At 48.4% G+C, this 143,272-nt stretch overlaps 2 protein-coding genes across 4 annotated transcripts; one reads left to right on the forward strand and one right to left on the reverse strand.

Moving 5' to 3' along the window:
- Positions 1–5,781: 5,781 nt before the first annotated feature.
- On the reverse strand, positions 5,782–68,131 carry STEAP3 (STEAP3 metalloreductase). Of its 3 annotated transcripts, none has more exons than XM_066345554.1 (5): positions 68,111–68,131; positions 27,904–28,403; positions 25,801–26,328; positions 18,857–19,021; positions 5,782–8,395 (listed from the first exon to the last, which is right to left on the reverse strand). In XM_066345554.1, exons 2-5 carry the CDS (start codon positions 28,393–28,395, stop codon positions 8,114–8,116), a joined length of 1,467 nt encoding a protein of 488 aa, XP_066201651.1. In that variant the 5' UTR covers positions 28,396–28,403; positions 68,111–68,131; the 3' UTR covers positions 5,782–8,113. The 3 variants fall into 3 exon arrangements, with proteins under 3 accessions (XP_066201651.1, XP_066201653.1, XP_066201652.1); XM_066345556.1 differs by lacking the exon at positions 68,111–68,131 and adding an exon at positions 57,889–58,085; XM_066345555.1 differs by lacking the exon at positions 68,111–68,131 and adding an exon at positions 57,654–57,840.
- Positions 68,132–116,604: 48,473 nt separating this feature from the next.
- Positions 116,605–120,682, forward strand: C1QL2 (complement C1q like 2). The gene is made up of 2 exons (XM_066345162.1): positions 116,605–117,878; positions 118,488–120,682. The coding sequence occupies exons 1-2, from the start codon at positions 117,195–117,197 to the stop codon at positions 118,665–118,667; spliced, it is 864 nt and encodes a 287-aa protein (XP_066201259.1). The 5' UTR covers positions 116,605–117,194; the 3' UTR covers positions 118,668–120,682.
- The last annotated feature ends 22,590 nt before the right edge of the window (positions 120,683–143,272 follow it).

Below are 143,272 nucleotides of genomic sequence, written 5' to 3' on the forward strand. Positions count from 1 at the left end.
GTTGTTTATTTGAGCTTTTTCTAGCTTCTTAAGATATGCCTATAACACTATGAACTTCCTTCTCAGTACTGCTTTTGCTGTGTCCCATAAATTTTGAGTTGTATCCCCTTGTTATTCGTTTCTAGGAATTTTTTTATTTGTTCTTTGATCTCATTTTTAACGCATTTGTTATTTAATAACATACAAATTAGTTTCCAAGTGTTTGAGAATTTTTGAGCTTTTCTGTTGTGGTTGATTTCTAGTTTCATGCCATTGTGATCAGAGAAAATGCTTGATATAATTTCAATTTTCTTAATTTGTTGAGACTGCTTTTGTGCCCTAACATGTGATCTACCCTAGAGACTATACCATGAGCACTTGAAAAGAATGTATATTCTGCTGCTTTAGGGTGAAAGGTTCTGAAGATATCTATTAAATTCAGTTTATCCAGTGTGTTCTTTAAGTCTGCTGTTTCTTTGTTAATTTTCTTTCTTGAGGATCTATCTAGTGATGTTAGTAGGGTATTGAAATCCCCTACTATTATATTATAGCTGTTGATCTTGCCCTTTATGTCCATCAAATTCTGCTTTATATATTTAGGTGCTCCTATGTTAGGTGCACAGATATTTATAATGTTTATATCTTCCTGTTGGGTTGCTCCCTTTATCATTATGTAGTGACCTTCCTTATCTCTTACTATAGCCTTTGTTTTAAAGTCCATTTTGTCTGATATAAGTATTGCTACCCCAGCTTTTTTTTCATTTCCATTTTCATGAAATATTTTTTTTCCATCCTTTTACCTTCAGTCTATGTGCATCTTTTGTTTTAAGGTGTGTCTCTTGTAGACAGCATATGCATGGGTCCTGTTTTCTTATTCACACAGCTACGCAATGTCTTTTGATTGGATCATTAATCCATTTACATTTAAATTTATTATTGATATGTAGTTGTTTATTGTGATTTTATTCTTTAAAGTTGTATTCCTCTTTTGCTATATTCTTTTCCCCCTTTGATCTGTTTATAACAGGCCCCTTAACACTTCTTGTACCATTGGTTTGGTTGTAATGAATTCCTTGATTTATTTTTTATTTTTTTTGTCTGGAAAGCTTTTTATTTCTTCTTCAATTTTAAATGATAGCCTTGCTGGATAAAGTAGTCTTGGTTGTAGGCTCTTGTTCTGCATTACTTTGAATATTTCTTGCCATTCCCTCTGGCCTCAAGTGTTTCTGTTGAGAAGTCAGATGTCATCCTTATGGGGGCTCCTTTGTAGGTGATAGTCTTTTTTTTCTCTAGCAGCTTTTAATATTGTTTCTTTATCACTTAGCTTTGGTATTTTAATTATGATGTGTCTTGGTTTAGGTTTCTTTGGGTTTCTCTTTAATGGAATTTTCTGTGCTTCTTGAACTTGTGTTACTTTTTCCTGCATCAATTTAGGGAAGTTTTCAGCTATGATTTGTTTGAACAAAGTCTCTATCCCTTGTTCTTTCTCTTCTTCTTCAGGAACCCCTATGATGTGGATATTATTTCTCTTCATGCTGTCACAGAGTTTTCTTAGACTCTTTGAGTCTCTTTTTGCTGCTCTGCTTCCATGCCTTCTTTTATCTTGTCCTCTAACTCATTGATTCGATCCTCAGTTTCATCCATCCTGCTTTTAATTCCTTCATTGTGGTCTTCATTTCTGATATTGTATTTTTCGTTTCTGACTGATTCTTTTTTATTCTATCAATGTCCTTTTTTATACATGCTATCTTTTTATTTAGTTGTTTGTTATGACCATCTATTGTTGTTCTAAGGTCTTTGAGCATCCTAACAATCATTATTTTAAACTCTGCATCTGGTAATTTGGTTATATCTGACTCATTCAAGTTCTTTTCTAGGGATTTCTCTTGATTCAATTGGGTTGCATTTCTCTGCCTTCCCATTTTGTCTGTGTATAAGAAGGGTGTGGTCACTGGAGTCCAATGCTTGTGGCCTTTGTGTTCCCTAGGTGGGGTCTGTCTGCAGGCCTGCCAACCCATCTGCCACTGGGGCATTGGAGTATGGACATTGCCAGCGCTGCTGCTGCTGCGGCTGTCACTACGGTTTTTTGCCTCTCCTCCATGGGAGGGACTGTGTTCCTGTGCCCAGATCTATAAGCCTTGGCCTCTGCCCCATCCTCACAGGTGAGGCTGCTTGCTGGCCCGGGGCTGCAAGCCTTTGCACCGGGGGCAGGGCTGAGCACCTTTGCTTAGCCGTGGGCCCACTCCTATTCCCGGGTTTTTGCCCCTCCCCCATGGGCGGAGTTGTACTGAGCATCGGGCTGCAAGCCCTGGCTCTGTGGGCTGGGCAGGGCTGTGTGTCTTTGCTCAGCCACTGGTCTCTGCCTGTTCCCGGGCTTTTGCCCCACCCCTGTGGGCAGAGCTGTGCTTGCAAGTCAGGCTGCAAGCCCCCACTCTGCTGGCTGGGCCAGGATTGTGTTCTAGCACTCAGCTGTGGGCCTCTGCAGTTCCCAGGGTTTCGCCTTTCCCTGCAGGCAGGATTGCAGGTGGGCCCACAGCATGTTGAACCACTTTTATGTGCCCCTTCCGCTTCCACCAAGAGAGACTGAGTGCATGCCAGGCCTCAGTTGTGGCTGGCAGGCTTCTGCTCCTGCCTACGGGACAGTGCTTCTGCATCCAGCCACCACCTGCCCTCTGATGAGCTCTCAGCAGTGTGGGTGGGGGCACTGCTTCTCAGATCCTAGCACTCAATACTGTATTCCTGATGACTCCCTGCTTCTAAGCAACTCTGCTCTGAGTGCCATGGGAGAGCTTGTTTGGCTGGTGTCCTGCTTCCCTTTGCTGTTATTGCTGGTTCCAGGGGAAATATTCACTTTAGATTTGGGGAGTGACTCTGCCCAGGGGTTAGGGTGGCTGTCCCTCAAAGTGTTTCCTCCTGTACCTCCTAGATTACACTCTCTTCCTGCTACTCCAGTCCTCTCCTCTCTCCCTGTTCCCCAGAGCCCTGGGTGAGTGGTTGTGAAGGAGGTTTTCTGCTCAGTCCCTATAAGAAGAATCCTGGGTCTGAGAAATCTGTCTCTTTCTCACAAACAGTATCCTAACTTGTTTCTCAGCTAAATACTGTCCATATGCCTCTTCTTGGCTCTGGGGCTGCAGGCTGGGGCTTTTGTTCCTGGGGCCCAGGACCCTCCTCTCTCCTCTAAACTCACTTCCCACCACGCAAGTCTCGCTGGGTTGCGGTTCTCTCCTGGGAGCTGGGCAGCTCTCCGTGTTTCTGCTTTTCCTACCAGTCTCAGTGTGGCTTCTTCAGTGTTCCTTGGTTGAAGATCTTCTTAGTTTAGTCCAAAATTGGTTTTTCCAGATGATGGTTCTTAAAATTAAGTTGTAATCCACTTTGGTTCTGGGAGGTGGAAGTTGGTACGTCTGCCTACTCCATCTCCATCTTGCTGCCCCCAAATTTCCCCCAACTGTCACAAATTTTATATACACCACATGTCTTCTAATACAGGGGCTGGAGTGGTCTTTTTCCACATCTAGATCAGCATCTTTCTTCTTCAAAAATCTGTGTGGCGCTCAGGCTCCAGAACCCATTCACATGGTCCTTTCCCCGCCCTCCTCCAGCACGGCCAAGGTGGCTCCAGTGGCTCTGGTGGCTCCGGAGGCTTCATCCAACAATTATTTTTAACCTTTTCTTCCCTCTTCCTCATTCAGAGCCAAGCTTCCTTCTCTGCCACTATCAGCAGATGGCATTGACTACTTTTTTACAAAGGATGTAGACATCATCAGAAAAGAACTTCATACCTCACATCACCAAAGCTGACCCCCTCCACCTACTGGCACTTATCCTTTCCTCCTAATTTTAAGACACTCTGCCCCATCCTTGCTAAAGATGCCTGTGCTCATTCTCTCTCATCTTCAACCCTGCCTGTTCATCTTGTTCTTTTCCAAAAATATTTAAATCATGTTCATGCCAGAACCATGGAAAAAAATAACCAACCCCCTTTGTACCCCCCCAACCCCCACAGCTCTCCACTTACCAACCTCTTCTCCTCTACTTCATGGCCAGATCTCAAGAGTTGTTCAGAATTAGTCTCCATTTCTTTACTTTTCACTCATAAGCTACAAATCTTGATTTTACCTCCAACACTCCACTTAAATTCTCACCATAAAGTTTCCACACTTTCAAATCTGGTAGACTCTTGTCTTCACTCTACTTGCCTTCTCCACAGTAGTCAAATTTCAAGCACTCACAGTGTGTGCCTGCATACACACACACTTTTTTAGCTCTTATTTTAAAATGTCAGTTATACCTGACCTGTGGTGGCACAGTAGACAAATATATATATATATATTTACTATATATATGAGTAAATTAGTTTATTTCTACTTTATATTTCAATAAAGACTTTACATTTATTTTTTTAAAATAAATTTCTGGATTTCATTTATGTTAGTAAAAAGGGACTTGGAACACACTTGGTGCTGGTCTGGTGGGATTGGTTTCTGCTCCAGTGGCACCAACTTCCTCCTTGTCACGAGCCCAGGGCAGTGAGCTCGTACAAGTGAGCTTCGTATTTTCAGGGGCCCACGTCACTGCTTTTGGAAAAGATTCAGCTTGAACAGCTGGGTAATAATCTTTGTCTCTTTAACTAATAGGAGTTATTTTGGTTGCTCCTTAGTTCTTATATGAGCTACCTAAAGCGTGATTTTTCATCAAAATATTTTATCACTTCTTTTTACACTGAACTCTTTCAGTGTTTTGTGTGGGAAGACACAAAGTAGACAAACAAACCTCCAAGCACAAGATTGTTTTTCCTGTTGACAAGTATTTGTAGTGAAGTTGTTTTCTGGCCATGGGTCTTTCTTTGGAAAACTATTATCATGGGCTCAACATGGCAAGACCATCTTTTTTATTATTGCTCCCAAGAAATGGTTTATAGCCACAGACTGCTTTCTGCACATGGGCGTCTTTTCTCCCTCCCTGCACAGGAAGCAGTTTTGGTTGCTTCAATGGAAAAGCTTGGCTCTATGATGGGTGGTCTGAAGAATTACTGTTTTCCCTATAGACCCAGGGCCCATGCGTGGGACCACCAGGATGCATCCTAACAGGGAGCACAGGATGCTCTCAGCGTTACCTCTGGTCCTTTCCTCCCTCTGTCTTTAAGATAACAAGGGGGTTGCAGCCAAATGGGCAGTATGCAGAGACACAGCTCACCAGGACAGCCAGGCTACTGGGGAAGTTTCACCAGGCAGAGTGTGCACTGGTTTGTGAGCTGTCAACTACAAGACAGCAGACACAAAGAAATCCATCAAGGCCCTTGTTACACAGTGTCTACAGATCAACACCATCTGTGTCACCTGGGGACTTATTAGAAATGCACAGTCTCAGGCTTCACTCCAGACCAACGAACCAGAACCTGTGTGTGGATGAGACCCCTAAGCACCTCTCTTACACATTACAGTTCTCGAAGCACTGCTGTTCTAACCTGCATCAATGCTGCAGCCTTTGGACCACAGCACAGACATTGCTCCCTCCAGGAAGCCTTCCCAGCCCCTTTGCAGGCCCTGGGTGCTCCTTTCACATTCCCCCGCCCCCATACTTTGTCACCTGGATCTTGCAAGCTCATTATGGCCTGTCAATGTAGATCTGCACGCCTGCCCTTCTGCAGAGGTGAGCTCTAGCCCAGGTCATAGTGTGCTCCCTTTGCCTGTGGCCTAACTCAGAGCGAGCTCCAGCTAGTCTCGTGGAGCCAATGAGCGGATGAATGATTGGGCAGGTGATTGACATGACAGAAATAAAAGCCTGGAATTCACGGAAGGGTAGATATTTATTTTTGCTGCTTCTTAGACAAGCTCTACAAGGTAAGAACGAGACTCTTTCGATGGCATATGTATAATATTATATTAAACATCAACCTCTCATATGGCATTTAGGATTCCCAGAGTATGTTGGTTCAGGCACTTTTGTACCCAGAGACACAGAATTTCCTGGGCTCTAAGGGAGTGACTCACTTAGAGGGTGCTGTTGCCAGCTGCTTGATGAGGTAGGGAAGAGCAGCAGCAAAGGGTCAAGGCCAAGCCCACAGCACCCCTGACTTTTATGGGCTAATCCTCCAGTTGGCAGGTTCTCTGTTACACCTGTTCCTTCCCGTCACCCTCCTTGGCACCCTCTCCCTCCTAAGGAGCACCTGCAGCAGGATGTGGGAGGGGAGGGGGGGGGTGTGGAACTTTGCTGTGTCAGCATCTTTGGTATAACAAATACTCCCCAGGCCCAGCAAGGCTTGGAGAAGGAAGGCAGCCCATGTCAACTGGTGTTGGTGGTCCTGGGTGGGTTCCAGCTGCCATGTTCCCCTGCTGCATGTCAGCAGGAAGTGCTGACACCTCTGCTTCCCCTGCCTCCTCTGCAGAGAGCCTCTCTAAGGATCACTGCTGCCACTTCATCAGGGCCAATTTAGGAGACAAGCTTCTGCTGCTCAGCCTTGGAGTGGCCGTAGTAAAACATCTGCAGGAAGCACTGCCTCCCCTCCATCAGTCATTGGCCTAATGAGATAATCTTGCACTTGGTTTTATTTCCTTTTCACTAAAGGACCCAGATGCGCTCCACAGCCATGAGCTCATGAAGGCCCCCCTCTCTCCAGCACTCTCTGCTCAGCCTCTGCCGGCTAGATTCTATTTGTTCCATCCCAAGATGCCCTCTGGCCCAGGAGACCTAAGAAATATGAGCGTGCGTCACAGGCCCCGTTCAGAGCAGAGTTCAGTGTGCGGCTCGCTGCTCTCTTCCATCAGGATCTCACCTCTTTGTGTTCAAGGTGCTTCTTTCTGTGGAAATGACAGATCACCTTGCTTCTGCCAGGAGCTCGGGGGGCTCAGTGGAGAACAACTCTTTGTTCCCAGGGGAAGTGAAAACAGTTTCAGTATGAATCCGTGAGGGATGGCATTTGATTCAAGGGTGCGTGTCCTGCGGCCCTGCTGTGGTCCAGCCTCTTGTGTTCTGGGGCAGCAGAATTTCAAGTTTGTAGCTTTGGTGGAAAGATGCTCCAGTCATTCTGAAACATAACCCTCCTCTAAGAGCAACTTGGACCGACGTGGTGTTCTGGGTGCTCGGAAGGTAGGCTCTTTGCCTGGTGGCCGCAGAGGATGTTTGAAGAGATCCCCGGTGTTTTCCATAGGACCAATTTGATGAGGAGCTCCCTGGGTGGGGTCCCGGGAAAGGCTAGGCTGTGACCCTCCCCTGTGGACTGGCAGAGGGTCTGCTCTGTGTCTTCCTGGAAACATTCAAACTAATGATCTAAAAGTGAGAAGGCACAGTGGTCGAAAGAACGGTCATTACCAACTGAAAGGAAGGAAGGAATTACACTTGTTCTCAAGAAGGGGTTCATTAGCGGCTCCGGGAAGGAGGTGACTTCACACTCCCACAGGAGGATCGATTTGCAGCCACAGTGGTGACTTCTGACTGTAAGGAAAAATAATCTCCCTGGCTTAAGGAGGATTCGGGGGAGCAGCTTCAGGCCCAAACCCCCTCCCTACCCTGTATCTGGCAAAGGAAGGGCCTTCAACTGGGTCCCAGGGCACAGACACCACCCCCCACCGCACCCACTCCAGCTCCAGCCAAAGATGGTCAGGGAAGACGCTGCACCCCCTCCTCACAGGTGACTCTGGCCTGGTGCAGTCTGATGGATTCAGGCTCCAGGCAGAGCTCCTGTCTTCCCTGCCCCCTAAGAACCCCAGCTCTGGAAAAGCCTTGGGAAAGTAGCAAAACGGGAGTGGCAGGCACAAATGGACTGACTCCACCAATGTGCAAGCCCCTCATTGCTTTTTCTGTGCAAAAACTGTGTCTATCTCTGCAAATGCCACAATAACGTGAATCGCTGCTCTCTAACAGCTGGCACTTCCTTTAAATTTACAAGTTGGAAACTCAGGGACTCAACACTTTAGCTAAATAAGTATAATTGCAAATCCTGTTATACATATGAAATATATATGAACTTATATATCACACACAGGTGTATATCATTCTGAATATCATCAAATACAGTTGAGTCCCAGGAATTCGGACCTCAAACCACATCATACTGCATGATCAAGAAAAACAAACCCTGACAGGCTCAGGGCATCCTTCTGCCTGCATCTGGTTTCTGGAGCCAGGCGCGAGCCCCTCACACATGGCTCGTTTTCTGGGCCAGGGCGTGGTCCATTGGCAGTGTGAACTTGACTGTGCTGTCCTTCTCCCAGCCCCTCCGGATCTTGGAGAGTCTGCGGCTTAAGCAGGGCAAGAGGAGCAGGGCTTTGGCCAGGATGACGACGCAGGGCACCAGCAGCGTGAGCGTGAAGGTGGGAGGCAGGTAGAACTTGTAGCGGCTCTCCTCGAAGGCGCGGGTCCAGCCGTAGGTGAGCGTGTGCAGGGTACTCAGCACCAGGGCCACAAAGCCCAGAGTGGACTGCGGAAGAAGAAAGAAGTCTGGAGTGAGGGCCAGGGGATTGACAGACACAGGATTCCACCAATGGCTCACTGCTTGCCTGGCAGAGGGGAAGGAAGGAGTGTGGCTTAGTAATCACGGCTCTGGGTTCAGATCCCAGCCCTGCCACTCACTCTCTGCATGATCTTTTCACTACCTAAACTCTCAGAGCCTCCCTTTCCCTCGCAGAAAAACAGGACTAATGCTCCCATCCTGAAAGTATATAAGGATAAATAGATTCACGAGGATTCAATAAAATAACTGTTATGTGTACCTTTGGTGGCTGCCAAAGGACTTAAGTTTTTTTTATTTTTTCTTTATATAATTTTTTATTTTGCAATTACAGTTGACATACAATATTCTATTAGTTTCAGGTATATAATTCAGTAGCTAGACAGCTAACCCACTAAGCAATCACCCAGATAAATCCAGCACCCATCTGACACCATATGCAGTTATTACAACATATTGACCACATTCCCTATACCATACTTAGCATCCCAGTGAACATTCTGTGACTACTAATTTGTACTCCTTAATCTCCCCTCTTTCACCCAGCTTGCCAGAGGACTTCCGGTTTTCAAAGAAGTTTAAAAATATTTTAACATGTATTATAACAATATATTAATATATATATTAATATTAATATATAATAATATTTTAAACATGTATGTTTTCATGTGTATTAGAGTAACAAGGGTCTACCAGCACACCAAAATCTTAATTTCACAGATAATATTTGGCCTAAGGTAAACACAAGTAAAACATGGACTTGACACGTGGACGTGGCTTCAGTACTGAAGGTGACCGCTGGGGCCTGAGGGCTGGGTGACCTGACACTGTAAATAAAGCCCAGGACATCACACAGATGCTCTTTGTGGGTGCTGGTGCCTCACCTCCTGCCCACACACTGATTCATGGGCACCAGGTGGAAATTACCCTCTCTCCTGGAAGGAGGTTAAAGACCACGGGGAAATCCAGACCATTGCAAACCCTAACCGAAAAGTCCAGGCCACGTTCCAAGGAAGCACCCCACCCTTAAGCCACATATGGGTCACTTCCAGCTAAGATTAGCTCCTCACCAAGTGCCTACACACATGCCTTCCTGTGAGAACAGCTGCACAGTGCTGCTCCGCAACCCCAGCTGGGGAATCCTCTGCATGCCTGGTTTCTTGTGGACCAAAGTGACTCACTCCCCCAATTCTACTGCTGGTGTTGGTCTTGACTGCTGCTATGACCCTGGGCAAGTCACTTCTTCAGCCTCTGTGAGAAGCGATTCCAAACGCTGAAGTCAGAGATGCGGGAGCAGCGCTGTGCAGACCAGCATTCTCCAGCCTCCAGAGGAGGCAGGCAGATGGAGGGGAGAGGGCACCAAGGTTAGAGCTTTATGGGGACATAGAGAGGAGAGGCACAGGGCAGGTCTGATTGATTCTCTAAGCACCGAGGAGCCACGGAGAGGTATGGGGCAGGGGAGACCTATGTTTATACATAATGAAAAATAGCAGCAGTTTGCTATTACATAATGAATGAAAATGCAATGAACACATTTACATTTTCTCCAAGGACACAGTGCAAAGGTTTTATTGAAATATGGCACGATGGTACCTCAAGGTCCTCTTTATAGGTTGGTTTTGAGTTTTCCACAGAGAAGCTGCAATTGGGCTGCTTGGATGTCCTTCCAGCCCAACCTGTCGACAATGGCCCAGGGGCTCAGCTGAGGCACTGCCTTGTTTGTGCTCCCTTCAGAACACATTTCTAAGTGGGTCTGACACTAAGTGTCTCCTTCTCCCTCCTCCCTAGTGTGGGAGGACCTTTGCTGGTTCCCACACCAGCACAAACACCAAGATGGTAAACCTCAGTAAGTGGAAGAACATACTTTGTAAGAGTTACTTGTGATGCTTTTACTAAAAATAATTATAATAAACATTTTCTAATGCCTATCCACTATAAGTTCACAGACAGATTCCTAAGTACAGCATTTTTGACCCCAAATAAAATACTAGCTGCCAAAGATCCTGAGTCCCTCTCTACCCTTTCCAGCCATCTCTGGCTGTTCTTGATTTTGTGACCAGAGCAAGGATCTTTTTATCTCCTCCTTAACAATTTCCTGGTTCAACACAGCCAGTTGGGAAAAGCCATGGTTGGCTGTGTGACACTAACCAGTTACTTTGTATGTCATGTTAATGGTCAGCCCCCAAATGGAGGCCTCTTTGACTGTGAGTGACATGTAACCAAATTCTTATCACTTCTAGACGAGTCTATCAAAAATTCCAAATTTCTTAGCATGTTCTAAACCACACCAATCTTTTCCAAGTTCTGATTTATTGACATGGAAGATGACTGGGGTTAAAAAGTCCCTAGCATTGAGAAAATATTTGCAAGTCATGTACTGGTTAAGAGATTGATACCCAGACTATTTAGAGATCTTCTAAACTCAACAACAACAAAAAAAGCCAAATAACTCACCTCAAAAATAAGACAAGGAAATGAATAGAAATTTCTCCAAAGAAATTACAGTATATGAATGGCCAATCAACACATGAAGAGACATTCAACATTACTCATCATTGGGGAAATGCAAATCAAAACTACAATGAGCTACCCATTAGGATGGCTACTATCAAAAAACAAAAACCAAACAAAGTTGTAAGTTGTGGTGAGGATGTGAAGATGTTGGAAATAAGTGCACTGTTGGTGGGAATGTAAAATGATGCAGCCACTGTGGAAACCAGTATGGCAGTTCCTTGGATAATAAAAATAGAATGACCATATGAGCCAGCCGTTCCACTTCTGGGTATACATCCGAAAGATTCAAAGTATGTATCTTGAAGACATATGTGCATACTCATATTCACAGCACCATTATTCATGTAGCTGAAATATAGAAGCAACCCAAGAGTCCATTGACAGATGGATAAAAATATAGCATAGGCACACACTGGAATATTACTCAGCCTTAAAAATGAAGGAAATTCTGACACATGCTACAGCATAAATGAACCTTGTGGACATTACACTCAGTGAAATAAGCCAGTTGCAAAAAGACAAATACTATTTGATTCCACTTTTATGAGATATTTGAGTAATCAAAACCTTAGAGACAAAGAATAGAATGGTGGTTGTGAGGGGAAGGAGGGTGGGAGAGAATGGGAAGTTTTTATTTAATGGGTACAAAGTCTTAGTTTTGCAAGATGAAGAGTTCTGGAGACGAATGGTGGTGATGGTTGCACAACATTTTGATTGTACTTAGTGTCTCTGATTGTATACTTAGAAATGGTTAAGATGGTAAATTTTATATTATGGATATTTTACCTCAATAATATATGTATATTTCTTTTTCAGCATGCACATGAGAGAGAGAGACAGGCAGGCAGGCAGGAAAGGTGAGATGAGAAGCATCAACTCATACTTGTGGCACTTTAGTTCATTGATTGCTTTCTCATATGGGCCTTGACGGGGTTGAGGGGATCAAGCTGAGCCAGTGACCCCTTGCTCAAGCCAGCCACCATGGGGTCATGTCTCTGATCCCATGCTCAAGCCAGCGACCCTGCACTCAAGCTGGTGAGGCTGTGCTCAAGCCTGTGCTCAATCTGGCGAGCTCACGGTTTAGAACCTAGGACCTCAGTGTCCCAGGCTGACACTCTACCCCCTGTGCCACCACCAGTCAGGCAGTTCATTTATTTTTTTTTCTTTTCTTTTTTTTTTTTTTCTTTCATTTTTCTGAAGCTGGAAACAGGGAGAGACAGTCAGACAGACTCCCGCATGCGCCCGACCGGGATCCACCCGGCACGCCCACCAGGGGCGATGCTCTGCCCACCAGGGGGCGATGCTCTGCCCATCCTGGGCGTCGCCATGTTGTGACCAGAGCCACTCTAGCGCCTGAGGCAGAGGCCACAGAGCCATCCCCAGCGCCCGGGCCATCTTTGCTCCAATGGAGCCTTGGCTGCGGGAGGGGAAGAGAGAGACAGAGAGGAAAGCGTGGCGGAGGGGTGGAGAAGCAAATGGGCGCTTCTCCTGTGTGCCCTGGCCGGGAATCGAACCCGGGTCCTCCGCACGCTAGGCCGACGCTCTACCGCTGAGACAACCGGCCAGGGCAGGCAGTTCATTTATTGATGACAGCATTCTGACAGTTGTGAGGTGACATCTCATTGTGGTTTTAATTTACATTTTCCTGGTGACTAGTGAAGTTGAACATCTTTTCACGTGTCTGTTGGCCATCAGTATGTCTTCTTTGAAGAAGTGTCTATTCAGTCCTCTACCCATTTTCTTTAATCGTATTGTTTGCTTTTTGGTGTTGAGTTCTTTATAAATTTTGGATATTAACCTCTTATTGGGTTGATCATTGGTGAGTACCTTCTCCCACTCAGTAGGTTGTCTTTTTGATTTGTCGATGGTTTCCTTTGCTTTGCAAAAACTTTATTTTGATGTACTCCCATTTGTTTATTTTTCCTTTTTTTTTAAAATTATTTTTATTTTTTTATTTTAACGAGAAAGGAAGGGATAGAGAGAGACAGAGAGAGAGAGAGACAGAAACACCAATCTATTCTTTTTTTTTTTTTTTTTCAGAGACAGAGCAAGAGTCAGAGAGAGGGATAGATAGGGACAAACAGGAACAGAGAGAGATGAGAAGCATCAATCATCAGTTTTTCGTTAGGACATCTTAGTTGTTCATTGATTGCTTTCTCATATGTGCCTTGACCTTGGGCCTTCAGCAGACCGAGTAACCCCTGGCTCAAGTCAGAGACCTTGGGGCCAAGCTGGTGAGCTTTTTGCTCACATCAGATGAGCCCGCACTTAAGCCGGCGACCTCTGGGTCTCGAACCTGGGTCTTCCACATCCCAGTCCGACGCTCTATCCACTGCACCACTACCTGGTCAGGCTATTTTTCCTTTTGTTTCTCTTGCCCAAGGATGTATATCAGAAAAAAAAAATTGTTATGAGAATGTCTGAGATTTACTGCCTGTTTTTTTTCTATGAGTTCTATGGTTTTGAGTCTTACATTTCAGTCTTTAATCTATTTTGAGTTTATTCTTGTATATAGTGAAAGAAGGGGGTCTAACTTCAATTTTTTTGCACAAATCTGTCCAACTTTTCCCATACCATTTATTGAGTAGACTGTCTTTACCTCATTGTAGGTTCTCATATCCTTTGTCATATATTAATTGACCATATAGGCATGGGATTATTTCTGAGCTTTTTACTCTGTTCTATTGACCTGTGTCTGTTTTTTATGCTGGTACCATGCTCTTTGAATTATGATAGTCTTGTAGTATAGTAATCAAATACTTATGACATCAGATAGTGTTATTCCTCCAACTTTGTTTTTCTTCAAGATTGGTGTGGCTATTTCAGGTCCATTGTGGTTCCATATAAATTTTTGAATTATTTGTTCTAGTTCTGTGAAAAATGTCATTGGTATTTTGATAAGGATTACTTTGCATATATAGTTTGCTTTTGGAAGTATGGACATTTTAGCAACATTAATTCTTCCTATTCATGAGCACACTATATGGTTTCATTATTTGTATCTTCTTCAGTTACTTCCTTCAATGTCTTATAATTTTTTGAGTACAGGTCTTTTACCTCCATAGTTAAATTTATTCCTAGGTTGTTTTTTTATGCAATTGTAAATGAGATTTTTTTCTTAACTTCTCTTCATTATTGGTATATAAAAATGCAATTGATTTTTTTCCTGCTACTTTACTGAATTCATTTATCAGTTCTAGTAGTTTTTTGGTAGAATCTTTTGGGTTCTCTATTTCCTGTCATCTGAAAACAATGATAGTTTTGCCTCTTCCTTTTTAATTTGGATGCTTTTCATTTCTTTTTGTCTGATTGTTGTGGCCAGGATTTCCAATATTATGTTGAGTAAGAGTGCTGAAAGTAGACATCCTTGTAGAGTAGTCTTGATCATAGCTCTTGGTTTTCCATCACTTTAAGTATTTTGTGTCAATCCCTTCTGGCCAAAAATGTTTTTGTTGCAAGATCAGCTGAGAGTCAAATGGAAGTTCTCTTGTAGGTTAACTGTCTTTTTCTTCTTGCTTTTAAGATTCTGTCTTTAACCTTAGCCACTTTAATTATGACCTGTCTTGGTGTAGGCCTCTTTGAGTTCATCCTGTTTGGCATTCTGCACTCCCTGGAATTATGTGTTTTTTTCCTTCACTAGGTTAGGGAAGTTTTCAGCCATTATTTCTTCAAATAGGTTCTCAATCTATTGCTCTCTCTTTTCCTTCTGGTGCCACTATGACGCAGATGTTGTTAGGCTTGATGTTGTCTCAGAGGTCCCTTAAACTATCCTTATTTTTTTTAATTCTTTTTTTTTTTTTTGCTGCTCTGATTGGTGTTTTCTGCAACCTTGTCTTCAAAATCACTGATTCAATCTTCTGCTTTATCTAATCTGTTGCTGATTCCTTTCAGTGTATTCTTCATTTCAGTTATTATATTCTTTATTTCTGAAAGGTTCTTTTTAATGGTTTTTATGTCCTGTTTTATGCTTGCTATCTCTTTGTTCAAGTTCTCACCAAGTTCCTTGAGCATCCTTATAACCAGTGTTCTGTCTTAAACTCTGTATCTGGTAGATTGCTTGCCTCTACTTTTTTTAGTCTTTTTTCTGGAGTTTTATCCTCTTTTTTCATTTGAGCCATGTTTCTCTGTTTCTTTCTTCTTGCTGCCTGTTTTTTTTTCTATGTATAAGGTAGGTCTCCCAGTCTTGACATGGTGGCCTAATGTAGTTGTCCTGTGGGGTCCAGTGGCATATCTATAGGTTGCTTTTGGAAGTATGGACATTTTAGCAATGTTAATTCTTCCTATTCATGAGCACACTATATGTTTCCATTATTTGTATCTTCTTCAGTTACTTCTTCAATGTCCCTGATCTCCTGAGCTGGGCACTCTAGGAATGTCCCTTGTGTGGGTTATATGGGCCCTCCTGTTGTAGTTGATACTTGATTATTGTTAGCATGTCTGTGGGTGGGGTTGATCCTCAGGCTGACTGGCTGTGAGGATAGGCCACGACTACAGTGTATAAGCTCTTATGTGTGAGTTGACCCCACAAAGTGGAATTTGCCCCAGAAGGGTCTGGTACCTGCTGAGACCTCCCTTTGGGTGTGCTTCTTGTGGATCAATCAGGTGGTACTCTGTCATGGTCTGAGGTCAGCCATCAGGTATATTGGTTCTGGGGCCTCTTAGAAAAGCTCAGCATGAGGCTGAGACCTTCCACTTCCCAGGGGGACCTCGGCAGCTGAGGCATCCCTTCATATTCTCAACTGCCACACATGGGTGTGGGGCCAGTCCATTCTGTGTCTCCACCCCCCTACCAGTCTCGACATGGCTTCTTATATCCTTAGTTATATGACTTCTGTTCAGCTAGTCTTCAGATGGTTCTCCAGGTTGATTGTTCTATAATTTAGTTAGTTGTAATTTGAAGTGGTCATGGGAGGAGGTGAGTGCAGCTTCTACCTGCTCCACCATCTTGGGCTCTCTATTTAATGATACTTAACTGGCTTAATTAGGTGTAGTCAGCACAGCCCAAACTAAATCAAAACAATACCACCACCACCCAAATACCATCCTCCCCCATTTAACACTTTGAAAACGGTCTTGGGAGCAAAAGGATAAATGTAAGCACAAGTCACTTCTATGTAATCAATGTACTATTTTGATGGATTTTAGCTAATTAATCAGTAAAGACCAAAGGGTCAGGCTGGGTCCTTTGAGCACTGTGACATCTCTTGTTGCAGTCATGTGTGGCAGGGGAAGGAAACGGGGTCTGGCTTGCTCCTTACTGGTAGTGCTAACTTTGCAGAAGATTGCAGCTTACCTCAGAAATCATATAGCCACTGTTGGGTCTTGTGACCTTTACATGTGCTCAACTCACTCTATCAGTGACCACAGGAGGTGGACATAGGCTTAAGTGAGGACACAGGTGTTCTCAGAGGCTAAAAACAACCATCTAATGGTGGAGGGCTGGAGAGTGGTGATCTCGGGACTGAAATCCAGGTTGCTGTCTCCAAATCTGTTTCCTTCTCCAGAGGTTGCCACACACTGACTGCACCATGCACACCTGAGTCATCCAAGGAGCTGGCAAAACCCGACTTCCAGAGCCATCCCAAGCCGCCCTCAGTCATTGGGCTCCATCGGTCAGTGGTGAGCCTGTGCATCTGCATTTCTCCAAGATAGCTGTGTGACTTCAGACTTTTTGGATGGTGGCTCACAGTAAGAACCACATTTGACATTATTGCCTGGTATGCAACCAGGCATACCATATATGTGTATATATGTTTACTGAATCAACACAACTTTTAAAAAACATATCCTTCCAACATGCAAAACACTCTGATGTTTTCTTTACCATTCTACTCAATGCCATGTTTTAAAAAGCTGGCTGGAAGCTATAAATGGACTTCATGACGACCAATGATTTATTAGTCGCAGTTTGCAAACAGTGACCTGGACCATTCTTATGCCCAGGGTCAGAGTGTTTTGACCCTTCTCTCACTGTCTCCTACTAACCCAGAAATAGCTGATGGGTAGCTTAGTCAGGGATAATGGAAATGTGGCCACATACCCTAAGAATAATAACAAAATGCTTTTTACCGTTTTTCACACATAAAGTCTCACCATGGTTCACAGCATCCTTGTAGAGCACTGACTCCATTTCACAAGAGGCTCGGGAGGGCTGTTACCAGTCCTTGGGGACCGGGCCAGGACCAGGCTCCTGGACACTCACAGCTCCTCCTCCCATCAGCACTCTCGGAGGAGACAGAGCATTTGTTTTTGTGAACAGGATGCTGGCAACTGATTCCCACAAGGAAGCTCTGCCTTTCTCCCCATCTCCCTGCCTGCCAACCCCCCTGGCCTCACAGTGGCAGGAGGACATTCATATTTATCTTTTCAACTCTTCAATATGTAAAGCAGAGCATGGCTGCCAAACCCAAATCCTCTGGCTTTCCCTGGGCAGCCGAGCCCGGCCTGTAATCTGTGGCAGCTTAAGGGAGTGACTGTCTGGTAAGAGCAGCCCCCTGCAGTCTGCTTTAATTGTGGATAAACCAGGCACCTTGGGACACTCTGGGCAGGAACAGGAAAACCCTAGCTTTGGGTATGCAACACATGAGGATTAGTAGCCAATAAGTAAAATTCCTTTTCTCCTCTCTAATGCTGGCAGTGTGTCAGTCCTAAAGCATTCCTCCAAGGACCTTCCAAGAAGAGAGCCAATGAGATTCAGAAACAGACATACTTAAAAAAAAAAAGCAAGAAAAACCCAACCATAGCTCTGTTTTTATTCTGAGGTATGTAAGTAGTCCCAATCAGGAACAATTTGGATTATATAAGAGCATTGTACCATCAGTGTTCCTCTCTGAATTCTATACTGTGTCCCCACTGCAAAGAAAAGATTTCAACAGATTTTTGTTGACTGGAGGTGGATCTGACAGCTGTCCCCTGCCCTGATACAATAGCAGCGGCAGAATCCAATATTAGTCAGCAGCCCTCCACAGGAGGGGATGAGTTAATCCACCAGCACTGGGGAGCTGACCACGTACTCTAATGGGGAACAACAGCAGATGCCAAAAAAATGTAAGAAGTCCGTCTCAGTGGTCCTTAGGGTTGAAACATGGTTACTCTGCCTGTCTTGTTCCCTGTCACGTCCCAGGCCTAGCACAGTGACTGGCATGCAGTAAGTGCTCAACAAACAGTTACTGAATGAATAATTGGCATAAAGAACCTTCTGTCCCTACCAGCATTTCTCAAGATGTATTCTGTAGTGTAGGCAGTGCTAATGTTCAAATCAGTCTGGTTGACAAGGTCCGTTGTTATAGACATTATCAAAGTCTTTGATGTGCCCAAGTGCGTTGGGTCTCTCTTGGGGGAAGCAAACCTTTACTCAAATTCATTTGACTATAGACCTCCTTTTCCCTGGATTTGTAACAGAAATGGTATCATTTGGGAAATGCTGTGTTTCATCCCCTATAAACTGGTGACTTCAATGCTCACCTCTCTTCTGTCCTGCCCAAACCAAGGGGTTAAAGGGACCAACAGGGCTGAGTTCAAAGGAGGTTGGTTGGCGAGGCACACTCACGGATTTACTGACTCCTAGCTAGACCCGTGCAATGTCCAATGACTGCACATCATGAGATTTTTGGGGGGAAGCTCAAGAATTGTAGAGACTGATACTGTTTAATCCAGGGTTCAGTGTTGTATTGTCTAATTTTTTCATATGCTTATATCTGGTTTCCCAGATGTCAGGAGGATAAGCTTGTGCTAGGTAGCCCCTTCATTGGGAGACTCACATGGGTACTCAGGGCTTGGAAACCGCTGGCATCTGACTGAGCAGTCCTGCTGTATAAATGGTCACAACTATGGCGGTCTGAAAGGGGGGAGGTACTGGCCTCTGCCAGGCGAGGCAAGGTCAGGCTGCGGCCCGCCAGCAGAGGCACACTACTTTACCTGAACGAAGCTGAACTCCCTCCAGTTGAGTGAGTTTGCAACGGATGGCAGTGAGGTGACAGCCAGAAGGGACAGCATGCCAAGGGCCAGCACTCCCAGGGAGAGATAGATCTCCATCCTCCAGACGTTTTCCTCAATCCAGAGGTGACTCTTGTTGGTCAAGACCTAGGGTGGATGGAGGGGAAACATGAACACCGTGGTAGTGGTTGGTGTCCTGGGCGTAGGCGAGTGAATACCTTCAGAATCAAGATGCAGAGTGATGACGAACATTCCCACCAGCCGTAGCACGTCCCTGGCTCTGCTCTCAGTGCTTTACAGTCAGATCGTCTAAGCTTCACAACCACCCCACAGGCTAGAGGTCACTTCTGCTCTCATTTAACAGAACAGGGAAATGGGGCAAAAAGGAAAAGTCTCTTTCACATGATCACACTCAGCTAGGAGAGGGCAGAGTTGGGATCAAGACCCGACAGTCTGGCTCCTAAGGCATGGACTCCCTCCCTGTGGCTATTACAGACTTGCCTGGGGTCAGCCAAGCAGACTGGGCACATGAGTCTGGTAAGAGTCGGAGAAATCAACAAGACAAACAGACCCTTCCAGCATGACCATATCATCAGTTTTCTTATCCCCAAATACCCCAAAGGAGGGAGGAGAAGCTCTCCTAGCTTGGAATCCTGTCAGCCAGATGGGCTCGCGTGTCTGCTGCCTGCTTGCTCCTCAGACCCAGTGCCTTCCTGACCCCTCACAGAGCCCCCGTCACTTCCTCGCGCTCAGGGCACAGAAAGCCACAGACACTAAACCAAGGGTCCCCAAACTTTTTACACAGGGGGCCAGTTCACTGTCACTCAGACTGTTGGAGGGCCAGAGTATAAAAAAAAAACTATGAACAAATCCCTATGCACACTGCACATATCTTATTTTAAAGTAAAAAAACAGAATGGGAACAAATACAATATTTAAAATAAAGAACAAGTAAATTTTTTTTTTTTTGTATTTTTCTGACGCTGGAAACGGGGAGAGACAGTCAGACAGACTCCCGCATGCGCCTGACCGGGATCCACCCGGCACGCCCACCGGGGGCGACGCTCTGCCCACCGGGGGGCGATGCTCTGCCCCTCTGGGGCGTCGCTCTGCCGCGACCAGAGCCACTCTAGCGCCTGGGGCAGAGGCCAAGGAGCCATCCCCAGCGCCCGGGCCATCTTTGCTCCAATGGAGCCTCGGCTGCGGGAGGGGAAGAGAGAGACAGAGAGGAAGGGGGGGGGCAGAGAAGCAAATGGGTGCTTCTCCTATGTGCCCTGGCCGGGAATCAAACCCAGGTCCCCCACATGCCAGGCCGACGCTCTACCACTGAGCCAACCTGCCAGGGCCAGAACAAGTAAATTTAAATCAACAAACTGACCAGTATTTCACTGGGAACTATGGGCCTGCTTTTGGCTAATGAGATGATCAATGTCCAGTTCCATATTTGTCACTGCTAGCCGTAACAAGTGATATGACACGCTTCCGGAGCCGTGAGGCGTGCGTCCTGCATCACTGGAAGTAGTACTGTACGTGAGCAACACCACATATGGTACTCTAGGTGCACAGGATGTGGATGCATCCTGTGCTCCTCTCACTGACCACCAATGAAAGAGGTGCCCCTTCCAGAAGTGCAGCGGGGCCGGATAAATGGCCTCAGGGGGTCGCATGTGGCCAGTGGGCCATAGTTTGGGGACCCCTGCACTAAACCCATAGCATTTCCTGAGTCAAAGCCCCCAGTTCCTACTTCCCATCCAAACCTCCACTCTGTCTAACACATGTAGCTCTGGCTTACTACTGCCAGGCAACAGAGACTGGCATCCACATACCAAGCTTACCAGTGAGCACTTATAAAGCACCTACTGTGTGCCGGGCCCTGGGTTGCAGAAAGCAAAGACACCTGTCCTCACAGAGCTGATCCCACTGAGCTCCAGGGACACACAAATCAGAGGTCTGTATGGGCCTGGAGATTCCCACCCCTCCCTCCCCACCCAGACTCTTTGCAGCTGAGCCTCTTCCAGCTCAGCCGACACTCACATATACCGCACGCACATGAGAAGAACTTTTATTAAGGTCCTTCCATTAGAACAGCCATTTCCAAACGAGACCAGGCAGCACACTTCCTGGAAGTCAAGGTGTTCTCTGAGAAGTGCCATGAAACGCTGGCACTTTACTTCTACCAGCAGGACAAGGAAGAGCATTTCCATTAGGAGATGCGGAAAAGCTTTAGTCCGCAGGCCTCTGCTTAGCAAAACAGAATGATTCACACAGGTTTTTGAGAAAGTATTTCAGCAGGAAAAAAAAATAGTTAAGCCAATTACCATATAATGTTAAAAATGAATCTAGTGGGTTGAGCAAAATAGTTGAGTAGCTTATGAGAAAAAGTTTAAAATACTCGTGTCTGGGGATTCAGCTTCTCATCCTGACCAGGAGTCACGTGTGACTCTGGGCTTCCTTCTCTGTACCTGAGAAAGCTGGGTGAGGTCCTGTCTAATATCCTGTGACTCTGCCAGTGTACCAATACCAAGCACATGCCAGTGGTAGCTAGAAAGTGGCTGATACCACCCTGCCGAGGGCAGATGGCTCCCATGTAACTGCGCCGGAAGGAGTCTTACTCACACCTTTGCAGCGTCAACAACCACTAAGTAAGTCATCTCCTCGTTGCAAGTTGTTTGCTCTTCAAGCATACTTCATTAGTCACTGCTTGCTGCATCTTGGTAAGAGCAGGCAGTTAATGTCACAAGTCAGAGTTTGGATGATTACACGCATACCACAGTTGCCTGCAAAATGTCCTGTGTTTTCCTCTAATATTTCCACTCTGCAGGGATACTGGAAAAGGGTGGGGAGGGGGCAGCGAGGGAGCAATGGGTGGTATAGAGCCTGCAGGGGGATCTGAATCCAGCTCCCTTCAATAGCTTGTAAGAGTTTTACCCAACCTACCAAGCCCCAGGAATCCCAGTCAGTCCTCAGGGCTGAGTGACCTGTGGCACACACAGCTAGAACACGGATCTAACAGCTCTTCATTTCCCCTAGTAATTCTGCCATGTTTAAAGCTAGTCAAGACGGCCACCTTGGGAAGTGTTCTTCATCAAGAGCAGATGACATGGTGGCTGGCATTCACATGGCATTTTCTAGTCCCTGAAGGTTGCAGGTAAGAGGCTGAAGGACCCAGGGCCAGGAGGACCAGTGGGGCTGCAGCATTAGCCCCGTTCCATGTCCCAAGGGTAACGAGTGGGAAGGGGGTGGTGCCGACCTGGAGAAGTGGTGGGCAGGATGTGGAGGGGCAGCCCATAGTGTGGGGTGGGGGTGGGGAAGAGAATGGCCTTGCAGCCCCATGGCCTGGATTTCAATGTCATCTCTGCCCTGGGGCAGTCATAGGACCCTGGCTCATGGCAGTGCTCTTTGTCACTGTGTTACTGCAAGGACTGAAAGGAGGACGGCTGTGTGAGGAACAAGTAGCATGTGACTGGCATGCTTGGGTGAAGACCTAGTCACAGAGCTCTGAGTCAGAAGGAAGACAGACAGACAGATGAGTAAATGAGTGACTAGTGTGCATAAGAAAAGTCATAGAATGTAGACAACATGCACTTTATGGATGTGAGCATGGAGAATGGGGAAGATGGGCTGGCGAGCCTAACAGAAGTAGGGTTTTGAAGGAAGACCCGAAGTAGGTCAGACTGTCAGTGTTGCCGAGTAGAGAGCCCAGACCAAGAGGAATGAGCTTTGCCCACGCATGGGGCAGTATGGGACCTAGTGTGACGTGCCACAGGAGTAGGGGAGCGCCACTGAGTGCTTTTCAGCAGTGAGATTAGACAGTGCTCTCTGACAGCCTACACTAGATTTGGGACAAGGGGGAAAAGAAAACTGTGTTGGCTAAACGTTTTCTTTTATCTTGATCTTGAAATACATTTGTAGGGAACCATCCAAGTAAATCAGAAACACTGTGCAAATATTAGTTATTGTTTGCAATAATACAGTCAATAAAGATGTTTAGAGAAGTTTTTTCTATAGCAGGGGTACAGCTCTGCCTCCATGTCTGTGGACTGGGGGCTTGAAGGAATCTTACAGTCCCCAGTTCCCTGGTCAATGTGATCCCTTTGCCCAAAGGCCCAGTAGAGCGGCTAGGATGGTGAGTGCACCCATCAGGAAGCCCTGAGAGGGTAGCCAAGGGCAGGATGGGAAAGTCACATGGCAAACACCCTGGAGGCACTGCTGTTAGGGGCCGAATGCAGAACAGCCTCAGGGGCCCAGTCTCAGAGCCTGAGAACAAGGCTGCGCTTTGAACACCTCAGGTCAGGCAACTCACCACTTCTGGGTAGCTCTGTTCTGTGTTATGCCCCTTGCCACCTTCTAACCATCTCCCCTCCCCCATATACCCACATCAGCCCTGGCTCTGCCCTCCATACCTCTGCAGAACAAGTTTAAGCCCCTTTGTGTGACAGGTTTTTGCTGTCTCAGAGAGTGATCCAGTCCTGTGGGAGTGATGGTTGCCTGGCAACCACCACCCTGGCCTCCAGCCCTAACCAGCTTTGGAACTCAGGGAAACTACCTGGCATGTGCCCCTCTGTGCCCTGGTGTTTGCATCATGAATTACCCCTGGCAGGGTGGAGAATTAAGAGAAAGGTCATCAGAGGGTGTGTGGGCGTGGGGGTGGGCTAGGGGAGAGTAAGGATTTGCCTTGGGTGGGGCATTACCTTCTTCCCACCTACTGCCTGAAATGTGTCACCCAGAGATGCCACCTCCTGGGCAGCCAACACTGTGCCAGTCCCAAGGAACCACACAGAGATGCTCTTTTTTTAGAAGAAAATATCATCAAAGAGCATCAAAAACATTAGCACTAGGAGAGACCTTGAGCTACACAACCGGGCCCTAAGGACAAAAGAGGGGCTGTGACTTGCTCAAGGTCAAGGTCTTTGCTCCAATCAGTAATGTTTAAGGACAAGAGTTCTGGGCTCTGGCCTTCAGATTCTTCCCACCTCCAGAACCCCCCACCCCAGCCAAGGGAAGGGACAAGATTGTGACCCCAGGACCTAGGAGAGTATACAGTGAATGAATGTGATAATGACCTCAGTTCTGGGATCGTTCATTCAACGGTTCCTCTGGACTTATTTCCCCTATAGAAAGTGGTGTGGATATGAGCATGGACCTGGAGGAGAGCTGCATCTGAATCCCAGTACTGCCACTTTCTGGCTGTGTGACTTTGGTTAAGTTACTTAACCTCTCTGTGGCTCAGTTTTCTCACATGTACAATATGGGTAGCACAACACCTGGCTTATAGGGGTGAAATAAGGGCTAAATGAATTGACACTGACAAAGTTTTTAGAATGAGACCAGGAACATGGTGAACTCTTTCTAAGAACATGTGACTATTATTTTTTCCATTCCTCTCATTTCTAGTAGGCATCTTGCTTCTCTGCCTAGAGTGTGGTATTCTCCCTTTCTCTTATGAAAGCCTAAATCCACAGCTGCACGATGCCAGGTGCCTGTGGGTGGGAAAGGACGAGGGCATTTGAGAAGCTGCCAGCAGGATACCTGAGAATGAGTAGGGGCTGAGGATGGTGTCTCACAGGCAGTGGTCCGACCTTGCTTCCTGGTCCTGCTCTTGGATATGGCCCAGCCACCGGGGGATGGCTGTGTGGTTGGTGCACTTAGGGCACAGTCTCACCAGAACCCCTGCATTCCCCCAGGCTGGAACAGAAATGGCAGGCCCCATCCACACTGGAAAGAAAGATGGAGCAGAAATGTCTCATTGGCACCTGGACCTCACTCTGTTGGAGGACTAGCATCCCGGAGTGGGCGGGACCCATACACCAGTCCAGGGGCCGGACACTGGAGGTGGAATGAAGCAGGCTGGGAAACTACAGAAAGACGTCACTTGCAGACCTGAGTGTGGGACTCAGGACTGGGCCTGGTGAGTCTGCAAACTGGGAGAGAACATCAGGAGGACTGCTTCTGTGGGTGCAGGTGCCAGCAGGTGCTGCCCGCGTTGCTACCTGGCTTGGCCAGGGGCACATTCCACGCAAACCCTGCTGGTAAAGAGCAGCAGCGGCATGTCAGCGTGTGGGTGTCGTGAATGAAGGAGTCAGTGCTACCCTGCCCCCAAATCCTGCTCCTACAGGTGCCCTCATCTCAGCCAATGGCAATGCCATTCCTCCAGGTGCTCAGGCCAAAATCTCAAAGATAGCTTTGACCACCCCATGTCCACCAGCAATTCTGTGAACTCTGGCTTCAAAACCTCCCTGCCCCTCTGCTGCTCCCACTCCCCCTGAACCTCCACTGCCTCTCACCTGGGTTCCTACACAGCCCCCGCATTCTCTCAGCATCCACCTTTGACCCCTACTGCCTGTTTACCAACAGCCTGGGTGAGCCAGTTAAAACATCAGATGGATGGATCACTACCCTCTACTCAAAAGCCTTCACTGGCTCCCTAGTTTACTGAGTCCAAGGCTGAAGCCCACCCTTAGCCTGCAAGGCTTCCCCAGTCTGGCCTTTACCTGTCAGGTCTCACACAGCACAGGGGCCACCTGGCTGTTCCTCTAGGTGCCAACTGGACCCCACCTGAGGGTCTCTGTTCCTGCTGCTCCCTGCAGGTTGGGGGCTCACACGCACCACCACCCCGCCTTCGGTCACATATCACCCCTCACGTATTCCCAAGCACCCTTTCAGCTGTCCCCCACCACTCTCCTCTGCCTAATTTTATCCTTAGCACTCTTGACCTTCTCAAAACCCTCTATAACGTACTGTTGGATTTGGTCAGGTCTCCCCCGCCTGGGCCGTGCCCACGAGCCTCGCGAGTTTCACATTGCGTTCACTGATACCTGGCCAGGGCAGAACCCACAGAATGCCAGTGACACAGGTGAGACAGTGACGGGTGGGCTGTGCCCACCAGCATGCTGGTCACGGTACCCGGGCAACGGTGTGGACGGTACCTGCTTGACGGCGAGGTTGACCAGGTCGTAGCGGTAGGAGACGCGCAGTGGCAGGCAGACGCTGTAGGCGGCGTGCAGGGCGGCGCAGAAGAAGCTGAGCAGGCCGATCTGCTTGCGGTGCTGCAGCCAGTGGTCTAGCCAGTCGGGGAAGCGGCGATACTTGGTGCCACGCCACAGCTGCAGAGCGGCTGCCAGCATGCCGGGCAGGTAGACCAGCGACAGCAACACGTAGGCCACGCACGGCAGCGTCGTGTTGACCACGGACAGGGGGAGCTTGTAGAACTTGCTCTGGCCCTCCTGCACGTAGGGCTGCAGCACGTCCCGGACGGAGTTGTAGGTGTAAAAGAAGACGAAGAGCCCCAGGGCCAGGAGGGTAGGCACCTTCCAGCTCGGGAGGAGGCGCAGAGGCATGGCCTCCACCTCCCGGGCCGAGGCCAGGGACCCCATGTCCACAGGCATGAAGCCCATGGCATGCGCCAGCTCGGAGATGGTGCGCTTGGCTTCTTGCTGGTCACCACAGATGGGCACCTGCGGGGGGAGGAGAGGGGGAATTAGGGTCACAGGCCACTGGGGTGGGCAAGGCCTCAGAGAGCAGCAGAGCCTACCCCCCCCCCCCCAGCAGCTGAAAAACCAAGGTCCAGCTGTGCCAGCAAACGGGATAGCTGGAGCAGAAGTGGCTCTGACACCCAGGCTAGGGGTCTCTTTGCCCCCTGTGGCCTCCCAGACTGTGGTCCAGCAGTGCCCACTACTCAAAAAGAACACCAGGCTCACCTACCAGTGAATGTTTTGCCCAATTCATTACCATCAGCCTCCACAAGCAAAAATAAGCAGCTCCCATGGCCCCTAGGAATTGGTGCTTCAAGGACTTTACACGTAGCTGCAAATGCAGCTCTACCCCTCAGTCCAGGAGTGTCCCCTCTGTTCTTGTTCCTCAGGCCCTTTATGGTCCTCAGCCAACACATACCATCTGCACAAACCGGCCCCAGCCTCACAGTCCACTGCTCCCGCCGCGAGCTACTATGCAAGCACACTGGTGTTCTCAGGGCCCTGTGCACTCCGTGGGCCCTGCTGACACTGCTGTGATCAGTCTGATCTCCCAGCCCTGGTTCAGCACATACTGTGTACCGGGCTTAATGTCTGTGATCCCTTAGCCTTGCCACAGGCCTATAGAGAGATACTACTGTTCCCGTTGTTTAGGTGAAGAAACTGAGGTCTGTGCCTTTGCAGGTTGTTTCCTCAGCCTAGAAAGCCTTGTTGCTTAGTGTGCATAACAACATGATGTGGGCCAAGGCCAAGGCCAAGGTTGACCTTGAAGTCTTCCCCAGCCAGCCACCAGCTCTGTTCCTTCCAGGCCCTACACCCCAGCACTAACCCGCAGTTCCCGGCCTGTCCGCGCATGGGAGCCCTGTGATGCAGGCTGCATACAGGGCCCTGCAGACAGGTGGCAGGCCTGTGTGCTCTTCCACAGCCTGGCATGGAGCCTGCAGAGGAAGTACCACGTGGATCCTGCCTCCTTCCTCTAGAAACATGCTTGGCCTCTTGGTATTAAAAACGACCTTATCTTAGTAAGAGCCCCTTCTGCCAGGAACTGCATGCAGCTCTGGTCATTATCTGAAGCCATTTCCTACCCTTAGAAAAACCTGCTATTGACTATTTTGAGAAATTCACTCAGTTCTTGGAAGCCCAGCGAACAAATGGATGACAGTTTGGGACAAACATATTACCTCAGAGCTTGGTACATAAGTGTGTTACTTTCCCCTTTCTGAGTCCAAGTCTAAAAGCAAAGTTTCTTTCCTTTTTGACTTTAAACATAAATAGAGAGCCATCAACTGTTTCCTCTTTGCCCCTTGGGTAATCAAGTTACCACAGAAGAAGAATATGAATTTCATATTTATAGGAACTAGGTTCAAATCCACCTCACCAACTGTGGGACTTCATCAATATCTCTGAGCCTCAGTTTCCCCCTCCATAAAATGGGGCTCTGCAGTGATGTGAGAGGGGCGGAGAAAAAGGGCACAAAAAGCCTGGTGCACTGAGGGCCCTCAAGGAAAGTTAGCCATTCATATCTTTTGTTATGATGGTTGTTATCCGCCCAGCACCTACCTGCCTGTTCCCATCCCTCGGGCCAGCCTGCAGGGTCCAGGCAGAGATGACGTTGAAGGCCTTGACCACTGTGCAGGTGGGGAAGAGGGAGGCCAGGTACTCAGCGTTGGACTCCTGGTGCTGCAGGAGCTCCTGCTCCGTGGGGTTGCTGACATCCACCAGGATCTTGCCGGTTAGCTCGTTGCTGAGACACAATAGTGAGGAGTAGTGCTCCCGGAACACAGCCACGAAGATGACCTGAGGGGGGCCTACTGCCTCCCCCTGGAAAGTCACTTGTGCCACTGAGGGGAACAGCCCAGCCATGCGTTTGGGGTTGCGGCTTCCCACGACCACGCTGAAGCCAGAGCTCACCAAGCGTGTGGCTAGGGAGCGGGCAAAGTCCCCACTGCCCAGGATGCCCACTTTGGGGGCCTTACTGCAGGCCTCAGCAAGGCTGCTATCACTGCCCACCAGGTGGCGGCTGATCAGCGGCTTGTCCATCTCTCCTGACATTTTGGTGGCTAGAAGAGAAAACAGGAGCCTGGTCAATGGAGGGCCCCTTCCTATCACCTGTCTCTTGTTCATTGTAACTGCATTGTAACCCAACAGGACTTCATGAGTGTTAACATGTGCCAGTATGGGGTGGCGGGGGGGGGGGGGAGAGACAAGCTGAATGAGACGCCACCCTGAGGAGGACACACATCAGAAAAAGGAGGAGGAAGGACCTCTGCCTTCCACCCTTTGTCCTTCCTGCTAAATCATTTCTTTGGGACAAACGAGCCAGAGTGAGAGTGCTGAGAAAAGAGGGTATGGAGTGTCATGATCCTGCTGTGCAATGGTGCCTGGACAGTGTGAGAATCTGCCCTTTATCTCCGTCCTCACCATCTCTGTGAGTGGTCTTGGATTACCAGGAAGGGTAGACATGTTCCTCTGCTGGTCTACATTCTGCGTGTTGGAACGGTACCTCTGATGCTCTGCCCTACGGAGATGCTGAGCAGTTGGAAGGCAAGGACCTCATCTTATTTGATTTGGACCTCCCTCTTTATAACAGGGCTGGTGCTCAGTATTTGCTGACTGAATGAACAGCTACTGAAATCTCACCTCTGAGGGTATGTGGGGGTGGGTCATGACACTGAAGGGGCTCTCAGACTGGGGGTGGGCATCTGCTCCACTGAGCTGGAGGTGTGAGTGCACACGGAGGAAATCCTGGACTTAGGCCAGGACTTTGCAGTAAACTTACTGGGAAAAATTACATTTAATTGTTACCAAGTTCTAACTGAAATTTGCCATTTCCTTTATGCATGAATGTAAGCAATAAACCACAGTAGCATTGAGTGAGTCATTCACAGGGAGTCTGTCACCCATACTGACCAATGTGACAGCACATATTTAATTGTGAAAGTTTTCCAAATACTGTTTAAACTCATCACTAATTTCAAATCATTGTAAACAGGAGCACCTAAATATATAAAGAAAATATTTAGTAGCTTTAAAGGGAGAAATGGGCAACAATACAGTAGGGGATGTCAATCCCCACCTTCAACAATAGATAGATCATGCAGACACAACATCAGCACAGAAACACCAGACAGCCCTGTAGCCTCCTCATGTGTACATGGAACATGCTCCAAGACAGGTCATATGGTAGGTCATAAAACAAAACTTAACAAATTTAAGAAGGTTGAAATCATATCAAGTATCTTTTCTGACCACAGCAATATGAAACCAGAAATCAGTAACAGGAGGAAAACTGGAAACTTTACAACTGTGTGGAAATTAAACAGCACATCCCTGAAAAACCAGTAAGTCAAGGGAAAAAAGAGGGAGAAAAATTTTTTTTTTTATTATTAAATGAGAGGCAGGGAAGCAGACAGACAGGCTCCCACATGTGTTCTGACTGGGATCCACCTGGCAAGCCTCCTAGAGGGTGATGCTCTGCCCATCTGGGGCCACTACTCTGTTGCTCGGCAACCTAGCTATTTCAGCACCTGAGGCAAGGCATGGAGCCATCCTCAGCGCCTGGGACCAACTTGCTCAAACCTTTCAAACTATGGCTGCCGGGGGTAGGGAGGACAATGAAAGAGAGAGAGGGAGGGATAGAGGGAGAGAGAAAGGGGAGGGATGAAAAAGCTGATGGTAGCTTATCCTGTGTGCCCTGACCGGGAATCAAACCCAGGACTTCCACACTCTGGTCTGACATTCTACTGCTGAGCCAACTGACCGAGGCTGGAAAAAAAATCTTGAAACAAATGAAATTGGAAACCAAAACATAAGTGATGCAGAAAAGGCAGTTCTAAGAAGGCTATTAATAGCTTAATGCTTACACAAAGAAAGAAAAAGTTCTCAAATCACTTAACTTTACACCTCAAAGAACTAGAGAAAGAACAAACCAAATCCAAAGTTAGCAGAAGAAAGAAAGAAGAAGGTCAAAGTGGAAATAAATGAAACAGGCTAGAAACACAATAGAAAAAAAATACTAAGACCTGTTTTGTTTTGAAAAGATAAACAAAATTGACAAATCTTTTACATGACTAAAAAAAAGAGAAAATAAAAGTAAAAATAAAAGAGGAGAAATTACAACTGATATAACAGAAATACCAAGGATCATAAGAGACTAGTATGAACAAATTGGATAACCCAGAAGAAGTGGATAAATTCCTAAAAAACATACAATCTACCAAGACTAGACCAAGAAGAAAGAAAATCTGACAGACCAATGAGTAAGGATATTGAATCAGTAATTTTAAATTTTCTCAACAAAGAAAAAGTCCAAGACTGGATGTCATTACTGGTAAATTCTACAAAACATTTAAAGAAGAATTAATGCCACCTGACCGGTGGTGGCACCATGGATAGAGCATCGACCTGGGATGTTGTGACCCCAGGTTCTAAACCCCAAGGTCACCGGCTTGAGCATAGGATCATCAACATGATCACAAGGTTTCTGGCTTGAGCAAGGAGTCACTGGCTGGTCTTGAGCCCCCTGGTCCAAGGCACGTATGAGAAGCAATCAATGAACAACTAAAAGTACCACAAACAAGTTGATGCTTCTCATCTCTCTCCCTTCCCGTCTCTCTCTCCTCAAAAATAAAAAAAAAAATGTTTTTTAAAAAAGAATTAATTCCAATCCTTCTTCCAAAAAAGTGAACAGAGGGATCACTTTCAAGCTCATTTTATGCCAAAATTACCTTAATACCAAAAATAAGGACACTGACAGAAAAAAAAAATTACAAAATAATATCCCTGATGAACATATATGCAAAAATCCTCAACAAAATACTAGCAAACAGAATTCAACAGCACATTAAAAGAATCCTACACCATGATTAAGTGGGATTTATCCCTGACATGCAAGGAAGTTTTGACATATGCAAACCAATAAATGTGATATATCATATTAACAGAATTAGGAATAAAAATCACATGACCATCTCAGATGCAGAAAAAAAGCATTTGACAGAACTGAACAACCTTTCGTGATAAAAACTCTCACAGAAGTAGGTATAAAAGGAATATATCTCAGCATGATAGAGGCCAAATATGACAAGTCTACACCTCCCACCATACTTAATAGTAAAGAGCTGAAAGCTGTTACTTTAAGATCAGGAATAAGACAAGGATACTCACTCTTGCCATTCCTATTCAACACAGTACTAGAAGTCCTAGCCAGAGAAATCAGGCAAGAAAAAGAAATAAAAGGCATCCAAATTGGAAAATAAGTAAAACTGTCACTATTTGCAGATAATGCAATCCTATATATAGAAAACCCTAAAGACTCCACCAAAAAAAATTGTTAAAACTAATAAATTAATTCAGTAAAGTTGCAGGATACAAAAATCAATACATAAAAATCAGTTGTAGTTCTAGACACTAACGGTGAACCATCTGAAAAAGAAATTTTAAGAAATCTCATCCACAATATCCTCAAAAGGATAAAGAACTTAGGAATAAATTTAAGGAAGTGAAAAATTTGTACAATGAAAACTATGAAACATTGATTAGAGAAATTAAAAAAAACACACAAATAAATGGAAAGATATCCACATTCATGGATCAGAAGAATATTGTTAAAATGTCCATACTGCCAAAGTGATCTACAAATCCAAAGCCATCTCTATCACAATTCCAATTACATTTTTTACAACTATAGAGACTATCATTTTAAGATTATTCAAAAGACTGCAAATAGCTAAAGCAACCTTAAGCAAGAACAAAGCTGGAGGCATCACACTTCCTGATTTCAAACTATATTACAAAGCAATGGTAATTAAAATAGTATGGTACTGGCATAAAAACAGACAGATAGACTAATAAAACAGAATAGAGAGCCCAGAAATAAATACACATATAATGTCAACTAATCTTGGACAAAGGTGTCAAGACTACAAATGGGGAAATGATACTCTCTTTAATAAACAGTGTTGGAAAAAATGCATATTCTCATGCAAAAGAATGAAATCGAACCTTTATTTTACACCATACACAAAAACTAACTCAAGATGCATTTAAGAAAATGGACCTGAATAACATGTTTCCAAAGAAGAAATACAGGCCCTGGCCGGTTGGCTCAGCGGTAGAGTGTTGGCCTGGCGTGCAGTAGTCCCGGGTTCGATTCCCAGCCAGGGCACACAGGAGAAGTGCCCATCTGCTTCTCCAACCCTCCCCCTCTCCTTCCTCTCTGTCTCTCTCTTCCCCTCCCGCAGCCAAGGCTCCATTGGAGCAAAGATGGCCTGGGTGCTGGGGATGGCTCTGTGGCCTCTGCCTCAGGTGCTAGAATGGCTCTGGTTGCAACAAGCGTCGCCCCAGAGGGGCAGAACATCGCCCTCTGGTGGGCATGCTGGGTGGATCCCGGTCGGGCGCATGCGGGAGTCTGTCTGACTGCCTCCCTGTTTCCAGCTTCGGAAAAAATGAAAAAAAAAAAAAAAAAAAAGAAGAAATACAAAATAGCCAATGGGTACATGAAAAGATGCTCAACATCACTAATAATTAGGAAAATGTATACCAAAAGCACAATACATAACATCTTATACCTGTTAGGATGACTATTATCAAAAAGTCAAAAGATAATAGATGTTGGCAAAGATGTGGAAAAAGGGATACTCTTGTATGCTGTTGGTAGGAATGTAAATTGGTACAGCCAGTATGGAAAATAGTATGGAGGCTCCTCAAAAACATTAAACATAGAATTATCATATGATCCAGCAATCCCTCTTCTGGGTATTTATCCAAAAGAAATAAAATCACTATCTTGAAGAGAATTCTGCACCCTATATTCATTGCATTATCCATAGTAGACAAGATATGGAAACAACTTGAGTGTCTGTTGATAGATGAATAAAGAAAATGTGGTATGTATATACACATATACATTCAACCTTAAGAGAGAAGGAAATCCTGTGGGACATTATACTATGTGAAATTATCCAAACACAGATGTTACTTATATATGGAATCTAAAAGTCAAACCTTCCAGAAGGCTCTCTGGGCATCCCACCTTTAGGAATGGACATCAGTGTCTCCTTGGAGATGACACACAGTGCAATACTAAAAGGCTATGAAAACTGTACCACAGACACATTACAAGGCAGAAGCAGCATCTCCTACTTTTAAGATGCCCTCTGTATACCAGACTGCCTTTCTATGAGTGATAGCCACCCAGTCCTCACAAGAACTCCACAAAATAGGTACCTTATTATCCCCAACTTAAAGAGAAGGAAATTGAGGCTCAGAGGGACTGAGGGTGTGCAGAACAGGATGCTGGTCTGTCTGCCTCTGCAGGCTGACTTCACCAATAGCCCAGCTTAAGGGATCTGGACCAGAAAGAAAGTAAAGACTGACTCCCCAGGGACTCATTCCAGAGCTCCTTGTGGTCGGTCAAGGCTGGATGGACACACTGGTCCCCTTCCCAGTCACTGGCTCAGCCATCGGGGGACACCAGCCACAGGGAGCGAGCTCTGCCCTTAGGGGAAGGAGAGGAACCACACTGAGGCCTCTAACCCAGTGGTCCCCAACCCCCGGGCTGCGGACCGGTACCAGTCCATGGGCTATTTGGTACTGGTCCGCAGAGAAAGAATAAATAACTTACATTATTTCTGTTTTATTTATATTTAAGTCTGAATGATGTTTTATTTTTAAAAAATGACCAGATTCCCTCTGTTACATCCGTCTAAGACACACTCTTGACGCTTGTCTCTGTCACATGATACATTTATCCATCCCACCCTAAAGGCCTGTCCGTGAAAATATTTTCTGACATTAAACCAGTCCGTGGCCCAAAAAAGGTTGGGGACACTGCTCTAGACTATCTTCTCCACATTCACTAGCCATTTGGAGGAGCCCTAGAAGGTCCCCTTCAATGCCATCTTCTGATTGCTTTCTCCTTTCCCCTTCCACCCAAGTAAGTACGGTGTGAACACTTCTAAGAGTTTAAAGATGAATGAGATGTGGTCCACCTCAGAAGGTTTACAGGCTGGTTTTCAATGGCGTGTGTATATAAATGGTGAGACAACATGCACCTGCCCAGGACTGAACAGGGCAGCATGGGGAGTGGTCCCGGCATACTAGGGCTCTTGCTCAGGACGCAGGCTGCACTTTGGGAGGGGAAGCCAGGCTGGTCTTCGTGGCACAGGACCTCTGCTGGTCCTTGAAGAAGCCCACTTGTTTACAGACTCAAAGCAAAACCCAACCCACTGAAAGGAAAAAAGACAATGAGATCCAGACTTTGAATGCTGTCTATGTGTAACCCAGACTGAGCGGCGCTGGTGGGAAGGAACCGTTGGGAGCTGGCTCTTGAGTCTCAATGCTCAGAACCGAACTCAATATTTGCTTCATGGGGAGCTAAGCATGGAAGCAACTCCAGAGAAAGAAGCCATGGACAAGGGTTGGGAAGACCTTGGACTGGTACCAGCTTTGTCCCAAACTGGCCAAGATAAGGGATCCTCACTGAGCCTGTCTGGGTGGCTCTAACATGAGATCCTTTCTGAACTCACCCCCCTGGAAGCCTAGGAATCTATTCAAAGTTCCAGATTTATGGTCCTAAGGGGCCCTGTGCAGGACGGATGGAAATGAAGCATAAAGCACCTCCAGCTTGACCAGGCGGTGGCACAGTGGATAAAGCGTCGGACTGGGATGCGGAGGACCCAGGTTTGAGACACTGAGGTTGCCATCTTGAGCCCGGGCTCATCTGGTTTGAGCAAAGCTCACCAGCTTGGACCCAAGGTTGCTGGCTTGAGCAAGAGGTTTCTCACTCTGCTGTAGCCCCATGATCAAGGCACATATGAGAAAGCAATCAATGAACAATTAAAGTGCCACAACAAAAAACTGATGACTGATGCTTCTCATCTCTCTCCGTTCCTGTCTGTCTGTCCCTATCTATCCCTCTCTCTGACTCTCTATCTCTGTAAAACAACAACAACAACAACAACAAACACCTCCATTGTGCTTTTGACCATCGCAATTCAGTTTCTAGGACAGGAACCAGCCAGGTGGTAATGCCTGAGTGAGGCCTTCACCCCAGCTCTGTGTTTTCCTCTGCAGTTCTGATACAGGGACAGCCACTGCTGGGCCAAGTGCTGAGGTCAAATCATAGCCATGCTCATCATTTACTAGCTGGGTACCTTTGGGCCTTAGTCCCCTCACCTTTCAAATGGGGACACTAACTACACCTTTCCACAGGGTTGTTGTGAGGATGAAAGTTATTAATTCGTGCAAGAGCTCAGAGCCATCTCTCCATGGACACATGTGAGTGTGTGTGTGCTCCTGCTGTTCTGAGGTGCTTCGTGAGCAGTGGTCATGTCTCAGAATTCTCCTGCCCTTCCAGTGCCCAGAACAAGGCCTGCTTGCTGCTGGTGTAAAGGCTCACAAGGGTAGGACATGTGGGGCAAGTCCTGGAGGCCCTAGAGGTCCAGCAGAGACCGTGTTGCCTGAAAGTCAGAGTGACTAATCCAGGCTCTGCCCGGCTCCCTGGCTGTTCTGTTTACAGATCTGGGGAAGGTAGAAGGAAAGGGGATCAAATTTTTGCTTCGTGGGCTGAGCCTGCAGCCTACACACAGATCTGTCCACCTGCCCTGCCCCCCAAGCTGCCAGAGGAAAAACCGCTGTGGCTCAGGCATGCAAGAGCTGGCACAGACCACAGGTCCTAGCCCTTCTGAGTCTCTGCCCAGGGTCACAGATCCCTCCCACTTCCCAGCAGAGCCACAACAGGGGGTATTTCTGGTTAGGAGCCACGCCTGGCCCAGGGGCCTGACGACCAGCTCCTGCCAGCTCCCGGGCAGGCCACTGATGTGGCTGTCACAGCATGGGTGGCCCTGTAGCCTGTTCTGCATGGGCAGCAGCCCTCAGACTCAAGGGGCTGGGGCGGGCAGCAGCCGCGAAGGAATAACCATTGGGTCGGATGTGGGCGGGGACAGACAGTAGCTGCCTGTGCGCTCTGCAGCTAGACTAGATGGAAAGATGGTGGTCAGCTGGGGCGCCTCCCACCCCCACAGAGGCCGAGGCTGACTGAGCGAACATTTCCGGCCCAGGCTGGCCTCCAGGGACTTGTCCTCATGCTGCCCATGGTTATCTTCAAATTTTGTTTTTAAATTTTATCTGGTAGTAAAATTAACTGGGGGGGGGGGATACATTCTTATTACTGCTACATTTATTTTACAAGTTAAACATTTAAAATGTTATAATGTGTGCACTATAATGTTATATACAGAGTAAATCATACTTAAACATATAAGTGTAAAGGGATAAGGCTAAAATTTAAGTAAAACAGGAACTCTAAGCTTTCTTTTAAAAATTTTTTTATTAATTTTAATTTATTGTGTTTACATGGATTCAAGTGTCCCACTGAATATAAGTCCCTCACCCCTACCCTAGTGTCCTTCATTACACCCCTTTGCCCTTCTCCTCCTAACACCCTCCCCCCTTCCCTCGGATTTGCTCTCCTGTTATCTGTATCTATGAGTTATGTATATATAATTTCACTAATCCCTTTAACTTCCTGATCTCATCCCCTCATCCCCCTTCCCTCTGACAGCTGTCCCTCTGCTCCCTGTGAACCCGCCTCTGCCTCTATTCCGTTCCTCAGTTCACTTTGTTCATTAGATTCCACATATAAGTGAGGTCATATGATATTTATTTGTCTTTCTCTGCCTGGCTTACTTCACTTAGCATAATAATCTCCAGGTCCATCCATGCTGTCACAAAAGGTAAAATTTCCTTCTTTTTCATGGCCACGTAGAATTCCATTGTGTATATGTACCACAGCTTTTTAATCCACTTTCCACAATGGACATTTGGACTGTTTCCAGATCTTGGCTATTGTAAACAATGCTGCAATAAACATGGGGGTGCATATCTTCTTTTGAATCAGTGATTTGGTATTCTTAGGATATATCCCTAAAAGTGGGATGGCTGGGTCAAAAGGCAGTTCCATGTTTAATTTTGTAAGGAAACCTCATACAGTTCTCCATAATGGCTGAACAAGTCTGCATTCCCACCAGCAGTGCAGGAGGGTTCCCTTTTCTCCATACCCTCGCCAGCACTTAATCTGTGTTGTTTTGTTAATGAGCACCATTCTGACAGGTACGAGGTGGTATCTAATTGTGGTTTTAATTTGCATTTCTCTGATGATTAGTGATGTTGAGCATTTTTTCATATGCCTATTGGCCATCTGTATGTCCTCTCTGGAGAAGTGTTATTCAGTTCTTTTGCCCACTTTTAATTGGATTACTTCCTGTTGTTGAGTTTTAGAAGTTCTTTACGAATTCTGGTTATTAACCCCTTATCAGATGTATTGTCAAATACGTTCTCTCATTGTATGGGTTGTCTTTTTATTTTGTCATGGTGTCTTTAGCTATACAAAAGCTTTTTACTTTGATATAGTCCCATTTGTTCATTCTGTTCTTTATTTCACTTGCTCATGGAGATATATCTGGAAAAATATTACTACAAGAGATATCGGAGAGTTTACTGCCTATGTTTTCTTCCAAGATGATTATGGTTTCACAACTTACATTTAAGTCTTTTATCCATTTTGAGTTTACTTTTGTGAATGGTCTAAGTTGGTGATCTAGTTTCATTTTTTTGCAGGTAGCAATTTCCCAACACCATTTATTAAAGAGACTGTCTTTACTCCACTATATGCTCTTACCTTCTTTGTCAAATATCAATTGACCATAAAGGTGTGGGTTTATTTCTAGGTTCTCTGTTCTGTTCCATTGATCTGTATGCCTGTCTTATGCCATTACAAGGCTGTTTTGAGTACAATGGCCTTGTAGTATAACTTGATATCAAGAAGTGTGATACCCCCCACTCTATTGTTCATTTTCAAGATTGCTGAGGATATTCGTGTTCTTTTTTGGTTCCATATAAATTTCTATATCTTTGAAGTATGTCATTGATATTTTATTAGGAATTGCATTGAATTTATAGATTGCTTTGGGTAATATAGACATTTTAATGATGTTTATTCTTCCTAACCATGAGCACGATATATGCTTTCACTTGTTTGTATCTTTCTTGATTTCTTTATCAGTGTTTTATAATTTTTTGAGTACATGTCTTTTACCTCCTTGGTTAAATTTACTCCTAGGTACTTTATTTTTTTGTTGCAATAGGGAAGGAGATTGTTTCCTTAATTTCTCTTTTAGATAGTTTACTGTTGGTGTATAAAAATACCACTGATTTCTGAATATTAATTTTATATCCTTTCACCTTGCCAGATTCATTTATCAGGTTTAGTAGTTTTTGACTGACACTTTAGGGTTTTCTATGTACAGTATCATATCATCACCAAATAATGATAGCTTTACTTCTTCTTTTCCAATTTGGATGCCTTTTATTTCTTCTTCTTGTCTGATTGCTGTGACTAGGACATCCAGAACTATTTTGAATAAGAGTGGTGAAAGGGGGCACCCCTGCCTTGTTCCTGATCTAAAGGGGATTGGTTTTAATTTTTGTCCATTGAGTATGATGTTGGCTGTGGGTTTGTCATAAATGGCCTTTATCATGTTGAGGTATGTTCCCTGTATTCCCATTTTGCTAAGAGCTTTGATCATAAATGGGTGCTCGATTTTATCAAATGCTTTTTCTGCATCTCTTGATATTATCATGTGATTTTTATCCTTCCTTTGTTTATGTAATAAATCACATTTATTGGTTTGTGAATATTGTACCAGCCTTGCCTCCCCAGAATAAATATCACTTGATCTTGATGTATGATTTTTTTCCTGTATTGCTGGATCCAGTTTGCTAATATTTTGTGAGAATTTTAGCATCTAAGTTCATCAGGGATATAAGCCTAGTTTTCTTTCTTTGTAGTGTCTTTACCTGGTTTTGAAATGAGGATGATGCTTGCCTCATAAAAGGAGCTTGAAAGTCTTCCCTCCTCTTGAATTTTTGAAATAGCTTGAGAAGGATAGAAGTTAGTTCTTCTTTGAATATTTGGTAAAATTCACCTGTGAAGCCATCTGGTCCAGGACTTTTGCTTGCTGTGAGTTTTTTGATAACTTTAAATTTCATTTGTTATAATTGGTCTGTTTAGGTCAGGGGTCGGGAACCTATGACTCGCGAGCCAGATGTAGCTCTTTTGATGGCTGTATCTGGCTCACAGACAAATCTTTAATAACGTTAAAAATATAAAACATTCTCATGTATTACAATCCATTCATTTCCTATCACTCATGTTCATAGTTGTGGGTGGCTGAGAGCCAATCACAGCTGTTCTCTGGGACAACACCAAATTTTTATTGGATAGTGCATAACACAGACGAGTCATTGTATGGCTCTCATGGAATTACATTTTAAAATATGTGGCATTCATGGCTCTCTCAGCCAAAAAGGTTCCCGACCCCTGGTTTAGGTTTTCTGATTTTTCCAGATTGAATTTTGGAAGATTATATGTTTCTAGGAATTTATCCATTTGCCTAAGTTGTCCAATTTTTTGGCATACAGATCTTCATAGTATTTTCTTGCAATCCTTTGTATTTCTGCAATGTTAGTTGTTACTTCTTCACTTTCATTTCTAATTTTATTTATTTGAGTACTCTCTCCTTTTTTCTTGGTCAGTCTGGTTAAAGGTTCATCGATCTCATTTACCTTTTCAAAGAACCAGCTCCTGGTTTCATTGATCCTCTGTATTGTTTCTTTAGCCTCTATATCATTTATTTCTGCTCTGATCTTTATTATTTCCTTCCTTCTACTAGCTCTGGGCTTTATTTGATGTTCTTTTTCTAGTTCTTTAGGATGCAGGGTTAAGTTGTTTATTTGAGCTCTTCTTGCTTCTTAAGTTTGCTTGTAATGCTATGAACTTTCCTCTCAGGACTGCTTTTGCTGTGTCTCATAAATTTTGAGTTGTTGTATGTTCATTTTCATTTGTTTCAAGGAAGTTTTTGAGTTCTTCCTTGATCTCATTGATAACCCATTCATTATTTAATATCATAGTATTTAGTTTCCAAGTGTTTGAATGTTTTTCAGTTTTTCTATTGTAGTTGATGTCTAGTTTCATGCCATTGTGATCAGAGAAGGCGCTTGATATGATTTCAATCTTCTTAAATTAATTGAGACTTGTTTTGTGTCCTAACATGTGGTCTACCCTAGAGAATGTACCATGAGCACTTGAAAAGAATATTTATTCTGTTGCTTTGGGTTGAAAGGTTCTGAAGATATCTATTAAATCCAGTTGATCTAGTATGTCATTTAAGGAGGTTGTTTCTTTGTTAATTTTCTGTCTGGAGGATCTATCCAATGATGTTAGTGGGGTATTAAAATCCCCTACTATTATAGTATTGCTGTTGATCTTGCCCTTTATGTTCATCAAAATCTGCTTTTTATATTTAGGTGTTCCTATATTAGGCACATTGATATTTACAGTGGTTATATCCTCCTGTTGGATTGCTCCCTGTATCATTATGTAGTAACCTTCTTTATTCCTTACTATAGCCTTTGTTTTAAAGTCTATTTTGTCAGATTTAAGTATTGCTACCCAGCTTTTTTTTTTTTTTTCATTTCTATTTGCATGAAATACTTTTTTCTTCCCTTTATTTTCAGTCTATGTGTCTCTTTTGTTTTGAGGTGGGTCTCTTGTAGACAGCATATGTACAGGTCCTGTTTTCTTATCCACACAGCTACCCTATGTCTTTTGATTGGAGCATTTACATTTAAGGTTATTATTGATATGTAGTTGTTCGTTGCCATTTTATTCTTAAAGTCTACAATCCTTTTTTTCTAGATATTTTTTCCTTTGCTCTTTTTACAGCAGGCCCTTTAATATTTCTAGACGTACTGGTTTGTTGTAATGAATTCCTTGAGTTGTTTTCTTTTCTTTTCTTTTTTTTGTCTGGGAAATGTTTTATTTCTCCATGAATTTTAAATAATAGCCTTTCTGGATAAAGAAGTCTTGGTTGTAGGTTTTTGCTCCGCATTACTTAGAATATTTCTTGCCAATCCCTTCTGGCCTCAAGTGTTTCTGTTGAGAAGTCAGATGCCATTCTATGGGGGCTCCTCTTTAGATAATTAACTTCTTTTCTCTTGACGCTTTTAGTATTCTTTCTTTGTCTTTTAACATTGGCACTTTAATTATGATGCATCTTTGTGTAGGCCTCCTTTAGTTTTTCTTTAATGGGACTCTCTGTGCTTCTTGAACTTGTGTGACTTTTTCCTTCATCAATTTAGGGAAGTTTTCAGCTATGGTTTCTTCAAACAGGTTCTCTATCTCTTGTTCATTTTCTTCTTCTTCAGGAACCCCTATACTGTGTATGTTGAAATTTTTGTGGTGTCTTTATGAAGAAGATGGACTCGGTGGTAATGTCCTCCAGGCCAGTTGTTCTCCTTGTTCTAGGAATGCTTCTTGAGGGTACTATTTTCCCTCTCATTGTATGTGAGTATTAGATGCAGTTGGCCCTTTTGTGGGTACGGTTATCCCTTCAGGCTGGCTGGCTCTAAGGGTCAGCCTTGATCATGTGTGTTACACACTGTGCAATGTCTGTCCTGTTGGGCGTATTTATTCTCCACAGTGTCTGGTGCCCGATAGACTCCCTCTTTGGGCATGCTGCTTGTGTAAGTAGTTGAGTCTAGAGTTGGTGCTGTCTGTAACCCACTGCCAGTAGTGTTGGCTCTAGTTCATCTTGGGTTGGCGTCAGAGGAACTCTAAGCTTTTTTAATCACTGTGGAGTCACCCCCATGCTTGAGATTTGTGTCCAAAGAGAGTGCAAGGTCTCCTGAGAAGAGGGCAGTGATGAACGAGGGGCTGTGGGCTCCAAACGGCAGTGCAGGGACCCACCAGCAGCCTGAGTCACTGGGGCAGTCTGGTGTGTACCTGCAGCCAGCACTGAGGACTTTGTGTTTCATAAATGCAAACACAAATTCTTGCACAGAACTTTTTTTAAGTCTAAAAAAATATAGGGGTGGAAGGAGTAATGTGAGAGGCTGAAATCCTGGGTTTGCTCCCAATGACTTCCTCACCTGGAGACACCACAAGTCCTAGCCTTTCTCCAGCCTCAGTGCCCTCATCTGTGAAATAAGAATGCCAAACTGCCCTGCTGCCTCAATGAGCACAGGGTAGTTGAGGACTATACACACCTGGGACATTGCTCTGTGGTTGGAGACTTCTCTGGAAGTCCTTGTCTGGTGACACCTCTGCTCATCAACCTTCCCTACCTTCCTGTCAACTTGAGGGGGCAGAGGTGATTGTGTTTTGTTCCAGGACTCCATGGCTGTGCCTCCCGCACACAGCACCATCCTGGCACACAGTAGGAGAACACTCATATTTCTGACTGAAGGCACACATCCCTGGAACTTATCATCCAAAGCTTACTCTATCCTTTGGGGCAAACATTCTTTCAAAATGCACTGTTCACTTCACCCAGAACTCAGGGGTCCCCCTGAGCTGCAAAGGCGGATGCTCTTGGGTCTTGTCTTCTGTTTTTATAGAACCTGTTTAGGTTTATGTCCTCCTTTGTTGTCAGAACATTTATCAGAGCTCAGCCATCTGACTGCCTGCTTGTCTCTTAAAGGCTCCCCTCCCCACCACCCAGGTTTTGTTAATTTTGCTGTGAACAAAAAATATGGACAATACACCACTGAGAAAGTGAAAAGACAACACAAAGAAAGGGAGAAAAAGTTGGCAAGTCATGTACCTGATAAGGGGCTTGTTTCTAAGTATATAAAGAACTCTTACAACTAACATTAAAAGGACAACCTGCCCTGGCTGGATGCTCAATTGGTCAGAGCATCGTCCCAAAGTGCAGAGGTTGCTAGTTTGATCCCCGGTCAAAACAGCTTGATGTTCCTGTCTCTCTCGCTCCCTTCCTCTATCGCTGAAAGCAATAAATAAATAAATAAATAAAAGACAAATAGCCTAAATAACCTATATAAAAATAGGCAAAGGAATTGAATAGACATTTCTCCAAAGAAGGTATGCAAATCATCAATAAGCATATGAAAAAATGTTCCACATCATTAGCTCCAGGGGAATAAATGCAAATTAAAACCGTGAGATACCACTTCACATCCAGTAAGATGTCATAAATAAAGAGAAATAATATTTCCCTTTCTAATGTAGGCCGTAGAAAAATTGAAACCCTCACGCACTGCTAGTGGGGAGTAAAGGGGTACGGCCTCTGTGGAAGGGTCCGGCGGCATTGCGAGCACCAAGCGGAGTTTCTGTGTGATCCAGCAACCCCACTCCTAGGCATGTACCGAAGAGAAAGGAAAACATGTCCACACAAAAATGTGTACATCAACATTCCTAGCAGCATATTCATAGTACCCCAAAAGTGGAAACAACCCAATGTCCATCAGTTCATGAATGGATCAACAAAATGTGGTCTATCCATCCAAAGAAATATTATTCAGCAATAAAAGGAAAGTACGTACCAAAGCATTTACAACATGGATGAACCTTGAACACATTAAGTGAAAAAAGGTAGTCACAAAAGGTTACACATTGTATAATCCCATTTCTATGAAATGTCCAGACTGGGCACATCTACAGACAGAAGTAGATGAGCGGTTTTCAGGGAATGCGGGCGGGGGTTCAGGGAGAATAGGGAGCGAGTGCGGGTTTCTCTTTTAGAGTGGTCAAAACGTTCTAAAATTGATGGTGGTGATGGTCCTACAGCTTTATACTAAAAACGCTGGATTGTATATTTAAATGGGCGAATTATATGGTATGTGAATTATAACTCAATAGAGCTTTTATAGAAAGTATTGAGATCCCACAGCCTATTATAAACATGAGCAAATTAAGAGTAAACATGCTTTCAGTGAGAGCTTAAGGACTCTTCCTGAGCTTGATGCATGGCGTTTGTACATCAACATGGGTGGTTCTACAATCTTCCAAAGTTACTTCCTAGTTTTCCATATGTTTGAGGCTTCTAAGCCCTATGACCTCTAGAAAAGTGAGGCTTAGGTAATCAACACTATTAACTGTTGTGGAGAGATGGTGCCACAGGCCAGCAGTCCTCTTGGCCTCTGAGGGCCCTGCAGCTTTTGCTCACACAGCTACTTGTCTGAACTTCGCCTCATGCAAGCAGACAGCCATTCCAGGGACAAATGGGAGGCTGGCAGAGAAGGATACAGAGTTCTGAGGCCAACCCTACCAGCTCCGGGATGGGTCAGTGAGCAAGATAAGACACGTTTTGGTCAGAGGGTGAGGGAAGGCATCATTTGCTAATTACCCAAATGGCCGAGGGCTTACAGAGCACCCAGTTGCAAATTTGGAAACCAGCTACAACCCTGAAACCGCTGGGAGCGGCCTTAGGTCTATTTGTTCCCCTTGCACCACCCAATCACCCCTCAGGCAGAGAATCAGCCCTGAGAGCCAGCCACAAATGCAAGCTCAGAATGTGGGCTCAGGAAAACATCTGCCTGTGCTGGGATTACTCAGCATCAGTCTCCTCACTAAACTACAAAATAGGCCAGAACACAGGCTTCAAGGCAGCGGAGGTCATATTTCAGCCCTGCTACTTATTAGCTGGATGGCCTCACTAAGTCACTTTACCTCTCTGAGCCTCAGTTTCCTCATCTGGACAATAGAGTGATATTACTTACTTTAATGAGCTAGAGTCAGGATTATATGAGATAAGCCAAGTGCCATCGTCAGAGCCTATTAAATTCACTCATTTTTCATATTGTTCCTCTCTGCTTAGGATTTTAAAAAAACTTTTGTCTGTTTAAAGCAGAAATAGATGCTCCTAAATCAATAAATGGTGTTCTCTTCTGAATGGAAGAACTTACTCTAGAATGTTCTAAAAATGTGCTCTGAGCTAATGGCCTGGAGGTTTGCACACTTCCCACCAGGGCAATTGAAGGAATTGACTAGCTGCTGTTTGAGACTCAGAGTGGGAAGAGGGGGCGGTGGGACTGGTAGGGGTTAGAGTAGGGAGAGGCTCGAGGCTAGGGATAGGGCATCAGATGGTTTGGGATTTGGCCATGGGCTCTGTGAGCCCTCTGGGGGCTGCTAGTCCCAACATCTGGCTCCTTGCAAAGGACAGTCCTCATACCATTGGGGTCTCCGGGTGACCTTTCCTTGCCAGGAGCTCCAGCTCCCAGATCAAACCCATGCCAGCTTTCTATCTGCCTCCACACTCTTTTAGAGCAGCCCTTTCCCTGATGGAATTTCTCTCTTTCCTGTCTGCCTTCTCCCTTGATGGAAAGCTCTAAGAGGGAGGAATGGCATCAAACTCACTTTAGCAACCCCAGCATGTAGCCCAGTGTCTGGCACACATTAGCTCAAACTTGAGGGGCAGTGGAGTCATCTGGTGGCCTGATAAATGTGTTGCTAGGCTCTATCCCCAGAATCTCTGAAGCTGCTGGTCCCAGGACCACTCTTTGAAAACCACTGTAGTTGATGCTCAATAAGGTCTTGTGTGAGGCATGAATGAATCAACAAATCACTTGCAAGAATCACTCCGTATCTGACTTTTTTTTCCTGGGTTCCTATACTTGGATCTCTCCGAGCCTGCCTCCTTCTAAAGCCCTCCCTGACCCCCGGACCAGCAGCATCAGTGGTCTCTCCCTGTGTTCCTCCAGGTCTTGAGGGTCAGAGCTGGGTCTTTCTGAGGAGGAGAAGGCAGTCAGGGTCATGGCAGCATTGTTTGCTGAGCCAATGAGGCAAACACCCTGGGGACGCACCCTTGGCCCCTTCCTTCCTGAGCATAGGTCATCAGGCCCACTGTGGGCTGAGGGGGAACAGAGGAGTGGTGTGGGGAGACCAGAGTTCCTGGGGAACCAGGAGCCCCCAGCACCCCAACTAGGGAAATCTTTACCAAAGACCAAGTTCCCTGGAATCGGCAAGAACTCAGAGGTCTGACTACATCCAGGACTCTCTCATGACCACAACTTGACAGCTGGGCCGGAAAGAACTGCTCACCGGAACAGGTCACTACGACCCATTACCAGCACGTAGGCAGGATGGTGGTCAGCGTCGGCTGGAAGGGGAAGGAGGAAGGCCAGAGGTCAGCACCAAGGCTGGGGGCTCGAGGCAGTGAAGATGCTTACCACCCAGTATTCCCCATGCTGCACAACCCCAGGGGGCGCCATTTATATTGTAATCCACATTGTGCAGTTTTATGCAATAGTTGGTCTTGACAATCTTCTTCCGAAACATTTCCTCATTCATTATTCCCTGTGTACCTACTGTGTACCCAGCAAGAAGCAAGGCACGAGGGCCATGCAGGTGGCCAGAAGACAGCCTGTCCACTCAGGACTCTTGAGGGATGGACCCAAGGCAGACTGCAGCAATGAGTAGGGTGCTTGACTGACGGGGGAACCAGCGAGGAGTGACTGACTGCTGCCCAGTGAGGTCAGGGCGCTGGCACAAGGGGGTCGGGGCAGCTGTCTCCTCTTGGGCTGGTGAATCCAGCCAGGCTGGAGGCTGTCAGGCGGCAGCAGCTAAGTTTGCAGTCTCAGTGTCTGGGGTTGGGTAGCTTTCTTGCTTTTCAGGGACACATGGAGCTGCAAACCTGGGACTACATAGTTTTGTGGTCTGTGGTTGCCCTGCCCTTCCCCTCTCCTGCCATGGTGTTGGTTTTCAGAATTTGGGCAGGGGGAGGTGGGGTGCAGGGAAAATGCCAGCGGCAGCCAGGGCACACAGGGGCAGCTCCAGGGGCTTCTGCTGAGGAGCTCAGCTGCCTCACGTGGTCCGATTCCTGGGTCTGGGGATGCAGGCTTCCCCTGCTTTGTCCAGCTAATGGGCCCCCTTTTCCAGGAATCCTCTGAGGGGGAAAGGAGCATCCTCCCCTGGCCCTCAGCAGTCTCTGGACCCCCTAGGGTCACCGGAAGTCAGCCTCCACTCCCTAACTGCTGTGTGAGGAGGGTCATGCAACTATTCCTGAGCACGGCCAGTTCTGCTATGGGCCAGCTCCACGTAGAACCCCAACTTTTTAGGAGTCCCTGACAACTCAAAAGGCTGGTCCAGGCAGCCTGGGAGCACCTCCTGGCTTCCTCCTGGGCCCTCGCCCTCGGGGACTCACTATGCACTGTCATGGTACCATTGACTATACACACTGGTTCACTCCTCTGTCACGCTGCCAAACTAGGGGCTTCTTCTTACTCGTTTCTGTGTCTCTAGCAACCAACCTGGGCCTGGCACCAAGTAGTACTCAATAATGTTGTGGCTTGAATGACTTCGGTGCTAGATACTGTGCCGAGGGCAGAGTGTGCTTGTGAGTCCTGGCCTTTCTCCCCGGGACTTAGCTTGGGCCCTGCTGTACCAAGGTAATTAAAAACCATGAGCTTCTAAATGCTACTGTAGCCTGGCAATGTTGTTAGACCTGGACAGGCATTTCTGTATTTGATTGACTTAATAACACAGAAGATGAATAATGCAGATGTGTTTCAACACAGCAGATAAACAGAAAACACAAATGGATTCATGCATCTCTGACCTGCGTGGGAAATCAGACACCACATCTGAGGCCTGTCAGGTGCAGCCTAGTCTGTGGTACCCATGGAAGGAGGCTTCAGGGAGGCTAGGTCAATGGCTCCCGACCCATGATCTTCTAAGCCAGGGGTAGCAGCCATTCGGAGGAGCCTATCCAGTCTCCATGAGGCAGGTTATTCACAGCAGGTGAGACTCAGCTCTGGCCACTCACAGATGGCCTCCTTGGCCTTTCCTAACTTAGTCCTGACTGATCTACAGGCTCGTCAGTGGCCAACGTATGTTGGCCTTTATTTTCTGCTGAGGTCATAGACTTAATCTTTTTTGCCTGCAAAGTCTCTTCCCTCTAACTGATGAAATTCAAGGTCCAGTGGAAAAACCACCTCCTCTGTGAAGCCCTATCCCTATCTCTTATTTGGGCTAAGAATAATTCCCTCTTGCTGGTCCCCTTTTCCTTAAAGGTCCAAGGGGAAAGGCTGGTGGTGGGGTCGCTGCCCCCATAATCTCCATCACCCATTTCCACTTGCTAATTTTAGTATTAAAGTTAATAGCCTTTGATATAATAATTCACATTTCCCAGTGATGTAAATGAGTAACAGCTTCTGGAAAATCTTTCCCATTTTATGATCTGAAATGAGCAGCCTAAGTAGAAAGCAGACCCTTTACTGTGCAAAAAAAGCGGCTGTCAGAGAAGTCTCCTAGTTTCCTCTTCTTGCTGAAATCCTGGGCCGCCCCAGGGCTATGAAGGTCCAACTTCCCCCCTAGAGAGGCAGGCAGCCAGCAGGCCACATCCCAGCTCGCCGGGAGCGTCTGGCACATGGCACAGCAGCGGGGATCCAGAGTCACCAGAGGGGAAGCTACTGGGAGGCCAGGCCAGACTCACATGCGGAGAGATGCTGACTGTGGAATTATCCACTCGGGGTTTGAGGAGTACAAAGCTATCATTACTTCCATTTTGCAGATGAGAAAACTGAGGCCCAGTTAGGACTTCTTTAAGGCCCCAAAGTTGGCTTTGCCCTAGTCACGTCCAGTCCCTGCTTTCAAGCGACTTTCAGGGTGGTGAGGGCAGGCAGCCTGCAGCCATGGGCATGAGTCATAGCCGGTCATCTGGTCCACATGGGGCTCCTGGGTGGTCTGCTCCTTCCTCTTGGTTATCCCTCTACCTTGCTCAGCTACCCGAACACATACTTTCTAGCCCTCTTTCTTAGGCTGTTTCTGCCAATCTGGGTCCCTCTCTCTCCTAGACGCCAAACCATGGCAGCATGGGCCCTAGGCCCTCCTTTCCTCCTGGGCTCAGGGGTTTAGGAGGCAAGAAGGAGGCTCTGCCTGTGTCCTCCTCTCCCCTGTCCCCACAACTGACCAGAGGAGAGACAAGATAGAGGATGCTGGTCTCAAACCAGAGCTTAAAAGCTGGGTGATAGCCACATACATCTTAATTGGTGCGTTTCTATTTTCTCTGTGGGTATACTCCCTTTCTGATGGGCTCTCACACACATTTCACTGTAATATTTCTTGTAATACTGCCTGGAATTGTTATTTGGACATCATAAAAAAATCATTATATTTTTAAAAGGAAGGCTGAAAAGTTTCTACAAAAGATAATACAAAAAGCTCAGGCACACACAGAAATGCACACGTACCAGCCGATCCATGCACAATACACACACATGCAAGTTTGGTCTGACAGAAAAGAGAAGTTTATTACCACACCATTTTGCAAAACAGAAGTGAATGCATAATTTATAAGGCTTTTTGCAAACATCTAGAATTTCTAACCATTCTAGAAAAATCTGGTCAATCACTTATACAGCAGCCGTTCTGTGATAAACCAAGCCAGAAATGGTTACCAATAAATAAAATATACAATTCCCAATAAGACTGCCTTCCATGGAAATGCATCACAAACACGAATATATTTTTCCTTCAACACACTAGGCCCTATAGCACCATGGCCCTTACTAACTGAAGGCATGGTGTGTGATAAATCCTTGAATCCTGTACTTTGAAAAGGCTACTGATTTAATGTTTCAATGGTAATACTTCCCATTTTACTTTGGTAAGAACGTCATTATTTCTCTGTCTTTGCTGCCAGTCCCAACACAGCAGCACCTGAATTGAGGCCATGCTGCCCTTGTCCTTGGGATCTCGAAGTGACAGTGAGCAGGCCAGGGGCTGGCAGGGCTGTGGGAGGGAACCGTGCACTCCCATCTGGGATCTGTGCCCTAACCAGACTTACAAGAGGCTGGCACAACATGTGGCCAATGCAAGGGTTTGAAGTGCCAGTACTTAACTACACTGTGACCTAGGCCACCCTTCCTGCCCAGGTATCCTTCTGACCTGTGGACAGCCTGACCTTTGTTTTGAAAGCAGGATTCTAGCTGACCCTCTGTAAAGCCAGTAGGCAAGGCCACCATCACAGCCGCCTGGCCCATGCAGGTTCGCATTGGATTCGGACAGTCGGTAAAGAAACAACGGAGCCAGGAACTGGTGGGCCATCATCTTTAATTCTAGCTTGCACCTGGCGGGCAAGTAGGAACACACACTGGGCTCCCAAACCCACTCACATTCAGTGCTCACAAAGCCACTGACTTATCCGAGTTTCCTAGAATCAAAGGTTTCTAGCTCACCAGCCTTATTCTCCTCTGTTCCCCATCTCCTTCCTTCTCCCTGCACAAACTCTGCACAAACTGGCTTTTCCTTCAGCACTCCACCATCTTGGCTGCTTCTTCTGGCCTCCTCCACGTGGCCTTTCTCTGCTCTCCTCTCTAATGTTAATCTCAGAAACTGAGAGAGCAAGTTCCCGGTCTGCCCCACTTTATAGTGCAGAAATCAAAACCTTTAATCCAATATACAAAATAGGGAAGTCTCTGATATAAAGCCCACCCCACATCAAAAAGGGTGGGAAAGGCTTAATCCTAAAACCAAGCCCCAGGCTACAAGGATCCTGCCTGCCCATAGCCCACCCCCAACACACATTAATATAATCACGCCCATCCCAAGCAATCACCTGGGCCCAGACTTCCATGTGGGCAGCACTATCTTTAACAAAGTGAGCATAATATATTTTATCTGCCCAACAGCCCCAGAAGGCAAGGACCTCCCAGGGGCTGGGACATTGAGACGGCCACCCTCCTCAACCTGCAATTCTGTTCCTGGCCACAGAACTGGCCCCGGGTGTGGTGACTAATGACCGGTTACAGAGTACACTGTGAAAGCAGGTCTGGCTTGATACTTCCTGTTCAGGGAAGAAACCTCACTGGTGATAAGTAATGGCCCAGGTTCAAGTCTGTTTGCACCAGGAATTAAAGCAGGACAGGCAGCAGAACCTGGGATGCATAAAATAAATAAATGTCACCCAAGGCAGGGCAGACTGCCTCACCACAGGGGTGTGTGAGCGCATGAGAGAAAGAGAAAAAAAGCGGGAAAGGAAGAGGTGCGTTTATGCTTCAGTGTTTGTACAATGCTTGGTGTTTATACAAAGCCAAACATAATGGGGACAGAAAGTGGCAATTTATCAATTGCTGTGGAGATAATTTATTGCAATCACTGTGGCTATCACAGGCTTAGTGATGATTTTTTCTGCATTTTGTGCCAACAAAGGTTTCCTTGTTGTCTTTACCTCCTCGTCAATGCCGGGGTGGGGAGAAAGACAGAAGACAGCGCTGTCACAGGGCAAAGCATGACAGGCATGTGCTTGTCTGCTGCTGAGGGCTTTCTCAGGTGACCGGAACCCACCCTGGCAGCACAAAGGGAGGCCAAAGGTTTGCAGACTTCTGTATCATTAAAGTAAGTCATGCCAAGTTCAGTCTTAGGACAAATATATTAGATTGTTTTCAACTTGTTTGAAAACTGGTAATCTTGGAAAATGGTAGCTCTGAGTAACTGGGCATTTGATAAGCAGAATATACACCACAGGCTCCAGACATCTTTCCTCTGTTATTACAACGGAACAGGGCCCAGGTGATCCTGATTGCTGGGGCCCCTGAGTGTGCTTGCTTTTGCTCCACAGAACCCTCTGTGGGCAGAGGTACTCCTGAGCCTCCCGGAGCCCAGCACTGCCCAGCACGCACAGACCGACTCCTCCTGTTGGGCAGATAAAATGTATTATGCTCGCTTTGTTAAAGATTGGGGCCGTCGCCCAGGTGATATTAATGTGTGTTGAGAATCCTTGTAGCCTGGGGCTTGGTTTTGGGATTAAGCCTTTCCCACCCTTTTTGATGTGGGGTGGTACAATCCCATTATGCCTCAGAGAAGTGACTTTGTATTAGAGACTTCCCTATTTTGTATATTGGATTAGAGATTGTGAAGCTACAATATAAAATGGGGGCAGAACGAGAGTTTTCGCTCTTGGTTCCTGGGATGACTAGCATGAGAGAGCAGAGAGAGCAGAACAGAGAGCAGAAAGAGGCCATGTGGCCAGGAGAAGCAGCCAAGATGGCGGAATGCTGAGTGAGATGCCAGTTTGTGCAGAGTTTGTATCTGGGATAAGGAAGGAGATGGGGAACTGAGGAGAATAAGGCTGGTGAGCTAGAAACCTTTGATTCTAGGAAACTCGGATAAGTCAGTAGCTTTGTGAGTACTGAATGTGAGTGGGTTTTGGAGCCCAGTGTGTATTTTTACTTGCCCGCCGGGTGCAAGCTAGGATTAAAGACTATGGCCCACCAGTTTGTGGCTCCGTTGTTTCTTTACCGACTGTCCAAATCCAATGCGAACCTGCATGAGCTGGGCTGCTTTGATAGCGACAGCCATGGCTCCTGGCCTTACACCTCCATAGCTCGTCTTCCACTTCCAGTCCTTTCGGTCCCCGCTGCTCCCCACTTCGGCCAAGGCTGTTACCTGCCCCTGAAGTCCTGGCATCTTCCTAGTCCCAAATCCCCCTTTCCTGAAGAGCCACCTGAACCTCTGGGCATTTGGGCACTGCCCAGAGCCCAGAGCCCACAACCAGCTCTCCTGGCTCCGAATTCAGAGACGTAGCTGTGTTTGCTGGTGGATCTAGTTAGGCAGACCTGGCTGTGAATTCAAGTTTGGTGATGTACCAGTCCTGTGACCTTGGACAGGTTACTCTCCTTCTCTGTTGTGATAATTATTGAATAAATAAAACAGTGAACTTTAAAGCCCCCAAACCCACACCTTAGCACTGCTCTTGTTTACACACGTCCTGTGCTTTCCTCTGAGCCTGGACTCTTCTCTGCTGCCTGGTCACATGCTGTATCATCGCTCAGCTTTCCAAATAGACTCTAAGCACAGGACCTGTGCGCCCTCCCCACTCGTGCATCTACACAGTCCTGCACAGCATACTTTGCTCAGTGGGAGGTTGGCAGATAGATGCTTTTTGGGCAAACGAGACTCAGGCAGTGAACACTGGTCACTCTCTGTTCCTATCAAAGCCTCTGGGTGGTCTGATCCTCTGGAGAAACTGCCCTGTCAGGAAACCACACTTCCTTCTGAAAGCAAACCTCCAGGCACAGTGGACAGGGGCTCCAAGAGCATCCCCTGCAGTCGCTGGAGTCGTCCACATCAGCTGAGATGCTGGCCCCTTGGGGTTCGCACTGAGCCTTTAGCTGTGCCCTGAGCTCCCCAATCCTGGGGACCCCCCTTCCCCCTCACCATGGACAGCTGCACCAGGTCAGAATGTTCAAGAAGAGTTGTAGAAAGGTTATGGGAAGACTAAAAGCAGCCCTGCCAGTCTCCAATCTCCAGCCTTCTGGTCCAGGAAGCACCCCAGTGTCCATCGCAATCCTTAGTGCCCTGGCCCAGCACGGTCATAGTTCCCTCCCTTCCAGTTGCTACCATAGTTTTGGCCAGCCTGGAGCCCTCTCCTTGGACCAGACCAGAGGGCTCGGTCTCACCTCCTGCACTGCTCAGCCCACGGCTGCCCTCTCCTTGGACCAGACCAGAGGGCTCGGTCTCACCTCCTGCACTGCTCAGCCCAGCCCAGGTTGTGGCTGATTCGGTCTCGCCTCCTGCACTGCTCAGCCCAGCCCAGGTTGTGGCTGATTCGGTCTCGCCTCCTGCACTGCTCAGCCCAGCCCAGGTTGTGGCTGATTCGGTCTCGCCTCCTGCACTGCTCAGCCCAGCCCAGGTTGTGGCTGATTCGGTCTCACCTCCTGCACTGCTCAGCCCAGCCCAGGTTGTGGCTGATTCGGTCTCACCTCCTGCACTGCTCAGCCCAGCCCAGGTTGTGGCTGATTCGGTCTCGCCTCCTGCACTGCTCAGCCCAGCCCAGGTTGTGGCTGATTTGGTCTCGCCTCCTGCACTGCTCAGCCCAGCCCAGGTTGTGGCTGATTCGGTCTCACCTCCTGCACTGCTCAGCCCACCCCAGGTTGTGGCTGATTTGCTGGAAGTGGTGACTGACCCCATCCCCACACCAACTGTGTCCAGTGCACTGCTACTAACCTGTGTGCAGGCCCCTCGGACTCCAAGAGGACCACTCTGGTGACGGCCAGGCCACAAACGTCAGCTGCTATAGTAACAGATGCCACAGTAATAGGTGTGTGTTACTCCATCACAGATGCCAGCACACCAGCATCAGGAACCTGCCGTCTACACATAAACTGAGCTGGCCACTCCATCAAAGAAAGCTTCATGGGCCCATCCGTCAGTTCCCATGTTACTTTACATTTACCTGAGACTGATTTATACTTGGGCCTATTGTTTTTTACAGTTTAATCTCCTAATCTGATAGCTCCAAAGGCTTAAAAATGTTCTGTTTCTTAGTCCCCACCTGGTTCTCCTAAATCTGAAGAGGAAGACAAAAATAAGTTACTGTGTGATTGCAGGACAATTAGTGCGCATCTGTTGCATGCTCTGCCAGGTGACAATGGTGGTTTATGAGAAAGACTGATTGGGAAGAGCTAAGCATGAGGTAATTCTCCAGTGACAGTGTTCCGCACCTGAGGAGAAGGGACACGTGCCCTGGGTTGAAGTGACAGCTCAGGTGGTTGTGTTCTCATATAAATCAGCAGTCTCAGATCCAGTCCTGCCAGCAAGCACAGCAGTCAGTACCTCCCGCTTAGCGGGGAGCTGTCTCTGGTTTTGAATCCTGGCTCGCCTCAGCTGTGGGACCTGGGCCTTGGGGATGCCAAGTTCCCTACTTGTATTTAGAAATAAGTGGAGGGTGTGTGCTTTTCACAGGGTTATAAATGACAACCAACACTCACCCTGCCAGGAGTGGGACTCAGCCAAGTCTTGAGTGCCTCACCAAGTTGGCACTCAGTAAATGTTTGTTAAATGAATAAATGAGGCAGAATTTGGACAAGCATATCTATAGTTAGTGATTAGGAGCTGCAAGTTTGGGGTCAAAAGAATAGATTGGAGTCTTATGTATTCTTGGGAAACTTAAATGATTAAGAGTTGGAAGGTTCAAATGTGCTCACACATATAACCTGCTCGGCCCAGGGAATGCCGGGGGGAAGCTGAGTGTTCAGTGGTGACGATGACACTGCAGGTGGGATGGAAGTGATTCCCATGGCATGCTGGGGATGGGGAGGGCTGGCATGCAGATGCCTGAGATCGGTAGGAGGTCAAGTTGGACAGGTATGTAGGCCCAGTTGCAGGAAGAAGTGAGACTTCTGTACACAAACCTTTGAAAACCACTTACAGTGGCCTTTCCCTACCTCTCTCCAAGTTCTGTAATCTCCACAGTCTCCTAGAATGGGACAGGGTTGGCAAGGGTAAGGTGAGTGAAACAGAAAGGCACTCACCCCCTCCAACCCCCAGAAAGAAGGGAAAGAGCCAGCTTGGCCTTGGCTTTTAAAAACGGCTAAAACTGGCAAGCTTCTTTGTTTTATATCAGGAGATCCATTCTTGGTCCAGATGCTAGAAAGCAATTTCATGGAGTGCTTAACTTGTGCGGCTCAGACTGCCCAGCCCAGGAAGACCTGCCACCGTGCCTGGTGCGGAAAGCAGGCGGGTGGCTCCAGCCTCAGCTGGGGCCCAGGGAGCCTAGTTCCACTGCACAGACTGCTTCCCAGCCTGCCTGAACTCACCCAGCCTGCTGAGGCTTTATGAAGCGGGAGGTACACATTGCTCCCAGTGTCGGAGACTCAGGCCAGGACACTGAGCAAGGAGTCTTGAGGCTGGGCCTGAGGCCAGCTCTGCTACAGAGAACAGGACAATGGATGCCACTCTCTGGGCCTTAGTTACCTTCTCCAGGGAACTGAGGGGTTCAGACTAGAAAGTCCCCAGCTGATTAGTACCCAAACCCTGGGAGAAGGGGAAGGGATTAGATATTTTCTGCACTCCTAAAAGCACTGCCCTTCATGTAATTAATTCCCTAGGAAGGCATTACTGTCCCCTATTTATAGGAATATCAGGTGCAAAGCCCTTAGCAATATTTTACAGATGAAGAAACAAATTCAGAGAGCTGAGGACTCTGCCAAGGTTGTCACATGGCAAAGAGCTGGGGGTCTGCACACTGGGTCCATCTGACTCCAAAGGCAGGCGCCTTCCCCTGCAGTCAGTCACTTTCACTCTTTAACTATGCAAGGCCGTACCCAGTACTCTGATAAGTCCAAAGAGGGAAGAGAACAGGGCAAAGGCAGGAAAAATGAACAGAAGAGGAATTCATTCCAGGCATCTCTAGGCTGGAGAGATGTGGTCCCGGTGTGACCAGGCCGGATCCTGGGGAGCTCAGCAAGCTTGAGGCTGGCTGTCCAACCCCTAACTCCCTGATGGCTCTGTAGTCAGTGTCATCCCGTGCCAACTCCAGGCCTTCCTCCTGAGTTGCCAGGCTGAGGCCACTTGTCCACCATTTAAGGCCTCCTTCAAGGAAACCTTCTCTACCCCAAGATGCCCCCTGCTCCACTAAATCCACCCATGCCAGATACTGACATGCCAGCTCCTCTGCTGTTCACTGGGGACAGAGATATGGAGATGAAGAAAACAGGTCCCAGGTGCTCTTGGTTGGGGGATTCACGCTGTAAACTTGGATTCTGTCAGCTGTGGGTAGGACCTAGGTATCTGTATTTTTAACAAACCATGTAGGTGACTGAAGAGACACACCAAAGTAAGTCTGTGACTAATCTGGCTTCCAGCACTTGCATTCTTTGGGCTGCCACAATCCTCTGAGAACATGCTCCAAGCCTGCTGAGCTCCAAGTCAGGCTGTATACAAATCCCCTTCTACAACTGGCTACCTGTGTGCCCTTGCAAATCGCCCATGCTCTCTGAGGCTCCGTTTCCCCGTCTTTAACTAGATAATAATGGTGCCTTCCTGTCCTGAGGATTGACTGGGATAGAGTGTAAAGCAAGCTGCTTGGCATAGATAAATGCATAATAAATGTCTGCTATTAATTATGTCATCACTGCACTCTGATGGACCAAAGAACTTCCCTGGGGGTATTTCGAGAACCCCCACATCTGGAGCCTGTCTCAAAGGCAGCCCTGGACACCTGGGAGGCCTCGCACAGCCCTCCGCCAGGGCTCCAGAAGGAGCTGCCTTCATTATCAGCCCGGGGCCTGCCTCCTAGTGCCGGAACAACATACAGTGGTGGGCAAAGGTAGGTGTACAGTTTTAATACAAATAATAAACTATGTTTCGCGTACTTACAAGTGTAAACTTACTTTTGCCCACCCCTATATTAGCTTAGCGTACCCTTCCCTTCAGTTACCCAAAGTGACCAAAGTTCCAACCACACTTCTTTGCGCAGCCTATCCCAACTTTCAGGAAGAGGTAAGTTTACCAGGCAAGAACTCCGCGGGCAGGGCCAGCCTCTTACCGACCTGGACGAGCAGGCGGGGAAGACCCAGACCACTGCCGCGACCCTCCCTGTGACAGGCCGGCCAGAGCGGCGGGAACATAGGACCAGTCAACTCTGCGGTCCGCGGGAGGAGCGTTCGCGCTGCATCGAGGGGTCTCCCGGATGCCGCCAAGTGCGCGGGGCGTACCGCACCCTACCCACTTCAGAGGCGCCGGCGGACTGCGTCTCTGAGGAAGGAGGGCGCCCAGGACCCGCGCTCTCGGCCGCCGGGCGCACGTGGCGGGGTCCCCGCGGCCGCGGTCGCCCGCATACTTGTGGCAGCTGCTGGCCTCCACGCGGCAATTGAGCAAGGGGGCAACGGGGCAGCCGCCGAGCCACGGGTCCAGGGGCAGGGGCAGCCCGTAGCCTCGCGGCGATCGGGAGACGGGTCACTCACCTCTTCGGATCCTCGCTCCAGGCAGCACCGGCAGCTGAAGGTTCCGCGGCGGAGGCGGTGGCCAGGACCGAGGCTCCTCCTCCTCACCCCGCCCCGCCCGGCGGCCCTGCGGGGAAGGTGGCTGCCGGCCAGCCCGCTGCCGCTTATCCGGCTCGGCCACCGCCCCCGGGGCGGAAACCCGGGAGCTGCCGGGTCCTCGCTCTCCGCTGGGCGCTGTAGCTTGGCGGCGGCGACAACCAATGACCTTCCGCTGGCCCAGTATTAGTAGCCCGTCCTGCAGCTTCCTGACCCGCGCCATCCCCTCCCCCGCCCGGGTTAAATTGTGCCTTAATTCGGAACCGCCTGTTAACCAGAACCGGGAGGGGGGGGGGGCGTGGAGGCCGGAGTGACTTCGGAGACCTGTTCTGTTACTCTGAGGGACACCTCAAATCCATGTCTATTATTACCCCCCCCCCCCCCCCCCCCCCCCGCACACACACACATCTATTTCATCACCGACTTTAAGTGGCAGGCACAGATGGTAAGAGGCCAAGGTGCCAGGGTGGATCTGGCTTCCTTCTTTTCTGCAATGGAAGCGGGCAGCAAGGTCCCTCAACAAGGTTGAATCCAGGCCTTGTGGTCTTGTCACATATCTGTCCCTTGTCCACCCTTAGAGCAGACCTTTGATCCTTTCCAATAGTTCTGAGGTTTCAAGGCCTTTGGGCTTCCAGGAGCTGTGGGCACTCGGGAGCTGGCCACTGGGTCCAGATTTCTGGACTCCAAACCAGCGCCTGCTTCTAAGAAACTGCCTCTAGCTAGCCCCGCGGGCTGCCTCCCTCCCCTATACTGACAGCATCACAGCCCAGCAATGAGGGGGATATCTTCTGGGAAGCTTCCTAGAGGTGTGTGTCTTCATCTGAGGCCCTCTCACCCAGGGTGCTACTGAGTGCACAGGTGAGGACACGAGGACTCTGATGGCTAGTTAGGCACCAACGTCACTCATCTTCTGGGCGGCTGATTGGGAGGTATCTGACCCCCCGCCCACACACACACTTTCTGGAATATTGCTGGGGTGCATATTCTACTAGCCTATTATAGAGCTTTAAATTACTCCAGGAAGCCAACTGTGCTAGAGAGATAAGCCCTAACAGTGGTTATCTGGACCCTGAAGCCAGAGGCAGGGACGTTGAGCCTTAGGAATGGCCCCACACTGGACCTCAGAGAGCACAGTGGGGATGAAGACAGAGTTCTGACATCTCTGTGGTTGGACTGCTGCTTTAAGGGGCCTCTCCTCCACCCTCTGTCCCACCAAGACTCACCTGAGCATCTGCTTTCGCACCACCATTGGTTTCCTCCTGTCTAAAATATCTTCTCTTCCCAGCTCTGTACTGCCTGGCTCCAAGGCTAAGATTCTCTCCCTTCTTCTTCAAGGACCCTCCTGCCCCACCCTGTCTCAGGGCATCACCCTCTCTGAGCTCCTTTGGCTGTTCTTATAGGTCTTTTATCCATTCAGCACTCAGGGAGCCCTGTAATGCCACACAATGTTTCAAGTGCTGGGGACGCAGGTGCCTATTGCCTGGTCCCTGCCTTCAGATGGTGAGTTGCCTCAATAGTCGGTTATAAGTTTTAGGAAGGCAGAAACCAGTTCCTTGCCCCCTTCAGTGCCCCTAGCATGGTGCCCTGCACAGAGTAGGTGCTCTCTAAATATCTTTTCTAGCTGATAGGGATCTCTGGGTATCCTTCCTGCAATCCTTCCTGCAACTACAATGGGTGGCGCAGGAAATAGAACTTGGGAACTGAAGGTGCTAACAGGATACTTGGAAGGGTCCTTGGATCTATCCAGCGTTCTTCCCAGGAGACCAGGTGGGCATCTTTGTAGGGTTCCCCATGGGCTGGAGAGGGAGATCTGAAAGCTGGACTGGCAGAGATCTGTCCATAAGTAGGACATAAGTTCCTAACTAGGCAGGTCATGGTGGGTAATCACACCCCAGGTATATAACTGTCTTCTCTCATAGAAATGTGAGCTCCCGCAGGGCAGGAAGTTTTTCCTATCTCATTCACTTTCGTATCCTGAGTGCCTAGCAGATAGTAGGTGCTCAGTAAATAGTTGTTGAATGAATACACTCCCATTCTCACCCTTCTCCATTCCATCAGCATCTCTAGGAAGCTTCCCTCATGGCTCCCGCCCACTTGTGGTCTCCTCCCTTACCTGCCCAAGAGCTAGCAGGGTGCTCTCCAGAGCAGGTGCTCAGTGCACACACAGATGTGTGTTTACACCTGGAGTTGCTGAATATTCTCCTTATGGAGCCCATAGCTGTTGGTCTCCTCAGAGTTCCTTTTTTCCTAAAAACAAGGCTAGCCTTTTGGCTAAGAGGACAGGAGCACCCAGGATGAGAATCTAGAATCATCTGCTTGGGTCAGAGAGGAGAGGGTTATTGTTCCCTCTCAGCTTCTCAGACTGATGCAGCATTTATATTCTGGGACAGAGCATATCCATTTCACAAAATAAATACTCTTAATTGACTATTAAAATGAGATGACCAGGAGAAGCTGTGTGCCCTGATGTACTCTGACAGCACTGGCTGGGAGCCAGGCTGTGTGGATCCAGTTCTGCTCGGCCAGGGCAGCAACCCTAGGGAAGGGGCTCTTCACCTGAGCTCACCCCTCCTCTCACCCAGGCATGGTGAGACTTCTCCACATTTGAGCACAGGGAGCTGCTCCTCTGTGGGAGGGAGGAGTAGTTCTGCAATTTTCTTCTTCCTCCCTCCCTCCCTCCCTCCCTCCTTCCCTCCTTCCCTCCTTCCCTCCTTCCCTCCCTCCCTCCCTCCCTCCCTCCCTCCCTCCCTCCTTCCTTCCTTCCTTCCTTCCTTCCTCCTTCCCTCCTTCCTTCCTTCCTTCCTTCCTTCCTTCCTTCCTTCCTTCCTTCCTTCCTTCCTTCCTTCCTTCCCTTTCAAGTGAGAGGAGGGAGATAATGAGACAGACTTCTGCATGTGCCCTGACCAAGATCCATCTGGCAACCCCTTTCTAGGGCTGATGCTCAAGTCAACCAAGCTATTTATAGCACCTGAGGCTGACATTGGTACCAATGAGCTATGCTCAGCACCCAGGTGATATTAAAACCAATGGAGCCGCTGGCTGTGGAAGAGGAAGAGGGAAAGAAGGGGGAGAAGAGGGGTGAAGAAGCAGATGATCGCTTCTCTTGTGTGCTCTGACTGGGAATCAAACCTGGTACATTCATACACTGGGCCAATGCTCTATCCACTGAGCTAACCAACCAGAGCCTTCCAATTTCTTGACATAAGAAATGTCCAGACCTGTAGAGAAATTTTATAAGTGTATTTGAACCAAACTGAGGACAATTGCTAGGAAGCAATATCTCAATGGACTGAGAAAATGCCATGGAGAATGGCAGTTTTGTAGCTTATTTTATCTACAGAATCAAACAGGAGATGTAAGAGGGTTACATGAAGCCCATTGGTGGTAGATTAAGGGGTGGGAGAAAGTTAAGGGGGGGAATCTCTGAGATTGGATAAAGAGTCAAACAGAGACACATCTTTTACATTGATGGGCACGGGATAGTTAACAACATTCGCAGCACACAGAGATGGTATGTGGGGCACAAGATAACCATGAGGGGCTCTGGAGTCTCCTGCTTTGGTGGGAAGTGGAGCCCTGAGTGGTTTGGAAAAGGAGATTACTTTTTCCCTGGCCAGATGGCTCGGTTGGTTAGAGCACTATCCTGAAGCACAGAGGTTGCTGCTTCGATCCTCAGGGCACATACAGGAACAGATTGATGTTTCTGTGTCTCTCTCCCTCCCTCCCTTCCTTTCTCTAAAGTCATTGAAAAATAAACATTAAAAAGAAAAAAGGAGATTACTCTGAGGTTTCAAAGCTATGTTATCAAGGATGTAAAAAGACAGTAGAGGAGCTCTGACCTTTGTCAAGGAAGCTATAGGTATAAGATGTGACAACCGCCATTGCTTGCTTTTAATTGGGAATTTTTATTTATTTTTAATTTACTTTTTAATTTTTATTGATTATTGGGGTGATATTGGTTAATAAAATTATATAGGTTTCAGGTGCACAATGCTATACGACATCACCTGTACTCCGTATTTTACGTTCCCCCCCAAACTCATCTTCCGTCACGTATCTCCCCGTTTACCCTCCTGCACCTCCCCCACCACCGTTCCTTTAGTTAGGAAGTTTTACTTTCAGACCATCCAACGTGGTTACTCTAGGTTTCTAAGTTTGCAAGGCCTTCCATGCAGGCCTGTCCTGAACTTGTCAAGTTTATTATGTTGCCCCTTTTTTTGCCCACAAATTCATGGTGATTTGGGCAAACTGAGGGGTTGTGTCTGCCATTGTGATGACTCAATGGGTTAAGCCACATTAGAAGCTCCCAGCACTGAGGCAGTGTGAGCTACAGGAATGGTCTGGGAAGGAGGGGCACTGGGTGGGGAGACAGGCTGGCAAAAGTGTGCTTGGGACCTGGGACTTAAGCTTACTCTGTTTTCACAGGGCAACTTATTTTGAAACAGGGCACTAGGGTATGCCCACCCAGACATCAAATCTCCCTGTACCCTAGAGTTTGGTACTCTGGTACTCTACTTTGCATAAGGCTGTCCTACTTCTGGTCCTCAGCTGAAACATGAACTCTCTGGAGAGGAAAAGTCCTCTGAGCTCAGAGAATGAGGAGCTGCGGTTCCTCTGAAGATTGAACTGTGGTCAGCACAAGAGTGCGGAGAAGGTTCGAAAGGCAGCGGCTGAAAGGGGAGGGTGGAGAAAGAACTGAGGGTGAAGTGAGCAGAAGCAACCTTATTTCTAGGTTGCTCCCTGGCACATAGTAGGTACTGTTGATATAAGAATGTCCAAACCTATAGAGGGTTTTTAGAAAAATTCATTTGATCTCAACAGAGATCATGCCAAGAAGCAAGATCTAAACAGACTGAGAAAAAGATTTCCTAGAATGACTTTGTCTAGTTTGTAGATTTTTTTATCCATTTGGAATTAAGGAGGGAACTAAGGAAGATTACATAAAGATAGGAGAAAGCAAAGTCAGATTAGGTTACAGGATAGTTAACAAGATCATGTGCTCTCCTGAGGGTGATTTTGCTTGAGGGATCTGAAAAGAAGCATTTCGAAGACGTATTAACCTAGATCAGCAGTTCTCAACCTGTGGGTCGCGACCCTGGCGGGGGTCAAATGACCAAAACACAGGGGTCGCCTAAAGCCATCGGAAAATACATATTTCCTATGGCTTTAGCCGCTGAGAAGCCACGCTGCCGTCTGCAGCAGCGCTATTCAGCTTGAATGCACGCTGTTATGGACATGAGTTCCAAACTGAATGCCTGCGGTCATGCGCAGACGTGATTGCATCATCCGTCCGGGGCCTAAGGGGCGGGGGAAGCCGGGGGAACGCTCCACAGTCCATAGCAGCGCATTACGTGTGTCCGGCGCTTGCTGACGTCATCAGTGGGCGGGTGCAGCAAGCGCCGGAGGACAGAAGTCTAGGAGGCGGGAGGCAAGAGGCGGAGAGCCAAGAGAGCCTCGAGACAGCCTGCTGGTGTAAAAAAGGTTAATAATGTAAAAACAGTACACACACATACACACAATACTGTGTAAGTGTAAGGTGCTTTGTGTGTAATCATTACACAGTACACAAAGCAGCTTACACTTCCACAAAGCACCATACATTTACACAGTGTGAGCTACATCGGTCTTACACTATAAGAGAACACTGTAAGATGTAGTTCACACTGGTCCCCAATGTATAATTATCTCCCATATCTCCCACTATTTTCCCATATTCTGAATGAGGAAACTGCTGAAATCAGTGGTTTCCGGCATTGAATCCGCCTCCTATTGATTTCATTGGGAGTGCAATGGATTTTGTGGAAGAGAGCTCCCGAGAATCTCGGGTTACCACACAATCCGCCGCAGCCTCCCTTTGATTTCAATAAGAGGCGAGAAATGACAGTTTCCGGCACATTTCTTCCTCTCCTATTCAAGTCAATGGGAGGCCGCAGCAGATTCTGCTCAAATATAGAGCATGTTGCTTAATTTTTTCCACGCTAGAACTTTTCCTAGAGCAGAAAAATTCCAAGGGTGGAATCCGCCACCCCCAATAGACTGAAAGAGGCCTCACACTGAGGAATCTGCTGTGCGGATTCTGCAGTGTAAAAGATCTGCCTCCTAATAGACTGAAAGAGGCCTCACACTGAGGAATCTGCTGTGTGGATTCTGCAGTGTAAAAGATCTGCCTCCTATACAAGTCTATTGGGGGTGGCGGATTCCACCTTTGGAATTTTTCTGCTCTAGGAAAAGTTCTAGCGTGGAAAAAATTAAGCAACATGCTCTATATTTGAGCAGAATCTGCTGCGGCCTCCCATTGACTTGAATAGGAGAGGAAGAAATGTGTCGGAACTGCATTTCTGCCGTACAGGGGATCTCTCTTCTGCGGAATCCACAGTCTCCCATTGAAGTAAATGAGATGTGGATTCCACCGAAGAAACCGCTGCTTTATAATGTGAAAGAGCCCTGAAAGATTCCATGCTGTGCAGAAACTGCAGTGTATCCTATGACGTAGTTCACACTGTTCTATGTAGAAAACTTGCCACTAATCTGGAAAAAACCAGATCCATTAGTTAAGCAGCTATTTACAGGGTGGTAGCCCCAATACACTAGGTAAGGAGGTCCATTAGTAATAAATATTTCTCAATATATAATTAAATATTGTTTTTGTGATTAATCACTATGTTTAAATTATGTTTGATTTGTAGCAATGAGAATACATAATGCATATCAGGTATTTACATTCTGAATCATAACTGTAGCAAAATTACAGTTATGAAGTAGCCACCAAAATTATTTTTTGGTTTGGGGTCACCGCAACATGAGGAACTGTATTGTGGGGTCACGGCATTAGAAAGGTTGAGAACCACTGACCTAGATGCACAAATTAATGGACAGGGCTTGCTTCAGGCAAATATAAACTTTTACTAGGGAAGTTATAAGCCTAAGGTATGGTTTATCCACCATGAATTGCCCAGTTAGGAATTTATGATCCGCTCATCCTGTGAAGTTACTTTCTGTAGAACCTAGTTTTTGTCCACAGTATTTAATAACTTTTTGCATAAGATCAAGTGCCTTGGCTTGTGACTAGGCCAGTGGTTGGCAAACCGTGGCTTGCGAGCCACATGTGGCTCTTTGGCCCCTTGAGTGTGGCTCTTCCACAAAATACCACGTGTGGGCGCTACCTCGATAAGAATGTACCTACCTATATAGTATAAGTTTAAAAAATTTGGCTCTCTAAAGAAATTCCAATCATTGTACTGTTGATATTTGGCTCTGTTGACAAATGAGTTTGCTGACCACTGGACTAGGCCATCAATGGCCAATACGAATGTAGAAAGCTGGCCCAGCACTCCCAGGAAGCACTTAGTGATCCCAGGGGCAGGTCCTTCTTGTGTGTCTATGGTAGCATTGCATTCTCTTTCACTTAGGGGAGATTGCAAAGACACACAACTACAGAAGTCTGGGCCTTAGCCCCTTGTTTCAAATATGATGCACATGTTGGCCTGGGAGATTTTTGTTTTAAGTGAGAGGAGGGAAGATAGAGACAGACTTCTGCATGCGCTCTGACTGGGATCCAACCAGCAGCCCCCGTCTGAGGCTGAAGCTCAAATCAACCGAGCTATCTTTAGTGCCCAGGGCCAGTGCTTGAACCAGTTAAGCCACTGAGTGTAAGAGGGGAAGAGAGAGAGAAAGGGAAGAGAGAGGGGTGGAGAAGCAGATGGTTGCTTCTCATGTGTGCCCTGACTGGGGATTGCACCCAGGACTTGTGCATGCCAGGTCGATGCTCTATCCACTGAGCCAGCGGGCAAGGGCTACCTGGGAGCTTTTTAAATTGCAGAGTCTCAGGCCCACCCCAGAGCTCCTGAATCAAAAATCACATATTTTAACAAGACCAGCCAGAGATTATATGTACATTAAAGGTTGAGAAATGCTGGTCCACAGTGCAGATGAGGAAACATACACCTCCTTGAGCCTCGAGGCCCAGGTAGATAGCCTATGCTAGACCACAGTCATCTCATGGGGTTCTATTTTAATACTGTGTGTATGCTTTGTTTTCTCAAAGGTCCTTATGAGCCAAATAGCCTGATTTAATCTGCTTCTGAATATTTATAAACATGGAGTGAAGGACTGTATCCTTCATAATACTCAATGTCTATTATACAAAACTTCAAGAAAAAAATACAAGACTAGTATGCTTACTACTTTCTAATAACTGATATTGTTTCCCTTTTTAAAAATATTTTATTTATTGATTTTAGAGAGAGAGAAAGAAAGAAAGATGGAGGAAGTTGAGGAATCATCACCTTTAGTTGTTTCTTTGGGCAGGCCTGGGGTTTGAACTGGTGACCTCAGTGCTCGATGCTCTAGCCACTGCACCACCGAGGTCAGGCATGTATTATTTCCTCTTTTAGCATGGTGTTTATCATCCTCAGACCCATATTCATGACTATATTAACCTTATCAAATGTATTAAGTTCTACTTTATTTTCCCTCAGTTCATGATTTTTTTCCTTTATCTTGACGGTACATTTATTAAAGCTGGGAACAGTGAAATAAGGAAGAGCTTAGGATAGAAGAAGCAGCAGGAGACAGCCCAGGTGGGCTGCTCTTGTTGCAGGCTAGTGAGCCATGCGGGGCTGTGGACTCACTGAGAAGAAACTCACAATGACAGAAGGGAGCCCAGGTGGGGCTGCTCTTGTTGCAGGCTAGTGAGCCATGCGGGGCTGTGGGCTCACTGAGAAGAAACTCACAATGACAGAAGGGAGCCCAGGTGGGGCTGCTCTTGTTGCAGGCTAGTGAGCCATGTGGGGCTGTGGGCTCACTGAGAAGAAACTCACAATGACGGAAGTGAGCCCAGGTGGGGCTGCTCTTGTTGCAGGCTAGTGAGCCATGCGGGGCTGTGGACTCACTGAGAAGAAATTCACAATGACAGAAGGGAGCCCAGGTGGGGCTGCTTTTAACTCATTGCAAAGTCAGAGAAAAGGGGGCCTTGGAGACAGGTTCAGGGGATAAGCCCAGGACGAGCTGCTGCTTCCCACTGCTCCCCTGGTTGCCAGTCTTGTGGGGCCCTAAGAATGTAGGAGATGCACACTTGAGAGGGAAGAAAGGTGTGGGCGTGCTGGTTGGAGGGGGAGAGGGGTGGGGCACGCCAGTCCATGTTTTTTGTGTCTAGTATACTATTAGCCTTATTGTTAAGCTTCTTTTCTTTGTCTCTTTTTCCTTTCTTTTTTTTTTTTTTAATAAGCTCTCTTAAGTTGCTTTTTAAAACAGCCAGTTGTTTGAGTAAGATAAATTGGAAACATCTCGGTGCTGTAGTAGCAAGTCCTCTTTCCCCTTGGTGGACATCACCCTTTCCTGGCAGAGCCAGGCCATGACACATCCTGTGCTGGGTTCTGTTTGAGACGAAATGGAGGGGTTGGGAGAAGGAAGTGGCCCTGGACTTCTACCCAGAGCTACTGAGGTAAGAAAACCCAACCAGCTAGGGGTCACTTTGAGCCAGGCCAGTAATCCAGGACAAGGAGGATAGGGAAACAGACAGATATTTAAACAACCAAGCAGTTTACAGCCACCCAGTAAATTGCAAAATACTGTCTCCCCTAACCAAGGACACTTAAGAGTAAATGGTTTACACTGCTCCTCCCCAACCAGAGGGTAAACAGCTTAGATCACCCTGCTCAGGGAGATAGTGGAAGTTCAGTCTGTGCCGTTTGTGCCAGCCACACCCCAGGACACATGAAATCAGGGGAATAAATCTCATTTGGGCACATCAGCATAAAGATGATGATTATTCTATTGAGATCCTCCCCTAAAACCTCCCCTAAACTCCCAGCCTGTAAAACCCTGAAGAGCAAGGCCCTCTTCCTCTGGGGAGCACACCTGAGCTTTTCCCGCCTCCCACCACCAGGCCATTACCTTTGCCTTTCTCTCTCCTAAGCTCCAAGGCCCTTCTTCTGCCTCTGTACCTTGCCTCCTGAGCCTTCGGGACCCAGCTGGCTCACTTCTGCCACCTCTGTGACTTTCTAAATCAACTTTCCCTCATAATTTGAGTTCCTGGCTCTGAATTCTTCCTTTGCTGAACTCAGGATCCGACTTCGCCTACAACCACTTGGGGTGCTCACTCTGTGCCCTTCCGAGCTTCCTCCATGCACATCAGCCCCCTTCTCACCTGGTTGGGGGTCCTTTGTGTGAGGGGATTCTCCACAGCCAAGGGCAGGGGCTTGTTCATCAGCGGCTTCTGCTGCCATCTCTAATGAGCCGCTCTTTCTGCAGCGGGAACCCCAGGCAGGGTGGCCCCTGCTCAGTCAGCGCACTGTGTGGGCTGAGGAGAGAGCCAGCTGAGAATGCTGGAGGGCAGGAGGGTCACAGCCTGGCCCGGCGCAGCGGGGTCACTGGCCTCAAGGCTCTGTGCAAACACACCGGTTAGCACACATCCCTCCAGGCCTGGGGATGTGTTTCCACCTTGCTCAATTCTGTTTCCTGGGTTTCCAAGGGGAGCAGAGTTTGCCATCCCTACTAGGTCTCTTTGGGGGTGTTGATTATTTTAGGCAGTTTAATTTTAAGAAAAAACACATGGGAGAAGTCCTGAAAGTCAGAGTTCCTTCTTGTAAAAGACATTCACATCTGTCAGGGAAATATCCACCTAAAAGTGTGGTTCCCTCTCTGTGCCAGGCCTACTTCACTGCCATGGAGAAGGCCTGGACTTGGGCCTGCTTGACAACCTTACCCTTGTATACTGTGCTTTTCCTGGTCACCTCCCATAACTGACTCTCCACCCACAACATCATCTTTGTCCTTAGCTGAAGGTGGTATTTCAGGTGGTGGCTTCAGCCACTTTGGGGTGTTCCTGGGTCTCTCCCATGTACACAGGAGTTACATGTGTTATTCAACTTAAATGTGTTTTTCTACTGTTAGCCTGCCTCATGTTATTTGATATTAGCCCAGCCAGGATAACCTTGAAGGGTAGAGGATAATTTTTCTTCCCCAGCAGAGGTGAGGGTAGGGAAGTGACATTTGCTGAATGCCCACCTTGCGGCAAGCGCTGTGCTATGTTCCGTTACCCCCATTAAGCCCCGCCCAGACCCCCGCCAGGGCGATGGAATCCGCCCATCTTTCAGATGAGGAAAGCGCTCTCTGAGAGCATCAGTGAGGAAGTGGCAGAGCTCGGATTTGAGCCAGGTCCTCCTGGCTCCCAGTTCTTTTCACTTCCTCTGCCTCACTAGGTGGAGGGCTCCTGCTGGTGGTGGCCAACGCCCCTCTTAGTGCCAAGGACAGGAGCTAGTGTGGTGCGAGGGCAGAGCAGGGGCAGTCCCTGCGTGTGACCAGTGAACCAGGGGAGCCATTTTCCAAAACGCTTCTCACCATGCTCCCTAGCCCTGCCCAGGTGCCATCCCACCAGCGGCCCCCAGCCTCTCACGGGTTTGGCCACCTGATATTTTTACAGCCTGGAGCAGATCTGTGGAATGTCAGGTCGGTCTTCAAGAGTCTCGTTCTCTCTGCCATGCTGCCTGATCTCACTGACATGCACACACGTGGGCCATCTTCCTCGAGCCATCTTCAGGCATGTGCTGGTCACTGGCAGCATGTGAGAAGCGGGTCCACTGGAAAAGGTAAGGGAGACCATGGCCCAAGACCTGCTCTCTGTGCCAAGGGCCGCACCCTGCGTCAGCCTGGGGGGGCTCCGGGGGGGCGAGGCCAGAGCTTGGTCTAGGGTGGCAACCGGAGGGGGAGGAAATACACTGACCTGGGTTTGAAGGTGGTCTCCCCACTGAACCGTAGCTTCTTCATCTTCAAGATGAGAGTATCTATCTCCTTAGGTGGGCGTGAGAATCAAGTGAGAAATTACCAGGCAAGTGCCTGGCACTGAATAAGTGTCCTTCAAAGAGCAATCAGCCAACCTGAGAGGAAAGGCAACGGGGTTCAGGGCGAGGAAGGCAGAACACTGAAAAAGCCAAGTCCGCAAAACCACACCCCTGGCAGTTGCTTCTGTTCCCATTTCCCGACCTCAGTGAACTCTGGGAAGGCCTCAGAGAGCACACTCTCCCCTGCTCTCCCCTTGCTCCATGGCAGGGAACTCCAGGTGGGCAGTGAATACCAGCCACCCCTCCTTCCTCTCCTCTCCTGCCCAGTGGCTAGATGGCTCTTTGAGTACCCTGGTCTGGGAATCGGAAGACCTGGCTATGCCCGGCCTCAAGAGAAACATGGAACTCTTCTTCTTGGGTCTGACCCTGCCAGCTCAAGGTGGCTGGGATCTCAGTGTTTGAAACTAACTGCCTTGAGAGTCACTGCAAACAGGTCCTACTCTGTGTATGGTTTGAGGGGCCATAAAGGGTGTGGCAGCAGGGGGGCTGGGAGGGTGGTGGAGGTGAAGAGGGGCCTGGTTTGCCTTTGGGTGAGAAGGTATGCTTATCTGCTGGCACTGAGGACCCAGGAGGTTGCTAAGAAGCTGAGAGTGTGATAACAGCTAACATTTTCTGAGGGCAGGACTTGCTACATACCAGGCACTGTCCTAAGCATTTTAATTGTATTAGTTCATTTTATCCTTTTAGCATACTTTCTTCCATTTTCAAATAAGGAGACTGAAATGCAGAGAGTTTAACTCACCTCCTGTGGGCAACATAGCTCAGACAGTGGTGAGCCAAGCCTGAAACCACAGGCCGGTGCTGGCGCCCCCTTTCCCGTGCTGCTCCTGCTGCCTGGGGGCCAGTCATTTGTGCAGAGCCTCTCCCTGGCTGCCACGGGGAGGTGGGTCACAGCAGGACAGTGACGAGGGCAGATGGGATGGGCCGTGCCTTGAAGTCTACTTAAGGGATGTAATGCATCTGTAAGTTTCGAGCGTTGGAAAGCCCTGGCTGAGGTCCGGGGCGCGCATACTTACTCAGAGTTCAGAGCAACTGCCCTCAGGCCTCTGACTTGGGGTGAAAATGCTACAAAAAGGTCCGTCAACCAAAGTCAAATCTATTGCCTGTGAAATCTGGGAAGGAAAGCTGCCTACTGACTGACACTTGGAAAGAAGGCTCATGAAGTTGCAAGGACATAGGTTTGAATCTTGAGCCTCAGTTTTCCTCTCTGTGAAATGGGAGTGATGACGGCAAGGAGGAGTAAGCTAAGTGCAGCTGGAAAAATTGGGCGTTGAACATGTGTTAGTCCCCCCACCAACCCTCACCTATGGTTATTTGGCTCCACAGTTAATCCCAGACCATGGATTCCAGAAGCGTGAGGGCTCGAAGGGGAGTGCTGAGACCCAGGCTGCGCTCTGCCCCTTGGCCCCGCCTTGGCTGGGAGGCCCGATGTGAGTGACTGCAAGGCCCAGCCTTCCCGCAGCTCTGCTTCACACTTTCCTGGAACTGCAAAAACCCTCCCCTTCCCAGTATGGGAAGGGGAGATGAGACCCCCTTTTCTCTTTCTGTCCCAGGTCCCTCTGGCTGCTCTGTTTCTGGAAGTTGCTCTGCGAGACCTGGGGCTTCCTGGGCACGTTCTCCACACCTGAGTTACCTGGCCAGGGGGCAAAGGCACTCCTTTTGGGGGTGACAGGCTGATTGGCTCAGACACCCACATCTCCCAGGCTGTTTTGTGGTCTGGCAACTGGCCAGCCACAGTGAGGAGGGACAGCATCCACTGAGGCTGGTGTGGCAGCGACAGAAGCCTGGTTGGAGCTGGCAGGGCCCAGAAATCCGGGGCACCCGTGGCAGTGCAGGGTCTCCAAGCCCAGCTTCCAGTCTCCTCCTGCCCCCAACCTTGGAGCACTGGATTTCTTCCCAAGTAGCATTCACTTCAGAAATTGACTGGTTCCCCGTGTGAAATAAGACACAACTTTTCACTTCCACATGGGGACCAGGTATAATTATGGATAAAACATGATGCCAAACTCCACAGAAGGGGCTTAAATCCTCAGCAGAGGGCAAATGGGAGCTGATGGCAGTGTGGTGAGCCTGGTTGTGGGGGCAGCGTCAGCTTCTTGCCAGAGCTGGGCAGAGGTGGGGGAGGCCCAAGCACTTAGCTGGGGTGGAGGCTGAGTCCATTTCCTTGACCATTAGTGAGGCGAGTGGCTGCTGAAAAATTAACCACAGTCCTGGGTAATGCACTTTGGAGAGGACCATCCCCTCTGGTTCCCAAATGCACAGTGTGGACCTGAGAGGTAGCCAGGAGTTGGGCAGGGCCATCTGGTCTTAAGGAGAGAGAGGAAGAGAGATGGGACCTGTGCCATGCAGCCTTTCTCAGGAGTGAATTTGAGGCAGTCAGCCTGAACATGGGGTATCGCTTTTGTGGTCCCCACTTGAGTCTTGGGTCTGGGAAGCTATTCTTTTTTCTTAATATTTTTATTGGGTTTTTTTAGAGAGAGAGGAAGGGAGAGAGAGAGGGAAGAGAAAGATCAGAAGAATTAACTCAGAGTTGTGGCACCTTAGTTGTTCACTGATTGTTTCTCTAATGTGCCTTGACTGGGGTGCTACAGCTAAGCCAGAATCCCCTTGCTCAAGCCAGCGACCTTGGGCTCAAGCCAGCGACCTTGGGCTCAAGCCAGCAACCTTGGGCTTCAAGCCAGTGACCTTGGGCTTCAAGCCAGTGACCTGTGGGCTCAAGTTAGCGACCATGGGTCATGTCTGTGATCCCACATTTGAGTCAGTGACCTCTGCTCAAGCCAATGATCTTGGGGTTTCAAACTTGGGTCCTCAGGGTCCCATGTCGATGCTTTATCCACTGCACCTGGTCAAGAGTATTATTTAAATTTTTTTGAATATGTTAATTTTAGGGGGGGGGGAGAAAGAGAGAGAGAGTGAGAGAGAGAAACATCTATTTGTTGATCCACTTATTTATGCATTCCCTGGTTGATTCCTGTATGTTACCTGACCAGGGATTGAATCCACAACTTCGGCATATCGGAATGATGCTATCACCAACTGAGTTACCAGGCCAAGGCAGAGAACTGTATTATTTTAAAAATACAGGCTAAAATTTGAGGTACTTGGGCAAGGGACATGGAGGAAAGCAGAATTCTTTTGGGAGAGAGAGAGAGAGAGAGAGAGAGAGAGAGAGATTTAAATATGCATTTCACTATGAAAGGCAAATGCTCCTCTACTCCCTCACCTCACATTTGGTGGCAGAGGCACCAGACACACGAAAAACTGTCCTGCATTTAAAATACAGGATTTTTGAATTTCAGGCAACCTGAGAAAAAAGTGTGAGAAGCCCAAGTTCAAAGCCAGACAGAAAGGAGATCTGGGAAAAAAGGAGTCTCTGAATGAGGGTGGGGTTTTGGACCTTCTTTCTAGAAGCTGTGTTGTGGACATTCTGGTAGGAGTTGTTCCCAGCCCCATGTGTCCATTATGCAGTGTTCCAAGGCTTCATTGAGTGCCTGTCCTGACAGCCTGCCTTGTATTAAAGCACAGGATTCGGTGCAGTGAATGTCAAGATTTTGTTGTTGTTGTTGTTTGGACTTGTCAAAGATTTTACTCAACTAATTAATTAACAAGGAAACTCCAGTAAGATGTTACAATCTATTCAAAGGCGAATCTGAAAACCAGACATATATATATAAGTGATCAGAAATGCTAAAAAAAAATTGTTAATAGATGCAAATGGGTTAAGATCTTTATGGCAATAAAATATTATATGTGGTTTAAAGCACTGGTCTTGAGTCAGACCAATCTGGGCTTCCAGCCAGGCTCTGCCCCCTGCTGGCTGGGCTACCTTGGACAGACTACTTTACTTCAGTGTGTCTCAGTGTTCTCATCTCCAAAATGAAGATGATAATAATGGTAACTATGTCAGAAACTATTGTTTGGACCACCTTAGATCACTCATGTAAAGCCTTTAGAACATTGTCGGACCAGAGAAACCCTCAATAAATATTAGCTCTTGGTATTATCACTCAAACATTTTTTTCCATTCTGAACCCTGATATGTGACAGTCCCCACATTCTCTCTCTGGAGCTTCCTCTTCCTGAAAGCCTTCCAGGCGTTCTCCTCCAGGATCCCAGCTTCTTAAACACTGCTCTGAACATGTGGCTTTGCCCATAGTTATTTCCTCTGCCTTTCCTGTGGCTTGAGCACTACAGAATGCAAGATAGTAACATGGCCTCAATGGCTTCTGCTCTTCTGTCCTGGCACAGCCCATTGTTGGATCTCTGGCCCCCTTTTTTATTATAAATAATTTTTTATTTTAGTGGGGTGACATCAACAAATCAGGGTACATATATTCAAAGAAAACATGTCCAGGTTATCTTGTCATTCAATTCTGTTGCATACCCATCACCCAAAGTCAGATTGTCCTCTGTCACCTTCTATCTAGTTTTCTTTGTGCCCCTCCCCCACCTCTCCCCCTCTCCCTCCTTCCCTCCCCCCGCCCCCCGTAGCCACCACACTCTTGTCCATGTCTCTTAGTCTCGTTTTTATGTCCCACCAATGTATGGAATCCTGCAGTTCTTGTTTTTTTCTAACTTACTTATTTCACTTCGTATAATGTTATCAAGATCCCACCATTTTGTTGTAAGTGATCCGATGTCATTTCTTATGGCTGAATAGTATACCATGGTGTATATGTGCCACATGTTCTTTATCCAGTCTTCTATTTTTTTTTTACAGTGATAAAGCCTTTAAGCAAATGAATGTCAAGATTTAATTGGCTTTATTAAATGACTCATGTATGGGGCAGCCTCCCTTCTAGCAACTACAAGGATACTCTCAGGGACTGCCCAAGGGAAGGTTTTTATAGGCAGAACGAGGGTTGGGCTAAGAAGCTGAAAGAGTGGATTATTTCAGGCAAGGAGACCTACTTCCAGGGAAAGGCAGGGTTTTATTACAAGTGAGGCAGATTCCCTCACAAGTGCTGACCAGGCAATTCCAGACTGTTTTAAAATTCAACTGTAATTAAGTTAGGTACTAAATTTTGGTTTGTTGATCGTGACTTAGCAAAAATGACTCTGGTCCAGGCCCTGGCCAAGTAGCTCAGTTAGTCAGAGCATGATCATGTTATACCAAGATTGTAGGTTTGTTTTTTTTTTAAATGAGAGGAGGGGAGATAGAGAGACAGATAACTGCATGTGTCCCCACCAGGATCCACCTAGCAACCCCCTTCTGGGGCCAATGCCCAGACCAACTGAGCTATCCACAGCGCCTGGGATGATGTTCAAACCAACTGAGTCACTGACTGTGAGAGGGAAAGAGAGAGAAGAGGGGGAGAAGGAGGAGAAGAGAAGTAGATGGTTGTTTCTCACGTGTGCCTTGATTGAGGATTGAACCTGGGACATCTGCACACTGTCAGACGCTCTATCCACTGAACCAACTGGCAAGGGAGATTGCAGGTTCAATCCCCAGTCAGGGCACATACAGGAATTAACCAATGAGTGAATAAAGAAGTGGAACATCAATTTATGTTCCTCTCTCTCTAAAATCAATCAATAAAAAATATTTAGCCTGACCAGATGGTGGCACAATGGATAGAGTGCTGGCCTGGGATGCTGAGGATCCAGGTTTGAAACCCTGAGGTCACTGGCTTGAGCATGGGGTCTTGGCCATGACCCCATTGTTGGAGGAGTGACCCGGACAGAGGATAAGGCACTCAGACAGCTTAATTAATGGAGAGGGGAGAATTTATTAGTAGATAGCGGAGCATGTGGGATTAGTAGGACCAAAATACAAGCTCCTCGAATTAGATTTTCTCACAGGTTATATACCTTTACAGTATCTAAGCAATGGGCACATGATTTCTTTGTTTAAGGTTTCTCAGGACTCAAGTAGAGGGGAGGGGGGGTTTTGGTGAAGTAAGCAAGGAGGAAGGGGTTTCCAGATCACTGGTCATAGCTACATACAGATCCTGCTTCTCTTGCTTTGTTGCAAGTGGCTCCAGGCAACCACTTAAAGAACTATGGGACGTAGTTAATTTATAACTGGCTGACTCAGTTATCCCTGCAGGCTCCTTTCCCGTGTATTCTTCTGGTTTCTCCCCTCTCAGGGCAGAAGGCAGGCTTGCTCCCTCCTTACTGTGGTTGCTGGCTTGAGCCCAAAGGTCACTGGCTTGAAACCCAAGGTCACTGGTTCGGCTGGAGCCTCTCAGTCAAGGCACACACACATAAGAAAGCAATCAATGAACAACTAAGGTGCTGCAACAAAGAAGTGATGTTTCTCATCTTTTTCCCCTCCTGGCTGTCTGTCTCTATCTGTCCCTCTCTCTGTCTCTGTCTCTTTCACTAAAAAAAAAAAAAAAAAATTAAAAAATTACTCCATTTTGGTCTCTTGTTCATTTTTACTTTTTTTTTTTTTTAACATCTGTAGTTAACATGGGTCAAGGAAAATGGAGCAAGCTATGTTCATGCCAGGGGCCTGGGGACATGGAGACAGAGTCATGTAAGCCTCAGTGACAGCTGGGAGTAGGCGCCTGTGTGGGCTGGCCAGGAAAACACAGCCCCTGAATATCCGAGAACATCTGGGTGGCCCACCACTGGGTACTGTGGCCATGTTCCCAGCCAGGCTTGCAGGAGGGGCCATGCCTCTCACTACCCCTGAAATATGATTTGCAAGAAATATATATTTGGTCATTTAGATAACCAAAATATATTTCTCACATATATATTCCCTCATGGTTTCTGGCTCTCAGCTTCCCGAATCTTGGCAGGCTCCAATTGATAAGAGCAATGGGAGTGTCTTTTGTTATAATATTTGGTGTCTCCTCCTCAGTTTCTGAAAATCCTTCAGAGCCATAAAGGTGAAATGGGTGTTGTTATTCACAACAGCCCCATTTCCACCACAACTGGGTTTATTATGCTAAATAGGTAACTTTCCACAAGCACCTAAAAAGGCCCTGGCCTGTTGGGTCAGTGGATAGAGTGCAATGGATAGAGCATCTGCCCGACGTGCAGATGTCCCAGGTTCAATCCCCAGTTGCGGCACACATGAGAAATGACCATCTGCTTCTCTTCCCTTCCCTCTCCCCTCCCCAGCAGATGATACACACAGAGTGGCACCCTGTGTCCCCACCTTAGCCAACTACCTGGGATTCTCCACATTGGAGCATGTAGGGTTCTCATTCTTTGTGACGGTGGCAGAATGCGCCATGTTAATTTATCTCCCTTTTGATGGAGAGTTCAGTGGTTTCTATGCTTTGCTTTTGCAGTATTTATGGGTTTTTGTACATACGTGTGACTGTATTTGCAGGATAAAGTCCTAGGAGTGGAGCTCTGGACCAAATGCCCATTTAAAATGCTACCCTAGGCCTGACCTGTGGTGGCGCAGTGGATAAAACGTCGACCTGGAAATGCTGAGGTCGCCGGTTCGAAACCCTGGGCTTGCCTGGTCAAGGCACATATGGGAGTTGATACTTCGAACTCCTCCCCCCTTCTCTCTCTCTCTCTCTCTCTCTCTCTCCCTCTCCTCTCTAAAATGAATAAATAAAAAATAAATAAATAAAATGCTATCCTATATCACTGCATTGCCCTTGAGTAAAGGCTGTGCCAATGGGGACTGGTAAGAGCAACGGATGGGAATGAGTATTTTTGCTCCACGTGGGATGTGCAGAAGGTGAAAAGGTCAGACAGGCTGGCCGGTGCTGGTCAGACCCACCAAGATGGCATTGCCTGGTGCTTGGCTGGGGACACAGGTCCATGGTGTCCTGCCTGTGTTATAAATGCTGGGGACACAGGTCCATGGTGTCCTGCCTGTGTTATAAATGCTGGGGACACAGGTCCATGGTGTCCTGCCTGTGTTATAAATGCTGGGGACACAGGTCCATGGTGTCCTGCCTGTGTTATAAATGCTGAGGACACAGGTCCATGGTGTCCTGCCTGTGTTATAAATGCTGAGGACACAGGTCCATGGTGTCCTGCCTGTGTTATAAATGCTGAGGACACAGGTCCATGGTGTCCTGCCTGTGTTATAAATGCTGGGGACACAGGTCCATGGTGTCCTGCCTGTGTTATAAATGCTGAGGACACAGGTCCATGGTGCCCTGCCTGTGTTATAAATGCTGAGGACACAGGTCCATGGTGCCCTGCCTGTGTTATAAATGCTGAGGACACAGGTCCATGGTGTCCTGCCTGTGTTATAAATGCTGGGGACACAGGTCCATGGTGTCCTGCCTGTGTTATAAATGCTGAGGACACAGGTCCATGGTGTCCTGCCTGTGTTATAAATGCTGACTTTCTGAATGCAGAGTGTTTTATGTGTTATAAATGCTGGGGACACAGGTCCATGGTGTCCTGCCTGTGTTATAAATGCTGAGGACACAGGTCCATGGTGTCCTGCCTGTGTTATAAATGCTGAGGACACAGGTCCATGGTGTCCTGCCTGTGGTATAAATGCTGGGGACACAGGTCCATGGTGTCCTGCCTGTGTTATAAATGCTGGGGACACAGGTTCATGGTGTCCTGCCTGTGTTATAAATGCTGGGGACACAGGTCCATGGTGTCCTGCCTGTGTTATAAATGCTGGGGACACAGGTCCATGGTGTCCTGCCTGTGTTATAAATGCTGGGGACACAGGTCCATGGTGTCCTGCCTGTGTTATAAATGCTGGGGACACAGGTCCATGGTGTCCTGCCTGTGTTATAAATGCTGAGGACACAGGTCCATGGTGTCCTGCCTGTGTTATAAATGCTGGGGACACAGGTCCATGGTGTCCTGCCTGTGTTATAAATGCTGGGGACACAGGTCCATGGTGTCCTGCCTGTGTTATAAATGCTGAGGACACAGGTCCATGGTGTCCTGCCTGTGTTATAAATGCTGAGGACACAGGTCCATGGTGTCCTGCCTGTGTTATAAATGCTGAGGACACAGGTCCATGGTGTCCTGCCTGTGTTATAAATGCTGGGGACACAGGTCCATGGTGTCCTGCCTGTGTTATAAATGCTGAGGACACAGGTCCATGGTGCCCTGCCTGTGTTATAAATGCTGAGGACACAGGTCCATGGTGTCCTGCCTGTGTTATAAATGCTGGGGACACAGGTCCATGGTGTCCTGCCTGTGTTATAAATGCTGAGGACACAGGTCCATGGTGTCCTGCCTGTGTTATAAATGCTGACTTTCTGAATGCAGAGTGTTTTGTGTGTTATAAATGCTGGGGACACAGGTCCATGGTGTCCTGCCTGTGTTATAAATGCTGGGGACACAGGTCCATGGTGTCCTGCCTGTGTTATAAATGCTGGGGACACAGGTCCATGGTGTCCTGCCTGTGTTATAAATGCTGGGGACACAGGTCCATGGTGTCCTGCCTGTGTTATAAATGCTGGGGACACAGGTCCATGGTGTCCTGCCTGTGTTATAAATGCTGAGGACACAGGTCCATGGTGTCCTGCCTGTGTTATAAATGCTGAGGACACAGGTCCATGGTGTCCTGCCTGTGTTATAAATGCTGACTTTCTGAATGCAGAGTGGTTTGTCACGGCTTTTCTTTCTTGATGGCAGAATTTGGGGAGGGCCTCTGCTAGTTGGTAGGGTGAAGGCCATCAGGATGAAGGAGAGAGCAGAAACTTTCCTCTGGCCACACACTTCCTTGCATTTAAAGCTGATTAGCCCTGTGGCATGCTCACTGCTCAGTCAACAGAAAGTGGCCGTGGCCCAAACAGCATTTCTTCACTTGCTCACTGACCCCATCTCTCAGTCCGTCCATCCTTCATTTATCCATCCATCCATCCATGCATCCATCCATTTTGTCTTTCATAAAATATTTATAACTACCCGCTCTGGGCTAGGCACTGTCCTATGTGCTTGGAGACTTATGAGGTGAGGAGAAGGGGTAGGGGATGCAGAAATGCAAATAACTAACAACAGTGATGTCCTATGTGCTGATGTAGAGGAAGGTTGGTTACAATAGACACCACTCCTTGCAGACCCCCAGGGTGCTGGGCCCTTGCTAAGTACAATATATGGGGTGAAGAAATGGCCAAAACTGTCATCTCTCTCCTACGGAGACCAGTAACTCCTAGGGCTGAAGCACAGTCATGCAAAGAACAAATATTGGGGAACTGTATGCTACACTGCAGCGGCACTGAAGAAAGGGATTAGTTCTTGCTGGGGGTGAAAGAATGTCACATTATTTTATTTGCTCTTAATCAAATTAAACTGGCTGCAAGCCCCTATTTGTCAAGATAGATGAGAAATACGTTTCTGTCATGTTTTAGGCACACTTCACCCAGGACGAGAGTTTGGGGAAAGGCCTCTGGGCTTCTGCTCTCACTGGTTACTCTGACAGGGAGTGATCCTTCCACTTCCCTGCCGGGCTGAAGCTGAGGGTCTGTCCTGAGGTTGGGAGCTTCTGTCTGTAAGGTCAGCCTCCCACAGGCACCGCCTGCATGCAGTTTGCTGTCTGCTTGGGAAGATGTTCAGAGGAAGGCCCAGAATCTGCCATCTCAGAGACCCCACCCCCAGAATCTCTAGATTTCAATCTCTAGGGCCTGGGGAAGATCAGATTCTTTTTCCCCCTGGATTCCAACTTTTGTGAGCATTGATGCCCTGTCTGGAGAATCCCATCTCTTCAACATCAGGAACCCAAACTTGGAAAACAAAAGTCTTGGTGGTCATTGTCTCCCTGCGGGCCTGGGCAGGTTCCAGTTTTCACTGCTGAGCAGCCCGGAATAGTTAGTGACGCAGGAACCAGAGGTTTGGTGCTGTTTCCGTAAAGGGGAAGCAAACACTCTTCCTCAGAGAGCACTTGCAAATGTCCTGGTAGGCCTTGCACTTCTCTGAATTCTGGAAATCCTTCAGGTGGTTCATATCCAAGGAGCTGGCTCTCTTCATGGCTCTGGAACAGGGCTGATCTTTCCAAGAGGAATGAAGAAGACTGGATAGAGCAGGTGAGGTTTGAGCTTTGAAAGATGAAAGGACAGGTATGCGAGGCAGAGAGCTTGCTCTGTGACCTTGGGCAAGTTGTTTTACCTCTCTAAGCCTTGCTTCCCTTTTATGTAAGATGAGGGCAATAGCTGTACAGTAAGTCCTCACTTGATGTCATTGACAGGTTCTTGGCACTGTGGCAAAATGACATAATGAACCAGTTTTACCATAAGCTAATTAATACAACAAGTGGAGTTCCTCTGGCATCTCATCAACATTGTAACAAAATGACATTGAACTCCACAATGTCATTGGAGGACCTGTTGTACTTCCTAGAGTATTGTAAAAATTAAGAAAGCTATGTAATGGAAGAGCTTTGCACGGGGACTGGTGTACAGTACATGCAGGGAAAACATTAGTCATTACCATATATTTATATGAGGAAGAGGTGATAGAATTTAAGATGTTTGGATTGTCTACTTGACAAACACCTATAGGTGTATGTAGTTCAAGTCCTAGATCGAATGTGAACATTTTCTATTTCTTTTCCCTTCAACGCGGAACTGGACAGCCCCTCTTCAGGCATCCCTGTGCGTACCCTGGAGTGGTTGCTAGGATACACTGCACAAACCCTTCTTCTGCACAGAGGCACTTGTGTTCCCAGCTGCCTAGAGTATTGGCTGCAATGGTGCCATGGCTGCAGTCCCTCTCTGGGAATGCTGTAGCTGAAGGCGGATGCCTTGTCCAAGTCCACGCCTTTGCTGGAAGCAGCCTGCACTCTAGGGCATGGCAGCGGCAAAGGCCAGTCTTCCTACCTCAGCTCCAGACAGCTCTGACGGGCCACCCAGCTCAGAGCTTTTTACGGGGCAGCTGAGGATTCTGTTGTGACTGCATCTCTGTTTGTCTCTGTCTTCTGCACAGTCTTGCTTCCACTATTCCCTTATAACTGTCAGCCTCCTGTATGTAACCTAACCTTAGATACGCCCCCTGCGTTTTATCCGTGTCTATTTCCTCTGATAAAACTGGGGACTTTAGGAGGGCAGGGCCATACGCTCTCCTCACCAGTGTCCCCAGCACCTGGCACAGAGGCGTATTTAGGTTAGTCCAGGTGCTGTCAGAGCCCAGAGGAGAAAGTGCCCAGATAAGGGGTGTGGCTTCTAGTGGATGTGGCTTCTGAGCTGAGTCCTGCGCTAGCCTTGGGTGTGTCAACTTGATTGGCCAGATAAGCACAGAGGGCTCTGATCAGTGAGGGACTTGGGGACAGGCACCCATCAGGAATCTGCAAGTTTCTGAAGAGGGTGGCGAGCAGGGGCCCTCAGTGCCTCTAAGGGAGGTGTGGAGTGGGCTGCAGCACGAAGAAAGAATGCGCACAGAGAGGAGTGTGGGCAGCCGTTTCCTTCATGCAGAGTGCAGCACAGTGGAAGGAGGCACAGCTGACCCGGGGAGGGGAGATCAGGGCACATTATGGCCAACACAGCTGTGGTCGGCAGGCATGTGAAGAGAATGGGCACAGCCCTTGCAGATGCGTGCCTGGGGCTAGGAGAAGTTGGGGGAGAGCTGTACACACAGAGTGGACAGGCACAAGGGTGGTGGTAACAGCTGAAACTCAGGGAGCCACCTGGACAGAACGGAGTGCGAGGAGACAGCTGAAGATCTGACCTGTGGTGGAGCAGTTGTGGGGGTGGGCGCTGATGGCTGAGAGGAGAGGTCGAGTGAGACAAAGGAAGGGAACCAAGAAGGGATCAGAAACCAGAAGGGTCAAATGTTGCTTGGCTATCAAGGAGACTAAGACCAAGAGGATACATGGGCGTGGTTTGGGGTTGCTCCTGGTGACCTCTGGGGGATTGGCTAGGGCAGAGATTGCAAGCATGGGGTTTAGAATCAGAGCTGGGTTCAGGTTGTAGCGTTTTACTTGCTGCTTGTGTTTCCTTGGGCAAATCGTTTAACCTCTCTGGTTTCTGTATCTCGATCTGTAAAATGTGATTGTCAGAGGAACTAAAGGACACAATGGTTGGGAAAGTGACTCCACTCCTTGCTTTGGGGAGTGCCAGTCATGGGCAGCTGGCGTTATTGCTGGATACAGCAGCTTCTGTGGAGGGTAGGAGCAGGGAGGTGAGGATACTTAAGAGAGGACCAGGATGAGAAGGGTTTGTAAGGCTGGGGCTGGAGTTCACTGTCAAGGGGAGGGGCCCAGGAGTGGGCAGAACTGGAGACTCAAATGTGGGAAGGGGTAGCTGATCTTGGAGGTGTGGCAGGTGTACAAGTGCAGAGAGGGGACAGCCCGAAAGTATTCCTGGGTCCCTTCAGGCTCAGAACAGGCAGGGCCCCCTGCTGGCAGTGGTGTGAAGCCATTTCCCTTCATCATCGGTCTGCTTATGGCAATAAAATATGGAATGACACTGGGTTTGGTCATTAAGTAAATGAGATAAAGAAATAATTGGAAAGTGGATCCCTGCCCAGAAGGAGTGCAATTGTTTTCGGTGCTATTGTCCACATCCTGCTCCCTGAGTAACAAGCAGAGCTAGTACAGAGGTCAGGCTTAGGGAAAAACTCCACCTTAGAAAGAGCCTGAAATTACCCATGACAGTGGAGGATCCTTTGTCTTCTGAGAAAAAAAAAAGAAGGGAGGGGAAAGACCCCAATTATTCTCTGGGCATGGGAGAGGAAAGAAGAAGGGCATAAGTCACAAGAATCCCTGAATATTCAGCCAAACCCAGTGCCTTCTTACTCAAGGCGGTGCTCACCAGCCACCTGGGAGTGGCCGGGGGCCCGGACGGGGTGTGTAGGCTATGGCGGCGTGCAGCAGGGGCTCTGTGGAGGGGGTGCAGGCTATGGCGGCGTGCAGCAGGGGCTCTGTGGAGGGGGTGCAGGCTATGGCGGCGTGCAGCAGGGGCTCTGTGGAGGGGGTGCAGGCTATGGCGGCGTGCAGCAGGGGCTCTGTGGAGGGGGTGCAGGCTATGGCGGCGTGCAGCAGGGGCTCTGTGGAGGAGTGCAGGCTATGGCGGCGTGCAGCAGGGGCTCTGTGGAGGAGTGCAGGCTATGGCGGCGTGCAGCAGGGGCTCTGTGGACGGGGTGCAGGCTATGGCGGCGTGCAGCAGGGGCTCTGTGGAGGGGGTGCAGGCTATGGCGGCGTGCAGCAGGGGCTCTGTGGAGGAGGTGCAGGCTATGGCGGCGTGCAGCAGGGGCTCTGTGGAGGGGGTGCAGGCTATGGCGGCGTGCAGCAGGGGCTCTGTGGAGGGGGTGCAGGCTATGGCGGCGTGCAGCAGGGGCTCTGTGGAGGGGGTGCAGGCTATGGCGGCGTGCAGCAGGGGCTCTGTGGAGGAGGTGCAGGCTATGGCGGCGTGCAGCAGGGGCCCGGACGGGGTGCAGGCTATGGCGGCGTGCAGCAGGGGCTCTGTGGAGGAGTGCAGGCTATGGCGGCGTGCAGCAGGGGCTCTGTGGAGGAGTGCAGCGCCTTTGTCTGCCAGCCAGTTCATCTGTGCAATTCTCATCCTCGTATTCAACCTTCCCCCCACACACTGAAACAGAGCCCTTCTTTGGCCCTCCCTGGTGGGCAGAAAGTTGGGGCTATGGTTATCCGGGACACAGCCCCGGGAGGAAGAACTGGTTTTCTGGAAGTGTGTGGGAGGGTGGATGGGAATCCCTCCCCCTCTCCCATATCCTCCTCCAAAACCTTTACAAAGAATCCAGTGTTGTATCAGAATGCCACTCTGATGTGCCTCCGGGTCACTTCAGGCCTGGCCATGCCTCCAGCCCACCCCTCACTCGGGGGCTCACAGCCTAGACACCCATTTCACAGCCCCCCCTCCACTCCCACCCCTGCTTTCGGTTAGCATGAGCCAGAGCAGAAACTGCTCTTTCCTCCCGTATGCCTTCTTGTCCACAAGCACTGTCTCAGCCCTTGCTGGTACTCAGCGTGTTCGCTCGCTTTCCCTCTAACAGCAAGTTATGGGCAGCCTCAGACAGAGCTTCTCCACGTCGGCCAAACATGTGGGACTGTTGGTCCACTGTTCCGTCTCTGGATCAGAACAGCGTGTCCCAAAGCTCTTGAAGGTCTGTAGCATCAGGCTCACTTCCTGAACTTGTTCAAAATACAGATTCTTGGGCCTCACCCCAGAGCCAAGGACCCACAGAGCCCAGTATCAGAACTATACTTAAATAACCAGATGCTTAATCTGAAGGGGAAGTGCAGTGTCCCCAGGTAAGGACAGATTCCTCTACATGAAACAGCTACATTTTAGAAAGTGACAGAATGGTCCCTGGCTTTACAAAAAGTAAAAAAATTGAATTCCCCAGATAAGACATGCAGGATATGCCTGATCAGGCGGTGGTGCAGTGGATAGAGCGTCAGCCTGGGATGCTGAGGACCCAGGTTCGAAACTCAGAGGTTGCTGGCTTGAGCGTGGGGTTGTTGGCTTGAGCATGGGGTCATACATATGATCCCATGGTCACTGGCTTGAGCAAGGGGTCACTGGCTTAGCTGTAGCCCCACGGTCAAGGCACATATGAGAAAGCAATCAATGAACAACCAAGGTGCCGCAACTATGAGTTGATGTTTCTCATCTCTCTCCCTTCCTGTCTGTCCCTCTCTGTATCTTGCAAATAAAAAAAAAAAAAAAAAAAAAGAAAATAAAAAGATATGCAAAGATTTGTTTTGAATAACATTGAGAGCAAGAAATTTACTATAAAATAAAGATGGAAATGCAGTGAACAGGCCAGTAATAGAGAAAGTGTAAACTTTGGCCAAATCAGTTTTTCCTCACCCCATCTCCATTTGGTGTCCATGAAAACAAATCATTGGTCATGGAACAAAAAATAAATTAAAAAAAATGCAATATGCCTGTGCACATGCAGTAGTGGCTTTCTGTGAGGTAAAGGAAGTGAGAGGGGGGGGGGGAAGCACTGCAGGGTCTGCAGGGTGTGGTCGGCCCCTGCCCGCTGCAGGAGCACAGCAGCTCACCCCCGGGACGTGCATTCTGCTGGTGAAGCCATTAGAAACTTGGGCTCTAGAATTGGACTACATTCTTTAGGCAATTGGTAAATAAAAAGAAAGAATAAAACATCCTGCCTCTCCCATATAAATCATATTGCTGAGTAACCAAATCCTATAGCAGATGAGAGGAAGTATCTCTTCACGAAAAGCCAATGAAGATGAAACGATAGACTTGGAAGATCCACATTGTAGTCTGTAGTTAACAAGGAGTTTAAGCACTGAGCACCAATCACTGTTGTCCTCACAAGAAGAGAGGCAGTTAGCTATAATGTGCCTTCCCACGGAAGAATACTATGAGACAATCTTGCCAAACATCTAACCCTGATCTGAACAAAATCCAACTGCTAATTTATAGAAAGGGAACAGAGAAATGAGTAATTTACACCATGGGGTTGCAATCAACAAAATCCCCACAGTGGAAAGTTTAAGAGAAAAATCAGCCCAGTTTTTCAGTAATTAAATCTTGGGCAGGGGAGAGAACTGGGGACTCAGCTGTCACTCTGGAAGACAGCTAGGAGAGGAGAGTCGGAGAACCAGGGTACGCAGACTGAGAGTTTGCACAGGGAGGGACAATGGTGTGGCGAGTGGGAAGACCACAAAAACACAGGGGACAGCAACATCAAGCCATCACAAGGACAGTGGCACAGAGCGCCCCTCTCCTCAACATCTCATGCTCTGCAGTTGGCAGGCAGCACTGGGCAGCTCCAGGCGGGTGGGACTCTCCCCCACCTCCCCAGAGATGGATCCTGTGGACAAAAGCTGAGGACAAATGGCCACCAAGTGCTCTGCACTCCACACAGAGCAAAACCAATACGTGAGCCAGACCCTCGCAGGGCGTGCTGACAAGGGGACACACTTGTCAGAAAGCTTCCCTCAAACTGTGTGAGCAGAGGAGCAAGAGGAGGCGTAGGCAGTGAGTGCTTGGTGGGGGTGAGCAGAACAGCTGTCCCTCCCGCGTGCTAGGACCCAGGGTACCTGGCTTCTTTGAAGCCAAGGAGGGGCTGAGAAGGAGGCCTCTGAGAGATTGGGGTGCCTGCAAGCGGGCAGGCCAGTGCCTCCTTCCTGGTGCCAGGTTCGGGGGCGGAGCAGCCGGCCAGGAGCAGCCTGCAGGTTGGCCTGGCCGCGGTACTTCAGAGAGGTGCCCTGCTGCTGCCAGCCTGGGCTGCAGGAGTGGGCACGGCAGAGGGGGTTCAGGTGGGGATCACCCGCGTCAGGAGTGGGCATGGCAGAGGGGGTTCAGGTGGGATCACCCGCGTCAGGAGTGGGCACGGCAGAGGAGGTTCAGGTGGGATCACCCGCGTCAGGAGTGGGCACGGCAGAGGGGGTTCAGGTGGGGATCACCCGCGTCAAGAGTGGGCACGGCAGAGGGGGTTCAGGTGGGATCACCCGCGTCAGGAGTGGGCACGGCAGAGGAGGTTCAGGTGGGATCACCCGCGTCAGGAGTGGGCACGGCAGAGGGGGTTCAGGTGGGGATCACCCGCGTCAGGAGTGGGCACGGCAGAGGGGGTTCAGGTGGGGATCACCCGCGTCAGGAGTGGGCACGGCAGAGGGGGTTCAGGTGGGATCACCCGCGTCAGGAGTGGGCACGGCAGAGGGGGTTCAGGTGGGGATCACCCGCGTCAGGAGTGGGCACGGCAGAGGGGGTTCAGGTGGGGATCACCCGCGTCAGGAGTGGGCACGGCAGAGGGGGTTCAGGTGGGGATCACCCGCGTCAGGAGTGGGCACGGCAGAGGGGGTTCAGGTGGGATCACCCGCGTCAGGAGTGGGCACGGCAGAGGGGGTTCAGGTGGGGATCACCCACGTCAGGAGTGGGCACGGCAGAGGGGGTTCAGGTGGGATCACCCGCGTCAGGAGTGGGCACGGCAGAGGAGGTTCAGGTGGGATCACCCGCGTCAGGAGTGGGCACGGCAGAGGGGGTTCAGGTGGGGATCACCCGCGTCAGGAGTGGGCACGGCAGAGGGGGTTCAGGTGGGGATCACCCGCGTCAGGAGTGGGCACGGCAGAGGGGGTTCAGGTGGGATCACCCGCGTCAGGAGTGGGCACGGCAGAGGGGGTTCAGGTGGGGATCACCCGCGTCAGGAGTGGGCACGGCAGAGGGGGTTCAGGTGGGATCACCCGCGTCAGGAGTGGGCACGGCAGAGGGGGTTCAGGTGGGGATCACCCGCGTCAGGAGTGGGCACGGCAGAGGAGGTTCAGGTGGGATCACTCGCGTCAGGAGTGGGCACGGCAGAGGGGGTTCAGGTGGGGATCACCCGCGTCAGGAGTGGGCACGGCAGAGGGGGTTCAGGTGGGGATCACCCGCGTCAGGAGTGGGCACGGCAGAGGGGGTTCAGGTGGGATCACCCGCGTCAGGAGTGGGCACGGCAGAGGGGGTTCAGGTGGGGATCACCCGCGTCAGGAGTGGGCACGGCAGAGGAGGTTCAGGTGGGATCACTCGCGTCAGGAGTGGGCACGGCAGAGGGGGTTCAGGTGGGGATCACCCGCGTCAAGAGTGGGCACGGCAGAGGGGGTTCAGGTGGGATCACCCGCGTCAGGAGTGGGCACGGCAGAGGAGGTTCAGGTGGGGATCACCCGCGTCAGGAGTGGGCACGGCAGAGGGGGTTCAGGTGGGGATCACCCGCGTCAGGAGTGGGCACGGCAGAGGGGGTTCAGGTGGGGATCACCCGCGTCAGGAGTGGGCACGGCAGAGGGGGTTCAGGTGGGATCACCCGCGTCAGGAGTGGGCACGGCAGAGGGGGTTCAGGTGGGATCACCCGCGTCAGGAGTGGGCACGGCAGAGGGGGTTCAGGTGGGGATCACCCGCATCAGGAGTGGGCACGGCAGAGGAGGTTCAGGTGGGATCACCCGCGTCAGGAGTGGGCACGGCAGAGGGGGTTCAGGTGGGGATCACCCGCGTCAGGAGTGGGCACGGCAGAGGAGGTTCAGGTGGGATCACCTGCGTCAGGAGTGGGCACGGCAGAGAGGGTTCAGGTGGGATCACCCGCGTCAGGAGTGGGCACGGCAGAGGGGGTTCAGGTGGGATCACCCGCGTCAGGAGTGGGCACGGCAGAGAGGGTTCAGGTGGGGATCACCCGTGTCAGGGGCTCTGTGGCCACATGGCTCCCAGAAAATTCCAGCAGGTGATCTACTCACATCCAGAGAGTGGCACGAGGCCTTCAGCCACACAGATGAGTTCTACAGAGTGACAGTGATGGGGAGAGAGGGCAGAATATCACCTCCCAGGCTTCCCTCACTGTCCCCAGAGGGAGAGAGGGTCTTTGCAGAAAGAAGGTGGGGGAGGGAAATGGCGAGCTGAGTCCCCACCATGCTGCAGGGTCCCAGGGCCCAGCCCAGGCTGGCAGAGCGCAGAGGAATAAGTCAGCTGAATAGGAGACTAAGGTTGTAACAGAGCTGGACCTGACAGAGGTGTCCGTAGGGGACACAAAAAGGAGTTTTGACAGAGCCCAAGCAAAGACAGGGGCTGAGAAAACAAAGCCATTTTATGCCTCTACCCAGAGCAGTTTAGTCTGTCAAAACTAGTTCAGGATTTTATAGGCAAGACAAGCCACAGAGCGGGAGAAAGCCCCCTGCGTTCACCCAGCTAGTAAGGGCTGTGGGAGGAGGGGCCCTTCCCCTTCGGTGTTCACCCTCCTGTGTGGCTCTTTCCACAAGTCAGAACCGCTGTGGGGCCATCAGGCCATGGCAGACGTGGTGCTGTGTGGCTTCTCAGGCCAAGTCACAAAAGACCGTGCAAGTTCTGCCGTGGCCTCCACGTGACATGAGGTCTCTCGAAGAGAAGTGAGACGGCCTCGATGGCCGTGGGGCATGCACAGGGCTCCTGCCCGGGTGTCCTCAGGGACGGGGCTCTTCAGTCCACAGGAGAGGAGCCCTGGGGCATGCACAGGGCTCCTGCCCGGGTGTCCTCAGGGAAGGGGCTCTCAGTCCACAGGAGAGGAGCCCTGGGGCATGCACAGGGCTCCTGCCCGGGTGTCCTCAGGGAAGGGGCTCTCAGTCCACAGGAGAGGAGCCGTGGGGCATGCACAGGGCTCCTGCCCGGGTGTCCTCAGGGAAGGGGCTCTCAGTCCACAGGAGAGGAGCCGTGGGGCATGCACAGGGCTCCTGCCCGGGTGTCCTCAGGGAAGGGGCTCTTCAGGCCACAGGAGAGGAGCCCTGGCTGGCTTCCTTTCCAGCCTGCTGGGACACTTGTGACCTACACATCCCCAGAAGGCACAGTCACTAAGCAAACCTCCCAGAGCAGCACAGCTTAGGGTGACCAGGACACTGAGCAGGGGAGGGGAGCCCAAGTGCATGAGAGGAGAGGTCCGAGCTGACACTCTGCTCCGTGGAGGAGCTCTTTGTGAGACATGAGAAGGGGAAGAAGAAGTCACTCACTAATCGGACCTGACAGTTTCAATCACCCTGCTCTCACTAACAGCGCTATTGTTAAATATCTTTCAGTGAAAACATGAAAAGGCTTTTATTTGGTACCATTAACAAGTAAAGTTACAACATTATCTTGAAAATATTTTATTGTTATATCTTCCTCTTTACTATGTAATTTGCATGTGCTTTATAATGGATATAATTTATCTGCTTTATTCCATATATAAAAATAAGCCAATATGCATATTTTGGGGGTGCTGAGAAGCGTGCGCAATCATGAAAAACCGGGACTCATGACACTGCTCTGCCTGCCTGGAGAGAGGCCACAGAAGCCCCACCACCCCAGAGAGAAGCACTTCAGAAAGGAGGTGGCTCTGAGCACCTGCAATGCCGCAGAGCAAGGTTGCCCGCGGGTGCCCCTCTGTGCTTGCAGGCCCTGCAGGTGAGATTCTGGTCCTCTCTGACCCTGAAGGAGGGGAATCCACAGTCTCTGGGTCACCTCCAGCAGAAAGCAGTCTTGTCTTGTGGTCCTGGTGTGCTACGAGATGTAAGGTGGATGCACTGCTCAGACACTTGAGGGTCTGGACATAGAGGTGGATTTAATGATGGGCATGCCAGGCACACGCCCTGGGTCCAGACTTCTGAAGGGTCTCGCAAAACCCCAACTTTATACTTTTTTTCTAATGACTCCAAGTTTGGTTTTATATGTGCACTTTTAACATTAACATAATATTTTTTATTTATTTAAAAATATGGTTAACATGTATTTTATTTTCCCTGTCTCTCTCTCTCTCTTTTAAAGAGACCCAATATTTTCTTCTGTGCCTGGGGCTTCGGCTGACCTAACCCGCCTCTGTCCGGACATGTGTGTGGGTTTGGATGGAGGGAGTGTCAGGCTGGAGGCAGCAGACACCGGCTGGGCCAGCCGGGAAGTGGCAGAAGAGCAGCCCACCAGGAGCCTCACAATGGGTCTTTGTCAAGAATCTAGTGTGAGCAGACGTCAGAAGAGAAATTGGGCATATTTTGGATATTATATCAGAGAAAGGAGGTGATTAGGGGATTAGCTCATGAAGCTAAGAAGCTTCAAGTGGGGCTCAAAGAAGGCTTGAGGTAGGAATGACGGCTCTGTGGCATCCGGCCATGCTGGCAGTGCCCTGGGTTTTTCCGTCGGGTCGGTGGCATGTGGCCACGCTGGCAGTGCCCGGGGTTAGTTCTGTCGGGCCGGTGGCACCTGGCCACGCTGGCAGTGCCCGGGGCTGATCCGTCGGGCCGGTGGCACCTGGCCATGCTGGCAGTGCCCGGGGTTGTTCCGTCGGGCCAGTGGCACCTGGCCACGCTGGCAGTGCCCGGGGCTGATCCGTCGGGCCGGTGGCACCTGGCCATGCTGGCAGTGCCCGGGGTTGTTCCGTCGGGCCAGTGGCACCTGGCCACGCTGGCAGTGCCCGGGGCTGATCCGTCGGGCCGGTGGCACCTGGCCACGCTGGCAGTGCCCGGGGCTGTTCCGTCGGGAGTGCTGGGGCAGGCTGACTCCTCAGGCCCTGTAGTGAGCTTCATGCTTTCCTCCTTTGTCCTCGTCCCAGAGACACGCTGGTGGCGTGTTAGACGTAGACTGGGGACCACAGAACCCCCGTTTTCTTCTCCACTTTCACCTTTTCTTCCTTTCTCTGTATACAGAGTTCTGGATTCAGGAATGGAGAGACAATTTCTCTTCTTTGATCTCTCCTTGCAGAGATGTTCCAGTATGTCTACCATTTTGAACCAGGAACTTTCTACCATGTTTGTTGACTCTTTATAAACAGCCATTCCTGTAAAGGTGTGGAAAGGGGCTGGAGAAGCCCACAGCTGCCCAAGGGCACGGTGGGGAGCCCCAGCCTGCCAGTGCCAAAGCCCTTCCCTGTGCTTCCTGGGTTAGGGTAATTCCCAAAGCCGGGGGCCCAGGCCACTGGCGTATGTGAGAAGAGTACGGGAGAACACTTTTTCTTTGAACAGTTATGCATTAGTTGTCCATTTATAATTGCTACCTATGAAAAGCCTCAGGTATTTAATTAAAAATGGAGTAGAATTAAACATTAAATGAACCTAGTACAGTGGCATGAAGATGCGGTAAACTTTGGGAATCTCTTAGAAGAGCCCTTCTCCTGTCTCCTCTCCTTTCCAGGACCCCTGCCTACGGTCAGCCCACCCCCATCATGGAGCTCAGCCAGCTCCTTGAACCCCGCAGGTCCCAGACATCCCTGGTCCCGCCAGCAGTGAGGGAGCCCCGCCCTCTGTGAGGGAGGTGGCTCGGGAGTGAGAGGAAACCCAGCCACCCGGCTCTATCCTCGAGGGAGGTGGCTCGGGAGTGAGAGGAAACCCAGCCACCCGGCTCTATCCTCGAGGGAGGTGGCTCGGGAGTGAGAGGAAACCCAGCCACCCGGCTCTATCCTCGAGGGAGGTGGCTCGGGAGTGAGGGGAAACCCAGCCACCCGGCTCTATCCTCCAACAGCCCAGTAAGTTAAATGACCTTCTCCCCCCATGACAAAGATGAATTCAGAGTGAGGAGGATTCTTCGCTTGCTCCTCACCCCAATCCCTGCTCTTGGCTCCGAAAAGCCCGCAGAGAGATGATCCTGGGTGAAGGTGTGTGGTTCCAGGCCCTGGATGAGACCTCAGAGCTGAGGGCCTGTGAAGTTGCTTGATCACACTAGGAAGGGAAACTGGTAGAACAAAAACGATACTCGTGGGTCATTATGCTAATGCAACCACTTCCATAGTTTCATCTTTCCTGTTCTTGTTCCCACACATATTTTGAGAGAGGTTAAACCAAGTTATGTAGCATTTTGTATTCTGCTCCCTTCCCCCCCCAGACCAGCTCCTCGCCCTTCCTTCCCTGTGGCTCTGTCATTTTTATGCTCCTGTGCTGGGCTCCCTCCGCTGGTCATCAACATGGACTTCACCTCCCCTAGATGGCTGGATATGTTGATGGGTCTAATTTTTCATAATTATGTACAATGTTGCAAAAAAAAAAAACACCAAAAAACAAACAAACCTGCTTTAACATTTGGCTTTTAAGAAATTTAAAATCTTTTTTTGGTGAATTATTTTCTGCCTTCTCATTATCCCTACCCTTTTCCCATTGATTTTCTTTGCCTCTTTTCTTGAACTTTGCTCCGCCCCTCCCCTCTCCCCTCTCCTCGTCTGTAGCCTCCTGCCCAGTTCCACAATGGTTCAAGGGAGAGAGCGCGGGATGTGGAGTCAGAGGGGCTGGACCCCAGGTAGTGTCTGCCACTTCCTGCTTGTGTAACTGTAGCTGTGATCTCCCTAGATCTCCTTCTATTTCTATCTTTAAAAAGAAGAAAAATACAGGCAGAACACAGAAGATTTTCAGGGCAGTGAGATACTATAATGGTGGATACAGTCCCTACCCATTTGTCCAAACCCATAGCGTGCGCCACACCCTGAGTGAACCCTCCTGTACACTATGGACTTTGGGTGACACTAATGTTTCCATGTAGGTTCCTCACTGTGACAGATGTACCGCTCCATAGGGGATGTTGATGGTGGGGGAGGCCATGCATGTGTGAGGGCAAGGGCAGATGAGGAATCTCTGTACCTCCCTCTCCATTTTGCTGTGAATCTAAAACTGCTCTAAAAAAAATAAAGTCTTGAAAAAATATGTTTAAAAAAGTAATAATACCAGCCCTAAATATCTCTGTAGATTTAATTATGAGTAAAATTTTAGAAATAAGCCACAAATTTATCAATAGAAGACCACATAGATTCAGTGGTAAATATAAATAGAACATACATGAATCACTTCACATGCCACATAGGAAGATGTGCACATATGGTGCGTGTAGCTGGCAGAGCGCTGTGCGTGTGGCACAGACACTGTGCACATAGGATGATGTGCACATGTGGTGCGTGTAGCTGGCAGAGTGCTGTGCGTGTGGCACAGACACTGTGCACATAGGAAGGTGTGCACATGTGGTGCGTGTAGCTGGCAGAGCGCTGTGCGTGTGGCACAGACACTGCACATAGGAAGGTGTGCATATGTGGTGCGTGTAGCTGGCAGAGCGCTGTGCGTGTGGCACAGACACTGCACATAGGAAGGTGTGCACATGTGGTGCGTGTAGCTGGCAGAGCGCTGTGCGTGTGGCACAGACACTGTGCACATAGGAAGGTGTGCACATATGGTGCGTGTAGCTGGGAGTTAGCACAACAGTTGCCAAACCACGTGCCCAGCACAATCCGTTTAACAACTATTGCTTCAAATATTAATGCATCAAAAAAGAATACCCAATAAATTATTAATCACATGATCCCCTGTGAATTGAAAGTAAGGGAAGAAATATTTGGGGTTGCTTTTTGCTATATATTCTTTTTTAAATGACGTTTAAAGAAACGTATTAATTTTGTAATATAGATAATATAATTTTGTAATTTTGTCCTTTTGTCAGAGTGCTAAAAATCTAGTGACATACTAGTACATGTGAAAGCCATTGTATGACACAAACGGGTGCGTAGTTACTTATCTTACTGCGACATTACCATCGGCCTCCTTCCCCCCCACGCCTCCTCATTTCCTCCCCTCCCTGGTTCCTTTCCCTCCAGTTCCTATTGCCCTTTCCAGCCTTTAGTATGTGACAGAGATGACAGGTTGGAGGAGAAGGACGAGTCTTAGACCCATTCCAGTTCTCTTTCCTCCTCATCAAGGTCTGCTCAGAGAAGGACAGTCCTGGAAAACACACGTGCCAATTCCCCATGGCTGCCCTTCCCAACCCGCCTTGATCCAGGGCCACACTCTGGGTGCCCCCGGCTTGCATTGTGTGCACTCCAGAGTCCACTGCTCACCAGGATCCCGTGTCCAGAGTCCCCAGCTCCCTGCAGCTACCACGAAAAGCTCTGTCCTCAGAGCAGGGCGGGAGCAGCGAGCGCCTGGCACTGCCGATGGGACCACAGCCCTCGGGATTCGCTGCGTGGTGCTGAGCTCAGAGCTGACAGATGGAGTCATATGGGCAAACTAATTATATATTTTTTTCCTGGGCATTTGTGAGTCTGTGGGAGCTTAATTTATGTATTAATTACACCTTAGAGCTAAATGAGGGGGCTGGAGTGCCTTTGACAGCCTTTGCATTTTATCAGTAAACATTGCACATGGATGTCGCTTCATGTGGAAACAGCTACTCAAGCTTCCTTCTAGGCATCTGGGGGCCTCGGGCAGCTGGGGGGCCTCGGGCAGCTGGGGACCTTGGGATCCAACTGTCCAGGCAACTCAAGTGGAGACCCAGGTGGAGGCCCAGGAGAGCAGCTTCAGCCTCGTGGGCAGACTTTCAAACCACCTGTTCAACTTGCTCAGCTTCCCTGCTGCACCTTCTCCCCCGAAGGGAGACGGTCCCCTGGCGGCACCCCACTTTCCCCAGCCCCCTCAGCTGTGGCAGCTGTTGCGTGGGTTCCTCCCGCACCGGGGGTGGGGTTGTTGTGTGGTGTGGAGCCTCTGTCTCCCTGCCGTGGCCCAGCGGAAAGGCCGTTGGCCTGTTGACAGAGGCTGGGGCTTCTGGAAGGAGTCACCCCCACCCCCGTGTCCCTTGCTAGCGAGCCATGCATGTGAGGGTGGGCCTCAGGTGGGTGGGAGGAGAGAGAGACTAGCTTTCTCTTCTTCTTCTTCTTTTAATGTTTATTTTATTGATTAGAGAGAGAGGAAGGGAAAGAGAGACAGGACTGTTCCTGTGTGCCCTGCCCGGGGATCGAAGCAGCAACCACTGCGCTTCAGGATGATTCTCTAACCAGCTGAGCTATCTGGCTCGAGTTGGCTTTCTCTTCTTGAGTCTGGACTCCGTGGCATCTGGTAGTGCCCAGTGGTGGGACTAGACCAGGCGGGGCCCTTATAGTGGCCAGGAAGTTGGCAGAAAACCATGTTTTTGTGACCACACCATCAGGGCTTCTTAATCCCCCCCTTTTGTCCTCCAGCCCTTTCTCAGTCCTTGTTAGAAGCCCCCAGTGTTGCTATCCTGCGTTATAGGGTGGGGGTTTTGGGGACAGGTCCTGAGTCTACTCTTTGGCCAACTTTCACGGGGGAAGCAGCACCGAAGGCCTCCTAGCGAAGGCTGTCACTGCTGAAGGGATCACCGGAGGAGAGGAGAGAGGTAAGGCCTGGGGGGCAGCACCCTCTTCCTCAGAACCACCTTGAGGGCCACACTTGGAGGGCCTATATCTGAAGGAAGCATTTCTTAAAAGGGCTCAAGAAAGGTTCCAAGGCTCTCTGGCACCTACGGGCTGACAGACAGGTGCCCTGGCTTGGGTGGGCAGTGGGAGGCCCTGAACGCTGGTATGTCCTGCCACTGGCCTGGTGGAAGGGCTTCTCATCTGCACCCACCTTCCTTTTATTTTTTCTTATGTTAAAGATTTAATTTATTGATTTTAGAGAGAGGAGAGAGAAAGGCTGGGGGGAGGAGCAGGAAGCATCAACTTGCAGTTGCTTCTAGTATATGCCCTGATCAGGCAAACTGGAGGCTTTGAACCGGCAACCTCAGTGTTCCAGGTTGAAACCTTATCCACCGTGCCACCACAGGTCAGGCTCCTGTCCCTTTTCTATTGCTCTGGCTCTTTCACAGGCCAGTACAGGACAGGCCTACTTTATGCAGCAGTGTAGGCTTACGTTGTCACATGAAGAGTGAACCCTCTGTGGGGAGTTCGGAAGAGTTTTGATATTTGAAATGCCTTATGAAGAGGAAGGGGAGTGTTTGGGGCACATCTACTGGAATGTGAGTTCTTGGAGGGCAGGAAATCTTGTCTGCTTTGCCCACTGTATTCCAAGAACCAGGCATAGAGAAGGTGATTATTAAATAAACACCTGGGAGCTGGTGTTGGGAAGGTTGACTACAGCTACTTCTAAATCATCTTTCTGGCAAAACAGACAAATAGGAGGCAGATGAGTCTCGGAGGGGCTCCAGCCCTTGCCCAAAGTCACACGGTGTACTAAAGGCCCAGGAATGGGCCAAGAATGATTCTAATGAGAGCCTAATTTTCATCCTCTAACTTGCTGTTTTAGCTCAAGCTGCAATTAAGGATAACATATACAGAGTGGCTTAAAAACAATGAGATGTATTTTTCACAGTGTTGGAGTCTGGGGAGTCCAAGGTGAAGGTTTGGCAGATCCAGCATCTGGTGAAAGCGCTCCCGGGTTGCAGAGAGCCACTTCTCCTTGTGTCTTCACATGATGAGAGCACAGAGAGGGAGTAGTCTCCTGTGACTCTTCTAAGGGACACTAAACTCACTCAGGAGGGCTCCCCTTGCATGACCTTGTGTAATCCCAGCCACCTCCCAAGTCATCACACTGGGGGATAGGATTCCAACACAAGAAGTTCGTTGGGGGACACATTCAGTTCATAACACCTGCCTCTGTTACTCAGACCCTGGACATGAAGTTCATGGCTGCAGCCTCCAACCACCTGGGTTATTGACAAGAAATCTACTTTGCTGGGAGACCTGGGTGATGCCCAAGATGACTCAATACATGGAAATTCCTACTAGTGGGATTCCATCACCTCAGTGAAGTTTTGATTCTTGCATTTATCAGGGGAAGGCCGGGGGATGTCCGGGATGAGGTAACGGCTGCCCAAGGAGCACTGACAGGCTGAGGGCTGACGGGCGGGGCTTGGCTTCATGCCTTTGCCCACTGCAGGCCCAGCCTGGAGAGGGGCTTGGAGGCTTGTGGCTTCTGTCCTGCTGACTTCAACCAGCACCCCTGTCACTGACTGCCATGCCAGCTGGTCTGTGAAGCAGGTGGGGTCTTAGAGGGGGTAGCAAGGGTACGAGTCTTCTCTGGAATCAAGCTGGAGTCCCCTCGCATTTGCCCAGCAAAGAACTCTTCCTTATCCACCCACCTGGCAGCTCTCAGGTGGGTGAAGGCCCTGAGGGCTCGTGCTGCTGGGATCGTCCTGGAATCAGGTGCCTGATGCGTAGAGACCTGGGCTGGCGAGAAAGTGCTGGCTGTGGCTTTTCCACAAGGGCCTGGACAGAACCAATCCTGACACCTTTCCCCTGAGGGCCCCTGACTTGCGGACACCTGCTTTCCTCACCTTGGATCCTCAAGCTCTGCTGTCAACCTTCTCAGGGCAGGATGAAGGGAGCCTGCACGATCTTCCGGGGAGAGCGCTGCCTGCTGGAGAAGTGGCAGTGTGGATGACAGATAGCATTCTGGATCCAGGTTGTCCGAATGCATTTGTCTCGTCCTGTCGCATCGAGCCAGCCCAGGAGATAAGTCTAATTCTTCTTGACAGAATCAGTTCAGCCTTGTCCTCTGAGCGGGGCCCAGGGTGGACAAGGGGCTGGCTGGGGTTGGCTGGGCTCTGATCATGGCCACCAGCATCCTGCTGGCCAAGGATGACACATAGGGAGCCCTGGTGGGCCCAGCATTCAGGCTCAGCCCAATGGACAGAGCTAGAGCCAGGGGAGGGACGGAGGGCCCTGCTTGGGCTTCTCCCGATCCCAAGGCACACACAAGAGGGGGGCAGGGAGGGGCCTGGCTTCTTTTCTTCCATTCCCATCCCTGTTTCTATTCCGAGGCCCCACTCTTATGACAAGCTCATGTTGTTTGCAATCAGACATTTGTAGCCTGGGTTTGAACCCTGGGGTTATAGGTCAGAAAAGGACTTCATCCTGGGTCCTCAGAGAGCACACTGTGGAGTCCCCACTGGAATCTGACCCGCCCACCCCAAACAGACCGACCCTTGGGCACAATACTGTTTCTTCTGCAGGACTTCATCCTGGGTCCTTGGAGAGCACACTGTGGAGTCCCCACTGGGAGTCTGACCCGCCCACCCCAACCCTGGGTCCTTGGAGAGCACACTGTGGAGTCCCCACTGGAAGTGTGACCCGCCCGCCCCAACCCTGGGTCCTTGGAGAGCACACTGTGGAGTCCCCACTGGAATCTGACCCGCCCACCCCAACCCTGGGTCCTTGGAGCCCCCACTGGGAGTCTGACCCGCCCACCCCAAACAGACCGACCCTTGGGCAGAATACTGTTTCTTCTGCACTTAGAGAACAGCCTGGGGTTCTGCTGCCACCAATGCCTAAAAGCCCACCACTCATAGCCCACCCCTCATGTAAGCTTTGTGTCTCCAACCTCTTTAAGAAATTACAAATTCACAATACTTGTGAAAACTCATCTTTTCTTGGAAGGACAGAGGCAGGGAATCCCAGACTGTGGTGTCACTCAGAGGAAGGGAAGGGAGTGGGGGTCTGGGTGAGAGAAGAGAATGAGGTCCCAGCTGTTCAGGAAAGGGAGGCAAGCTTGTGCCCAGCACGGTCAGCCTGTCTCCCATCTAGAACATGGAAAGGGGACAAGGGGCCACGAAAGCCTCACTGCTGGGTCTTTCTGGATGTCAGAGTACAGGGTCAGGCCACTGAGACGCAAATAGAGTCTTTCTGGACCAGAGCCAGCTGTTCTTCGGCCCCCAACCCCACTTTGGCACAGCGGCCAAATGACAGACTAGAAAGCTGGGTGGGGCCTGGGCTTTCACTGAGGTTGTTCCAAGACCCCGAAACACTCCTAGGGGCTCAAAGAGAAGCAGGTGGAAGCCAGTGACCCGCCACCCCTTAGGAGATCAGAGAACAGCAGCAATAAAGATTCCTGACCTAAAAGTATTCTCAGTGTGATGTTCTCTTCACCACCACCCACAAAACTGCAAGCCGTGAGTGTGCACGTGTGATCCTAGGCAGTCCCGCAGTGTGAGGCAGCAGGGGGGAGAGATGGGTAAACGAGAGGAATTTATTTAGCAGGGAGGTCAGGGAGGGGAGTGGGGAAGGGAGTCACGCTTGGAAAGATGTGCAAATGCCTCTTACAGTTGTTCCTCTTAAAGGACTTATAAGCCAACTCCCGCTCGCCGCTGGTTAAGGACTGCTCCAAGGAGTCTTGGATTTCTGGGCTTTTCTGGCCTCTTGGCAAAGGAGCTGAGTGCAGAGCAGGTCCTGGCTGCCAGGCAGTCCTCACCGCACCTCGAGCACAGAGCTGCAGGTGCTGGTAGTTGGGAGGGGGCCTGCATGCCCTGAGACTGGGGGGGCCAGGACATCTGCTGGAGCACCCTAGTTCCGTTGCCCAGATGATGAAAGAGAGGCTCACAGAGGTCTCTTCCCTAAGGTTCCCCAGCGTGATAGCCATGCTGGCCTCTGACCCTGAAGCCTGTGCTCTCTCTGCTCTAGTGCTGGCACCTTTTACTTTCCTCCTAAGATGCTGCACCCAAGGGCGGAGTCTCTGCATCACCCCACCAGCCTGTGGCCCGAGGTTGGTGCCTGGTAAGTGGCTAATAGAAGTATTGTTTCTGGCCTCTAATATCAGATTTCAGACAAAGAGGCCTCGATGTGGACCTGGAGAAAAAATGAGAATCAAATTTTATTTTGAAGGTTTTATTTATTGATTTTAGAGAGGAGAGAGAGAGAGAGAGAGAGAGAGAGAGAGAGAGAGAGAGAGAGAGAGAGGTGGGAAGAGAGGAGCCGGAAGCATCAACTTGTAGTTGCTTCCCATATATGCCCTGACCGGGCAAGCCTGGGGTTTGAACCAGCGACCTTAGCATTCCAGGTCAGTGCTTTATCCACTCAGCTACCACAGATTAGACTAAAATTCTCTTTTAAATGCACTAGGGAGCTCACTGTTAAAGGGCTGGGGCTGTGATTTCTTTTATGGGATGAGGGATATCTCCTATCTGTGTTATGGGCTGAATTCATATGTTGTTGTCCTAACCCCCCAGAATGTGACTGTATTTGGAGATGGGGCCTGTAAAGCGGTTATTAAGGTTCAATGAGGTCATACATGTGGACCTTAATCCAATAGGACTGTCTTCATAGGAAGAGATTAGGACACAAAGGAAAGGCCATGTGAAGACAATAGAGAAAAGACAGCCAAGGAGACAGGCAGCTTCCAGAGCTGCAAGAAATAAATTTCTATTGTTGAAATCACCCAGGCTGTGGTATTTGTTACAGCGGCCTTAGGTGCCTAATACACTCTGTTTCCCCAGCCCAGAGTCTTATGCAATGTTTGAGTTAAACATGACCCTTCCCCCCACCCCTCTTACTTTACAGAGGAGGCCGTAGGCCCAGAGAGGAGGCCCGATGTGCTCAGATGCTTATAGTTAGGGGCAGAGTAGGAACTGATTTTCTCATAACCTGGGTGTGCTTAAAGCAAGGCACAGCCCTTCCACCCCTTGCCTGACTCTGCCCTCGTATGTAATGCATCCAGGTGTGGAGGTTTAAAGACCCTTGGGGGAGTCCTCGTCTGCCATAGGTCAGGGTGGCTGGGCCCTCAGGATGTCAGGAGGCCTGGCCTGTCGCCCCAGAAAAAATAAAGGTACTAGCACCACCCCCTGTTAGCTGACATTGCCAGAACCCCATCAGTGCTCTTGTTTCCCACCCTGAGGCGGAGACCTGGGGCCAGGCTGTTTTCTGGACTGTGAAGTGAAGAACTGCCCAGCAAGAAGTTAAGAAAGGCCTCTGTGGGCCTGGAGGGTCTCGGGAAGGGGAGGGCTGACCCTGAGGGTGACCCAGCATCATCACAGAGACTGAGCGGCTCCCCCCCAGGCCCAGGCTGAGCACGTGTCAAATAAAGATCATGGCCTTTAGGACCAATGGTATGATGGCTCTCTGCCTTCCAGGGCCTGGGAGGGTGGACGGTGATGACCACTGCAAACTTGCTTCTCCCTGGGGAGCCCGGCAAAGAAGACATTAAAGGCTACAGGTAGAACTTGGTTTAAATACACTAACTGCAGGGTGACATGGGAGTGGTTGCTTAGCCTCTCTGAGCTGCAGGCTCCTCATCTGTGAAAGAGCTAATGACATATTTCTGGAGGGTTTGTTATGAGGATTACATAAGAAACAAAGGGCTGTATACACATCTTGTCCCCTTCTTCCCTGTTCCCCTTTGCACCTTCAAACCCTGGTATGATTCTATAGAAAGATGCGAATTCAACTCTTTGATCCCTCTGGGTAATGCTGTCGGGGTGGGAGCCTCCTTATCCTGACATGGGTGGTGGTTCCCTGCCCAGGTCCCTCCGCGGCCCGGGCCCTTCTGTTACTGGTGAGTTGTGTTTCTTTGTCACAGACACCTGGCAGCGGTCCTTTAGAACAAAATTTTTCTTTATCTGTGAAGGATCTGATTCCCCAGTTTTCACATTAATGAGGGCCCAGGTTGATCCAGGATCTGGCAAAGGCTGGTTCCCACCATCAGCACAACGGACAGGTCCCTCAGGCTCCTCTCAGGCCCCTTTTATCTCTGCTGATGGGAAGTCACCCTCCGCCCTCTGCCTTCTCACATTAGGCCGGAGCGTGGGGCTCATGGTCACCTCTCCTGGGTGTCCTCCTACATCTGCATGTGGTTTTCTGAGGGCCAGATGCCCTTCCTTTATTTATCCTCTGGTTTACAAAATGCATATCAGATGTCTTTTTATAAAACTTATTTATTTTTATTTTTTTGTATTTTTCTGAAATGAGAAGCAAGGGGGAGGCACACAGTCAGACTCCTGCATGTGCCAACCGGGATCCACCCGGCATGCCCACCAGGGGGCGATGCTCCACTGCAGTCCGAGCCACTCTAGCGCCTGGGGTGGAGGCCATGGAGCCATCCTCAGCGCCCAGGCCAACTTTGCTCCAATGGAGCTTTGGCTGCAGGAGGAGAAGAGAGAGATAGAGAGAAAGGAGAGGGTGAAGGGTGGGGAAGCAGATGGGCGCTTCTCCTGTGTGCCCTGACTGGTAATCGAACCCAGGACATCCACATGCTGGGCTGATGCTTGGCCAGGGCCTTGATGTCCTCTTTTCTTTGAGAAACACTCCTCTTCTGCCTCCCCAGACAGAGACAACTTCCCCACACCCCTGCTGCTGTGGCCTAACCTAGATGAACCTGGGCAAGAAAAAAATAGTAATAACGGCCCACTGCCACCAGGGGGCGGACACAGAGAAAGAGTTAAGGGGCCACCCACCTAAGATATACTGTATGTCAGTTTGGACCCCAAGTAGAAAGTGACTAGGAACAGAGAAAGAGCTCAGAATGTTTGAGGGCACTGTCTTTGGCAGAGAGACAAGGATTGTAGCCCCGAAAGTGTCTGTAGCAGTTCACAGGATAACTGATAAGACTCAGGGCTTCACACCTCCTTTCCCTGAAGATGGGCTAACACAGAAATGTGCTTGGCAGGAGCTCATCCAAGTTTCTCAGCGGAGACGATAGGCCAATGATGCTTAAAACGTCTTCTTCATAAAGTCTTCAGCTAAGGGCCCCAGTGGAATGTCTACCTGGCAGTTAGAATCAAGATTCTGGTCTAGAGTAGTCCAAACCAGCCCAGTAGACCCTACCCAAATTAATGCTGGAGAACTTTGTGTCTCTGTGAGCAAGGGCTGTATATTTCTCAGGGGTTCTTGTCCCCTACTTGTCTGTCACCTCCACCGGGGGGGCCCCATCAAGTCCATATCTTGTTTACTCTTACATCCCAGGTGGGCCTGGCCCAAGTTCATGTCCTGTAAATGTCTCATTGAGCATCCCAAAGGTCACCAAATTTTCTGTGAGACGTATATGTTTTGTTTCTGGTGGCCACATGCTTCTGTCTCTTTCCTCCTTAACCAGGGGACTGCACCTTTGCACTGTGGGCACACTGAAGGGACATAGATTTCCCACATAAGAGAGATGAGGGGCAGCACCCTGGTTAAGGCTTTGAACAAGGGAAAGAGCAGGCCTCATTGAGCACTGGTGGAATTAATGGATTGGGTCCACTTTTAGCACCTCCCAAACAAGACCTCTTTCTCCACGTGAAACTCCCTGACCTCTCCTGAGACAGACTCCCACATGCAGGAGTCTGTCTCTTTATACCTGTGCAAAGCAGGTGTCACGAGGGCTGAGGGCTAGTGAAGTCTGTCCTTAACTGCCCAACCTCCCCGTCCTGAGACAGACTCCTGCACACACTCGGCACAGCAACCCCCATCTAGGGCCAATGGTAGAATCAACCGAGCTATCCTCAGCATCTAAAGCTGACATTGGAACCAATTGAGCCATTGGCTGCAAGAGGGGATACACTATGGAATACTACTCAGCCATAAGAAATGATGACAGCGGATCATTTACAGCAAAATGGTGGGATCTTGATAACATTATACGAAGTGAAATAAGTAAATCAGAAAAAACCAGGAACTGCATTATTTCATACGTAGGTGGGACATAAAAGTGAAACTAAGAGACATTGATAAGAGTGTTGTGGTTACGGGGGGAGGGGGGAGAGGGAGAAGGAAAGGGGGAGGGGGAGGGACACAAAGAAAACTAGATAGAAGGTGACAGGACAATCTGACTTTGGGTGATGGGTATGCAACATAAGTGAACGACAAGATAACCTGGACTTGTTGATCTTTGAATATATGTATCCTGATTTATTTATTATTTATGTCACCCCATTATAAATAAAATTATTAAAAAATAAAATAAAATTTTAGTCTAACAGGAAAAAAAAGTGAGAGACAAGAGGGAGGGAAAGAGAAACAGATGGTCCCGTCTTATGTGTGCCCTAACTAGGGATCGAACCTGAAACATCCACACGCCAGGTCAACGCTCCATCTACTGAGCCAACTGGCCAAGGCCTCGTGTCACTTTTCTCACTGTAAGAAGGCAGTGGAGAGGGGAGGGAAATGCCCTGCGTGATTATGAGGTGCCAGGCTCTCGGACACACAACATCATCTACTCTGTGAAGTGCTGCTATGACATCAATTTGACAGTGAGGAAACTCAGCTCAGACGGAGGGTCACCCAGCAGTAAGAGGACAAAATGTGAACCCACTTCTGGCCGTTTTCTTTTGACTTCACATACTGCTGTCTTCCTCTCAGCTCTCACCAATCCCTGGGATCCGGTTTCCAGGCTGCACAGGGTGTCTTTGATTGTTCAGAAGGTCTCTCCGACACTAATTCAGACCAAAGGGTTTGTGACTTGATAGTTACTCTCTGCTAGTGTATGTGGAAGGTAGCTGTGCTCCACTCTCAGGGAAAAGCTCCGGTGTGTGGGACAGAGGCCAACAGAATCCTTTGAAGTTTTAAAGAATGGGAAAGGTAGGGAGCATATGTTGTCAGTTCAGCTCAAATAAACTTTTATAAAAATTCCAAAAACGTAAAAATATAAATAAATAAGGGACAGGAAAGTTGTGTGAAGCTCAGGTAGAGCCGAGAGTTTGGAGGTTAGTTCGATTAGTTCTGGACAAGGGGGTGGTAGAGATCACTATGACCAGCTCCACCTGAAACACTGTTTGGACTGAGACACTCCCACCAGTCCCACCTTCTAGCCTCAGGTCCTCTTGAGTGAAGTATGCTGGCTTCTGGGAGGGGGGGGGCTTCCTTCAGTAACATTAATTCCTTGCCCTCATTTTGGAGAGAAACGCGCTTTGAAAAGAATTTCTCCTCTGCATGTATGTTCCAGAATTCTGCATGCATGTGGCAGGCCAGGCCAGCCAGGTTAGGTGTGCTTAGGGAGCAATTATCACGGAATCTGAACTCGGGAATATTACGATACCCAATCCCTCACCTCCTCCTGCAAATCCCCATATCCTGCTTTCCTTCTCCTCTCTCCTCCACTCAGAAAAACCCAAGATATATGAATGTGTGCATGCCTGTGTGTGTGTGTGTGTGTGTGTGTGTGTGTGTGTGTGGTGGGAGTTTGAGGGAATGGGCAGGGTTGACATTTACTTCTAATCTTCCCTCAGATCCAAGAGGTAAAGAGTATTGGTAACTTTTTTTTTGTATTTTTCTGAAGTGAGAAGCGGGGCAGCAGAGAGACAGACTCTCGCATGCGCCCGACCAGGATCCACCTGGCATGCCCACTAGGGGGTGATGCTCTGCCCATCTGGGGCATTGCTCTGTTGCAACTGGAGCCATCCTAGCACCTGAGACAGAGGCCATGGAGCCATCCTCAGCGCCCAGGCCAACTTTGCTCTAATGGAGCCTTGGCTGCAGGACAGGAAGAGAGAGGTAGAGAGAAAGTAGAGGAGGAAGGGTAGAGAAGCAGATGGGCACTTCTCCTGTGTGCCCTGGCTGGGAATCGAACCCAGGATTTTCACATGCCGGGCCGATGCTTTCCACTGAGCCAACTGACCAGGGCTGGAGTATTGGTATCTTTTTAAGATGAGGAGCAGGTTTAGGGAAGGGGTACAACTTGATCAAGGTCATACATCTAATATGTGGAGGTGGCACGAGTCACATCCATGTTTTTCACCTCATTGTGCTAGTGAATGGCAGAGAATATCACATACCACCCTTCCCAGGCACTATGCAAGCACACACAATTAATTAACTATGCACATGATGAGCACAATGTGTGTCTCAGGCTTTGTGCTGTGTACTGGGGCCCCAGACATAGACTGTAGTTCTTGATCTTGAAGAAGTAGCGGCACAGTGGGGGAGAGAGACACGTAATTATTACGATTTACTGTGTCAAATTCTCCCATCAAAGACAACCCCAATCTAAAGCATTGTTCTAAATTTTTAGAGAGTGACTAACTTTTGCTTGAGAGAGTTATAGAAGACTTTTCTTAGGAGGAAACTTTTGAGTTGGGTTTTGAAGGCTAAAAAGAATTCATCAGGAATCTGAAGTGGTAAGAAGGATGTTCCAGGTAGGGAAATGGTACAGCTTGTGCAAAGGCTGTGTGGCATTTCTGCAAGAGCCTTCCAGAGACAGCACCTTAACCCAGCATTGCCCAGACTGGGTTCCCTGCATGTTAGTGCCCCTGATAATGATAATGTTAGGCAACAGTGTCCTAGGGCTTACTGCATGCCAGGTACTCTTTTAAGATTCTCCACATTGAACTTGCTTAACTTTAACAACAACCCTGTGAGGTAGGTATCCTCATTTCAGAGCACAGAGAGACTGAGGAAATTGCCCAAGGCAGCACAGCTCATCAATAGCAGAGGCAGAGTTGGAACATGAACCAGATTATTCTAGAATCCATGCTCTATGGACTAAATAAAGGCTGGCAAAATATGTCAGGAAAATATAGCATGATGCCTGTTGGAACAGCAAAGGTTCTGAAAAGTGCATTGGTGATACAAACACACACTGCAAATATTTTCACCTAGAATTTTCCGAAGTGATTTTACTTAGGAATACTTTTGTTTTTTTCTTTCAAGTATGAATTAATGGAAAACCCTTTGGGAATTGCTGTGCTGTTCCTAAGCGTGACTCCACTGGAGGTAGGACCTTTGATTGGGGGTGGGCACTGGTCCTCATGACCCCAGCCGAGTCTGCTGCTGGGTGGCCACCGTCTCACAGAGCTGCAGCCCTCCCTAAGTGAACCATGTGCTCCCTCCACTTTTTTACAACACAAGGAAATCAAACACATTTGAATGTAGAGGCACATGTGGTGTTGTCAAAGCTGCCCTTTTAGCCTTGTGCTTGATTTCTCTCTCCTGACTGGAAGGAAAGGTGACTGTCGGAGATGGCGAGTAGTTGCCTCATCACAGCCGTATTTCACAAGAAGTGTGTGTGTGTGTGTGTGTGTGTGTGTGTGTGTGTGTGTGTGTGTGTGTGACAGAATGGGAACACAGAGTGAGTAGATAAGAGGAAGGAAAACTGGGAGACAGAGAGAGAAGAGAGTTCTTAGCTATCTAACCTCTGACCCAGACAGGGGGTATGTCTCTTGTGTAGGGGTGAAGCCAGGAGAGGAAGGGCATACGGGGGGGGGGGGTGTCTAACATTTCCACAGAGAATTATGGCCTAACATCAAAGCCTGGAAATATGAGTTAATTCTTGGATTTCTGAAACCTGAGCCTTTCCTGCCAAGGGAAGCCAGGCAGCCACAATAATTGGCACCACGGACAGCGCAGGCCTGCCAGGTACTCCCTTGGGAAGGGAATGGGCTGGACTTCCCTTGCTCAAGAAGTGGACACTATTGGGGTTGAGTTTTGATGGCATCACAGGGTATTTTTGCAATGCACAGATGGTGTCTTAGCTAAACTTGCTGTCATCCAAGTTCTCCCATCCTCCTCGCATATCCCACTCATGGACACAGGTACCAGAGAAAAGAAATGCTTGCCTTAAACCACAGGATGGTCACAAGGTGAGGGCGATGGTACCAGAGGATATAGCCCTGTTTTCCAGGAGGGCACAGAGATAGTTGAGGCCCCACAAGCACTGTGGCACTGTACTATATGGTTCCCTGACTGGTCAGTGTCCTCAGGGCCAGGAAGTATTTTCACTACTCAACCTGGAATAGCTGCTCTATTAATGTCGGAGCAGTGAGAGGAGGGCTCTGCTCCATGACTAAGCTCTTCATCTGCATGAACAAAAGGCTGTGTCTCCCTCTAGGGGAGATCCTATGGTCTCTGATGAACTTTTGAATCAAAAGCCTGTTTCCCTTCTAGATCAATAGGTTTGTTTTCAAGACATGGAGCCTTGCTTTATTCAAAGCACAAGATAAGCACAAATTTGCAAAGAAAAAACAAACAAACTTGGTTCAGTGGATAGAAAGTCAACCTGGGACACTGAGGTCCCAGGTTTGAAACCCTAAGGTTGCTGGCTTGAACACAGGCTCATCCAGCTTGAGCGCAGGCTCACTAGCCTGAGCGTGGGGTCACTGGCTTGAGTGTGGGATCACTGACATGAGCTCATCATTGCTGGCTTGAGCACAAAGTTTGCTGGCTTCAGCCCAAGGCCACTGGCTTGAGCAAGCAGTCATAGGATTGATTAGCTTGAGCCCCCCGGTCAAGGCAAGTATGAGAAGCAATCAATGAACAACTACGAGTTGTTGCTTCTCATCTCTCTTCCTTCCTATCTCTCTCTTGCTAAAAAAAAAAAAAAAACAAAAAAAAAACAAAAAGCCACACCCCTCTGGTGAACTGTGGAGCTGTTGGCAGCTTGTTATGCTGCCCAGGGTAAAACACACCCAATCCCGGGCTTTCCTGTCTTCCTATTCCATCCAATAATGGTATGTTGAGGTTCCTGTCCCAGGACCAGTTCTGTGGGATCAGGGTCCTTGAAGAAAATATAGCCTCCTAGAGGGAAAAAGTCACTCAGAGAAGCAAGATACTGCAAGGGCCATCTGAGATTGTCACTTTCACATGTACCACGCCAACTCTGAGACAGTGGATGCTTTCAGGAAGGCAAAAGAGGAGGCTGGAAAAGTAATCTGTGTAACTTACTCAGATAGCAAGCACAGGTGTTTGCTTTCTGCTGGACCCTCCCCCTCCCATATCTTGTACATAGTAGGCGCTCAATATGTGCTCTACAGATGAAGAATGAAGCTACACCTCCTGCCTGCCGAAGGACAGAGATAAGCAGGGGGAGTGGTGTAGCTTGAACAGCTAGCACACTGTGGGGATGAGGCTGGCTCAGTGGGGGGCCCCAGCTTACATCTCGATCACCTCGGAGATTCCTGGAGCACTGTCTTTGGCAGCTGGTGGTGCTGCAGGCAACTAGGGTCCTGGAGAAAGTAGACCAGAGACAGCTATAGAACCATAACTTCATGAAGACCCAACCAGAGCCAGCTCTTCAGAAGAGCAATAATTAGGGCTCTAGCCATAGTCTCGGAGAAAGCTGGGCAAGGGCTTTCAGGGGCAGGTTGACCCTCTTGACTCAAATGTGTTGCTGCTGATTTGGGGCTAATGGGCCTGGTGGGCGCTTTCTTATTGGCCCCTGAGTAAGGCTGTCTGAATATCTTCGGGGTGGGGGATCTTCCTCAACCCCCTTCGGCTGTGAGCTCTCAAGAGCTAGAGTTGGAAATAGAAAAGATCCCTTGGGTCACAGTGGCCCAGCCTCTGAGAACAGCAGGAGCTGTGTACTCACCTTGTTCCTGCTGAAAGGATCAGAGAGGCCGTGTTACCCATACCCTGTAGACTGATAAGCCCAGAGCCCTGCACCAAGTAGAGAACATTATTTCCCTTATCTTCCTTTCAAAGCAACCACTCAGGAAACAAAGTGGAAGACTGGGGGCTAAGGGCTATGTACATAAAGAGAGGCACAGGGCAAGCCTACTATAATGGTTCTAGAATTTTCCAAAAATGACACAAGAAGAACATGGAGCTGGAAGTCGTTGTAATCAGTTTTTGGTGAGTGGGGACTTGATGCTTGATGGGAACTGTGGCTCATGTGACTAACTGCTTCATCAGCCCATCACAAACTCCTCTGACCAGTAGAGACCAGCTTCTTTACTGTGCTCCAAACACCCTTTAGAGGAAGGCTCCACCTCTGTTATCTATCCAGGTTTCTTACTGGTTCAGATGTCACCTGTCCTTTAAGGTTATACTCTGTCACTTTACCCTCGAGTGTTGTGGTTCAATGACTTGCTTTTTGTCAGCCTCTTCCTGTCTATCCCTTGTCAATGCAACCTAAAGAGACATGGCTGCCTGAGTGCTTTCTATTCATTTTTCTTGTCCCCCAACTAGACTGTAAGCTCTTTAACAAAAACATCATTTTGAATCCTTCCTCCCAGCACAGCATACTGTATATGGTGGGTGCTCAATAAAATTCTTACTGAGAGAATGAATGAACAAATACATAAATAAGGAAAGAAGGAAGGAAAGGAAGGAAGTGAGGAAAAAAGGAGGGAAGAAATGAAGGAAAGAAGGAATGAAGGAAGAAAGAAAGGCAAGCTCTTCAGGTTTTTCAAAAGCGAAAGAGAACTTGTGTGGCAGGTAAGGTTGGTACTTCTTCTTTACTTCTATTTTACCATCAAGAGTATCTTTAACTTTTTTTAAAGTTCTTTCAAGCAGTATAAAATTCTTAAGAGTTATAAATGTTTATCAAACATTTACCATGTCCTCATGATAGTTTCTGCCCTTGAGAAGCTTACAATTTAGTTGAGAGACAAGAGTAACACATACATGGAAACTTCAGCCTGAATGGCATATTGGACAAAGCTCCAGGTCTGGAGAGACACCTGTCTGGTGTCCTGAAGCAACTACTTAGGAAATTACATACAACAGTGACATGTGTAAATACATAGATTTAGCTTGACCAGTCAGTGGTACAGTAAATAGAGTGTTGGACTGGGATGCAGAAGATCCAGGTATGAAACTCTGAGGTTGCCAGCTTGAGCATGGGCTCATCTGGCTTGAGTACAGGCTCACCAGCTTGAGCATGGGGTCACTGGCTTGAGCTTGGGATCATAGACATGACCCCATGGTTGCTGGCTTGAGCCCAAAGGTCGCTGGCTTGAAGCTCAAAATCACTGGCTTGAGCCCAAGGTTGCTGGCTTGAGCAAGGGGTCACTTGCTCTGCTGTAGCTGCCCCCCCCCATCAAAACACATAAGAGAAAACAATCAATGAACAACTAAGGAGCTACAATGAAGAATTGATGCTTCTCATTTCTCTTCCTTCCTGCCCGCCTGTTCCTAATCTGTCCCTCTCTCTGTTTCTCTCTGTCTGTCTCTCTCTCTCTCATACACACACACACACACACACGCATAATACATAGATTTATCTGAGTTTTCTCATCTGTAAAGCAGAGGCACATATCTCACAGAATATTAAAAGAATTAATATATCTAAAATTCTTGGCATAGTGCCTGGCACATAGTTAGTGCTCAACAAATATTACCTATCACTATTACTTTTTTTTTTTTTTTTTTTACAGAGACAGAGAGACAGTCAGTGAGAGGGATAGATAGGGACAGACAGACAGGAACGGAGAGAGATGAGAAGCATCAATCATCAGTTTTTCGTTGCAACACCTTAGTTGTTCATTGATTGATTTCTTATACGTGCCTTGACTGAGGGCCTTCAGCAGACCGAGTAACCCCTTGCTCAAGCCAGTGACCTTGGGTCCAAGCTGGTGAGCTTTGCTCAAACCAGATGAGCCTGCACTCAAGCTAGCGACCTCGGGGTCTCGAACCTGGGTCCTCCGCATCCCAGTCTGACGCTCTATCCACTGAGCCACCGCCTGGTCAGGCTCACTAGTACTCTTAAAGACATCAAACTTTTATTGAACTTCTGTTTTTGTGAGCATATGGCATTATCTCTGCCACAGTCCTGAGTGACTGCTATGTTACCATACCCACTGGATAACTGTTTGTCCTCATCTTACTAATTTTTTTTAGCAGCTTTCTAAAGAAATGATCATATCTTCCCTCTTGAGATGCTCTTCTTTGTAAACATTCTCCCAGCTTTCTTCCCCAGTTTGGCTGCTGCTTCCCCCTTTCTCTTCTACTCACTTTTGAGATGACTGGGGTGGAGGGGCTGTTGGTCATGAGATTGGGTTCTCCCTTCCCTTCTACCAATTCCCCATTCTTCATTCCCAAGGCTGCAAATATCACCTATATCCTGCAGCCTCTCCGGTGTATATCTCCTTTTCTGACCTCTCCTCTGAGTCCTAGAGTCACGTCTGCTGCCCAGGTGATGATTTCATCAGCTATTTCACTGCAATCTCAAACTTAACATTTACCAAACTGAACTCAAAAATCCTTCCACCTGCCAACTCCCATATCCTGCAATATATGGTTCTTCCCCTAATATCCCCCTTCTCATGTTCATCCGTGTAGTTGCTTAAGCCATATCTAAGGAGTTAACCTTGATCTCTCCTCCTCCTCTCTTAACTTTCATCTCGAATCTGTTAGCAAGACCCCTGGATTCCATGTTCAAAATCCATCTGGAATTCTCCCACTTCTCTTCTACTATACCATACCAAACCACCATTACCTCTTGCCTGTTTACACAATATCTTCCAAACTGGTTTACTCATGTTTACTCCCTCCCCCACAGCATTCATCACAGCAGCCAGGATAATCTTTGCAAAATGTACATCATGTCACTCTCCTGCTTCAAACTCCTTTAGAGTCTCTCGATTGCACTTAGGATAAAAGCCACATCTTTTAACGTGGACTCCAAGGCCTTGTATGATGTAGCCTTTTGTGTCATGCTGCCCTTCCCTTTGAGGATGGAGCCGAGAGACTGACCAACATATTCAAGATGATGTCTCTTAAAAAAAAAAAAAAAAAGAAAGAAAGAAAGAAAGAAAGAAAGAAAGAAAGAAAGAAAGAAAGAAAGAAAGAAAAGTCTATAAAAAGCTTACAGTCTAGTTGGGGACACAGGTCTAATTCAAAGAAAGCATGCCAATAAACAGCCACACCAAATAGCAGCAGTTCAGATGCAAACCCAACTATACAAGTAGAAAGAGGTGGAGGGGTCAAGGAAGCCTTGCAGAACAGCTAGAAGGGAGGGAAACCACACCTGTACTGTTCCCCACTGCATACGAGGCATGCAGCACAGTGCCTGGGACACAACAGCAGTCAATACATATCTGTTGAACAAGTAAGAGAAACATACATGAATGAATGAATGCCCTGATTTCTACCCGTATGGAACTCAAATCCTGATAGAAGAGGCAAATAAGTAAACACACATTTAGTCATGATACATGATAGCAGTGGTATATGCATTCAATATACCTTTTGTCCTCATGAGCTGTCAACTTGTCTTGGGAGGTTTCAGGGAAGACTTCAGATGAGAAGGAGACACTTAGGTGGGACTTGAAAAATAATTAGAGATGAGTCTAGAGAGATGAGGAGAGACAGGCATCCTAGATTGAAGACACTGTTGTGCAGATGAATGGAGTGGGGACTTGTTGCTGCCCATTAGGGCAGTGGTCCCCAATATTTTTTGGGCCACAGACCAGTTTAATGTCAGAAAATATTTTCATGGACCGGCCTTTAGGGTGGGACGGATAAATGTATCACGTGACCGAGACAAGCATCAAGAGTGAGTCTTAGACAAATGTAACAGAGGGAATCTGGTCATTTTTTAAAAATAAAACATCGTTCAGACTTAAATATAAATAAAATGAAAATAATGTAAGTTATTTATTCTTTCTCTGCGGACTGGTACCAAATGGCCCACGGACCAGTACCAGTCTGTGGCCCCGGGGGTTGGGGACCACTGCATTAGGGTACCAAACAAAATAGCCTGTGATCAAGAGTCAAACTATATGTCATAGAACAGAGGGCTTTGGGGGTGAGAAGGTGGAACTGACTAATTGTCAATAAATGTTGGTGGAAGAACTGAAGGCCAGATTACTAAGGGCAATTTTGGGCAGATTTGAGTCATCACCGGCCTTGACATGTAAAAATGCAGTAAAAATGGAAGACAATATGCTAGTAAAGATCATAATAAATATTAATGAAAAGGTAGATGATGTAGATCATTCAGGGGGCCCAGAAGCCAGATGGAGGAGGAGGTGTGTCAGACACCTCAGCAGGGCGCTCTGTCACTATGGTGTCACTGTGGGAGGGAGCAAAGGAGGGCCGGCAGGACAAGGACCTCATGATTTATGTGGCCTGCTCTGTCGTCTCTGGCGGCTGCTGTCCATCTCACACATGTGCTCCTCCTTGCTTCTTCCCTGCCCAGATCCTGCAGGGGCAAGAACAGTGGGGTTAGGGGATGACAGTCTGCAGGGCTGGGAAATCCAACCACAGTGAGTATCTGCCTGAAAACATCTGTCCAAGTGGAGCTGGTGACCGAAAGCATTCTGGGCAGTCTTGATTGAGGTCGGGAAGCTAGAGCAGGGCAGCTGAGGGGGCTGGGGGAGAGACAGTGGGCAGCCTGGGGGGACTGGGGGAGAGACAGTGGGCAGCCTGAGGGGGCTGGGGGAGAGACAGTGGGGCCCTTCTTGGCTTTAGAAAAAGAGCATGTGGGAGGCCTTTGGGCCTCTTTCACTTACAAGTCATAAATTCAGCTTGCACACCCTGCTACTTCACGATTCCTCTCAGTGACCTTAAGTATGATGATGAAGGAGGTCTAAAGCATCAATGTTAACAAGAATAGCTAATCTTGACCGAGCCAGCTACTATTCTAAGGCCTGTATAGTAATTAACTCATTTAATCTCTAAATAACTCTGTCATAGGTACTTTTGTCATTCCCATTCACACACATGAAGGCTGAGGTTCAGAGAGGTAAAACAATTTGCCCAAGGTCACAGAGACATGAACTTGCAGAGCCAGGATTGGCAGTATGGCTCCTGGAGTCACTGTAGCTAACTAGTTCCAGGTGTGGCACTAGAATAGGGAAGGGAGGGATTCCAGATGTGACAATCCAGTGAAGAGTGTGGCCAGAAGTGAGTTGTCAATGCTGCATTCACTGCCAGGTTCTCAGAGCCCCTGGACTGGGTGTGAGGAGGACTCTGGTCTGTCACATGGGTGGAGGACACTGGCCAGCACCTAACATTTTCAGACCCTTTGTTTTCTCACCTGTATAATGGGAGAATAATTGCTCATCCATAGAGCTGCTGGGAGAAGTAAGTGAAGGAGCATGTGTGAAGTGCCTGATGCATCACAGAAGGTGCCCAAGAAATGAACCCCTTCTCCCCCTTCTCTCCTGGGTAAAGTTCACTTCAACCCCAGTTTAGTCATCTCGACTACAAATATGCACTGAGGGCCTACCAGGTGCCAGGTCTGTCAATCCCTGGGAAATGCACTGAGGAAGGAAAAGGCTGGAGCATCGTGGGGTGGGGTGGGGTGGGGTGGGGAAATAGCTCAGAGTGACCAGAAAGAAAAATGGATTTTCAAGTAACCATGAGAATACGATACTTGATAAATGAATGTTCTCCTCAAAGCAACAGCCTCAAGAGAGCAGACGGCTGTTTCCGGGGATACTGATGCTCTGACAGACGCTGATACCAGCCGGTGGGCGGACTCTTCTCCCAGGCCTGGCCAGGTGCACTCCCACAGCTGCAGGGCTGGAGCAGGAGATGGCCTGCCCAGAGTCGCATAGCTGCTCAGGCAAGAGCAGCAGAACTGGAGAACAGAGCTTTTGATGTTTGAGCTGGAGGCCTTTCCCAGATACAAGAGCATTCACACCCATCTCATGCTCACGTGCTGCACTGGAGATGGATAATTCTCTAAAGCTGGTGTCAATAGCTTATTTGAGACTTTAGCTCATAATGGCTTTGGAGTATTTTTTTTTTTAAACTAACTAAACCCACCTCAGTAGGAGGAAGCTTGGGATGTCTGCAGGCACCTACCTGTTCCAGGATCTGACTGGCAGTGGCCAGCTGAGAGTGGGAGCAAAGTGCACCCAGGTCACCGCCAATTGCTAGGTGTCCAGCATTTGCATCTCTAAATGAACTTTATACAGAGGACAAGGGCCAGGCATTTTCTGGGTGGAAGAAAGAGGTAGAGGCTTATAGATTCTTGCATGTGGGCTGCGGACTTTTCAAAGAGCCATTGAAAGAGTTGGTGGGTGGTCTCCGGAGCCTCCACAACCGCTTGCAGTCCTCAGGCTAGGTGGGTGAAAGACCTTTTAGACGTGAGATTTATTCCATTCTGAAGAAGCAGCTCAGGAGCGCTTTTAGAAAGTCCTTCGCTGCAGGGCCCCATGGAAGTGAGGTTCTCCTTGGGTCGAGGTCTGGTCCTGCTTGCAGGCAGGGGGATGGATTCGGGTTCGGGGACTCTTGCAGCACCTGTTGGCATCAGGATTGTGGATGCCTCCGTGGCCATGTGGAGGTGCCCGTGTGCGCCGATAAGTGAGCTTCGGTGTGTGGTTGGTGGGAGGCGCGTGAGAGTGGCCTCCGATGGGTGTGTCTGAGGCGCCGGGCTCCGGCTGCGTCCACTTGTGGCTCCCAGGCGCTGCCAGGAAGAACAGCGCCTTTGCCGTCTCTGCCAGGAACGCCGCCTGAAAGGAGGAGGATCGAAGGCTGATGACATGAGGGCGCCGTCTCCCGAGTGATGGCAGCGCGCGCTGCCTCGCCACCGCCGCCGCTCAGCCCCGGACTCTTTACGTCAGGGCAGCTGGGTCCCCCTCCGCGCGGTGCCGGCGACAGCGGGAGAGCAGAGCAGTGAGCCCCGCCGAGCCCGCGCCGGACCTCGCCTCCTTACCGCTGCTCCCCGGCCTCCGCGGTCCGCACCCGTGGGCGACCGGGCGGTCCTGTGCGCCCGCGCCATGCGCGCGGGGACCCGCGGCGCTCCGGAGCAGCCCTCCCGCGGTGAGCAGCGGCGCCCGAGCCGGCACGCCTCTCGCTGAAGTCGTCCGGCGTCCGGAGCAGGCGGGCGCCACGTCGGGCGTGCGGCCGAGACCCGCGGAGTCGGCCCCTGAGCGGGGGGAGCGGGGCCGCCCGCGCCGCCCCACCATTACCTCCCCGGGCGGCAAGGAGGAGCTGGTGGCGGCCGCTTCCCGGCAGTGGCCGCGGCGGCGGCGCGCCTGTCTGGCGGCCGTCGGCGTGCTCCTGGCCATGGCGCTGGGCTTGCTCATCGCGGTGCCGCTGCTGCTGCAGGCGGCAGACCCCGGAGCGGCGCACTACGAGATGATGGGCACCTGCCGCATGATCTGCGACCCATACAGCGCCGCACCCGGCGCAGGCCCCGTGGGCGCCAAGACTCCGCCGCCGGGACCCAGCACTGCTGCGCTGGAAGTCATGCAAGACCTGAGCGCCAACCCTCCGCCCCCTTTCATTCAGGGACCCAAGGGCGACCCGGGGCGGCCAGGCAAGCCGGGGCCACGGGGTCCCCCTGGAGAGCCGGGCCCGCCCGGACCCAGGGGGCCCCCGGGGGAGAAGGGCGACTCGGGGCGGCCGGGCCTGCCGGGGCTGCAGCTTACGGCGGGAGCGGCAGGAGGTGACGGGGTGGTGGGTGGCGGTACCCGAGGCGGCGGCGACTCTGAGGGCGAAATGACCGGCGCGATCAGCGCCGCCTTCAGCGGTCCAAAGATCGCCTTTTACGTGGGTCTCAAGAGCCCCCACGAAGGCTACGAGGTACTCAAGTTCGACGACGTGGTCACCAACCTCGGCAATCACTACGACCCCACTACCGGCAAGTTCAGCTGCCAGGTGCGGGGCATCTACTTCTTCACTTACCACATCCTAATGCGCGGCGGCGATGGCACCAGCATGTGGGCGGACCTCTGCAAGAACGGGCAGGTCAGTGACCCCCACCCCACCCCTGCTGGGCCCGCAAGTCCTCGCAGACCCTTGTCCCCACCCGGTGCCCCGAACTGCTTGGGAATCAACCTGCTTTCTCCGGGCTTGGAAGCGTCGGAGTGAGCCCGGGAGGGAGTGCGCCACGGTATTTCACTTCCCAATGCGCCCTGGTCGTATTCGTCTGAACGTAGCGCGGGAGGTGTGCCCGGAGCGCCCAGAGACCCCGCTACCCAAACTGCACTCCCTGTCTACTTGCGTTCCCTGTCTGCAGCCTCTTGGGCTCCTCGGGAACCTCTTTCTTCTTTAACTCCCCCTGTGCACCGCGCTAGCCCCTTTGCCCCACAGTCAGTCTCCTTTCCTCTCGGCCCTGACCCCGGGTCCCCTCCCTTTCCGGCTTGATCAGTTCTCTCCTCCTTCTCGGACTTGCTAGCTGAGGAAAAGAGGGGGCCGAGAAAGAGTTGGCTAAATTGGAGAGAAAAGATGGAGCCTGGGTGGGAGCGTGGACTTGAGTTGTGGGCAGAAGGCCTGCCGGGGGTGTGCCAGGTGGGGGCCGGGTAAGGTCCTAAGCAGAAATGCTGCGACCCACCAGCTCCCGTGACTCGCCCTCAGGTCCGGGCCAGCGCCATCGCTCAGGACGCAGACCAGAACTACGACTACGCCAGTAACAGCGTGGTGCTGCACCTCGATTCTGGGGACGAGGTGTATGTGAAGCTGGACGGCGGGAAGGCGCACGGAGGCAATAACAACAAGTACAGCACGTTCTCCGGCTTTCTTCTATATCCGGACTAGGGTCGCAGGGAGTGCGCGGTGAGGTAGCTTCAGGCTGCCCTGTGCACATGCGGGAGCGCTCTTCCCTGGCAAGGATCACAATCGCTTCATGACGCTTCCTGACATCACTGGAAAGACACATTCCTGTTGTCCTTGCTGCCCCACTTCTGTCTTCAGTGTGTCTGCAACTCACAGGCTCTGGGCAGTGCTCCTCATCCCAGTCCCCAGCCTGGGGAGGGAGATGGCAACACCAACGTGGTGAGATAAGCGTGAACCTGAACCCTAGTGGCAGTGGACAGGACAGAGGCGGCAGAGCAGTTTGCAAACCTGATTGAACTGGATGGACCAGAACTGCCCTCTTCCAGTCCCCTTCTCCCCTGAGTGCCCTGAGACCCGAGGCCTCCCAACCCTGCGAGGTAGGCCAAAGTGAACATGAGCTCCCTGGTGACTTGATATACTTGTGCAAATTTCCTGTCCATCAGTCAAAAACCTGCCAGCTGAAGAATCCCAGCAAACATAAATTTCACCTGTCCACCAAACTCCTGACTCAAACCCACTGAGATGCATTAAATTATGTTTCTAGATTACGGGCTCTGATGTTTTTGTCAGGGTGGCCCCAAGGCCAGACCTCCAGATCTCCACCTTGGCACAAAGATCTTAACCGGGCCCTGAATAACCTCATCTAAGCCTGCTTGTCAGCCACTGCCTTGTCCCTGCCACTCAAGGTGGGTAAAAGATATGGGGAGATAAGATAGTATCCCACTCTTTGGAGGTGTTATTTCTCCCCCTGGGCTGCAGCCATGAACTGGAGCGGTCCAGAGGAGGTGGCAGAGAATTAGAAGTAGACAGGAGAGCAGTGGCTGAATCTTCACATTCCCCACCTTGTGGGAGAATGGCAAAGGGCAGGGGTTTCTGGAGAAGGAAGGGGGAGAAGAGGCAAAGTGGGAGGTGGGAATGGGGCACTTGCCAACAGGTGACCTGTGAGATGTTTGCTCCTAAAAAGAAGTGCAGAAATCCTTGCAGAAATACAGCCACCCAGGCACAAAGTCTACTCAGCACCTGTCCATTTGCTCACACCACCAGCTAGGGACATAACTGTCAAAAGAGCTGGTACACTGAGGCAATCTGGAGATTATCCAGTTCCCTGAATTCACCCAGAACTGTGTGGGAAGAGACAGACACTGTCCCTTGGGGAGGGACACCCTTTTCTGGGGTCTTCCCATTCGCATGATACCGTGAGCACCTGCTCTGAGCCTGAATGAGTTTGGTTTCCTCTCTACTTCTTGTCAACATTTCAAACACATAAGGTAAGAAAACACCCCACATGGTTTTGATTTTCTTCTTTTCTTTTTCTTCTGTTTTTAGATCATTAAATTCCCACAAACAGTAAGTTATCTACAAAGTAACCAGTTTATTTTGACCAGTTGTTTGGTGAGAAATGTGTGTACACAGAGGCAACCCCAGAGTGTGTAAAGCATACCCACACACCCACACACTGTGCGGATATAATGTGGCTGTCATCACTAATCCGTGTTACCCATGTGCTCGCATACATACATGTATTCATAGGTTCGTGTGTGTGACAATGTTCGTGGCTGTATGTCTGTCCCCAAATCACACCCTGCTTCACTTTAATCCTGGAGGATGCTGAAAGCTATGATTCCCATTTAAAAAACAAATTTCTCCCCTGCTTTAAGTCCTGTCACTATCGCTATTCCTCTTTATGCTCTTATTTTATTTGAATAATGTTTTGTCTGTCACTTGAGTATTAGCAATGATTGTATCTGCTTTGAGTCCAGGGACAAAGTGCTCACAGACAGCAAGGTGCAGAACAAATATGTGTATATACAAACCACCATTCCCCCAGTTCCAGATGAAAAGTGAACCCCAACACTTCACCCCACCCCTGCTGATTGTGAAGCCCAAACCAGCTGAGCCCAGGAACTGGGGAGGGCAGAGTTGGGCCCCATCTAAAGTTGCATACGTATCAGTTTCTGATGCCTTGTCAATTGTATCATTCAGAAATGTGATTAAAACCAAATGTCTGAGACCTAAATGAAGTCTAATTGCTATGGATCTGCAACCCCCAGCGGGCCCCTAATTCCTTTGGACTTATTCTTCCTCTTCCTCCATTGAGATAAAGCTTAGACACAAAGCCCTTGGTTTAAATTTCAAAAAATTAAAATTGACATGCAGCGGTGGCTTTCCTGGGGGTGGGAGGAATTCCTAAGGTGGTGCCAGCGCCCAGCTTTGTCCTCTGCATTAAGAAGCAATTTGTACTTCTAACAAAAGACCCACCACTCCCCTTTGGTGGAAGGGCAGTAGGAACGCCTTGCCCGGGTCTGGCTGTTCATAACACTTAGACAAATTTGAATCTGAGATTCCTCCATCTGTATTCCCCTGTGCCACTGGGCTTCTTGCAATTCTAATGCCCAGGCTGCTGGGAGGCGCTGCCAGAGGTGTCAGCTGCTGAGAGGATGATAGATTGATGAGGCGGCGGAAGGAGGCACGGCCAACTCAGGAGCTCTTCTGTCTGCACACTCTCCCTGCCCCAGGCAGGCCCCTTGTGGCCTCCTGAAGGCCATTAACCCAAGACCTTTGTGGAGGATCCCTGAGAAGGAGTCCGGGAGGGAAGGGCCAACTGGGCCTCCCACCTCCGCCACCACTATTTGTCCTCATCCTTGGAATGCCAGAAACCCTTTACCCCAGATACTTATTGTTCTCACCTGTAGTTGAATAGGGAGCAATTCTCCATCATATTTATAAAAGGTTGTTTAAATTCCTTAATTGCTGTCAGGTTCATTTTCTAACTGTATGCTTAGGCTGGGCATACCATGCTGGTGTCTCTCAGGAAGTAGGAAAGGTATTATTCTGTCCATGTGGGGGTGGGTGGGGAAATCAAGGCTCAGAGAGGTCCAGTGACTGGCCCATGTTCACAAAGCTTATAAGAGGCAGAGCTGGGACTTGAACTCAGACCTCCACGTCGGCCTTTGCCTAACTGCACAGATGGGGCACACCCACCTCTCAGTGTTCCCAAGCCTTTGAGAGGACAGCAGATGGGGGCGCACTTCCCACCTTTCTTCTCTGTAGTGCATTTCAGTGCCCTGTGCAAGGCTGGAGGGGAAGAGCCAGCCCTGGTTCTGTGGCCCGGGACTCTCCCATAGCACTCACTCATGAGGAATTTGGTTGAATATCCTGGCCTTGGGGTCAGAGTTGATGGCCCAGCAGGACCCTTAGATCACAAACTCCAAGTACTTCATTTGGACCTGTCTGTCTCCACCAGCAACCTCCCACTCCTTTGGGCCACTACCACCTTTTCCTCTAACAACTCTCCCTTCCCCTTCTTGGGGTGGGGCAGAGACATCTTGCAGGTGCAGAGGGTTTATCTGAAGTGAGCAGGGCTGTCTCTGATTGGCAAGTGGGCCCTTTCTTCATTCCCAGGTTTCTGTGTGACTGATTACTTTCAGGACTGCCTGAGTGCATGAGATACATACCTGGCTCTGGAACTCTGGGTAGAAGTTGTGCCTTCTGCTGCACTTGCCTCTTATCTGTGTGAGCAGATGGCTCTCTTGGGCACCCAAAACAGAACATGCAGGCCTCCCTCTGTAAGTAGCCATGATGACACCATGGAGGGACCACACTGTATATTGTGGAGACCAGTTGCTCCAAACTTCACTGACTCTATTGGATAAACACCTTCAAGCACTCACACCCAATATGTCTTTTTTTTTTTTAATTTTATTTATTAATTTTTAGAGAGGAGAGAGAGAGGGAGAGAGAGAAAGGGGGAGGAGATGGAAGCATCAACTCCCATATGTGCCTTGACCAGGCAAGCCCGGGGTTTCGAACCGGCGACCTCAGCATTTCCAGATCGATGCTTTATCCACTGCGCCACCACAGGTCAGGCCAATATGTCTTTGATCGATGAATAATTTATATATCCTGTCAATCCATACCTTAAAAAATTATTTTTTTTTGTATTTATGTTCCTCAGAGGATCTGCACATTCAAGTTAGTGTCTATAATTTCAGCTGGCTAATCAAGTTTGGAGACAGGTCTCCTTTCATGGGAACAAATAAAAATAACCAACCAAACAAACAAAAAACAAACAAAGAAAAACAAGGTTAATTCATGTGTTTTCCTTCAACTTGCCATTTTTCCAGACTCTTAGGCAAGAAAATATCTTCTTTCATGAGTTACAGGTAAGGCTGTGCCCTTGAACGCAGAGTGCAGTTCTGATCCATATTTAAGTATTAGTTATGCTTGACTTTCTCTCTCTCTCTCTTAGATTAAAAATAAGTAAAATTTAAGTTTCAGTATTTACTTCTTCTACCTGATTTTGGAGCTCTGATGTTGGCATTGGAACCCTTCAGGATGGCCAGGGTGTAGGACAGGGCCCCTCTGCCTGCTGGGGAGGAGGAGCCTGGGGGGAGGAGCCTTGGGGGGAGGAGCCTGGGGGGAGGAGCCTTGGGGGGAGGAGCCTGGGGGGAGGAGCCTGGCAGGTCAAAGTGGGGAACTTGGGAGGCGTGTTTTGATGTCCAGTGACTATTGTAGTCTAACGAATGAGAGCACTTCTCAAAAGAGCATGCATTCTTGCAACAAGTGCAGAAAATTATAGGAGCAGGAGTTTTAAAAAAAGTTTTATTATAATAGATTCAAACTCAAAAGTAAATAGAACAGGGTAGCGAGCCCCGTGTGCCTGTCACTCAGCTTTGACACGTACTGCATCTCGTCAGTCAGGCAGATCTACAGTTAGTATTTATTAAGACCTTATGATGTGCCAGGAATTAGTATAAGGGCACAATGGTTTTCTCACAACAGCACTGAGAAGTAAGTATTGCAATTAATCCCACTTTACAGATGGGGAAAATAAGGCCCAGTGAGGTGAAATGACTTGCTTAAGTTAAGGGCCAAGATCTGTCTGACCTCAGAGCCCGAACTCTTTTGGGAATATGGCTGGGATAAGGAGGCGAGGCCCTAAAGACAAATCATCGCAAGGCCTCACTGTTACAACCAGCCTCCCGTCAAGCACTATCAAAGTGAAGCCAGCACCAAAGACTTTTTGTGGAGAACTCCTCAGTGTCTGCTCTCTCCCAACATGTTAGTCAGGCTCTCTCCAGGGCCTCTGACTCACCCTTCCTACTGCTCTGCACACCAGCCGTGCTGTTCCCTCTCCTCTGGTCCCTCTCCTGGGCTAGTGCCCACCCCTACATCAGGGCTCAGTGGCACAGCACTTCTGGTAGTCCCCCACCCTCATTTGGTGCCCATGGGCCTCCTCTCCTCCTCTTCCCTGAAGGCCCATGGAACCCTGGTCTTCCCTCCCACGGTGCCTGTCACACAGCTGCAATCACGTTTGGTGGTCTGTCTTCCCACGGACCCGTAGGCTTCACAGAGGTAGCCAGCATCTGGTGGGTCAGCACTGAATGCCCCATCCCCTGGAGTTAGGATGGAGCGTGGTACAACATAGATGCTCAATAAATATTTGTGAAGTGGAAGGATAGCTAGATGGCTAGATGGGGAGTCCTGGGGGATCTTAACAGGGTACATCTTAGACTTTATAGTGGGATCAGGAGGGATCTTCTCAGCAACCTGAATACTGCTATTAACCCATGGGCTCCCCCCTACCTTCCCACCTGCCCCCACCTGCCCCTTTTGTCAAGTTTAGGTGAACGAGGAAGAAGGTGTGCAAAGGAGCATTTATTTCAACCTTCAAGACCCTTGTTACACCCTAGAAATGAGCAGACCATCCAGTTGACATGAATGTATGACCACTGCCACCGTGGGCTGATGTAGGGCTGCTTTAGGCCCCCTCCCCAGGGCCTCCAGGTGACATGAGCCTTCTGGGGCTTTTTAAACACGGGGGTTAACCCTTGTTTCTTCTTGTCCCTCAGCATTCAGGGCCACTTGGCAGTTGCCTCACTTCCAGGGGCCCCTCAGTTGATGCTTTTGCTGTCGAGATTCTTTTATTTCCCTCAAATAAGTAACATCTTTTGAAAAATTATTGATGTGATATGCACTTAAAAAAATGTAAACATGTTATAGAGAAACATATGACAGAAAGCAAAAATTTCCTCCCTCCTTATGCAATCTCCTCCCCCAGAAATAATAGGAACCACAACACTCTAAGCACTGTTCGGCACCAGCTCTTTCCTGGAATGACCTTCCTGAACAAGTCTCTTTTGACCGAGGTGCACGCCATTGTACGACTGGTCATGAACTTCAGTGGGTTAGGTGACCTGGGAGCTGTCTTTGCCATTCCTGCTCTGGCAGAGGAACAGCCTCTGCAAACATCATTGCTCTTCCACTTGAATCGAGGTTCTGCCCTCATGTGGGAAAGTCCCACCTCACTTTCAAAACAATACAAACGATGTCTTCATTCAACTTACAGGTAACTCAAGTGTGTCCCTTCCTCATGTTCGCACTGTCAACCTCTTGGTATATTATCTATGTCAGCAAAGAAGAGAGATTAATTCCAGCCAGCCCACTTTTGTCTCCAGTGGCATGAGGAAAAGGGAGAAACTCCCGTTGTGCATGTGTGTTTGGGGGGGAGGGGCATGCTGAGCTCCAGTTAGCATGGGCTTTACTCTTGCCCTGATTTTGCTTCCGGCTTTCCAAACTTTGTTCAAGATGCACCACCCAAGGGAGGGTGATGTGAGGTTTCGAGGAGGCAGGGCCACCTGAGTTTGCGACCTGAGGGCACCGGAGGACTTCCTAGAGAAAATGCCATTCTTGATTTTGACTCTTGGGCAACTGACAGGCAGAGTTGTACTTATTTATGGTGAGTGTCTGCTTCCCCACGGAGCCTCTGTGGAAATTAGTCACGGGGTCTCTTTCTTCAGGCAGGGCTAGCGCCTCACAGGGGCACCGTGTCCTGAGTGCAAAGTGGGCAGGTCCTCCACTCCCACTTGGCTACTCAACTGTCCTCAGGCCCGAGGTTTGGTGAATGGCCTCCTCCTCTCCTCTCCTCCCTGTCGGTCCTGGCACAGGGCTGGGGGCTGCTGCCTCTGCCCACGCACTCGCTGCCCCTGGGGCTGGGGGAGGAAGTCAGGGGAGGGTAGGATGTTCCGCTCGGACACTCAGGGACTCCAGGTCAGCTGCAGAGACTGAGGCAGGCACAGGGAGGCCAGGCCACACCAGGCATCTGACGTGCCCCCTGCAACTAGACTGAGCAGTGGGCAGCGGCTGAGTGCACCAAAATCGCCCAGCCCTTTTAAAGCAACCATGTCACGCTGCAGAGTGGAAAGGGGAAAGAAAAACAAATGGTGGTTTTAACCTTTTATCATTTTTTATTGAGCTGAGCCCTTTTGCTGTGTTGTCTTGCTTAATTTTATCAATGAAGGAAGCTTAGGCTCCGCTAATTAAATGGCTCAAAAGTTATGGCAACCTGTGAGGGTTGAAACTGAGGCATGGAGAGGGTTAATGATCCCACAGCAAGGGAGTTCTGAGTTTGAAGCTCAGTTCTGTCTGATCTGAAGGTCTTGTTTCTTGTAATCCAATGCCCTGTCTCTCATACTAGACTGATGGGTATTTGAAGCTTGTCACATGACCTTTCTAAGCTATGATTTTCTTTTCTGAAGTGCCATCTATTTCTTAAGACTAGCACATGAGTAAAGTTGCTAATAGAAGACACTATGTTAATGGGAAATGCTCAATAAAAGGTGGTAATACCACCATTCAAACATTTGTTTTGAAAAAGACAGTTTTTCGCCTATACCACTTGGCAGCTTTTCTAAGCTACTGTTATTCAGTGCAACACAATAATGGTCTTTTGTGTGTGTGTATGTGTGTGTGTGTGTGTGTGTGTGTGTATGTGTGTGTGAGAGAGAGAGAGAGAGAGAGAGAGAGAGAGAGAGAGAGAGAGAGAGAAGGGGAGATAGACAGACTCCTACATGCACCCCGACCCCGACTAGGATTCACCTGGTAAGCCCGGTCTGGGGTGGATGCTCGAATTAACTAAGCCATTGGCTGCAAGACAGGAAGATAGAGAGAAGGGGAGGGGAATAGAAGCAGGTGGTCGCTTCTCCTGTCTGCCCTTACTGGGGATCAAACCCAGGATGTCTGCACTCTGTGCTGATGCTCTATCCACTGAGCAAACTGGCCAGGGCTGCAATAATGAATTTGAATTTGAATTCAAGCCCATCTTTACCCTAAGCGGGTTCTTCAATACTGTGTCAGATATTTAACTTGCTCAGCCTTAAAATGGATCCAGTGCTCATACCATATGGGGAAGGTTTTTGAAAAGATATCACAATACAATATGAGGCACAGAGTCAGTGCTTGCAACCCAGGGATGGTAGGTGTTGTTGTTGAAATAATTCTTAAGGAGTACTCTATTCTCTCTGGAGCTGACACATTTCAGGAAGCATCACACCAGGCTGCTTGGAATGAAAAGAGACAGGACTTCAGTGTCAATAGCTGCCATTTATGAGCATGCCAATGGTTTAAGTGCCATCAAGGGCATTTCCCAAACATGGCTACTATCCTTTCAGTAAGTCTGTGAGGTAAGGATAATTGTACCCATTTCACAGATGAGGAAGTGTGAAACAATGGCCAGCATTCAATCTGGTGCTTTTTTCACAACTCATGCCTTGTTCTCCTAGAGAGAATGAACCCTATGGCAGGTACAGCTGAGCTGGTCCCCATATGCCTGTATGTGTGCAATGATCCGACCAGTGCAGATACTGTTGGGATCCTTTGTGGACTCCCAGGCTAATAAGACCCTCCATAATTGGGCCTGTCCCATGACTAAGTCTCAGGGTTCTGCTGCATGAATATGCAAGCTCCCACTGGAGCCCAACTCTGTCAGCGCTGATTTCAAACAGACACGCACAGCCTCATGGCTCAGGGCCTGTCGCAGTGCATAGTGAGAGCACCCGCTAATCCCTGCTGACACTCTGAGAGCTGGGTGGAGGGTACGCTGAGGGCATGTGGCCCAGGCCACAGCCTCTTTCAGGATCTGCACTGCTTCTGTGAGATCCATATGGATCCTACAAGTCTTTGGAGGCACCTTCTTCTTTCTTTCCCCAGCTGTGGCTGCACATGGAGGCTCACACCTTGCCCAAGGGCACAGAGTCTGATGGCAGGAATCTGCCAGCCTTTGGACTTTGAAATCCAGTTTTACCATGTGTTCCACTCAAACTCTACTTATTGGGTGTTCAGTGTGCTCCCAGCAAGGTAGCAGGAGACCTGGTTGCTACCCTCTTTCAGTCTGGCTGGTGACAGGAATAATAATTATCAATGATAACAAAGATAGTACTCTTTTGAGCACCTACTGGGAAGTGCACCTGACTCATGTAACCTTATTTGAAACTCTCTGTGGGCATTATTCTTTCTTTCCATCTCACAGCTGAGGATCTGGGACTTGAGGAGGTAACTGACCTGTGCTATAGCCTCATAGCTAAGAAACAGTAGCGCCAGAGTTTGAGCCCAGATCCATCTGACCACAATGCTCAGTGGAGATGTTGAGGTATGTGGTGATACTTTGTACACATGAGGAGGGCTGGCCCAGATGGCTGTTCTGGGCACAGGGGGATATTCCCCTGGAAGCAAGAGGAACTGAGAAGGGTTAAAGGAGTCAGGAAGGCTTCCTGAAGGTGGTAATTTCTGAGTCAGGGTTTGCCACATTGTCATCATCTTTAGTGGGCTTGCAATAAGGCTGAACAGGAAAGGCACATACGCTGAAAATTTATTGGTTATTTCTTTATTCTTTAAAGATTTATTGAGTGCTTACTCTATCTACATTGAGCTCTGTGCTGGGCCTGGGGTATAATGCAAACCCAGCAGGAACTCTCAAGGGAGGAGAAAAGCCAGACCAGGGCCCGGTCCAGTGTTACATGGAACAGGGAAGAGACAGCAGCAAAGAGGAAGTCACTGTGCCCAGGATGCCATTCTAGTGTGGAGGGACCAGCATGGTCAAAACCATGGAAGTGGGGCTTGCCTCTGGAAGCGGTCTCCTCTTCTTGCATGAGTGTGTATGTGTATATAGGGTTATTGTGGCTGAGGTGCTTGTCTGTGTCTGTGGGTGCTTGTGTATGTTGGGGGAGGTGATAGGGTCAGTTGAAATCATGCCGTAACTGGCCCAGAACCCCCTATTACTTAAGCTTTTCTTACATCACCTTGGAAAGATGGAGAAATCTTATGCCATTGGTTCACTGCCTTTGTCCCCAAAGCATGTAATAAACTCTGTGGCTGAGTGTCTCTGAGATGTGTTTGTATTGGGGGTGGGGCAAAGAGTGGGGCCCAGGGCTGAGGGATGGATGATGGGGGAGTAAGGTCTGGGGACAAAGAATATCTCGGAATGGGGGCTGAAGTGTATAAAGGACAGCAAGCAAGATGTCTGGAAACCCAGACACAGATACCTGGACAGGTAGCAGCATAACATTTGTATGGATTTGATGGATATTTTCTAACATGCACAAACAGCTATTTTCTCTCTCATTTCTGGTGGCGCTCCAACCCCCACACACACCAGCATGGTGAGATTACAGAGCTTCCTCTCATTTGATTTCTGTAATAACCATGGTTGCTGAGTGGGTTGGCTATGACATCTCCATTTATCCAAGTGACTGGCATTTGAGCACAGGAAGCCCCCTACTGGTAAAGCTGAGAAATCCTCTCCTACTGATAAGTGAGGTTAGCCAGGACATGACTCCTCTCCCGAGACACAGCCCGAGATGCTTCTGTAGCCTCTGCAGGGCGGTGAGAGCCTGGGGCACAGCATGCCTCTTGCCTTCAATTTGGTTGCGCTATGTGCCACGTGTGGGATCTGTCTGAGCCCTTGCTTGGCCCCTGGTCACTGGCTGCACCCTCTGCTCTGCTGGCCACCTCTGCTGAGGGGGTGTGGACAGTACTGCATGGTGCCCCTCTTTCTAGGGGCACTTCATTAGTCTTATGCTGTGGTCAGCACAGGGTACAGAGGGAGAAACTTTGGCCTAGGTTCTCCTCTACTTCCGCTGCTAAGTGACTATGGGAGGGGAGGGCTTCTGTGGAAGTAGAGAAGGAGTGAACCCACCACCCAGCCTGTGCATGGGAGGAGGCGCTTTCCTAGCTGAGCTCCAGGGCCCGAGGCCAGGAGAGCTCGTTTCCAAGATGTGTGTTTTGGGGAGCTGGCTCACTAGTTCTCACTGCTGTGGCCAGCTGCCTCCTTTCATACCGTAACCAGACGAATGGGGTGCCAACTTAGAGACCTTGTAGCCCAGCCCTCAAACAGTAAGTAATTGTTTCCATTGTGTGAGTAGACACCACCCTATGAGTGTTTGCCAGCAGCTGCTAGGGGCCCAAGGCCCTGAGCCCAGGCAGGGCTTATGAATTTACTTTCAACTTTCCCATTCCAAATGGATGGGCAAAGGAGGCCCAAGCATTGTCAAACAAAGAACATCACCTTAAGCCCCTTGTTTGGTCAACCTCCCATGACTTCTGGAGCTTACAGCAGGGGTCGGGAACCTTTTTGGCTGAGAGAGCCATGAACGCCACATGCTTTAAAATGTAATTCCATGAGAGCCATACAACGACCCATGTACGTTACACATTATCCAATAAAAATTTGGTGTTGTCCCGGAGGACAGCTGTGATTGGCTCCAGCCACCTGCAACCATGAACATGAGCGGTAGGAAATGAATAGATTGTAATACATGAGAATGTTTTATATTTTTAGCGTTATTATTTTTTTTTATTAAAGATTTGTCTGCAAGCCAGATGCAGCCATCAGAAGAGCCACATCTGGCTCACGAGCCATAGGTTCCCGACCCCTGGCTCACAGGATAACTGCCGAGTCCCAAAGCTGGAGGACTTGGGTCTTGCCCCGGCCAGGCCTTCTCCAGCCTTCCTCTCTCCCTCCACCTGGCTCCCAGCCTGATGGAGCTCCTTGTCTCCTAACATGGAGTCTCCTTTTTGCTTCAGTTCAGGACTGGGTCCAGGGTGAGGGGCAATAGTTAAGGAGATTCAAAAAAACCTCTCAGTAATCAAGATAAGTAATTTTAATGCAATATTGAAAACATCAAAATCAATGCTATCCATGAGAAACAAAATACCTGTATCAAGATTTTAAATAAAGTTGCCATCAGTTCAGGCAAGTGAGCATGTATCTTTTTTTTTTGAGGGCAGATTCTTGATTTTCATTTGGTCTCAGATGAGCATTGGGTTGAGGGAGGGAAGAGAAGGAAGAGGGAAGGGGGAGTCTTAGAGTTCAGATCTGGGACACTTGACAGTATTAATCTTACCTCCTCACACTAGTCACCCATTGTTTACTGAGCACTTGCTCAGTGCCAGGTACCATGCTATATATTTTACCTTAAAAAAATTTTCCCCATTGATTTGAGAGAGAGAAGCATCAACTCGTTTCACTGCCTTGTGCACTCATTGACTGCTTCTCTGACCAGGGATGGAACCACGACCCTGGCACATCGGGAGAATGCTAAATCCACTGAGTCAACAAGGCCTGCACATTTTGCATTTATGATTTGTTTTTTCCTGCAGAGGCAGGTGTGATCCCCCTCATTTCGTGGACTTGGAACCTGAGGAACAGAAAGATCAAGTAGCTTGCCTAGAGTCACACAGCTGGATGGGGTGGAGCTGGAACTGGCATCCAGGTCCGACTTCTAGGCGTGTCCTTCTCCAAGATGTCAACAGCATCCCCTGAAGGACACTTCTATCTTTACTTTTCTTCCTGTCCCAACAATGATGACTACTATATTGATACGTAAACTTCACCAGACCCTTGCTATGTACCAGGTACTCTAAGTGCTTTAAACATGTTATTTAACTTAATTCTCGCAGCCACCATAGAATGAGGTAGGAGTTATCCTCATTTTACACATGAGGAAATTGAGGAACCAAAAAGTTAAGTAAGTTGCCTAAGGTCCCAGAGACAGTCAGGGGCAGAATTGGCACAGGCTGGTACAAGAACCTGATTCTTCCTTCGTAGTAAGATGCTGATAAGGGCCAGGACTGTCCTCGCCAGGGGGAAGACATGGCCAGTGCCACCAGCGCTGGCCCGGAGCCTCGCAGTGTGCCCCATGGGCACCAGGCCTGCCGGGGCCTTTCTTACCCACTCACGATGATTCCCACACCTTGGCCCTTCTGCTTGGCTGGCACACTCGGCACAGCTGTCATCCTCATGGAAGCCTGCCAGGGGGAACAATGAAGGCATTCAGGGCCGTTATTTATTTATTTCTCAATAAAGAAACTTCTTGAATAGATGGATATTTATTCACCTAATTTACTTTTGCAAATGCAGTGTCCTTCAAAGGATGATTTGTTTGCTGAGTGGGGCTGAGGAGGGAGGTTAAAAATAGCTCCAGGCAGTACCGTATTTCTCAGTAAATCAGTGTTGATAATTTAATAATGAAATTAGTCTTACATCAGGTATAAGATAACACTTCTCTGACATGCAGATTGAATTCAGCTTCCTACCCCGCTTCAGCCATCTCTGAGGCTACAGACTCAGCAGCCTCTGTTTGGGGGCACTAAATTTAGAGGCTTTTTTTCCTCAGTCAATAGGAATGCCTCTAGAATGCCTATCTCACTAACATGATCATTTGTAATATTCACAAAGTTCAGCTTGTAGAATGCTGGCCTCCCTTTCACTGCAGAGTTGACCCACACAGCAGAATAGAAAATACAGCCTATGCACACCTGTCCAGTCTCTGAAAATCATTCACTCTAAATTGCTTTGAGCTTCAGGTCAGAGGGGCTGACCCCCACAAGGTGATTTTCTTTCCTCTTAATTAGAGTTCCATGGCCACCCACTCGGTGCCAAGTCCTCTAGTAGGTGCTGGGGCAGTAGGGATGACCTAGGAGTTGATGTGTGGCCTGGTAGAGGGGCAGACACACCAAAGGGAATCATGGTGTAAGGACAGTGAAAGAAGTATGTAAAAGATCTTGGGGGACACAGCAGAGGAAGGGCTAATGTCATCTGTGGAGGAAAGAACACATGATCCAGAAAGTCTCACCTTCAAAAGAGACATCTATACTGGGTTTTGCAGGGTAAATAGGAGTTCTCCAGAGAGTTGGGTAGGAGTTGGCAGCACAGGAAAGGACATTCCAGGCAAAGGAAGTGGTATATAAAAAGGTGCGGGTGAATAAAGCTGGGACCTGTCTAGAGCAATTAAAATTGGTCTTTGTAGCTACCCACTACTGAGAGGGAGGCAGAAGAGTTCAGTGGGGACCACATGACCTATGTGATGGGAGAGAACTGAGATGCTTGTCGGAGGGCATGGGGAGCCAGGGAAGGACTGGAAGCAGGATGATGTGCAGTCAGGTGTTCATGTTGAAAGTTCTTTCAGGGCACAATGTGGGGGAAAGTTGGAGGAGGAAGGGCAAAATGATTGTCTTCTTCTTTAAGGACTGAGTACCTCAATTTCCCTAGAGCAGGTTGGAGAATCTGTGAATGATGCAAGACACAGGGACCTAGGGACAAACAGAAACCAGAGAGCATGAAGGCAAGAACAAAAGAAGAGTGAAAGCTGCCTCGGGAAGAGCTGATGGTGAGGTGAGAGCTTCTGATCTGAGTCCTCTGGGGTAACCTCAGGTCTACCCCACCCTGGGTGAGGTGTTCAGCAAACCTCTCTATCTATACGACATGTGCCATTTACAAACCATTTCCACCTGGATCATGTAATCTGATCTAGATTACAACACTCTGAGATTGGCATGGCTGGCTCTGCGATTCCCATTTTACAGATGAGGAAACTGAGGCTCAGAGAGGTAAAGTGATCTTTCCAAGGTCACTGAGCTAGAAAATGATCAAACTTGACTCCAGATCAAGTCCTCTTAATTTCTAGTCCAGGCTTCTTGGAGTATATTTCTCAGTTCGCTGAGTTAGGCACCTCTCACAATTTTCTTTTTGCACATGGGGGATGAATGACTTGCTCAAGATCATGTAGATGACCCAAGGCCTGAATTTAGATTTTGTTCTCCTGAGGCTCCATTCATTCACTCACTCATTCATTCATTCATTGCATGATCACTACTGTGTAACACCACCCCTCTGTGGCCTTCAGTCTTCAGTCACTGTTTCTGAGCACACTGGCCTCCCTGACATTCTGTAGCTAGCCACACATTCTCCTGCTTGTGGCTTTTGCTTTTGCTGCTCCTCTGTCTGAAATGCCTTCTCCAGGCATCAGCATAGCTACCTCCCTGACTGTATTCATGTTTCCACTGAAATGTAGCCTCTCAGAAAGGCTTCCCTGACCTCCCACTTACCATAGGATGTCTCATCACCCTAGTCCCCTCCTAGTTTTATTTTTCTTTATTGCACATACACCTACACTGCTATTTCTTCACTCATTTAATGCCTCTTTCCCCCACTAGAAAGTAAGTTCCAGGAGGGCAGGGACTTTTGTTTGCTTGTGCATTTTATTTCCTGTCTTGTTGTATTTGGTGTTTGTTGAGTGAATGTATGTTGAGTGTCTCTGGATGCATGGCCTTATCCTTGGATCCAAGATGAGCTCTCTTCACAGGAGATGTTCACAGTGAGTTGAGGAGACAAATACTCCTAGGCTTTCACCAACGTGCCTGTGTGACAAAGGCTCTATCAACGTATGTGAGAGCTGTACTCAAGATATGAGGAGGGGCAGTGTGGGACTCTGTCCACTGGTGGTGGAGGGAGGGGATTATGTGGGGACTCAGGCTGACCAATGTTGCCCATGGTGTTCCCAGGTGCACTTCAGAATGAATGTAAACATCAGCAAAGGCAGAGGGAGTGAATATTGCACCAAAAACAGCCCAGGAGACCAACCTTCATTATAAACACTCTGTGGTCCTTGGGCTTGTCAGGGCTGTGGGTCTCAGTTTACTGAGCAACAACTGGTTGGAAACTTCCTGGTTTCACTTGACTCATGAAGCTTGGCATTTCTGTCTCTCCTTCCAGGGTAAGTCAGTTTGGCATTCCTTTCTTCTCCCTGCATCTTTATCACCCACTAAGTACTGAACTCTGTGCTGGCATAGGAGATGCCAGAAACCTCCCACTTCCTCTCCCCAGAGTGGCTGGGGCCTGGGGTGTAAGGCCTTTGTTGCTTCAGGTGAGGGGCAAAGGGACCAGCCGGGAGTGGGCAGAGTTGCAGTCCTGAGAGTTGGCTCCAGGAAGTGCAATTAGAGGATGGTACATTTTATTCTATAATAAAAGGGCTTTTAAGAAAAATAACAAAATACTTAGGGGAAAATTAAGAGTGAGGACAAAAAAGGTGCTGGAATTGTTCACACTCTATCAGTGCCTAGGAAGAATTTGTTTCAATGACACACTCTTCCAGGTATTTGGATGGCAGGGTGGGGGTGGGGTGCCTGGTTCTTCACTGTGCATAGCCCCCCCCCCTTTCTCAGGCTCCTGCCTAACTCCAAGCATCTGTTGAACTGTTGCCTCAATTTTAACAAATTCAAAACAAACTCCTGAATTTCTACCAAGAGCTGATAGCCAACTGGTAGATACTAGTAGGGCCATAATTGTGGGTTAAAATACTTAAATATTTTATTTAAGTACTTAAATAGTAAAAGTTTTAATAGTGGTTAGTAAATAACCACTGCCTTGAGCCAACCCAGCTGGCCTGATCTCTCCCCCAAAACCCTTGGACCTCCTCATGTAACAGCAACTAAAGGGCTAACCACAGGTCTAATGAGGGTCTTTGAGAAAGTCTCTACTGACTGGTTAGTGTCAATGCCCATGGTTTTTAGTATATTGACTGTCCTCCCTATTCCAAGCCTCTTGCTCACACCCACAACCTACTCCTCTTCTCTAGTGCATGTGAACAACATGCCATCAACCCAGGTCAGGGCTCACAGGAGAAGAGAACACCTGCTTCTCTCCCCCACCCTCTCTCCCTTTTGTTTGTCTTTCCTCTCCCATGCAGTGGCCCAGTTGGTTTGAGCATGGCCCTGGGTACTGAGGATGGTGTGGTTGGTCTGAGTTCTTTAGCCTCAGATGCTAAAAATAGCTCAGTACTTGGGCATCAGCCCCAGACAAGGTTGCTGGATAGATCCCAGTCTGGGTAAATGCGGGAGTCTGTTTCACTATCTCCCCTCCTCTCACTTAGAAATAATGATAGTAATAATAATAACCTTAAATGTAAATGAGTTAAATGTTCCAATCAAAATACATATAGTAGCTGAATGGATAAGAAAAGAAGACCTGTATATATGCTGTCTATAGGAGATGCACCTCAGAACCACAGATACACACAGACTGAAAGTGAAGGGATGGAAAAAAAATTTTCCATGCAAATGAAAAAAAATGCTGGAGTAGCAATACTTATATCTGCCAAAATGGCTTTTATAACAAAGGCTATAGTAAGGGACAAAGAAGGTCACTACATAATGATAAAGGGAGCAATCCAACAAGAGGATATAAGCATTGTAAATACTTATGTACTCAATATAGGAGTACTTAAATATATAAAGCAGATTTTGATGGACTTAGAGGGTGAGATTGTCAGCAATACAAATAATAGTAGAGGACTTTAATATCCTAATAACATCAATGGATAGATCCTCCAGATAGAAAATCAACAAAGAAACAGCAGCCTTAAATGACACACTGAATCAACTAGATTCAATTGATATCTTCAAAAAATTTCACCCCAAAGTACCAAAATATACACTTTTTTTTTTTTTTTGTATTTTTCTGAAGCTGGAAATGGGGAGAGACAGTCAGACAGACTCCCGCATGCGCCCGACCGGGATCCACCCAGAATGCCCACCAGGGGTGAAGCTCTGCCCACCAGGGGGCGATGCTCTGCCCCTCCGGGGGTCGCTCTGCAGCGACCAGAGCCACCCTAGCGCCTGGGGCAGAGGCCAAGGAGCCATCCCCAGCGCCCGGGCCATCTTTGCTCCAATGGAGCCTCGGCTGCGGGAGGGAAAGAGAGAGACAGAGAGGAAGGAGGGGGGCGTGGAGAAGCAAATGGGCGCTTCTCCTATGTGCCCTGGCCGGGAACCAAACCCGGGTCCCCAGCACACCAGGCCGACGCTCTACCGCTGAGCCAACTGGCCAGGGCCAAAATATACATTCTTATCAAGTGCTCATGGTACATTTTCTAGGATAGAGCACATGTTAAGACACAAAGTAAGTCTCAATAAATTTAAGAAGATTGATATAATATCAAGCATCTTCTCTGACCACTGTGGCATGAGACTAGGACTCAGCTACAACAGAAAAACTGAAAAACGTTAAACACTTGAATGTTAAATAGCATGTTAATAAGTAACGTATGGGTTAACAATGAGATCAAGGAAGAAATAAAAAACGTCCTTGAAACAAATGGAAAAGAACATAAAACAGCCCAAAATTTATGGGACACAATGAAAGCAGTCCTGAGAGAGAAATTCATAGCATTACAGGCATACCTTAAAAAGCAAGAAAAATTGCCTGACCAGGCGGTGGCGCAGTGGATAGAGCATCGGACTGGGATGTGGAGGACCCATGGTTCAAGACCCTGAGATCACCAGCTTGAGCCCAAGGTCGCTGGCTCAAGCAAGGAGTCACTTACTTGGTCTGCTGTAGCCCCCTCCCACCCCCCCGTCAAGGCACATATGAGAAATCAATCAATAAACAATTTAGGAACCACAACAAATAATTGATGTTTCTCATCTCTCTCCGTTCCTGTCTGTCTGTCCTTATCTGTCCCTCTCTCTGACTCTTTCTGTCTCTGCCACAAAAAAATACAAAAAAAAATTTAAATAAACAATCTAACCCTGCATCTAAAAGAATTAAAAAAATAACAACAAAACCCAGAGGAAGTAGAAGAAAGGAAATAATAAAGATCAGAGCATAAATAAATGACATAGAGGCTAAAAATCAATAGAAGAGACCAGTGAAACCAAGAGCTGGTTCTTTGAAAAGATAAACAAGATTGATGCAAACCTTTAAACAGACTCATAAAAGAGAGAGAGAGAGAGAGAGAGAGAGAGAGAACCCAAATAAATAAAATTAGAAATAAAAGGGAAGTTAAAACTGAATACCATCACAGGAATACCAAGAAATGTAAGAAAATACTATGAAGAACTAGATGTCAAAAAATTAGACAACCTGGGAGAAACAAACAAATTCCTAGAAACATACAATCTTCCAAAACTGTATCTAGAAGAATCAGAAAACCTGAGCAGACCAATTACAACAAATGAAATTAAAATTATCAAAAAACTTCCAGGAAACAAAAGTCCTAGACCCAATGTCTTTGCAGGTGAATTTTACCAAACATTCAAGGGAGAACTAACACCGATCCTTCTTAAAGCTATTCTAAAAAATTCAAGAAAAGGGAAAACTTCCAAGTTCAATTTATGACACAAACACTCTCCTAATTCCAAAATGAGATAAAGATACTACAAAGAAAGGAAACTATAGGCTAATATCCCTGATGAACATAGATGCTAAAATTGTCAACAAAATATTAGCAAGCCATATCCAGCAAAACATGCAAAAGATTATACATCATGATCAAGTGGGATTTATTCTGGGGAGGCAAGGCTGGTACAATATTTGCAAATCAATAAATATGATTCACCACATAAATAAAATGAAGAATAGTAATCAAATGATTATATCACTAGATGCAGAAAAAGCATTCAATAAAATCCAGCATCCATGTATGATCAAAACTCTCAGCAAAGTGGAAATACAGATAACATACCTCAACATAATAAAGGTCATATATGACAAACCAACAATCAATGTCATACTCAATGGGCAAAAATTCAAAGCAATCCCCTTAAGATCAGGAACAAGGCAGGGGTGCCCCCTTTCACCACTCTTATTCAATATAGTTCTGGAAGTCCTAGACACAGCAATCAGACAAGAAGAAATAAAAGGCATCCAAATTGGAAAAGAAGAGTACTGTCATTTTTGTTGACACTTGATACTGTACATAGAAAACCTTAAAGTCTCAGCCAAAAAACTACTAGACCTGATAAATGAATTCAATAAAATGTTGGATATAAAATTAATATTCAGAAATCAATGGCATTTTTATCTGCCAACAATAAACTGTCAGAGAGAGAAATTAAGGAAACAATCCCCTTCACTATTGCAACAGCAAAAAAATAAAATAAAGTATCTAGGAATAAATTTAACCAAAAAAGTAAAGGACTTACAATTCAAAAAGTTGTAAGACATTGAAAAAAGAAATCAAGGAAGATACAGACAAGTGGAAGCATATACCGTGTTCATGGATAGGAAGAATTAGTATTATTTAAATGTCCATACTACCCAAAGCAATCTATAGATTCAGTGCAATTCCTATTAAAATACTAAAGGCATATTTCAGAGAGCTAGAACAAATATTCCAAAAATTTATATGGAACCCAAAGAACCTGCATAGCTTCAGCAATCTTGAAAATAAAGAACAAAGTGGGAGGTATCACAATTCCTGATATCAAGCTATACTACAAGGCCATTGGAATCAGAACAGCCTAGTATTGGCAAAAGAACAGGCACACAAATCAGTGGAACAGAGCAGAGAACTTAGAAATAAACTCACACCTTACAATCAATTAATATTTGACAGAGGAGACAAGAATATACAATGGAATAAAGACAGCCTCTTTAATAAATGGTATTGGGAAAATTGAACAGGTTCATGCAGAAAAATTAAACTAGACCACCAACTTACACCACTCACAAAAATAAACTCAAAATGAATAAAAGACTTAAATGTAAGTTGCAAAACCATGAAAATCTTGGAAGAATACATAGATAGCAAAATCTCAGACACCTCTTGTAGCAATATTTTTGCCGATATATTTTCTGGGGCAAGAGCAATCAACAAACAACAAGTGCTGGTGGGAGTGTAGAGAAAAGGGAACCCTCCTGCACTGCTGGTGGGAATGCAGACTCATGTAGTCACTGTGGAAAACAATATGGCCTTTCCTCAGGAAATTTAAATTGAACTGCCTTATGACTTAGCTATCCCACTTCTAAGAATATATCTAAAGAATCCCAAATTCAAAAGGAAATATGCACCCCCATGTTTATTGCAGCATTGTTTATGATAGCCAAGATCTTGGCCTGCCCTGTGGTGGTGAAGTGGATAAAACACTGACTTGTAATGCCAAGATCTGGAAACAGCCCAAGTGTCCATCAGTGGATAAGTGGATAAAAAAGCTGTGATACCTATACACAATGGAATACTATGTGGTCATGAACAAGAAGGAAATATTACCTTTGTGACAGCATGGATGGACCTGGAGATTATTATGCTAAATGAAATAAACCAGGCAAAGAAAAACAAATGCCATATGATCTCACTTATATGTGAACACAATAAACTGAGGAACAAAATAGAAACAGAAGCAGGGTCACAGGGAACAGATGGACAGCTGTCAGAGGGAAGGGGGAAGAGGGGAGGGATCAGAAAAGGTAAAAGATTAGCCAAATTATATATACATAACACATAGATACAGATAACAGGGCAGCAATTCCCAGAGGAAAGGGGGGATGAAGGTTGGAGGAGGGGGCAAAGGGGGTGAAATGAGTGTGGAAAGAGACTTTGCAGGGAGAATGGGGGCACAATGTGGTGGGTAGAGGGTGTTATATTGAGTGGGACACTTGAAACCATGTCAACACAATACATTAAAAATTAAAATTAAAAAAAGAAATATCAGGGAAAAAAAGTATTGTGAAATGATCAAAGGTGCACAGTTAGGGAGTGGCAGTCAGGGCCAGGGCCAGGCAAGGGCATTGCAGTTTCCAAGGCCAGAACCTTGAATGACGGTGCTGTTGACGATGCTGAGAATGGTGGCAGGATCCACGTGGAATACAGTGGAACAAAGGAAATGGAGCTGGCTCCAGAATAAAGAGGTAACCAGGGTCAAAATCAAAACAAGCTCATAAAGGGATCAGAAGCATCTGTGGATGGCTGTGTCTCCAAGGTTCCAATGGGAATAGTATACTCTTCCCGCCAAGACTATGTGGGAACTCACCCCTTTCCCTTACACCAGGGGTCGGGAACCTATGGCTCGTGAGCCAGATGTGGCTCTTTTGATGGCTGCATCTGGCTTGCAGACAAATCTTTAATAAAAATAATAATAACATTAAAAATATAAAACATTCTCATGTATTACAATCCATTCATTTCCTACCGCTCATGTTCATGGTTGCAGGTGGCTGGAGCCAATCACAGCTGTCCTCCAGGACAACACCAAATTTTTATTGGATAATGCATACATTACATGGGTCGTTGTATGGCTCTCACAGAATTACATTTTAAAATATGTGGCATTCATGGCTCTCTCAGCCAAAAAGCTTCCCGACCCCTTCCTTATACTCTCACAGGGGCCTGATTCTAGGTTACAATCAATGTCTGTGATTAGATACTGGATGGAGAGAACCTAGGCCCAAAGTGGGGACTCTGGGATGCTTTACCTTCTGGACTCTGCTTTAGCTAGGGAACTGAGGTGGCCTGGGAACCCTCCTTCCATCCAGCTCACGAAACACCCACTTAAAGAGGGTTTTGTTCTCCTAGGCTGGAAGCCTTCTGGTGGACAGAGTGGTGACACGGACTCACTTCTGTTATCCTACAGGCACCCGTTTGGGACCAGAGGGCCTGGTTCCTGTCCCAGAGATGGGATTCTCACTCTTGCTGTGAGGAAGCCACGGTGAACAGAAATATGTGTACATGGTTCTGGAGTTCATGTCAGCATATAAATAACACAGCACCAGGATCTTGGTTTTAATTTTTTCAAAGAGATTATCTGAAAAAGTTTACATTAATGCAACGTGTCATTTTTTCCAGAAGCCATCTTTGAGATCAGAAGCCTCAGCTGGACACCCGCTCAACACCACAAGGATGATTAAGCAAAATGTCAAGAACTAAAATGATGTTATTAGGCAAGCAAGGACTCCAAACCCGGGCTAATGAGGGAAGATTTAGGCCTGGGAGGAGGTACCCCCGACTGCTCCTAGGCAGTCTAGTGGTGTGCAAGAATCCCTGAGTAGTCTAGTGCTGGGTCTGCGACTCCTGTGCTGTGTGGCTTCAATTGGATAATTGCCCTCTCTGACCTGATATCGTCATCCAAAAAGGAGGTGAATGTGTCTTCAAGATCTGTGTTTCTCTGAGTGGCTAATATTAAACATGATCATACTGTACAGAGCTTTTGTAGCATGCTTTTTCTTAAATTGCATTTTTTGAAGTACATATCTCTACTTTCCACACATGCTCCTGACCAATTATTTATTGGTCTTTGGTGAAAGATTTGGACTTTGTTCTTGTTCATTCAATTATCCCACTGACAGCTGCATTGCACCCACCAAGGCGGGGGAGCCACACTCATCTTCTGGGCCACATGTACCGCCCAGCTGCTAATTAGGGTCACAGAATAATTTTTGTGAACAGAATGAGTTGTGGCCTCAGAAAGAGCTGGTTTGAATCCAGGCCACTTTACATAGCAGCTATGTGACTGCAGGCAGGATACTAACCCTCACTGAGCCCTGGTCTTCTCTTATAGAAAACAGAACAAATTAAGTGGCCAAGGAGATGCACCTGTCTGAGAGGGCTCTCCGAATCCACAGTAACCAGGTTAGTGCGGTGCACTTGCCACTCTTATCATTCCCAGTCTTCATTGTTACTTCTTCATCTTGTCTCCTCGAGTAGGCTCTCAGGTTCTCGCAAGCAGGAATGGTGCATGGGCCTCGTGTGCCTCCCCCCACCAGCTTTTCAGGCATTGTTCATTGGTTCCTTGTCTTTGAAATGCACAATGGTACTCCCATGCTGTCATTCCCATCATTGCCAATCCAGGGGTCCCTTCTCAGCAGCCATCTTTGTATTAACCAATATTATATATCCTGACTTTTAAGACACATTTTTTTAAAGAGACGTATTAAGCCTGACCAGGTGGTGGCACAGTGAACAGAACATTGGCCTGGGACATGGAGGACCAGGATCAAAATCCCGAGGTCTCTGGCTTGAACGTGGTATCATACACATGACTCCATGGTTGCTGGCTTGAATCCAAGGTTGCTGGCTTGAGCCCAAGGTTGCTGGCTTGAGTAAGGGGTCACGGGCTCAGCTCGAGCCCCTGGTTAAGGCACATACGAGAAAGCAATCAATGAACAACTAAGGTGCTGCTCTGAAGAATTGATGCTTTTCATCTCTCTCCCTTCATGTCTGCCTGTCCCTGTCTGTCCCTCTCTCTAAAACAAAAACAGAGATGCATTAAGAAATGCAAATTAAAACAATGATAAGATACTACTACACAAATATTAGAATGGGCAAAATAAAAAATACTGACAATACCAAGTGCTGATAAGGATGTGGAGCAACAGGAACCCTCATATGCTGCTGATAGGAATACAAAATGCTTACAGACACTCAACCTCTTATGAAATTAAACATACACCCACCATATAACTGAACAACCTCACTGCTGGGGATCCCAGAGAAATGAAAGCATATATTCACATAAAGATCTGTATATGAATGTTCATAGTAGCTTTGTTCTTAGTCACCAACAACTGGAAACAACCCAAATGTACATATGCTGATAAATGGCTAAATAAAATGTAATCCATCCATACAACGAAATACTACTCAACAATAACAATTGTTACAACAATTTGAATCTCAAAGGGATTTTGGTAAGTGAAAAAACAAAGTGAGTCTCAGAAGTGTATGTGTGTAAAGGTACATAAGTCATGCAGAGGGTTTGTA

This window comes from Saccopteryx leptura, chromosome 7 (assembly GCF_036850995.1).
Source record: "Saccopteryx leptura isolate mSacLep1 chromosome 7, mSacLep1_pri_phased_curated, whole genome shotgun sequence".
NCBI classification, from domain to species: Eukaryota; Metazoa; Chordata; class Mammalia; order Chiroptera; family Emballonuridae; genus Saccopteryx; species Saccopteryx leptura.

Coding starts and splice junctions, on each gene's coding strand:
- STEAP3 (XM_066345554.1), bottom strand. CDS start 28,395: ATGTCAGGAGAGATGGACAAGCCGCTGATCAGCCGCCACCTGGTGGGC. Junction 26,329..27,903: donor CGAGGGATGGGAACAGGCAG/GTAGGTGCTGGG, acceptor CTCCCCCCGCAG/GTGCCCATCTGTGGTGACCA. Junction 8,396..18,856: donor GGGAGTTCAGCTTCGTTCAG/GTAAAGTAGTGT, acceptor CTTCTTCCGCAG/TCCACTCTGGGCTTTGTGGC.
- C1QL2 (XM_066345162.1), top strand. CDS start 117,195: ATGGCGCTGGGCTTGCTCATCGCGGTGCCGCTGCTGCTGCAGGCGGCA. Junction 117,879..118,487: donor ACCTCTGCAAGAACGGGCAG/GTCAGTGACCCC, acceptor ACTCGCCCTCAG/GTCCGGGCCAGCGCCATCGC.